The following is a 144,179-nucleotide window of genomic DNA, read 5'->3' on the forward strand; positions in this document are numbered from 1 at the left end:
ACACATTTACACTCCAATTAGTGCTTTTAAAGCCTTGTGCTGCATCAAATGCAGAAAACACAGCTTGTAGCCTTCTCCATAATGAGTCATTGAACCATGGCTTCCAATGGGCCTCCTTCGTCACTGTCACGTCCACTGAGTGCCTCAGTCACATTCAAATTGGCCCCGGGTCCGCAGACATTGATAAAGGGTCTGTGTGTGGTGGGAAGCATGCAGGCTAATTCCTCCAGGCTGGTTTGAGGCAGTCCAGTCGCTGTCCATCACTTCTCTGTTATTTGCATTGCCCCCAATCAGCCCAGAGTGTTGATCAATGCAGAGTCAAAGTGAGCTTTCTTCCAGCATTAGGAGCTGCTTTCCATCACACTGTTAGGTGTAGCCCAGCAATGTTTTAACACTGATTAGATGTTGATAGGACTGCCTGCACCAATGTGTAAAAGCTGTATAAAGGTGGCACCAACAGTAAAGTTGACACAGTTGTATGTTGTCCATAGCTGCATCTGTATCATTTTATTAAACGACTACTATCTACCCCACTTACAAATTGTTCCTTAGCTTGCAAGTGGCTAGAGCCACAAAAGCCACAAATTCAGCGTACAAGAGATGCAATACACGCTTAGATGGGTCACCAGTCTACCACAAGGTCATGTTCAGGCCAACATTCACATTGCATCAATGGAACCACTGTGTTTGCACGGGGGGGGGGGGGGGGTGCCAACGCAGAGAGTTCCAGTGAAAAAAACATTTGGTTTTCCTGCATCAACTGCCAGTGCACTGTGATGGCTAGTCAAATATGTGCAAGCACACATTCCTAGATGATTAGCCTGCGACATTAAGGGCATACTCATGTTCACCTCATGATCGAGAAGTATGATAGCTGCTGCCATGAAAACCTTCTAGAAGTCTTTCCTCATAATATTATAAGCCACTGTGCAGTGTTTTTATGTCACATAAACCTTTAACCTCATGGATGTATTTCTCAAATGGCCCTACCTTGATCATTTTTCATCCTTTTGCCGATACTTGTAGCAAGGCACCCACACCAATGCAACTTCTTGCTTTTTTAATGCTATGCCATTTTGGTCTAAGCCCCCGCTGACACATACAGACTGACCAACTCTCCAATTCACAGGAGCACCCAAAAGTGTGGCAGGACAGCAGAAAGAAGCTGGAACAAATGGACATAGGAAGAACATACACACATAGAAAGACCTGTAGGCCTGTGGATCCCAACCCAAGACTTTCTTGCTGTGAAGCAACAATGCTAACCATTGAGTCATTGATGCCAGCCCATATTCTATTTAGTTATTTCATTTATTCATTTTTCTTGAAGAATGTCAGTCAATTGTTCAGCCACTCATCAGTCTAACTCAAAATATTTCCAACAACTACTGGACAGATTTTGATGGTTCCCAGAGGTTGACTCCTAATCATTCTGGTGACCCCTTCACCTTCCCTCTTGCACCACCAAAATTTCCACTTAAATAAATGAAATTGCCATGACATATATTGATCACATTCATGCTCCCCAGAGGATGATGCCGTTTTTGTTTTGGATAATCCGTCAGTTTTCCTCTAGCACCAAACTTAGTCCAAAGAGTTGACTTTGCACACAAGATTCTGCATTACATTATGTGATTGGTAGATTAGCTTGAAATCTCTGAGCATTCATGCTCCCAAAAATGCAAACCTCTTTTTATTGTAATGTACACATAGCCTTTCCTCGGGACAAATAGTAAGGCTCTCATTGTAAATATGTTTCATTGTATCCAAAGAATTATGTTCATGTTGGACGAATTAATGATTTATGTCCGGTGTCCAGCCAACATTCTCTGTCAATGCAGAAAGTAGTGTGTACTTTATGTAGCAAAGGAAAGTCCCGTCACCACCACAATCTTACATTTAATAACCTTAACCACTTTAAAAACATTGGTATTGGACATTAAAACAAACCAACATAATATTGTGAACAAAATTTGGGGTTTTGCACATTCATCCAACACATTCTTTTCCGGAGACACAGTTGTTCATCTACAACTGTTTGTTCTGAATTGTAGGGTTTAATGATCATTCCAGTCTGTAGGAACCTCTTCCAGCTTCAGTCTGTGTTTTTTTTTTTTGTTATGTTTTGTTTTTGTACTATATCCCAGAGTTTGCCTGCTAGCTGGTAGGTAACTTTTGTAGTAATGCCTAAGCTGTAAACTGTAAAATAAAATGTCTCTAACTTGAGTTTAAGTGAAGAGTTTTTGTTTTAGGCTTCTCTGCCTTGACAATAACAATATTCAGGAGGAAACTAAATATCTGCCCAATATATTGATCAGTATCCTGAAATAGCAAAAATTCACACTGGTCAAACTCAAATAGGTTTTATGTGATGTAATGCATTTTTGGTGGTTATTGTCCACCAGTGTTTGCTGGGGAGGGAACACAAAAATACTGTATATAAAATACCATGTGCATACCACATACCAACTACAGTTGTGCATCAGCTGCAGTTAAATAGGTAATTAATTTTAAAACAGGTAACATGCAATAGAACACAAGTAAAAGATATGGCCTAGGGTTACCATTTAAAATTTGTCCTTCCAAATTTGAAATAGACTAATAATAATGTCAGGGTAAATATTTTTGACATTCCTACTGGTATTTATTTCTTCTCTCTTTTGTCCACTTCTTCCTGTCATCCCCCACCATGCTCTCTGTCTCTCTCTCCCTCATCACTACACTTACCACGTTGTCCTGTTTCCCAAAGTAGCCAGTTCTGGTTGATGATTTACAGTAAAAATTGCTTATAAATTGGAGTGGAAAATGTTTTGCAGACCTGGCAGCTTTCAAGTCCTGCGCCCATTTGTCACTCGACATTTCCTTTTGTGTAACGGCACGAGAATTAATTAGGCTGCGTGGCGGCAAAAGTTTACGGCTATAATTTATGGGGAGATGAGATTCCTTGGACACCATCTCGGACCCATGTCGATTTATTATTTTTATTATTATTGTGATGCATGTGTGTATGTGTGTGTGTGTATACGGCATGTGTTTGACTTGTGAATGAGGTTGATAGCAGTAAAGCAAGATTCATTTGCACTACTTGGGGTTTGTGGCAGGGCAAACGTATTCACCGTGGAGTACCGACAGGCTAACAGCCAGGCATAAACAAAAATAGACTCCAGAGTAATACATTCAAAAGCACATTATGCATAAATATATGTACATATAAGCACGCATATTGCATGCACATTCTTTTTTAAGCAACCACACACACACTGGAGCTTTTTATCTACAGAATTAAAACTTTCGACATTCTCACTTGTTACTGCCCATTACAATGAGTCTCATGATGTTGAGAGGAGAACATCACTCATTCACTGCCCCTTAACCACATTTCACCCACAATCTTGATGCTTTATCTCTAAACCAGAGGCTCTCAACTCCCGGGCCACAGGCCACAGCACCAGACATTGGAACATTTGCTAAAGGGCTATGAGGAAACAGTATGATAAGTGAAATAAAGCTGAATAATATTTTACGTAACTTTATTGCCTATTTTTGCTGTAATTAACTTGACCCTTAGTGCAGTCTGTTTTGCATTTTTTCTCATCACTCCCCCACAATCATTTACAGATTCTTGTGCACTCTCCTTCTCTCTCATTAGTAGGTTTGGGTTTTTTTAATTTCAAGTGCCAAGAATGGATATACTGGAGCTTTCAGAAATGTCAGTTTCCCAGTTGTAATTATGACTCGGATGTTGATGTGAACACTATTCATATTATATTTATATTGCCCTGATGATTTCACAGTGATGTCATCAAAGCTATCTCAGCTTGGGCTAGGAGTCTCCAAATAGCCAGATAGTGTACTGGTTAAGACACATGCCACATAACCGCAAAGTCCACAGTTCGATTGTGGGCGTGGATCTTTGTTGCATGTCATTCCCTGTGTCTCTCTCCTGACATTTCCTGTCATCTCTCTCAACTGTCGCTGTACAATAAAGGCATAAAATGCCCCAAAGAAAACAAAAAAGAATTAAAAAATAAACATGGAATCTCCAAATTCATAACAGATCCTGCATTACAAACTGAGTTTGAAAGACATGATATTTCCCAGATCAGTATCAACCAGCTGCATTATGGGAAATAGGATCCTGAATTTTTTTTAAGCTTGATCCATATTAGTGACCAAAGGTCAGCATATTTCAGACACCTACTGCTTTAATTTTGACCATGGAGTAACCCTTTAAATACTTTTTGAGTGTTCGGATATTACTAATAGGTGTTTATGCATTTATGTATCAGAGTACAGTGCTTCCACAAACCTGGATCTTTATAAAGCTTACCAAAGAAGTGAGGAAATTTTCAACCCAATCAGTCGCCATGATGGCAAAAACTGGAGAAATAATCTAACCCAGCTTGAATATAACTCTAATGATCCTTTAACCTTGAGGGAAATGCCCCCCGGTGTCTCCTTGGTGCGTTTGCAAGAATGTCCATGCGGGTTCTCCCTCATGGAGGTAAGTGCTATGAAACAACAAAACAACACACACACACACACACACCTACACACAGCTGCTCTCAGAGCTGTAGTAGGAGTTGTTTGGGATCAATTGTGGATAATTGGGTCTCCACGCGACATAATCTCACATTAGTACAGCCAGCTGTGCAGCAAGCGTGCACACTCCCTGTTTACTGAGGGTAGGGGTGGTGTTTTGGTGTAGTTGGGGGTTGCATGTCCTGTGCATTTGTGCATGTGTTTGCCTGTCCAGTAGTCTCAATATCAATCCAAAGATACTGCATACTCGCAAATACTTATTTCCCATGTATCTGCCACTCTGTGTGTGTGAGAAGCTGACCTACGCCACAATCTGATGTATCTCTACCGATGATGGGGTTGTGTATGTGACATCACTAACCCTACCTTTGTCATTCCCCATCTTCCACTTCAGCACAAACACACACCATACAGCCAGCCCTAACTTATAAAAAAAAGCTGCTCATACCAATTTTGTAATCAATGCCCACAGAAAATGGGATTCCTCCGGCCTTCGGCAATTAATACATTTGTGTCCTTTTTTAACACTAGTGAGCCGAGCTTGAAATTACCAATGACTGGCTCCTGCTCATTTGCATATTTATTGCAGCGGAGGACGAGATGGTGGTGGCGGCGATGGTGGTGGTGGGGGGGTGAAAACTGGGGCGAATGATTGATGTGGAGCTCGCCTCCTGCATTACAAACAGCCCATTATTGGGCAGACAGAGGAAGAGAGAGAGGGAAACAGAGAGAGATGGAGAGAGAGACACTGGGAGGGACTGAAAGAGAGAGAGGGAGAGGGAGGATGAAGAGCGGTCTAGCATACAGTTGATTAAAGTTGAAGACAGTGGGATCAGTCTGCGCCGGAGGTTTTTGTCCTCCACCCCTCCTTCCCCCCGCCTGTTTCCCTTCTCACTCTTTTTTTTCTCCTTTCCCCCCCTCCCCATCTCTCACTTCATATTTTGTGGGGAAGATGGCCGGGGCGGGAGCATTAAAGGCCTGTTTTAATGGATGTTGACAAGGAGTGGACCAACAAAAGCCCAAGCCTGAGGATTTGCTTGAAAAGATTCAATCAGACATGTTTTCACTGCGATTAATTGGTGGACTCGGAGGGGGAGGGATGGGAGGGATGTGGGGATGAAGGGATTGGCAACGGAGGTGTGAATGAGTGTGATTGTTCCGAGCACCCCCACCACCACCATCCACCCCCCTGCCCCTTTTCTTCACACACCCCCATGCTTCCCTCTGTCATTTTGAGCAATAGTTTGGAAATGTCCTTTGAATGATGCTAAAGAGCAAACTCCTCCACCCTCCCACTTCCCTCCTCCTCCTCCCCATGAATTATGAGTATTATTTCAGGGAGGTGGGCTGTGGTGAGCCAGAGAACAGGACTACACCACACTGATTGGATCTGACCTGCCTCTACTTGTGTCAGACATGCACACACACTGATAGAATTGCTGGCAAATGTGTCTGTGTGTGTCTGTGTGTGTATGTGTGGTGTGTGATTAGCTTAGACAACCATGTCCTGATCATGACACAGCTCAAGAGGTAAAAGTAGTATTGTTGACCTGACTCTGAACCTCATAGCCTTAGACCCCCCCCCTCACACACATATACACACACGCGCGCACACACGCACACACACACACACACACACACACACACACACACACACACACACACAGAGGCTCACTCATATCCCCCGACATTAACCTTAGCCAACCCATCCTCCCCTTTAAGGTTGGGTATCATTCAGACATTATTGGTTTGATTCTGATCATCGACCATAGTTATTATCGAAATCGAGATCAGATTCTTGGGATCATATTATTTGGAAAACAAAAGACAAAACATGTTGAAAGCAAAATCCACCTTTATTTTCAGTACATCTACTCACACAAACAATATTTTTCATTACTGACAGGGGTTTTTTTTATTGTCTTGCTATGTACAAGTTACAATGGTGATGACTTCCAGGGATATTGTTGCTATTGAAGGATGGGAGGGATTTGGCTGGCTGGTGACATTTTGGAGAGCATTTGTGAACTTGCTCTTTTGACATCTGGTCCTCTCGGTGAGTCAGTTGTAATGTATTACGCAGCCGCTTAGCACAGTACACTTTGTGGTAGATGGCTTTGATCATAGCCATATGTTTAGGTCCATGATTTTTTTTTCTTTGTTTGGGGTGGAGGGTGGATAGATGGCCTTAGACCTAGAGTCAAAGTTCACAAATGTTGTAAACATGCACTGAAGCATGCATAACCAGTGATGTACCGTAGGTGGAGGGTCAGTAGGTTCAAACTTCACTTTCAGGAATCACTGCGTGAAATCACATTTCTAAATTAGTTTAATCATTTGACCTTACCATCAGTGAGTACACAGTCTTAAAATTAAAGATGATGAAAGATGACAAATTCATCATGATATCTTGGTGTAATTACTCTAAACAAGCAAGACCATTGTTTTTACCCCCTCTCTTCTACAGAGTACCAATGTGGGATATATCCTAGACAATATTAGGTTAGATGGAGTGTTTCCAAATCTCGAATGGGAGTGAAACTAGGAGTGAAGGTGGAGATAACATGCATATATCATGATTACACTTAAAATCACACTTACTCATAACCTCCTGCCAAATGTAACAATGACAATGTTGGTCAACGGAATATTTTCACTCTCTTCACTGAAGTTCTTTGTTGAATCATCAGTACTAATGTGCTGAAAAAGGTTAAAGTTAAAAAGATAAAAACAAAGTTTAAAATACTAAAGTCAAATGTACTGCATGCATAATTTCTGTAGAGAAGTCAATGATGAATCCCAAGTAGCAGTGCAAGAGGATATATCCAGTCAGAGAGCTTGAAATTCTGTTGCTGTGCTGCTACATTATGGGTTGACTTTTTAGAAGTCATTAGATACATTCAGCAGATTGAATGAATTCACTTTCATATTCTGGATCAATTTTAGGTCAGTGTAGTAAGTATAATGATGTTTTGTTTCTGATATAACATAGAATTGTTAAGTTATGCTGGAGAAAATATAGACCACAAGAAAACTTTGAAGTGGAATTTACAGTCAGATTTAAAGTCAGTTTCCTCAGTGGTTGTGTGCTTCTTCCTCCATTAGAGACTCTGTAAGTTTTGTAACTCAGTCAGTGCAGAAACCGCTGTTGCCAACTTTGTTGCTAGATTTACTGACTTATAAGACTCCCAAGGCAAATTAATTTCTCGAAATTAACTAGCGACAAATTGAACTACTTTTTCAGACCACGGGGAGAAACATTAATGTGTTGATTCCTACAGCATTTAGTGACAAATTGGTATGGTTGGTGGTGACGCACCTACTGTTTAATCCAAAGAACTCTGATCACAGTGCTTCACATATGAGGTATAGCCCCTCCTTCTGCTATGAGCACAGTGACAAATATGTATTCATTCAAACTGAAGACTTTTTTCAAGACTGAACCAATGTAAGTCAACAAAACAATGGAATTGGATTGGAGAAGACATGCTGCATTGTATATGGAGGAACAACTAAATGTGTCATTAAAAACATCAAATTTGACCGTTTTTGCTTGTGTATCAAGAGCAACTAGTTTGTGTTTTACTCCTGTTGGACCCAAGTAGGCCTTCCTGAAAAAACTAAACTATGTTAAACTAACATAGAGTTCTATTATAAAATCAAAACTAGTCAGAAAAACATTCACCAGATGGGACCAGCTCACCTGCAAATAAGCATGTGGTGTCAATGTAGTGAGGTTTTTGTGCAAGTAACAACTTTTTTTGGTACCACTCAATGGAGGGAAAGTACCTATCTTTCCCAACAAATGCCATCACTTGGTATATGAATGGTACTATACATGTTCCAGGTTCTAGGTCACAGCTAAAGTGTTTCAGTTTTTGGAACTACAGTTGCCACCATGCTTTTGGTGAGGTTAGATCTGTGATGAGTGCCTTTTTAGCCATGCTAGCAGTCCGCTCTTAGGATGGCAGTATCGGTTGTTTAGATGATTAAGTTGGTCCAGATCGTATGAAGGTTGGTACTGATATTCACAATGCTCAGAGGATCAATCCTGGTGACTTTGGTGAGCCCCTTGAGCCTCGCACTTTTCATCCACTGAATCAGGCAGGCTGGCATTTTTCATTCAGAATTACATTTCTCAACAACTACAGGATGGTTTGCCATGAAATCTAGTACAAACATTCATCTTCCCCTAAGCATGAACCGTAGTATCCTTGGTGATCCCCTGACTTTTCATATAGATCCATTATAAGTTAAAACTAAATAAATAAATGTATCCAATTATTTAATTCATGACCAAATACCTGCAAAAATAATTAGGTAACACTTTCTATGAAGTCCATGTCCATAATGCATTACAAACATGCTTATATTGCATTATGATCTGCTTATTGCACTGTATAATTATAGTTATAAGCTCTCATAAATATTCATAATTCTTTATAACAATAATCATAACACATTAAAAGCATTTTTTAATGACATAAGGATCATAGTGTATTATAATTCTCACAGTTGCAATACATTATTTTACAATGCATTATAATCACTGTTATAATGCATTATAATGTGATTACAAGTTACTATGAGTGGTCATTAGGTGCTTTAAGTAAAGTGAGAAAAATATCATTAAATCTGTAGCCTCTTTCACATAGTTCCCGGTAAATTACTGGTATGACTTTTCAGCCACTGCTGGTGATTTTCGCTATTCACACATGTACCTACATTCAGGAATATCTCTGTCATGTGTCAAATTGTATTCAAGTATTCAATTTTTGTTCTGACCCGTTAAATACATAAATTAATTTTACAACATTTTGTGTGTTGTTCTTGCATAGTGTCACGGTGCAGGCACATGCCCTCTAGAGAGTAATGACCCCGTATGACTAGACACGCTGGCCATTGGCCAATGGCTTAATTCATTGGCTGACTGGTTAGCATAGTCGTCTGTGGTTCAAGACCCGATGTGGGAACCTTCCTTCACCACACGCAAGTCCCCTTTACACAGCCTGTTCAAGGTGGGAACGTTGCACCTTTATTCCACCTCACTGTTCTGTATAAAAGGTACAGACAAGGAGTCGGGGGGCAGAGTTGCTCCACTAATAAGCCGGCTACAGAGGTAGTCACAGAGCTGGATCAAGGAACAGCCGGCACAGTGAGATAGGGAGCTGACACTGTTGTGTTACACGTCATGCTTCTGAATCCAGAACACCGGCATGCTATGTGAAAGCACACAGGGGGTGCTTTTGCCGGCTTTGTTTGGTTCAGTGTAAAAAAGCAGAGGCGGTTTAATGATGGATCTTCTTTACAGCTATAATGATCTCTGTATAAAAGAGCCGATAGATTTAATGATATTTTTCTCACTTTACTTAAAGCACCCAGTGACTACTTAGAGTACCTTATAATGACATTATAATGCAATATAACAGTGATTATAATGCATTATAAAATGATTATAATGTATTACAACTATGACAATTATAATACATCAATTATAAATATCAGTGAGTGACGAGCAATTATGAAATATTATGATACTTGACCTTATAAGCCATTATAAAATGCTTTATGATGTGTTATGATTATTGTTATAAAGCATTATGAGTATTTATGAGTGTTTATAACTATGATTATACAGCACTATAAGCAGATTATAACACATTATAAGTATGTTCATAATGCATTATAGACATGGGCTTCATAGAAAGTGTTACCAATAATTACATTCCCATCAGCCTCAGCTGTACCTTGTGATCAGTACTAATTAGCATTGAGGTGACCATGGTAAACATCACCTGCTAAACATGTTAACATTATCACTGTCAGCGAGTTGATATTAGTATTTAACTCAAAGTGCTGCTGTACCAAAGTAAAACTCCGCTAGCATGGTTACAGACTCTTAAAATGTTTATATGTATAATAAAACATATATCTATTTTTCTAAGTTGATTTATGGATATTTATCATCAACAGACATTGGACAAACAGCAGCCTGTGTAGGATATTTGGGCGTTCTGGTTTGACAAATTTTGACAAAGTTTGACACTGACAGGGTGTGATTTTGTGGTGAAAAAATGTATGATTAAATGTCTCTAGATGATCTTGTTTGTGTATGGTAATTATAGTGTATCAAACTTTGGCATTAGAATGCTACAAGTAGCATTTAAGATGACCCCTTAGTAATATTTTTTCTACCAGGTTTCACTTTAGCATCTACACCTGTGGTACCTTTGACTCAGATTATGTAAATCCAGACATGACATAAATTCTGCCATGACATTAGCACTGTGATCTTAAGCTTGGGGGAGGTAGGGATCCCAGGCAGCATCTGTGGCTGCTTGTCCCTCCTCCCAACGTGTATCTCCGCCTCTCCGAACTTCAGATCCTCCTCAGAAGTGTTGCAGCAAAGTCGGCTTTGGTTTTGGTGGGGGGGGTGGGTGGGTGAGTGGGTGGGAAGGGGGGTTGTAAGTGGGGCAGAGAGAGTGCGCATACAGCAAATTGGCAGCTCCATCAAATTATACTGGCATTAAGGGGGTTTCGCAGGGCGTAATCCACACGCCAAAGCCAGCCCGCCCCTCCCTCCCTACAACATTTAACTTTTGTCGACGTAAACGCCACATTTCATGCTCTGCCATTAATCTGTCGGATTACAGGATGCAAGCAGTTTGAGCTGGGTTTGGGTGGGGGCATAGGAAACAGGGTGAGGGGTTGATTTGTAATGAATTCCCTCGATCTTGGCTTAATTTTGGGTGGCAGTTGGCAGAGGTAGCAGGAAGAGGAACATACCTCTTTGGTTAGGACCATGTGTAATCTTATTTGTTATCCTTTCTACAGACTCACAACTGGTCAGAATGTAAAGTTGAAACTATCTCTGCAGCAACTACAGTAGAATGAAAGATGTATGGAGAACTGAGCCCATCTGTTTCCATGAGATGGGAGTTATGACGGGGGTTGGAGTGATCTTCCTGGGGTTTGCTCTCAGAGGATAACCCACCTGGGGACAGCAAGGGAGAACAAGCTTGTCATACTGAGGGGGATTCTGCCCTCTCTCTCCTGGGTGTGGAGGAGCTCACAGTGGGGGTTAAGGAGGATCCAGGCATGGTTTCTTAGAGATGAAGTGCTCTAAGAATAAGTTGACACATGCAGGGTTTGAGAATGCCCTAGCACGGAGGGTGTGGTCCTCATCCTGGGGATAGAGACAAGAGTGGACCAGGTGGTAGTGGATTTTAAATAAAAACAGGTATCAGCCACTCAGCATGGTCTGTATCTAATGAGATCTAAAAAACTGTCATATTAAACTGTTGTCAAAAACAATTTACAATAGCGATGTGCTTGACAAAATGACAAAAGTGTGACACCATTTTTTTTCACAAAAATTGTTAATGACCAAAAGATAATTGTTTTAAATATTTATACTAGCTTCAAATGCATCCATACCATGTTAAATGACATGTACTGTCTTGAGTTTTAACATTTGGGATTAAGTCATCCACACAAAAAAATCACAAAAAGAAATTCGTGACATCAACTGCTTTTAATAATAAGAAGTATCAGTATCAATATCATGATTCCAGCCCTGGAATTACTTGATATCGAATCAAAACCAAATTTCATGGCAGGGCCCACCCCTGGTTTTCACTAGTACTAACCAGGGAAGAGCAGGTGAATCGGGGCTTGTACAGCACTGCTTAAGGTAAGCTAACACTTACAGACCTCAAGTGAACTTGGAGAGAGTAAAAGTTTTTGATGATACAACATTTACCTTCACCTCCAACAGCCTCAGTTAAACTCACAACTGATTCTAAAATATATTTTAATAATCATTTTCTTGCATGCAGATGACAGAGAAAGGATGGAGGTTTTGAAAGTAACAGGCCTGCTCTGAGGGGAGTTTGTAGAGCGGAGAAGGGAGACTGGCATCTTTCTCCCTGTGGTGCTGACGGCCACTCATACCTACACGCCACCACTGTCACTGCTCTACCCTCGCTCGGGAATAAATTGAATGTCTGTGATCACACCATATATCAAGACAAATAATAAATCACCTCCTTCCCTCCTTGTGTCCTCATCTTTGCTTCTTCCTCTTATATTTCTCCACTTCCTCTGTTGATATGCATTCTGTTGGCTTCCCCTCTCCCAACATTATACTGTCTCTATCAGCCTTTTCAGCCGTCTCTGTTGTTCACTATCTGTGTTTCTGTTGCAGCCCCAGTCCTTATACTCTGCTCTATCTCTATGCTGTCGTGCCAGCTTGTACTGTGCAGAATAGAGTCCTCTGTTAAATGTGAGGCAGTGCAGATGTATAATCTTCTGCCACTTCTTGTTTCTAATGCAGACTTCTTACACATCTTTCTTATACTTACAGATGTACAGTCTACTGTATGCATAGCCTGCCTAGGTAGTGTGAAAGCAATGAATGTGTCTGTTTTCTCTATACTGCATGTACTATCATTGTCTATAATATGTAGTTAAAATGTCAGGAAATTCATTGTTAACATTTCAGCAGCACAGGCAAACAACTGGCCCCATCTTTGGACAAATGGACAATATACTTTGGAAGATATCCAAATCAATTGAGCCTACAAACCAATCAGCAAGTGACAAGTGGTTTGGATGGTAAACAGATTGGGGTTTCTCCAAACTCCCCAATATTCTAGCCTTATTCCAGATTCTCTGTGCAGGGCCATGCTGCCATTTGAAGAAACAATCATCCAATCAGAGCTTTGGAGGCAGGATTAAGAATGGAGAAATCATCTGTCTACATAGGTAGCTAGCTAACTAGTGATATCCATGAACCTCCTTTAAGTCTACATATTTCTTTGATCGTTGTTGTAACTGCTCTAGCAACTGCTACGTGACAAACTATATGGCAATTCAATCAGGCTACGTAAGGCTAATTATCAGGCTACTAATTATGTGAACAACAGTTTAAACAGAGGATTAATTAAACAAAAAATGATTCTGCAACTGCATGGCATGATCTTCACCTTAAGTTTATTCATAAACTGACTGTGGTGGATAATGTTCAAGATAAATTTGACCTCTCCAGAACAACAAGCAACATTTTTCAGTTTGAAAAAAGAAAGCAAATTAGCCAATTTGATTGGTGTGATCAGCCATTCAGGTCACAATAGTTAATTGGCAATACTGTCCTCCCTAAGAAAATAACAGCGTCAGATATTTTTTCAAATTCTAAATACAACCTGTGTTTCCTTTGATCTCTAGTGTGAATTATAACTCTTGACTGTCCAAAACAATGGCGGACATAGCATGATATTGTTTTATAACCTCAAAACCTAGTAAGGAGGAGGTCAGGGTGGATGGATGGGTCAAAAGAGCCATTACCACCATTAGTTTCCTACTAAAAGTCAATGTTTGTACATATTTATTACTCTAATCATGATGACAAAGATTCCCCAACATTTACAAAATTGGATTTTTTATGTCTAGATATGTAGAAAATCAATAACTGAAGTTGACAGGTTGGGAAGTAAATCACAGCAGTTCACAACATAACCCCTGAAATGCGTGGAGTGTATGTAGATGTCAGTGAAAGAGGATCCTAGGGGAGAATTTGTCCTTTGGGAAAACACTACAGTCCATAAAACTGTATTGTACATATGCGCAATTGGGCATTGGTGATGGAGGAGTCATGTTCAAAACCAAGAGCATTGCAGCAAGTGTTCTGTCTTTTAACAGTAATTAAGATTCAGAGTACTCATGCAAACCATCTCACTAATACAGATAATAATGCCTTGATTTCTTGTACTTTATTATATAGTGCCGCAGACAGCTATACCAACAATAATATCATTTAAGAGACAGTTCAAAACACTGGAGGCCTTGAAGGTTGTAGTCAGCTTTATATATATACTGTAATGTGATTAAAATGTATTTCCCAGCACCTCCAAGCCATGACAAGTAACCTACACAAACTCCACAATGTCACAGAGCATCGCTGCTTCTTAGGAACGCCTGGGCCTCTCCGTCAAATTTTGCCGTGACTCAATTCTGGAGCTTCGTCACCCCTCCTAACTGATCTTAACACAGAGAGGAAAAGTATGGCTACAGGGTCGAGACTGCTGGTTGGAACTGCACGGAACAAGTCCTGACTACTTAAATCCACTTTGATCTGCGTTTCCTGGAGAGGGGATTGTCTGCTCGGTCCTGTGGTAGCACTTTTGTACCAGCCAGTGCTCTTTGCATCATCTCTCCCCGCGTGAAGACGTCTTGCTTTGCCTTTCTCTCCCTCCTTTCTCTGTTTCGCTCTATCTCACACGGGCATGTGCACGCATATGCATGCAAACACACGTTCGCAAATCCACACACACATTTTCCTGTCATACACGTTCTCCCTCTCCCTGTCTTTCTCAGCCCCCCCAACTCTTTCTCTCTCACTCTCTCTATTTTCCCTTTGACTTCCACAGACACTAATTCCCTTTCTTCAAGGACAAGCATCTCACGGCACATCATCTGAATAAGACTTTGAGTCGCCGTGGCCTCCCAGGGCTTAAGTCCGCAGAGCCCTTCTTCCCGATCCCCTTTTTAATGTTCTAACACCAGCCTAGTGCCGTCAATAAATATTAACATCCAGAGGGATGAGATATGCTCTGGTTAGGCCGTCTGTTCACCACATGGGTCTCAGGGTGGCTGTCTCTCAGCTGATACTGAGGAAGGATTGTTGAGCTAGTGACCCAGACTTAAAGACCAAACACGCTTTGGGATTGTGCAGTTCTTGTAGATGCTATTCAGGAAATGTCTTCATCTGTTGGCTCACTAAATCAGATGATGTCAAATTGTTGTTTCAGCATGGGTGGGAAAATAAGAATTTTTACTGACTTAATTCTGGCTTTAGCTACATACAGAGCTTTAAGCAAAGTTGTTATGTCAACAGTGACAGTAGACTTAAAATAGATAGTCTTGTCAATTCATATCCTAATACCACTGCTGCCTATGAAAATGGGCAAAGTAGGTTTGAATTGGAAATTGGAATCCCAGCTGGTGTATGTTAGTTAAGAAGAGGACAGTACAACAATAAAGTAAAATATTCTAATACATTGTGCATGTGAATCTGCTGTAATTCAAGAATGATTCCACTTTCCCTCCAGCAATAATGATTACTTCTTCACTCTGGATGTGCTAAACTGCTGTCGTGCCATATGCATTTCTGGATTTGGGTTTCTTTTGTTTAATTTTTGTTTGTTCATTTGTTCATTCATTTGTTTGTTTCTTTGTTTGTTCTATTGATGGCATTTTCCAAGAGATGCTAAAGGTCATTGTGACTTTCAAAAAAATGTTGCATCTGTTATATTTTCATGTTATGTTCAGGCTTGCTGAACTTTGGGGTTTCTGTTTTTTTTTTTCAATTGAAATTTAACATTCATTCATTCAATACACTCTCTAAATTTTATCATGATTTGAGTTTGCAAGCCTTCAAAGGTTTTATTAAATGGCTCTCAGAAGCCTAAATTGGTAATACAAAACTCCATACACCAACTCTACTGGTATGTTGTGTCTCTTGTCAACCAATTTATATTGCTTATCCACTCTCTTTCTGAGCGTGAGATGAGAAGATACATATCAATTTCATGTCTGTTTGTTAAATATAAAGCCGAGGCCAAAACTTGGTTAGCTTAGGTTAGCAGACTGGAGGCAGGTGAAATGGCTAGGCTGGTGCTCTCCAAAAAGACAAAAATATGTCTGCCGACAACTCGGAGTTCACTAGTTTACACGTTGCATCTGGTTTGTTTAATCCTGACTTAAATAGAAATTTAAAACTGTTGCTTGTAGAGGGAGTTATATGCTGGAACTACTTTTTGCTTAACGACTGTCTGCAGCTTCCTTAAGTCTTGCAGTCACATTGAGGTTGCCTGTATAGGCCTGTATAGAGACCAAACCGGTGCTCACCAACTATATCTAGCAACCCACACTGCAGAAATGCAGAGATGCCACACAGAAGTGCATATCAGTATATAGTTACAGCAGATAACGCCCCCTATAACCATGTTTGGGTAGGGACTAAACAAACAAGCCAAAAATGTTCATTAGCGAGCTTTAGATGCTCCGGCAGGTGTGTTTTTGAACTAGGACAGAGTCAGACTACCTGTTTCAAGTATTTGTTAAACTAGGCTAACCATATCCTGGCTCCAGTTCTGTACTTCACACACAGACATGAAATTGATATTGTTTTTCTCATCTCACTCTTGTCTTATAGGTGTACTGCAAAAACCACTAATCAGTCATCAAAGTTTATGGTCTTGAAATCAAAAAAGATGGGGTTAGGAGTGACTGAGTTAAAAGTCAAAGCATTGCCTAACCGATAAACTTGTATCGCAGGAGTATCAGTGAGGGTAAGCATTTCCATTCATTATTTCATATTGTGGGACTTAAACATTGCATAACTCACAGAAATGGAGTGATCAATCAGTATAACCATGTTAAAAAGCCTGATTCATTGATATAAAATAACTAGGAAACACAAATGGTATCAGAAGTTCTCTCTTGTAATCAAATCTAATGTGAATTAAGAAGACAAACCTGAAAACACTCAGCATTTTAAAGTTTCCCCACCCATACAGTACAAGCCTTGGCCTGATGACTGTAACTCCAGCAGCTACCGCCACAGGATACTGTCACACTCAGTCCTCTTCCCTTGTCCCTGACTCCCAGCTCCCACCCTGAGCCCAGATTCATTACAAGCTGTGGCCAGGGTATTAAGATACGGCCGCATTAACAAAGTTGTCTCTGTATCTTAATTGAATCTACCCCCGCCAGAGCCGAATCTGGATTATGTTTACCTGAAATATAAGCGGCTCGGCAGACGGAACACGGCCCCACTGATAAAACACTGGGTTGTCCCCCCCTCCCCAATCCTAATCCCCAACTGTAATTTGTTCCTCGATGGATGTAGCCGCAGCGATGGGAACCCCTGATTGGGATTCATTCCAAGAACAGGGAAAGCATCTGCAGGTAAGTTCATCTATTAAATAGAGAAGGTGTGTGTGTGTGTATGTGTTTCTATGTGTGCAGGAGGTCCACATAAACTGTGCATGGATCTGACTCTACATCCACTTTAAACAATATTCAATTCTCTGCTCCTTTCATTGTGTAACAGCTTTCTCACAGGTTCATTTGAAGAATTCATGGAGGTTCGTCATTGCCTTCCAAAACAAACCATATGAGATGTCTGGGGCCTCCATTGGGAAGACAACATGCCCAAAGGGCACATATCTAAACGACAAAATGTGTGTCAATGCCTTCCAAACAGCGAGGTTAAGAAGAGACTGTGGTCATAGTTAATATAAAATCCAAGTTTGATTACCCCATGCCCAAGTGGTCTAAGGCTCTGTAATGTGAAATGTTTCTGTTTCAACTGTGGCTGGAGACCTTTGTTGCTTCTCATTCACATTGCTTTCTGTCTGGCTACTATCAAAAAAAGACCAAATCAGTCAGATGGAATACAGCTCTGTGTTAAAAAGAGATAAAAATTCCCTCTCTTACCCCTCCCATGGGGGGTGGTGGTGGTGTGTCCTCCTCAAGCTTGGGTCCTCTACCAGAGGCCTTAGAGTTTGAGGGCTCTGCGCAGTATCTTAGCTGTTCCTAGGACTGCGCTCTTCTGGACAGAGACCTCGTTGTACCTGGAATCTGCTGGAACCACTCTCCCAGTTTGTGGGTTAGAGCCCCTAGTGCTCCAATTACCACTGGCACCACTGCTGCCTTTACTCCCCACATCTTTTCGAGCTCTCCTTTCAGCCCTTGGTATTTTTTTCTTCTTGTGTTCCTTCTTCCAGATTACATGATTTTTAGTGGAGGGTTTGGTTTTGACAACGAAGTTTGAAGTTTGTGAAGATGAGTGTGTTTAGAGTTTTGGGAATCACAATTTGCTGTGATTAGTCATGATTAATTGCTTTTCTTCTTCTTAATATTGAAGCTTGTAATAATGGATATTAAAATGTAACAATCAACACCAAGGAAGTATATTTAAATACAAGTACTATTGTTAATAGCATCTTTTTAACTTTGAACACAGATTCTCTCAGATTTCCTACAGATTTTCATTAAAACCATCAAGGCCATTGACTGTCATATTATTTCTTATGTGCACTAACAGAAATAATAACAAAACTCAGGCCTATATGTTAAAGTGCCAGTTGAATTTCAAAACCATCAAGGCCATTAAAATTAGATATCAGCTTAGAAGTCCATTATTTCTTATATGTACTAATACAAATGTTATTTAACAACAATAAATATGTTCCATGTTCAAGTGCCAGTTGAATTTCAAAGGCCACAATAGTCCATGCAAATATGAAACAAGAACAAGGAAAGATTCTGATTCACACATGGAAGACACAGAGAGACAGAGAGAGTTCAAAGGGACCCCTTTCCCTTGCCAAAATTTAACCTATCTATAAATAACCTAACATGGTTGGTACCAACCATGCCTTAGGTCATGTAGTTTCATATGATACCAGTATCTTCACTCTATCTTTAATACTGAGCCAGCTGTGGCCTCTGAAAGACAGTAATGTGTTAATCCTGTTAATTTTTTAATGCCTTAAAACGTGATAATTAATTCAAAAGTTAACGTGTTAATTTTGACAGAAAGAGGATAGATAACCAAACTACAACCAAATACGTTAAATCAGAGAACAGTCAGTGCAAAAATTAAGTGGGTTTCTCTAAACATATGTAATAAAGTAATGAAATCTACCAGTAAGTACATTTAATCAGACACTCATCTGGTGTTGCTATTATTAAAACTGGCCACTACAAGTGGCTATAACTTCTACCTGTGTCCTTTGTACTTTTTATTGTTGTTAATGGACAGGGTTACACCTGTTAACTCACTGTAGTGGCCTGTTTGAAAGTTAATGCGTGCTTGTTTAACATTCATTCTCCAAGAGCAATGGTTCCCAACCTTTTTGGCTAGTGACCCCTTAGAATATCTCATGCATGTGTCTGTTGGTTGTTACCAGGTGGTCGGCTGATTAACATTTTCAGGGGCCCAAAAACAAATTCCAGTGTAAAAAACATTACAGGACTTTACAGAAAACAAATCAAATTTTATGTAGTATTAATGTTTTTTTCTATTGTCTCGTGATCTTGCAACCACCAGTGTGGGAACCAATATTATATTTATATTACTATATTTACAGTATATACAGTAAATGTACAATAATATACTGCAAGAATAGACACAGTTCTATCTGACACTTAGCACTAATTGCTTTGACACCATAACTAAATCTCTGTTCATCTTCAGTGGACTATGTTACTACAATATTCTCCTGATGTGGTCACCCCACTGTATAATTTCCCTGTTGCTAACAATCACCTGTGGGTTCCCAAGCTTCTGAGCACCCACGGAGGACAGTCTCTTTGTGGAGTAATCTGGCTTTGATAACATTAACATTTTGTTGAAACTGTAATCTCTTTGTCTGTTGTGCTTGATATATGAAGTATTTTAGCTGAAAAAAGTCACATCTTATCATTTACGATGCTAATAGCAGGAATAGCCAAGCTAAGGAGAGAGCCACAGTGTAATACCACCTTGCTCAAGGGTATATTCCACCCTGGGACTGACACTCCACACCCCCTAGCCAACACACACACACACACACAGACTCTGCAGAGTCTGGCTGGAGACCAGAGGCCTACAGTGGCACAGTTCCTGTGTGTGTGTATGTGTGTGTGTGTGTGTGTGTGTGTGTGGAGGATGGACATGCCACCGTTGGTGGGTCCTATATGAGGGATGGCTCTGGATGGTGACAGTAGGCAGGGGGCAGGTCTTCACCTTTTTGTCCTTCACAGGGCACCATCCCTGCACAGCCCCTTTCCTTAACCCCCTCAACACCACATCCACCTCCACCTTTTCCCACCCTCAACCCCATGCCCTCTAGTTGATTCTGTCTTTGTCAGGTGAAGGGTAGGACACTGATGCACTCTTTTGTTTTGTTTGTTTTTTATGAAAAATACAGAGGAGGAAAAAGATATTCTATTTAAACCAGTGGTGAAATGAGCAGCAGAAGTAGGAGAATCAACAGGGAGTTAGGCAACAAGGATTATTAGATAATGAAAAAGTTATAAATGCAGCATAGTTCCTCTGCATGTATCAGATATAGATCCACAGCCCTTTGAGGTTTGTAACTTAATTCAAACCTCTTATCATTGTGCTTGTGTGTGGTCTCATTCATTGGTATATTTTTATTTAAAAAGCCTTCCCGGGTAAATATGTTTTATTTTTGTCAATGTATCTCAGCACACCTATGTCTAATGCTCAGACAAAGCTTCATGTTCTCTGAAGCCAACTGGAATATTCTGTAGAAGAAAACTAAATTGAAGAAGTGCTGTGGTAAATGACTCAAATGGTAATTGTCTCTGTTGTTTTTGGTCTATTTGATATCGTTGTGTGATTTGTTTTGCATGTCTTCCATTCAAAAGAGGTCTCCAAGCTCAATGGCACGTACAGTACCTCTTTAAATAATAATGCATATGGCAGTCACTTAAGCCAATCACTCAACCAGGCCACTGAGTTGTAAAAATGAATATATGATGTTTGAGAGCTTGTTATGTTTTCTCCTGCAGATGTGTGAGCCAGACTTGATGGAAGCAGCAAAGTCACCTGGGTTATAATGATTAACATCAGAAAACTGGCTTCTGGCAGCTGACCTACTTTGATCACATAAGTTTCTGCGTACTAAAGATGCCACAAATCATGCCTGACAATGTAAAAATGTCTGCCTGAGGTACAGTAGAGGTTTGAATGTTGGTCATAAGACTCATTTCTCCAAATATACATGGTAAGAATTACCAATAGTTGAATACTACATGTATCAATTTTAAAGACCTCTGATTCATCACTAATTTAATCTTCAGAACACAAAATAACAGGTTTTCAATCCAAATTCCAGAGTTTCTGCATTTATCTTTTTATGTGACGTATTTAAAGGAATACATTGAAAATCTTTTGACTATAATGTAGATTAACAACAGATGAATGGATTATGCTGCAGGAGAGGTTTTAGAAGTTACTGTGGGTGTTTTATCACATTGAGTCAATACTGGAATGTAACTGCTGTGAATCCAAACTGACTGCAGCTGCTGTCCTCTCCGAGGGAGCACGATACAAACTTTTTAAAGCCTCCTACATCCCACAGGCAAAATGTAGATTTTTGATGGAATATCCCTTTAAACTGCTGCTGTCACAGTAGTGGTCCATATTTTTACCGTCACACTGATTGTACATTTGTGCTCTGACTGTAGACACTTTAAAGCTCTAATTGTACAAATACTCTCCAGGCATGGAGAAAGGCTAAACAATGATACTTCAGTGTGTGTGTACACACTCAATAGTCTCAGCTCAGGGCTGGAGGGGCCACTTTGACAGCTTCCTTATTCTAGACCTTCTACAGGCAAGGAAACAGGTGCTGGAGGCTACACACACACACTCTGCACTCTATCCACACACTCTTATCTCCAGCAGGAGAGCTTAAGATAGAAAGCACACTGTACAGTAATTACCTCCTCCCTCCCTCTCTCTCCCCCATCCTCGACTACTTCTTCACTCTCTCATCTTCCCAACTTTCCCATTCCCCCCCCAACCCCCCCACCCCCCCCACCCCCTGTGGGACATCTCCATCCTCCTCCCTCCTGTGGGCCCATCCCTCTGCCTACCTACCCGCTCCACCCCTTCCCCCCTCCCACCTCCCGCTGGCCAAGACTAAGCCATGTGTAGCCTCGCTGCTGGGATGTCATAGACAGAGAGACAGAAGGCCCCCCGGGGCTTCATGGCGAGCCAGGCGCAGTCGGCGTGCACTCGACGTGATGCCGCCTCTCCTCGGGTGACAACACTGCATCCTCGGCGGTCGCGCTAACCCCCCACTCCCCTCTGCTTCCCCGCTCTGTCTCCCATTCCCCCCGTCCCGAAACAGATGCTCGGGATGAGGGCGGGCGCCAGTCATGGGGGACGTGGGTTAATTGGGGTAGTAGTGGGGGTTAATTTCAATTAAAACTTCAACTAATGGAGGTCAGGGAAGCATCTGCAAACACCTGATTAAAACAAATGGTCCTGCCAGTCAAAACTTTATCTTGGTCAGCCTCCGGCAGAGTGTCCTAGAGTGAGAAGGAAAGAACAAAAAAGGGGGAGCAGGCAGAGCTAGAGAGAATGACTAATTGGGGGACACTTGTTAGCACAACATCTGCAGGGAGATCAGTGAGTTAAGACTGTTTCTATGTGTGTCTGTTTGTGTATGTCTGCCTGTATGTTAACATGTTTATTAGGGTTCACATGATGGAGGTTTTTGGAATCTGATGATAATATTTTGGCAATTAAGGAAGCCGATGTTCTCAACACATGATCTTTTTTCTATTTATATTTTTTATTTGACTGTCTCCTTGGTGGAGAAACATTTTTGAGCAGCTTTTTACATATTGTATTTCACTAAAATGTCTTCATTAAACACAGGATAAACTAAACTCAAAGTAGTGGTTTATTGCATTCTATCACAACCCACAATTTAAAAGTGTCGGATAGAACTAACATACTGATAATTAGAGCTGAAGTGATTAGTCAATTATTCAATTAGTCAGTCAACAGAAACTTAACTGTCAACTATTTTGGTTTGCTCTATAACTGTTAGGGGTGTAACAGTATACAAAATCCACAGTTCAGTATGTACCTTGGTTTCGGGGTCATGGTTTGGTACAGCAGAAAAAAAAAAGAAAGGCAGAAAATAACATTTTGGTCTTTTATTTTAATAAATGTAAACATCCAACAATGGCTCATTGGCCAAAACTATTACTGAAACAGTTTAGTTGTGCTGCAGTGGAAAAGGAAAACAAGATTCCTGTTTCTGCAGGGAGTCAGGACACCTGCTGACAGATGTTTTATTCTGATTTATGGTCTAACTGTATGTGAACTAGTTCAAACTAGCTCCACCTCCAGCAGCTACAACAGTAACATGCTGTTTACACACTGATGCTTCAGTATTAATAATCTAATGATGTCATATATAATAATATGTGGAAAAATTTAAAGCCATGTTAAAAGTCCATGTAACTGAGAATTGCAACTGCCTTATTTGAGCTGGATTTAGTCTTTTCCTTGTGTGTTTGATGTTCGTATTCCCTATCTGTTGTGTTTTATTTCTACTTAAACTGTAACTGGGGTGCTGTCTTGGCCAGGTCTCCCTCAGAAAAGAGATTTCAATCTCAAGGGACTTGAGATTAAATATCAGTCAGAGGGACCATACCGCTACTTTTACTTTCATACTTTTTAACTATATGTCTCTCTCAGAACTGGTTCTTGTCAATCTGATGGCAGCAACACTACAAGGTAACCGGGGTAACCAGGCTACCTTGGCTAAGCTGGCTAGTACACACCCATGAGCATGGTACAGCTAAGTGGTGCACTGCCAGAACATTCTGGGTGGAACTCGCGCTCTAGAATTATTTGGGTCATGTGGCGTATTATTTTACACTCTATAGGCCAAATGATTATTGATTGTTTTTTCCAATTAATCAATTAGATTAAATGACTATTGAAATAATCATTACATAGATTCACAGATAATTGTGTTATTGTTAGAGCCAGTAGTTGGGCTAAAAATGTAAAAGTTTGTAAGCTTGTGTTTCTGAGGGTGGTAAGGAAGGGTCATGGGCTTGTTAAAATCAAAAGATTTAATTCTATCTGGAGTATGAATGTGCCCATCAAATTTCATTACAATCTTTCTACTAGAATATGAGATATCCAGTGAACAAATGAACTTGACAATGGAGAAAAGGTCACTGATTGTCTAAAATGAAGAGGAGCATGCATGTGTGTAGTGAATTATCAAATAATTAAATTATATATCTTGTGCAAGTGGAAATTGTGGCCTGATAGTGGTGGTAATAGAAAAGTTGGGTGGGCACCAATAACATTAGGATTCATCATCTGGGAAGCATGATATGTCCATGTCCATACCAAATGTTAGATGTTTTAGAAGCCTGCCAATCAGAAGGATGGAGACAGTAGGTTGTTTACATCTTTCTTTAAGCTAATGTTTTCATGCAGGCAGAGTTGAGCATGTCAGTAGAATATGTTTCCATTCTCCAAATCACCAAACATGAAAACTTTTCAGTAGTTGGGATGCATGACAAAATGTCAAGAGATATTGTCAAGAGGTCCTCTGCTGAGCTGCATTGAGATGGGACACAAAGCAAATTTCTTCTTGATATATCTGTGCAAATTTGATGACTGTTTGTGTATTTATTTACTACAAACAATCAATGGCGCAATGTACATATAGATTTCGGGCATGTTCAACTCTGCTTAATCTAAAAACTCACTAACAACTCCAGCTCTTTTTTCTTTTTTGTTATTTACCTCAACTTTGTCTCCTTTTCATATCATCTCTGTAAATTCATCAAGTAGAATCGGAAAGCCTTGGGATACGTGTGTTTGTAGGTAAGGTTGAATAATTTTCAAGAGTGAATCCACATCTGTTATTATCCATTTGCATCTGGGCCAGTAGTTGATCAGGACCAAAGCGTTGGACAGAAAGACAGTGCCATCCTCAGGCAAGCCAATATGCAAATATCTCATTAGTTTAAGTAGAGGCTTCCCACAGATAACCACTGTAGTATTTATCACTTCTACAAAAATGTAATTAGTCAAATATCATTAAAAATCTCTTATGAGAAGTGGACCACACTGAGTTGCCAGTAACTTTACTAGATGTGAATAAAACATAAGTATTATCACTGCACTGATCCAAACTGTAGTGTGTATTTCTACAAATGAGTGAGTGAACAGCAGTTGGCGAGGGGATGGTGTTATCCTCACTGTACCCAGGCTTGCTGTGCCACCCTGCTGCCAACCTGCTCTGCCAGGCGTGCCGCAGCAGCTTTCGACATCTGGCACTGGGCCTCAGGGAGATGGCAGGGGACGGGCACCCCGCCGTGGCTAAATATGGCGCAGGGTTACGCCACACGTCCCTAATCACTTAGCCACTGTCTGGCAGCTCACACCACCACTTTCACAGATCCATCATATATCACCACTGCTAGACATCTGTACACCCGCTAGGCATCTCTCTTTACTGCCCCCCACCACCTTCTTTTCCTCTTTACTATCCAATGCCAGGTTGAGTGTGCATCAACTTCTCATCCCATTTGTTTTACCATAAGGAAGATCACTGCCTTTCTGTTGTGAAACTCTGACATGGGAGATAAATTATTGTCATATACCAGGGGCAACATGCACAAACATTGCGTACACACAAAAAACATGCATACATCATTTCCTGCACATAAACTGGTCTTTAAAAAACAGAATGGGCCATACGCACGTTTTAAGCACAAATCCGGGATTCATCAATATGTTCTTACTGAATTGTTCTTACTCTGTGAACAAATTTAGAACTGACTTAGACCACGTGTGCACATAAATCATAAACGTCCCACGGTCTTAAAGGGGACGTATTATACGTATTTCCTTATTTTCAGACATATATAATGTCACAATGTCGGATGTTCATGTTAAAAGTGGCCGACGTGTCAAATAACGAGATGAACGTATGTAGCAGTAATCCCTGTGAGCAGAGAGCCCTGGCTTCAGACTGCTCTGAACGTTCAGTTTCCAACGGTTTTTTCTACTTTCAGCCTGAGCTGACGTCATTTTGTGACAGATTTCTTTATATGGACATCTGCTATGTGCACAGTGCGCAAGTTGGCTGCTCCGCTCCGGGAGTAGTTACGCCAAGCCACAACGCCATCACACAGCACAGCAAAGTAAAATAAATGGTTTACATGTTGGAGGTGTGCTGGTTGTCTGCAGCTCTTCATAAAACATCTCACTGTGGCTGTTTATGCTTGTACTAGTCCTCCCTGCGTTATTTCTAACTGATCCGCTGAAAAATAGCTCCAAATGTTGTTGTTTTGTCCGGTTCCCCAAAGTCAGTGATGTTTTTACTTCCTGTAAATTCTTCACAATAAAAGTCTCCCGTTAGTTAGTAATTTAAAAGCTTTTAATTTGAAGCAGTAAAGCAGGAAATGTTTGGTTTGCAATGACGGTAAAGTTACACACCGCTGATACTAAAGCTGACCAATCAGAACAGAGTGGGCTCATCGGGAGGGGGCCTTAAAGAGACACGAGCTAAAACGGAATGTAACAGAAACTGTGTATATTGAGGGGCTGCATAAAGGGCCAATATGAGATAAATAAAGAATTTTTTGAACTTTGAATCATGCAGAACCACTCTAGTGGAGTCAGAAAATAAAAATTTAGAGCTGGAATGAGCATAATAGGTCCTTTTTAAAAAATGATTTAGTCAATATTTATTCAATGTAAACAGCATATTAGAACCAAAATTATTTAAAAAATGATTGGGCCTAAATATACAACATTTAAGTGTGAAATTGCTAATAATACTATTTACTAATTATAAAATGAATATCTAAGACATTGTAATCCATAAATCATCATAATAACTGTAATGATTTTATGAATATATTAAAATTGTCCTGTTCCCACTTTTAGATGACAATAGCTTATATATCAGAATTTCCATATTGGAATGTGACACCAGTTAATTTCCTCCATCAGACTTGGCTGTGATATATGGAGCTGGTAATTTTATTTTGTTACAGACGTACTGTGTGGTAGTGGTGCAACAGGTATGCAGGCTGTATATAGGATTCACAAATAGGCTCCAAATGACATGTTTACCAGCCAAATCTGCCTTTTCTGGCTTCTACTTCTGAAACTATTCACATTTCACTAGCAGTAAAGTTTTTCAATATTTTTACCATCCCGGCCCTCTTTGCAATGAGTGACAGCTCTCTCCACTGCTGCACCGCTCCAACAGAGCTTTCCTTATATAGAGAAATAGGGGCGTGGTGGTATGCTAATTACTGATGGCGGGCACACGCCTGTCAATTTAGAATGATTCTGATTCACTAACATACACATAGTGGTAAGAACAAAATTGGGTGATGTACACATGTCATGAATCTGATCTGGTGGATGAATTTTGTGTGGGCACTTATTTTGTGTGTACATTTCTACACACATATTAGTGAATGAGGCCCATTGTGCTATGAGAATGTGCACACCTCATGCATTCTTCAGACCAGGCATACACATTTTTTCTAAAGCTTTCTGTGGGTGATGTGATGAGGCGGAGATGAAATATAAGGTGAGAGACAGAATCTTTTAATGAAATATTGTTCATTTAGGTTGACAACCAGCTGCTCTGATTTTGTGATTTTTATTTTCTTTGCGTTTACAACAAGATTGGTAAAATGCTGATCAAAGGCGCATTTATTAAAGCTATACTATGCAAGATTTGTCGGTTGGTGTTTGTAAACACAGCATTCAAAGTTGGCCCCTCCTTCCCAGCTCAACACCAGAGCAACAGAGAGAGAGAGAGAAGCAGTGGTCAAGCAAGCTAGAGAGTGAATGAAGGGAGCCAGAGGCACTGGCAAGAATAAAGCCATGAATCAGATAAATAAAATGTTATTTTCTGATTGTTTCATGGCAGTTACATTCTAAAGCACAAATAAACATGCCCACACCTCTGCACAACCCTGCAGGAAGGTGTCACATTGCAAGATTTTGTGTGAATGTAGAGCTTCATCCTTTCTGCTGTGGCCTCTCTGCTCTGCCTGTGTGTAGCTCAACCCTGCCCTCTAGCAGACACACAGACCTGCAGCTCTTTATACATTCATGACACAGAGACAGAGAGCAGCCGAGCAGAGGCGAGAGATGGACACAGCCATGTAACCTGGTCGCTATGCTACGAGTCCCAACCTCACACCCTGCATGATGTCATTTGCTGGGGGCCACACACCTTCTGCCCAAAGGCTGACGCCACACACAGCAATAACAATATTAATAAAACAGCAATAATAAGCAAAAAAGATGAATCTGTAGATAAATACACACTTCTAGTGGGTCATAAGTGATGACTGAGGGATTTTTGTGTGTCTATACATTGTTTTTTAGGAAAATCCTGCATAGTATACCTTTGATTTATTACTGTGTGTGATTCATTTTATCATTCTTTTAATTTCCATAGGAGTATTTTATTTTTCTGTTGATATTATTTTAATTTTATCCTTAGATGTGTCACATCTTGTAAAGTCAGTTTATATATGAGTGCTACAAACTAACCACTGATTACATTTCTGAGATATCACTACCGATGCTGGTTTACAGGTCCATGTGATGAATTAATGATATGGACGCTATAAAGAGCTGCACAGCTGTGCATAATGATCATGCATAATGACAGCTGTTCTGGCTGTTGGAGAACCTTGCCCGTGCAACACAATCAGTGAAACAGCACTTTTTATTTCCCGTTTGTTTCATTGACAGGAGTACAGACTGTTGGAGCAGGCAGCGAATTGATATGAAAATGGCTGGTTAAGGGCGTCTTCATCCATTTATGGATAACTGTGAAAGTGGAAATGGGGCTCGTGTACGTGTGGCCAGTTCCTCAGTGACTGAGATTTATAAAACAGAACCATGCATACACACAGCTTTATAAATCTGATGAAAAGAATGCATATTTCTGTCTTTCTGCCTACATATATGCCACATTCAGCCAGGACAAATCAAAATAATACACTTAACTATGAAACTTCACACTTAAGTTGTGAAATTTTTATCAAGTTGTTTTAGCTCATCCCCATCCTTGCTTTCAGGTTTTGCCTTTTTTTTTTTCTTCTATGCTTTCCACTCCTTTGTTCTCTTTATTTTGATGGCTTTACAGACTTGATCTAGCACTACCCCTTGCCTTCTGGATATCTTCCCAGGATCTTTTCTGTCATTGCCACCCTTTTTTCAACAACATTTTTCTTTCAACGCCTGTCAAACAGCAGATTGTTTCCGTAACTCTATGAATATTTTTTTCTCTATTTTTAACTAGGTGTTATTACATTGTTTTATTTCTCTCCTTACCCAAAATATGCACCAGGACAGCGGCCAGACAAAACTTCACTGGAGGAACTGATCAGAAATTCTATGAAAATAGTTTTTAAGTGGGCTTTGTGGGGAGAACACAGGAAAAAATTGCTCTGTTTTCATTCAGTGATGATGTTCCATTACTGTGTATCTGTGTATGCTCATAGTGAAACTGGAAAATGTGCCTATGGAGGTTATGTTTGGAATTTGAGCAAATTTAGAACATAAAAACAAAGACAGGGTTTCATATTGACTCGCACCATATGCACATCATTCAGAGTCAGTGTGGATTGCTATATTTATAATAATACAAGTGCATCTGTTCTGTGAGATGGAAAAGGAGACCTACACCACTCCACAAACACTTAAATAAAAACTGATGGTGTAGATTGCTCTCTTTTCACTAGTACTTTTCTCTAATGTGATACGTCTACGGTCCCAAGGAAGGATTTGCATCCAAATTACCGCTTGCTTTTAATTTTTGATGACTGAAATGTTATTTAGAATTTAAAGTACTTTTACTTAGTGACAACCCAAATGACCAACCAACCATGTTTGGAACTTGCTTGGTGTGGTCCAGGAAGTAGTAACCTAATCTTATGCATACTTTAATCATAGTTTCATTGACACATATAGACATTTTAAGAAGTCATTCCAAAACTGTTGTCATTGTGTAAATCCCTGGATTCAGTTTTTAATATTTAATGTTCTTTTCTGGTGACAGGGATGAGCCAAAATGTCCACTTGAATGCAAAAATAATGGACAGATTGTCAGGAAATTTACAGAGCACATTCAAGGTCATCAGAAGAGGAGCCATTTCCATTTTAGATACTTGGTGAGCTCTCCTAACATCAGGCCAAAATGTCCACCCTGCTCTCAAGATATTAAAGAAGAGAACAAGATCAAAAGTCATTGTATGAATCTGATGAAGAATTTGACAAAAAATAAGCAGGCTATTAGAACACTGGGAAGCCTGTGCTCCATTTGTCTAACCAGCCCCCCTCCTGTGAGTCTATTGAGAATCTGTAGCTCAGCAGTATAATGCATCGATCAGTTAAATCGATCCATTGTGTATGCATGCATGAGTGCATTTACTGTACGTGCCTCATACTGAGAGAAATACTGTGTGTCAGATTCTCAATGAGAAGCAGCATCTGCCTGCCAAACACAGTTTTTATTCCCATCTCAACAGATTGACATAAAACTATATTACCCAAATTTGGATAAATGTCATGTAACATAGATTTAATGCATATTTGTTTTTTGTTTTTTTTTAGTTCACCATTGCCTGTACACGTGCATTGTAGGTAGTATTTGCATGTGTGAATAGCAGTGTTTAGCCACCAGAAGTGATTGTAATGTAATAGCTGTGATAAAGTGGCAGATCAGCTGGTGGCACCATTTTGGGGGGGAGGGGGGGAGGAGGTTGACACAGTGGTTCAGGCAAACACAGCCACACCAAGTGGTGGCTGGTGTTCACCTGATAATAACTTGTTGTTGTCTCTTGCTTGTATTAAACTCCAGTGCTGGGGGAAATGCGGGGAGACAGAAACAAGGCCGGAGAGGGTAATGGGAGAAAACATGAGGGATGGGGTACAGGTGTCAGAGTGAGAAAAGGTGTGAAGGGAAGTGAAGAAAAAAAAAGTAGGATATCAGATTATAAGAAGAAGTGGGAGAGAAGGAGAGGGAGGAAAATAGCAGCTCTTTGGTGTGTGTTTCTCTTGTAGAAGAGCTGTCACTGTGAGTAGTTTTAACTGATGGGATCCCAAATCTGTGGCTCACCAATCATTATCCTTTGTCACAACTGGATAGTGTTAGCACAAACGTACCAGGGCAGGGAGATGGAGAGACAAGGCACTCCTCTGATGTCGGCATGATATACTGTACTGAAGCAGTACTGAAGGCTGCGTGTTGGTCAGACAGAAGATTATAGCCCTGCAGCCGCATATAAGGAGCTATTTATCATCTTTTCATCTCAGATACTTTTGGAATGATAAAGACTTTATTTTTTCATGTTGAGTCAATGAATGCTCTGTGCCATTTGACTGATGCATACAGTACAATTGTCTCAGTTTCAATTGACAAATATCTATGGCTTGAAGTACACAAGATGTAGCTGATTAATGTTTTTAATTCTGTACATTTTTGTACGTGTACATTGTACATCACTCTGTAACACCACGGTACAATGATGAGTGGACTTTGTGTTTCTGTAGTTCAACAATCCCAACATAGTGGCGACTCTTCTCTGGAGAAATGATCTGGCTGATCACAGAACAATGTCAAGAATTTCTGTTAAACATTTATGCATATCAGCCTTTGTTTGTTCTGACTCAGGAACTCCAGTACTTGAAACAAGTAGCTTGTGAACAACATGGTAAGTAAGTAGGCCAGACTTGTTATTTAAATATGTCAGATACATTTAATCAACATCTCATATCCTATGCTCCTCATCTCATATTCAGGTTGTTGCTGCAAACATTGTGAATATTGGTTGCCACTAAAAGTTGAAGTTTTTCTGGCTTTTCAAAATGTGATTATGGTATCTTAAGTATTTGAGTATTAGTTATTTATATAGTAGATCTGGTTACTTGCAAGTGTTGAAAGCTACATTTAATTAGATTCAATAAGGGACTTCAGATTCAATATTGTTTTCAGTACTCAATAAAATGCTACTGAATCCAAACCCTTGTCGGTGTCTTCCAGAACAACTCATAAGAGCATTTTCTAATCTGACAACTTTATCAGCAGGATGACATTGTTTCTATCATTGTTAATGACACTGATGAAGTGTCTTTCAAAAGCAATGCAAAAACTATTCACACAAGCTTTTTCTTCAGCCTACAGTTACATTTTTGGTTGAGTTTAGGCAACTTCTTCTCTACTTCTTGCTATCACTATTTTGCAACATCAACTCTATATTTCTCTTCAATCTTCACAGTTCCTCAGTAAACAGCGGAATGCTACAGTCCTAAATGGTGAACAAGGTACTTCTTCACATAGACGTCTTCAGTCTGATTGCCCGCATATGTGATTGGCAAATGCAGCGCCTTGTCGTATGACTTCACGTTGCATTGCGTAAAAGTTGAGCCTAGTTCAACTTTTTGCAGAGCCTTATGCGGCCCCCACCTTGAACTCCTTCATTCAGTTCTTAATATGCAATCGATATTTTGACAGATTCAGTGTTTTGTTTTGTTTTCTCAAATTCAGTTTTGGACTGTTTTAGCATTACATTAAAGTCACTGTGTGTAGAATTTGATCATTTTCAACTTACCCCCATTGGTAATATCAGAAATATACTACACTGTGGCAGACAGCAGTCCTCACTGCTACACCCCCTCTTAGATCTGATCTGTGGACACTGAAATAAACAACCTGTTCTCATCCCAGGTCATCAAATACTGATGCTTTGTCACGCCCCTCTGGCATCCTTTGACATCTGTATAGTGATGCACGGGCCTTCAACTAAATTCATTGTAGACTCAGGTAATATTACAAGCTCAGAGCAACTGGTGTGGTCTGGTTAGTTTTAAGCACAAAAACCGCTAAGTCAGGTTTAGGGAAGGATCGTGGTTTAGGTTAAAATGATCACCTGAAACATTGTCATGGCAACAGTAAACACTATAACACAAAACTGTCCTGAGTTTTGGGTGGAAATGTGACACTCACGTTTGGAAACAGGAGGTGAACAATGGTCTCCTGCAGCATTTAACTATCTAGCCATCCACCCAACCCGCCTCCTAAGAAGAAAAATGTCACTTTATATATATACATCATCGGTCACATGGCATCTAATAATGATGCAGATGGGTTTACACTGGAATTAGTTGAAAGCCTAACATTGAGAGATTGCTCTTGAGTTTCAGTTTGTTATGATTTGTTGTGGACCTGGAGTGTCCATGTCCAATCCCAGAATGTAAAATGGATAAATAAATAAATCTACTGAGGATGGGATGCTTTTCTCTTTTCAAGATTCAAGATTCAAGATTCATTTATTATTATCATTTTAAAACACAAGATTGTATAACGAAATGTAGTTTGTAGTCCCTTTATGCCAAAAAACAGAAATTATATAAATGGATTAATTAGCCGTGATTGGATTTTCAACAGGTAAAAAGACTGAAGGCTAAAATTGAAATATTTCATGAATCATAGCTTCACCAGCAAAAGAAACACTAAGCTATAAACATATTTATATTTTCTTGCTTTACACATACAGTAGATGAAGTGACAATTAAAGCTATAGCTAAATCAGCTTGTAGTTCATTGTAATTTGTTGTGGTTTTATAGCTCATGGAACACTTCTCATTATGATGACTTTCCATCATTTCATCTCCTTTATCACTGTTTTTTGTCTGCTAACATATTTTAATCTTTGCCTCACTCTCTGGTCCACAACCTGCTCTCCAATCTACCCCTGCCCACTTCCCCACTCCCTACCTCCCAGAACAGCTCAGACTCCTATTCTCCACCGATTCCCACCCATGATAGTGTTGCTAATCCTGACTGGGATCGCTCCGGTACACCCGCCATCACTTCACATCTCCACCCTGACAGAATGGAGAAGATGAGCCTGAAATCTGCTCTCCGTGGTGGAGGATTTAGCTGTTTGTGTGTGTGTATGTGTGCGAGAGGTAGGCGGGGGTGGATGGGAGCATGTGTTAACAAGCCTATCTGCCCATCCAAGTGTTAATCTGTGAGATGCCAGCTGATACAGTAGGACAGGGTGGGCTCGGCTCCCTTCATGCCTACCTGCTCACCAGTGCCAGTCTGTCCTCCCTGTAGAGACGCGGGACTTTGCCCTTCGATCTCTCCATGCCCAGGCACAGGTGGCACTCAGTGTGCGTCGACACCCCAGCCTCCCTGTGTTTGTCAGAGCTCAGACTGTGTGTGGCTATGTGCGCCTGAGCGTATGTGTTAGCCTCAACTTTGTGACAAGGAGGATAATCTCCCAGCCCCCCCCCCCCTCCAGGTGGTTATGTTTGTGTGTGTGTGTACATGTGTGTGTGTGTGTGTGTGTGTGTGTGTGTGTGTGTATGTGTGTATGTGTGTGGGTGTAAGGGGGTTAGACCGATGTATTGGTGTGATGATATATCAGGCAGATACCTGCTCCTCAAAGCAATATATTTAATACAAACAATTACCCAAATGACTATGAATGTGAAAGGTGAGTATAATGTGAAAGGTTGCTTGTTGTGTTGACACTACTGCTTCTAGTAAATAAAGTTTATGAGTAAAAGGTGGATGAAGTTGAATGACATAGCTGTATTAAACACGCAAAAATATTAGTTAACACTTGCTTAGTAGCTGGGAGACCAATGTTCAGATCCCAGTCAGGGGACATGAGGGACAACAGTTGGGCATTCTACAACTGACAAAGCTAACGATAAGTGAAGAGAATGAAAAGTAGAATAATTTAGTGACGTAGGTAGAGTTGGAGGCAGGTAACAGGTAGATAACCTAAATGATACGGCAGAGGGCTGTGTCAATACTGTACATGACCAAAGGTGAGTAGGTGAAGCTGAGCAACACAGCTGGACTAAAGAGATTAGGTTGACACAAACACAATGCTGGGGGGTGGGGGAGTTTTTTTTGCCTTAGCCTGAATTACATCTGGCCCAAAAAATGATCAATATAGCTTCAAAGGCCAGGTCAGGTCCTCTATATTTGGAATTAAGACAGGGATGGCTATAAAGCAGCATACAGCAGCATACGCAAATAAAATCTGAAAAGTGCAAGTATCTGAGAATGAAATACAGTTTAATGTTGAGCCATCCCCCACTAGTTATGGGCCAAACTTTTTTTTTTATACCTGTAAAATCAGTTGAATCGGCTGAACCCTTGCATAAACACAGGTGTGTGTGTGTGTGTGTGTGTGTGTGTGTGTGTGTGTGTGCGTGTGTGTGTGAGCAGCTCAGCATCCTGTGGCTTCTCCCCATACCCACAGTGCCTTGCTCAGCGCAGCCTGTCCTGGCCATCTGCCACTGTGGGCCCCAGGCAGGAGAGCTGCTGGCTGGGTGCTGGGGCCCACGCAGACCACTGGTGGTGGGATAGTACACAGAGAACAGCAGGGCTGGACATCTTACTGTGCTGAATGAGGACTACACTGACATAGTGAGTTCTTAGGTAACATATCATTACAGGGCACATGATGCAGACTTATTTAGTGACATTTTCATTTATCATCTGTTAATAGAAGTTACAGATGCTTAATGGGAGGACCTAAAGTTACTGACAAACACAGTACATTAATAAACACTTACTACTACAATGTAGTGGTATATGGTATATTATAGTGGGTTATAGAACGTAACCGAATGTGAATACATTATTCGGATTGAACAGATAATACCTTCTGAACAGATGTCAGCAAATGTTGGTCTGCCACCCAACTGACACAATTTTCCGATCTCCATCAAGAATAAACCTACATGCTCTAGTGATGGTTGTCTGTGCATTAATTGTTCCAGTGTGAATAGGAACTACTAGCAGCTAATTCAACATGACTTTTAATATATATGTATATATGTACATATGAACATCTATACACACACACACACACACACACACACACACACACACACATATATATATATATATATATATATATATATATATATATCTTCTATATACTATATACTCTTTCTATTATGAACTTTTGATCCATGGAGGTTTTATGTTTGTAAAACTTTCCTCGAGCCGAGGAAAGCGATTTAAAAATCCGTGACGTCATCACAATGTAAAGTGTGTGGGACCCGCGGAGGCTCGCGGGCGGGGCCAGCAGGGAAACACTACTGCGCATATTCAGTGGGCCGCGCAACACGGAAGCAAACCCGGAAGCTAGAAACTTTTTTTGGCGTATGTGCCAGGCGAGCAATTCCTATAGGACTGAATGGGCGCCAGTTTTAGTCCGGTATCCAGCTCTCATGCAGCTTTTAATGTGACTAAGTTTGGACTTTCTTCTTTTTGTCACTGGGCAAGCTGTCAGTCTGTCAGTCAGCAGATTGACAGCTTGCCCACCCTATCAGATTCATGAAAACTTCTTCTCTTACGGTATGTGACTGAAGTTAGGCTACATCGCGTACGCACTGTCACAATGCGGCTTTGTGTTGCTAGCAGCTAATTTAGATGAAAGTCGGAAGCTATGGTTAAGCAGCTATGTTTGAGCCGCTTTAAAAAAAAAAAAAAAAAAAAAAAAACACGTCCAGAGGATGAAGTATGTTTGGACCAGGCTGTGCCTCAAGTGAAGTCGCAGCAGGATGGTTGTGAGACCGTTTGTTTGCACCAAATGCGTTGTAACAACAGATCCAGATGCACCTCACATCATCCATGTTGACTGGACACTTCAACAACTCAACGTTTTTGTCTTTTGAAAGAGAACTAACTGACACTTCAGATTACAATGACATAATCAGCCTTTCCAACTCAAAGCCCAGAAGACTTCACCTTGTGTATGAATAGCAGCAGGTAAGCCAGTGTTATTTATCCTGGCCTGCCGTGGCATGTTAGGATTGCGGTTTCTGTGAGGAAGTTTTGAACTGTAACATATTCATTGTTCAATTTGTGTTTGTAGCTACTGTCGTAACAAGGATTATGCAGTGTTGGATTTGTTATTACAGTGTGGAAACTGCTTACATAATCACAGTTACAGTGATCAACTGCTTATAAAAAGCCCAGGACAGAATCATTCATATACAAATGCTGTTTAAATAATTCGCATATAGTAATCAAACAGTCCGCTTACAGTTTTCATTTTGGATCTTTTCATACATGAAAACATATGAAAAAAATTATAAAACTACAGTAATTCTTTTTTTTTTTTTTTTTACTTTACTCCCATGATACACATTTGATATGTCCCTAGCGGCTGCAGCACCATTATTGCCTCACAGTAACCCCTCTGCTTCCAGCTGGTAACCTGAGGCCGGTGTTGCGTTTACGTTGAAATCATGGCGGGAAAAAGAAAGAAATTTTCTCTCAATGAAAAACAAAGCAAACTGCCAAAAATGAGCCAATGAGATGCAGCAGTGAAACAACAACCAGCATTTAAACAGCTGTTCTGTATTTTGAAACTGTCAGTAAAATTCAGTAAATAGTGAAGCTGCCCGTTTCATTACTTTATATTCATCTAATAAATATACAAATATCAGTTAGATGGTAAACTGCAAAAGAAATCAAGAAAAAAATTCGGTTATAATAATCATCAGCTTATAGTGATCAATTTGACCTGGACAGACGTGATCACTATAGGCGGTTTCCACTTTATTGTGTTATTTCTTCTTTTATGTATAAGTTAGATAGCCACGTCTGATCTATGAAAGGAGTGCCCACGTGACCATCCTGTCCCCTCCTGCTGATAATTGTCTGGCGCCGGCTCTGTTCATACACAATTTGTTTTATTATTTGATTAATTTATATGTGTACTTAAAATATGTTATTTTATATATTTTTTAAAACCGTATACTTACGCGTATAAATTGCACCAATGAACACCAAAAATATGGCAGTAAATTTTCAACTTCCAGTGTAGGCCCCACCTACATATTTAGTGAAATAAATGGATACAAAAAGTTTTGCGTTACACCCTTAAACAGTGAGTGTGGGTGGGAAAAGGGTTGAAGTTCCTAGCCCTAAGGAGATGTTACCCCAGACACATAGCCTCACTTTGAAGGAGAATGTTCATCTTGTTCTAGGAAGATGAGAAAAGATAAATGATAAATTTGAAGGATGATGGTAGAAAGATAAGCAATTCAATTACAAAAAAGTCACACACAGAGATATAATATTCATCTAGATGATGTGATGTTATTGGGAATTATCTTACTGCATGTTTCTACTCCCAGGGGGAATGCACGTCCTCCCCCCCCCTCTAAGATAACTGTCAACCAAACTGTACTTAATGATGGGTCGCCCCAAAGACATTAGTCTAGCAGTGCCCAGTGACGCACACTTCACAGTGACCCTTATTAATACTGTAGGCTTCAGCTAATTTTCCATCCAGTACAGTAGAGCGACTGAACCATGACCTGCCTTTGCACGACCAGCTCTGTAAATGTTACCCATATGGCCCGCTCATTCATTTCCCACAAAACAAATTCCCACAAAAGACTGACTGTAAGTGTATTTAAAAGGCAAAAGCAGCCAGAAAGAACCCTCTTATCCACCGCTCGTTTTTTCCCACGAGCTAGAGGTGCTCTTTTAATTTCCCTCTCTGAAAGGTCAGTCGCAGTGTTCTCCATCTCCACCTTAATTGATTCTTTAAATGCAGCTCGTCTTGCGCAGGGGGAGCCGGGGAGGAAAACTAGAGAGGTGTTTGCCTACCTTTAGTCACGGTTAAAGGCCCTAAAATGGTTACCCATCTTTTCCTAATTGTATTGGCCGTGTGTAAATGTATGTTCCCAGAGCTTGAAGCCTGGATATGTACTCCTCTGGCATATCAAAACCTGGACATAACAATTTGCAAATGGAAAGAAAATTGCCTTTTTGCTCAAATGGGCCAGGTGAGCTTGTTTTCTGATAAATATATTGGGTGTGGGTTGAGCCTTGGTTGTACTAAATGTCAACATTTATTAGAATAACTCCATGATATTTTCCATCGGACGCATTGTAATTCACTGAACAACTGATACATCTTATGATTTCTGCAAGCAAATACAGCAGCTACACCTGGAGGGCTTGCAGACACATTGAGAGTGGAACCTTTTCAAATTAGAGCCTTTTAACCAAATTTTCTGCTGAATATATCAGTCTCTAGTCAGGTGTACTGCGTGGTTTGAGTGTTAAACCCAAGGTTCTATCTTAATCTAGATGTAGAGTCACTCATAATAAATGACCTTGCCTATCTGTTGCTCATCCGTTGCCGATGTTGTACAATCGAGTTCATCAAGAAAGAGTTTTGTCTTTGAAATGTTCAGCAGCAGCCTTCTCCATCTGCTTGCAGGCTCCCAAATGTTTGTGAATGATAATGGCTATTAATTTGGTTTTTACTGCATCACTGTCTGTGAGAGGAGCATCTGGAGCATTTAGTCACACCAATAAAATACATGTATAGACAATGAGGCACTCAAATTTGACCATAAAGCTTCGTCTTCTTGAGCTTGCTCGGCCATCCAGTGCAGCTGCACAGACAAGTTAGCCATGAAACAACTGGCTACTGCCTTCTGTCTCGACGTTAACTGCTCTTCATCCTATTCTTTCTGGCAAACTATTCTGTGCCAGTGAGAGTGCAGTTCAGGTTTTGCATTTTACTTGGTAATCTGGTGGACATCTTTTTGGAACTTTCTGCCTCTGTTTAAAAGAAGAAAATATATATATAGAAAATTTAAATGCCCATGTTATATTTTGGTTATTTGGTTTAGCTATTTGGACCTGCTTCCTTTCAGGTAGCATCCTTACATCTTTACAAACAGGTGAAGTTGATTTATACTAATTTTTTCTATAGTAGTTCTTAGTTCAACAGCTCCAACAGAACCGTATATCATATAATATCATAAATAGCATAATCTCATACTATGTATGCCATGAAATTAAAAAGAAAAGATTTGTGAAGTCAAGGGAATAAACACTCTTGTGTTGAATTCCATGGTCAACAACTCAAAGTCATTTTAAGGTTGAATGATAAAAAGCTTAATCATCAGTATATTGTTATATTCTATTGTATTGGGGTTAGTGTGGGGGTAGTGTTAGTGTGGGTTAATGAGTGAAATGAACGTTGCAGAATCTAGGGGTGAGCTGTAAAACTTAAGTCGGTATTCACACCAAAAACAAAATTGTATTTTTTTTAATGCAAGGAGCTGTATTGGTGAAGGTGTGTTGTATCAGAACAATGATCCAGTAAGTCCAGTTTGAATCATAGATTTGTACAGTGGATTTATGAAACAGGATTTTACTACACTGGAACGTTATGATGATGACAATTTGTATCTTTGATTGGGATAATCACCAGGTATACAGTAGAAATACCATATTCAAATTACATAGTAATCTACCAAGAATGTACACTTGCATGTATTTTATTGGCCAGCGCAGCACCTTGTCCAATAACATTGCATCGACTACGTTTACATGCACAAAATATTCAGTTTTTTGCCCTTATACCAAAAAAGACAATATTCCTACTCAGCTGTTTACATGAATATTCCACTAATATTCCTGTTTACATGCAGAGAGTTTTCAGGGTTTCCCTCTGCTCCAGTGGGAATGGGAATCACAAGATCTCCACCATCAGTGAAATAAAACATTAGTAAGCTGCTGCCTGATATTCATAAGTGATATTGATGTGACTGATATTGTATGTATACTTACTTACAGGCACATCCAATACCTAGGTTGTCCCATGATATTTCCTACACTACGGAGTGTTTTTGGTGCATCACACCAAGTCGTCAGCATCAGTCCATGGCTGCATGTCAGGATAATAACCAAACTGCGCTAAAAACCCCAGTTGAGATGCATATCCCGAACGCGCTGTATACATGTCCAAAGAATGCTTCTAAAACCATAGAGACCAGCATTTTATCATGGAGTACTGATTTCTGTCTGAACATCACATCACACCCACCCACTCATCACAGCCCTCACAGCCAATCAATTATGTCACTGTTTCATTATGAGGGCCGCTGCTAAAATTTCAGACGATCTCTAATATCAACGGGCTACTAATGTTATTCACTCACTTGCTTTAATTTTATTAAAACTGATAGAAATCATGGACAAATCTACAAAAATAAGATCCAAATTGTAGTTTAACAGAATTTTTCTATAAGAATTATTTTGAACACATTTTGACTTCTAAAGATGCTCTTCCTGTATTTTGGGAAATGTATTGTCAATGGTATCGGTATTGTTTACTGTGATGTACAGGATAAAGTAAAAGCATTTGGTTTGACTGTGATCTCAACAGTAATCCTGCAGTTCACAGTCAGCACGGTGCAAAGTGTTCAGTCTGATTCACCACAGTAGATCTTGAGTTTTCTCTTCCATTCTGCCCGTGCTCTTTGGATTCCAGCGGCTTGTTGGTTAGTGTGGCACCTATTGACCAAGGCAATCTATGAGTGATGATTCATGCCAGCTAACAGATTAATGATGTTCATCAGCTCCTCTCCGCACACTAGCACTGACCCACTCTTCAAACCTATCCCTCTGCCACATCCTCCATCTCTGCTTATCAGATCACCATTTGTAATAGTGTGGCTGCAACTGCTGTAGTCCTTTCCAGCAGCAGCCCTGGGTCAACTTTCATCCCAGACACAAACACTCACACACACACTGACTGCAATTACTGCCTTTCAAATTGGAGTCTTTCCGAACTGTATGCCAGTGTACTGGCCGTAAAGAATGTTTCTTGTCTTTTTGTTTTTCTTTTGTGTATAGAACCCAGCTAGATGCACACTTTTATTGAAAATGTTTAGTCTGGTAAAATATTCAGATTACAGTTGAACTGATATTGATATTCAACTCATTGTCACCAATTATGATATGTTTGATGAACGTTTTTCTAACAGTAAAAGAATTTAGTTGTTAAGCTCTACTTTCTGTCAAATTTAAAGACACTTGATTGCATAATCCTGTAAACCAATCAAAGCTACCAAAAATGTCACTAACAGTGCTCTACTAGCCGTCAAAAACACTCCTCAGTCAAACAATGATCCAAACAAATGAAAAAAAAACATGCGTCAGGGCTTACTACCTGCATGCAACAAGTTTTAACCACCAAGGGCTATACACAGAAATACAGTCCTGATGAAGTAGCTTATTAAATATGGTTAATGTTAAACAGTTTCCTGTTTGCACACTTAGCAGCACAATAACATAAGTATCAAAAACAGTGGCTTTATATGAGAGGTTAATGAGAGCTTTTGGACTCAATGGATTGAAGCAAAAAGGCTGGAGCTACAGTGTAAGGTGTTTACATTCAGACATAGAGTATGTGGTAGTGTACTGTTTTGATGTTACTTCATTGTAGTCAAATACACCATTTGCATTCTTACACTATGTCACATGAATATCTGGTTTCATTGTACAATAGGTTTTTTGTTTTGTTTGTTTTTTTCCGAGCCATACTCCAAAGAAACATTTTCTCAGCTGACATGCATTTAAGGCTAACATAGGGTAAGCAAATGCACTGCCATGAATGCATGTAAAGAATCTGCATAGACCACAGAGACGCAGGTACTTTTGTGTCTTTATTGTGTCCTTAAAAAAAAAAAAAAAATTCAGTGCAAAACTATCGACACTGCAATCAAAAAGTGTTTTATTGCAAGTAAAATAAATTTGCGATTAAAAAGTTTTGTTTGCAAATCCAAAAGTTGTGGTTCCTGTTGAGCTGAATCTCGTGGGTGGGACCTACGCTGAAAGATGTAAGACACGTCTCTATTGGCCAGTTTCGATCGGAGTGACAGTTTGGCAACATCCACAGTTAGTGAACAAGAGAGGGAGTTTTGTAGTCCATGGAGAAGACAGAAAATCAATGCGCAGGTATGTTTACACATAACTTCTGTCTTAGTAATAGCAAGAATGTTTTGCTTGAACTGGTCCATGTAGGTTGCTTTTGTCTAATGATCTGTGATGTTGTAATGAGCTAGCTTAGCTCAATTAGCTAGTCACTCGCTCGTCATGGGGACTGCCCATTGGTCTCAAGGTACATTATTCCAAAACCCCAGTAGTTTGAAAAATGTCCCATTGGACTGAAAGCCCATAGTCCAACAGCCTGTTAACCCAAAAACAAAAGCCCACTGCTCTGAAAATACACACTCTGGAGTTGAGTTACTGCCATTGTACTTAAGGGTCTGAGAACTTCTTCCTACACCACAGATCACAGAATCTGATGGGTTGATGACAAAATAATATGTTTTTTAACCCATTACAACATCACATATCATTAAACAGAAGCAATCTACATGCGCCAGTTCAAACATAACATTCTTGCTATTACTAAGATGGAAGTTATGAGTAAATATACCTGCACATTAAATTCTTGTCTTCTCCGCTCCCGACTTCTACACTCCCTCTCTCCTTTACTAACTGTGGATGTTGTCAAACTGTCACTCTGACTGTGACTGGCCAATAGAGACGTGTCTTACATCTTTCAGTGTAGGTCCTGCCCACAAGATTCAGCTCAACAACAAGCAAAACTTTTGGATTTGCAAATAAAACTTTTGATTCACATTTTAATCACAAATTTATTTTACTTTCAATAAAACATTTTTGGATTGCAGTGTCCATAGTTTTGTTCTCAAATCAATTTTTGATTGCAAACCTATTGTTTGATTGCATAATGAAGACATAAAAGTACCTCCATAGCAATGGATCGGCCTTGCAGAACATACAATTAAGAGTTTGATGCAAAATATTAATTGTTGATCAAAATATCTAAAAATCTACTCCATGTATGTACAGTGCTGTCATTTTGATTGATACAGACCATTATAAGGAAAAACATTTTGATGCAAACAAGTTCCACTAGCATTTTAGCATTTAGTAGAAGTTGCATCTCATCTACTAACACAGCATACACAGTGTGCAACTCAGGATTTCAAGATGGAGTTAAAAGCGCATTCCATTGATTTAGCATTGCACTCCTGTAACACTGAAGATCAAAATCGATGCAGCAGAACCAGAGAAATTTTCTTTGCGAATTCCGTTGGAGATCCGGGTTTCCTGTTGTCCTCATTAACAACAGCTTTGTCATTAGATTTCAGTTGTTAAAAGCTGCAGAGTTCCTCCTGCTCCAGTGTTCACTGAAATTGAAGTCACTGGGCACTGAGAATGCCAATTATCAAATATATAGAATTTGTGACATCTTAGTCCTATATAGCAGAAGTATTAGAAGTTTGTTACATTCTTAATTTGAGAAACGCTAATCCATAAACTTCACAGGAGTTGGGATGGGAGAGGTTAATGAAGACTTCCACAGAGTGATTAGTTTTATTTAATTGCATTCAGTATGATTTCATATCATGTTTGGTCATTTCATTTTGGTGGCTGGAAATTCTACATGCCAATCTCTTTCCAGGACTGTTACCATATCCAGTCAGTGTCTGTGCTTTAACGTCATCCTAAAACTTAGTAACCTTTACAATTATCCATTTGCTCATTTCAAATGAGAATCATGCCGTACTTCTAATGTAATGTGACAGACAATCATTAACTTTCTGACAAGTTGGTGTTCTTCTGAAGTATAATAATTATTTCATGTGATTATTAGATGTAACAGCAACCTCTTCGCCCCTTCACAGTTTGTTAAACTGTTTTAAAAATCTATCTTTAAACTCTACTCTCACTTTTCCTTGCAGATGCCTGGTCTGAAAAGCTAAGTATGAAGATCAAAATGCATCTTAACTAAATGAAAATGGCAAAATAAGTCAGTAGTGCTCTCCAGTTCTTCACTTAATTGTGCTATCCCTTGATGGAAATTGACAGGTACTATTGTATTAAAAACACCAACATCTGTCTGTGCAACCCAGAGCGTAATAGCCACTTTTCTTATTTGAACACAACAGACTTCAGCCTGGTGTTAAGTTACTCTCAGGAAAAGTTTTTTAAGCAAACATGAGTGTGTTCACACTAGTGGAGTCACTGTGACACTGATCACCATCGACATAACTTGTTGATCATGTTGTTAACAGCGTGCACACATATCAGACACATGTGTACCCCTGTCAACACATGCAGCTTTTGTGTTGCACAATTACATTTCATCTTCATAAGCTTTTTATTATACACAATAACATAAATAGGAATAAATCATTGGATTTGGAATGTGTAACAAATAGGAATGTGAAAACAGCCTTCCAGTGTCAAACAATGTACAAACATTACTCTGCACAGTGAAGCTTAAACATTCAACTGTAGGAACAAGAAGAAAGACATATTTCTTAGTGGAGGGGGAAAAGTTTTAATTTATTAACGTCCAGTGAGGGCTGACCCCCGAATTAAAAGCATCTTATTAGTGTATCAGTAAGACTGTGGATGCTGGAAATCAGTATCACTGTGTGAATGTATAGTATGAATTAATTCTTTGAAGCCGTTTTTTTGAAAACTTTAAAATTCTCTAACTGTAACCTTCTGATGGAGCAGAAATGCCTTAAATATATAAAGAACCACCTTTCATAATAGCTGCTGAATCCCATGAACTATTTTAGAAGTTTGTACTAAATATCTTTTGAGCAGTCTATTTCACATAGATAACATGGACAGGTTGAACTCTTAAATCCCCCCCATCACCCTTCCTTCCAATAGAGATACTGTAGCTGTTATCTCTAATTCGGAGAAACTCCGATCCGGCTCCACGGGGGGAGCATGCCCAACAAATATGATCTATGGCATACAAATGAGCCCTGTAATTTATTCATAAATCATCATGGCTGCCTTTGCTGGCAGGGCCCTTTTTAATTGTCTTTGATTAACAGTGGCGTGTGCTGGAGATAGGCGCTCGGCTGCGTTCAGGTCCCCTTTTGTTCTCGGGTGGCATCGCAGGCTTCCCAGGGAAATCATGTGTCAGAGTGGAAGGAAATCAGGGGCTCAGCTTGATATCCATACACTGGTGTGTGAGTGTGTGTGTGTGTGTGTGTGTGGATAGACTCACACACACTGCTGATGCACACTCACATTTGGCACCCTTCAATGTGAGAGCATGCAGAGTATATAGAAGGATGCATATGTTTGAGAAACATGCGCATGCAATCTGTTAATTTGCATGTGTAAACACAGCAGAGGAGAGCAGGCTTACGAGAGGGCATGCATACATACATGGAGCCAACACATATGTACATATGCATACACCTGTTAGGATAAAATACTCCTTCTTATACCTTATTCCTTGGTACAGCGTGTTAGACAGCACTCTCCAGCATGATCATCAACACCAATATGAGGAATGCAGTTCATCCTTCAGTAGAGTTCAGCGCACTTTAAGAATCTATAACAAGCCGTTCTGGAGGCAGAAATGTTGCTATCACCCTTCTCCTCAGTTCAACATTCAACTAGAATTGTCTTTCTCCAACACTAGAAGTGTACCCTTGACTATTTAAAGCTCACTCTTATGTGTACGAAACAACCGTTGCACCCACTTATGAACAGCACAGACATATCAACATACGAACCTCATCTCCAGCCCACTGGACTCATGCAAAACAAGCTGCTGCACAAATCCACATCCATACCCTCAAGTATACCTTTGTCCCTCAAGCACTGTATTCTTTTAGCTCTGTTCAATATGCAGCATACACTGTCTTTGTCACTCCATCACGTCAAAGCCAATAAACAAGTGCGCTGAAATAGAGTAGCCAGATACAATGTGCACTATCGATCGAGTGTGTTTCTGTTTGCTGTGTGGCGATGTTCATTATCAATGGGAATGTCATCCTGAATGCTGCTTCAGTCTTAACACTGATGTGGTGTATTTCCTTGTGCTGTGCATCTGAAGACCTGAAAGAAAATATTACATTAATGTAATAGGCAGGTCTTTGGCTTCAACAGTCCTCTTCTCTCTTTCTTTTCTTCTTTTAATGGCACTACTCTGAGTGTAAGAAAGGTACGAGTTGAGCAGCATTGAGGCTGGCAAGGCAGTAAAATTTTATGTAATCATATTACTTAAAAACATTATTATGGGCTAGCTGCCAGGGTTTTACAACTTCTAAAGGATTCTCATTAGTTTTAATAGGAGGACATTATGAGAGCAGCTTAAATGACAGCATTGTATACTCCACATGTATAGTATGTGAATGCACTCACACGTTTCCACATCATAAATTAAGCCTGCTGAGTGCCATTTTTCATAAACATTTAATTGCTACCTACAATGGTGGGAACTAGTGTTAGTAGAAAAGCTAAAGGTAGCTCTGCTGCTGCAGCCAACCATTTAAAGGACAAGATGTATACTGTGAAAGCTGTGGAGTATGGGGATATGTGGAAGAAAGGAAATCATCCAGACTGTAAATCCTGAGTTGGCATAGTATAAGAGGCCAGTACTGTCCTTTGCCAATATAACAGACCTGGAAAGAGACTAGTTTTGCTAACATAGCCTCCAAACATACAGTATATTCCATCCTGTGCTCTCCTTGAGGTGCTTTCAAACAGCTAGGGGTTACCACTTCCTGTACCGTACGCTACAGGTTGTCCATATACTGAAATATCATCATGCAACCAAACAGATGGGGCTGTAGCTTAAAATAGAGGGAATGGCAATGTTACATGATGAAAATAGCATGTTTAGTTAACTGATATTACAAACATTGGTTATCGGTCCAGACCAGATATTCAAAATTTGAAGCTGATGTTGCTGGGTTTTCTTTTTTGTTGTTTCTGTGGTCACACAATGAGCTTCTGCAGCAAAAAAAAAAAAAAAGCTCAACCATAATCAACTCAAACGGCAATGGTAAATAGCCATGCACATTCGCAAGAGCCACCTCTCCTTAACCAGTGTTGGGCAGTAACGCAGTACTTTGTTACATGTTACAGTAATATAATTACTTTTTTCAGTAACGACTAGTGTAAGAGATTACAATTTGAAATTCAGTAATTGTATTGCTCTCTAATTATACTACTTACTATCTTACTGGGATTAATGGAGGGTTGATACCAATATGGTCTCTGCATTCAGCTGACACACTGGAGGAGAACTGAGACTTGTGGTAATTCCAAAAGTGTGTTGTAGCTTAGCAAGCTTGCTAACGTTAGCCACAGGTACACCCAGTGTTAGAAGAAGTATTCAGTTCTGCATGAAATCCTACTTACTTAAAATCTTACTTTAAAATGACATAGCCTAAGTATTAGCAGCAAAATTAACTTTAAGTATTGCAGTAAAAGTAGTGGTTTGGTCCCTCTGACTGATATATTATTATATACGACATCATTAGATTATTAATAGTGAAGCATCAGTGTTAGAGCAGCATGTTACTGTGTCCACCTCTAGCTGCTGGAGGTGGAGCTAGTTTCTACTACTTTATATACAATTAGCTAGTTTAGTCCAGTGGTTCCCAACCTAGGGGTTGGGCTCCTCCAAAGGGTCACCAGTTAAATCTGAGGGGTCATGAGATGATTAATGGGAGAGGAAAGAAGAAAAAAACAAAGTTCTGATACACAAATCTGTTTTCAGTTTTTGGACTTTTTCTCTAATTTTTGATTTTTGAAATATTGGATCATTTGAACATTTATTGAAATGAAACCATGTGAGAAGTTTAGAGGGAAAAATCAGTATTTGGTGGAGCTGTTAACAACTCATAGACATCTGAAATGTGACTCGACTACACACTGCTTTTTGTAAGACGTCAAAAGCCAAAAAGGTTGGAAACCACTGGTTTCATCTTTAACAATGTGTTGTATTTTAAAAGCTTGTTATAGCTTGTAGTGGAGTAGAAAGTACAATATTTCCCTTTGAAATGTAGTGGAGTGGAAGTATAAAGTAGTATCAAATGGAAATACTCATGTGAAGTACCAGTACCTCAAAATTGTATTTAAGTACAGTACTTCAGTAAACGTATTTACTTACTTTCATAGACTGTATAAAAATAATGGACATAGCCAACATGACGTCACCCATTGGTTTGTGGACTCCCGTTTTGAAGCCTCGAGTTCGGCATTTTGACCATTGCCATCTTGGTTTTTTGGAGCCAGAAGTGATGAGAAGTGACCATATTTGGACGATAGCTTGGAGCTGGGGAGGAGCCCTCCAGGGTCCAACTACAGCACCTCACGCATCATGGTAGCAACTTGTCAATCACAAGTTAGCACCGCCCTAAAGCATACCCTGCTTAATTGTCAGTTTTACTCTACTTGGGACCATAATTTACAAAATGAACATCATGCTGTTTTGAAGAAGACTTGAAACTAGCAAATGGGACCATAAACTCAATAGGAAAGTGTCTGCTGAGGTAATAAAACAAGTGAGACGTAGGGTCATTTTCTCATAGATTTATATACAAACAGATTTCTTTTTGGAGTTCCCCCCTGCTTGCCATTAGAAAGAATACAGGTTTAGGACACTTCCGCATTGGCTTCATTTTTCAGACCCAGAGCTACCCGCTTGCTTACTTTCCACCACTGGGTACACCTACATTCAGGAGTCACCTGACGCTAGTTTAGTTCAGAGTTGGAGGGAGTGTGTATCTTGCAGCTGAGGTTGAAACTTCTGGAGTGCTATGTGCAGTCACTGAGGCTATGCTAATGCTAGCTGTTGGATGGTCCTTCCAAACTGTATCCTGCCTGCTTGTTAAACCACAAACGTCTCATTTTCTATTTCTATCTATCTTATATCTCTGTGTTAAATGCAAAAGATGGAGTGTGTCGGTGTGAAGGTTTGAGCTGTTTAAAGGCAACTTTAAAGTCTGTGTAAAGCAATAATAAATATGTGTTCTGTGTTGTGTATGAGTTTTTCACACCACAGAAAAATGATTTATTAACCACCCAGCCAAATGTGACTGATTAAAAAAAATCACCAAGTATATAAAATTAGGTTTCAAAATCATGGAGAAACAAGCAATATTCTGAGCTCTGAAACGCTGGGGGTGTGTCCAATGAAGGTAATTTAAAATAGACCTTGTTTGTAGATGTAAGACAAGCAACATGGATGATATTTCAAAAATAAAGTAACGTTAGGAGTCACTGTTTAATTCGGCACGTACTTTATAGGTAAATGTGGACTTACTTAAGTAAAAAATGTAACTTAAATGAGTAGTTTACAGCAATCCATCACCAATCATTGTGTTAAATTATCAATGAAGTTTGGTGGCAATGTTTCTCGCTTCTTTGAAAAGCATGGGCGAGGGGCTGGATGTAGCAGCCGCAGGAGGCACCAGAGGAGGGTCTGCAATGCAGCCCAAGACAGCGAGAGTGAGACTGGACAGAGAAGTAAAGAGGGCCGCTACACAGGCATGGCACCTCTTGGAGGACCAGAGCTTTAACACCGACTCTACCCGTCAACCGATGCTTCAGCTGGGTTTGAAAATAACTCCTTGAGTGAAACTGTTGACTGAAAATGGCCCCATTCACCAGTAACAGTTAATACTATGACACCGCCGTCTATCAGCCCAGCTCCATCAGCCGGGAGAGAGTATAAACAAACATGGGAGGAGAGGAGGGCTAACGGCTAAGCTAAGGCTAACTTCTCATCAGCCATCTCTACCCAGTATTTTCCTCACCAATGTACAGTCTGTGGTGAACAACATGGATGAATTGTGACTGCAGATCACCACTCATAAAAGGATTTTGGACTGCAACTTCATGATTTTTATGAAAACATGGCTTAACAGCAGCGTGCCCGATAGAGCCATTGAGCTACCGGGGTGCTACATCCTCACATCATGCTAGTCACCCCTCTACATCATGATGCAGCCGTTTTAGGCCCGCCCAACAAATCCTGAACACAGAAATGGTGAAAAACAGTTTAACGGTCTAAATCCACAATTCAGTGCTACATAGTTCACAGTCTTTTCACATGTTTTCAGCAGTTATATAAATTATATTATTTTTTTCTAACATGTATAATGTGTTTCAAAAGAAATCTCTGATTTTCCTTTACATGGACTTCAAGGAGCTGACGGCTGAATAACAAACGTAAAGTAACAAGTAATATAATGTGTTACTTTTGCTGCTGAGTAAATAAGTAAAGTAATATAATTACATTTATAATGAGTAATATGTAATCAGTAATTCATTACAATTTTCAATAACTTGCCTAAGGAACTTTCCTCGTTTTGGGACGTTCTCATTCACTAATGACTCCCAAACGAGGATACCAGTGTAGCAATAATGCTGTAGCCACCACTAACAAATGTTTTATTTCAGTATTGTATATTTGGGCATGAAACAAATTAAAAGAAATATGTTGTCATTGAACATTTAACTCATATGTTTAGTATCAACGTTTTTGTGACTTGCCAAATATGTTAACATTTTCCTCATTATGTTTGCAAAAAACAAAGTTCTGGCTGCATTATGTGACATCACTTCAAAACATTCTAGCCATATACAATATAAAAACATAATTTCTCGGATACAGGGTTGCTTTGCCAACTTAAAGCGGAGGCTGAAGGTGGTGCCACCAGTGAGACCCGAGGTTTTATTCCTGGTTGTGGTGGACTACCTTCCACTCAGTCAGTCACAATTCCAAACAGCACCGTCGCTAATGATTGTGCAGTTGATCAGACTGTCCATTTAGTGATACAAAGCATCTATTGAAATAGAAAGTTTTAGGAAAACAACAACAATTCTGATGTCTATGTTTATGTTGTTAATATCTAACCTGACCATACTCTACCCAAATAATTATATACATTATACTATTCCCCTACAATACAACTTGATCCCTTACTGTGTGCTCAACCTCCTCCTGTTCTCCTCTTTCAATCTGCTTAAAAAAGGACAAAAAAGGCACTTTCAAGAAAAGTACCCACCACCTGAATATCTCTGCAACACTCACCTGTACAAGGTTATGTTGTTGAGGGGAGGTTGAGGGTTATTCAGAGCAGCTTGGCTCTGGCTACAAATGAGGAAGGAGCATTAGTAAAGGTGGGAAAGGTTGCCATCTTAGAGTGAGCATGATTGATGTGGGCACAGCAGCATGCAGCAGCACTCACGCCGAGCCCTCGCCGACTGTCGCCGCAGCGACAGGCAGGAAGAGGAAGTGAGTTGACCTCGGGGTCATCGTGACAAAATGCTTAACAACAGTAGCAAAGCACTCTAGGTTGTGGGTCAGGGTCGTATGCGTGAACATAGAGGAGGCTTGCTGCTGCCTTGTATCATTTGGATTCAGAGGTTGAATGCATAAATGCTGCGCCATTGCAATGATTTCAAACTGCTTCAGCAAGACGGTCATGTCTCGGAGAAACCTTGCATCTACCATTTCAAACGCTGGATTATTCTTATTTTTATTCTTTGTTTTCATGGAGAATTTAGTGCCTTACATTATAAATGCTGTCTTAGATGCTTTACCCAAAGAATAGCATTATTGCCATTCTGGAGGTTAAGCGTCAAGAATGACAGTCTTGTCACAAAAAATGGCTTTGAGCAGCTTCAATTCTAATATATCAACACACAAAATCCCACATTGCCTGAGCCCCTGTATCTACAGCACATGTGAAATCTATACAATGTGCATGTGCATTCATGCCTCTTCTGTATGTTCCCGTGTGTCCTTCAGACCAAACTCAGCATGCTGAGCAATAGGTAGCAGTTAGTTGGATTTTATATTCTGAAGCAAAGCCAGGGGAGGCAGACCCTGACCTCAGCCTCAGTCACCCAGAACCACGGCTGCAGGCCTCATCTCCATAGGAATCAATAGACTACAGTAATAATGGTGATCTATGGGGCCAACATCAAAGAAGGCACTGACCTTTCTAGGTTGGGGGTTGGGGGATGACCACCAAGCTCCACGATCACACGTGTGTGTGCAGAATAAATGTTTTGTCAGAGAACAAAGCTCGTAGCCGTGTGCGCAAGATACACACGTGTATGTACACACACCCTGTGGCCTACATGAATATAAAGCAAAAAACATGCATATATAGAAGCCATCACAGCCAGGCGTTCATTTACACATGAAATAGGGACATGTAAGGTTTCCTCACTTCATGCTAGCCCCCAGCTACGTTTATCAAATATGTCATTTTGTTTGATTTGCCATTTGAAATTATTTATTTTATGTTCTTGGCTTCATTTCCTGGAAAGTCACATTTCAAATATAGCTTTCTTATTTAAATGAAGAAGGAGGCTGGAGTGCCTCAGCTTTAGCTTTAGCATGATAAAGATTAAAGGAACCTTTAAAATCAGTAGAAATGCTTTATGTCCTTAGTCATAATTTTAATGTAATTCTGCACAAACCCCCCCCCCCCCCCATGGCCTTCATGAAACTTTCTGTATGTTACATGTTTATCTTATCTATCTTTACATTTAGACGTTTCCACACCATGTTATATCAACTTTATATTTGCTATGATGAGAGAAAGCTCTAAAATAAATTTCAAATCATCACGGAACACTGAAATCCCAGCTTTTCAAAAAGTAGTGTCAGGTGCATGTAGCTAAGTTAAACAGTGTCTCACAAGTGTGTGTAGATATTTTTCCTATGATATTGAATACTACAAGTCTCACCTGAAAGCCAAACTAATGAAGTTCTTAAGGTTTGTTTTGATTGGACGCAAAGTTAATTTTAGAGCCAGCACAAGTGCAAGTAGTAGAAGAGTTGACGCAAAGATGTAAACGGATGTGAAAAGGTGCAAATTCCACAAAATAATCCAAACTCAAAGTCCAATACTCCTTGAGTTAAAATTAATTTGATTCTTCAAACTGCTGTCCCCAACATTTTTACTATTTCAAGCCAAATTTCCAGAGGCTTTAAAACATATTTATCTTATACTGGCCCTTCATGCAGCCCCTCAGATCAGCCTCTGTATGAAACAGGCTGTTTTAGCTCTTGTCTCTTTAAGGCCCGCTTCCTCATGAGCCCATTCTGTTCTGATTGGCCAGCTCTCTGAAGCTGCCTCTCACCATCCATTGGCTTCGGAGGCTACATCAAACAAACCATGAAACAAACTATAGTAGTAGGATTCACTACTTTTCTCATTCTTTACTCAAAATATCATCTTCTCTAATATATCCATACATGCTCGAGCCAACTTCAGTTCGTCGGCAAGGTAGAGGAACATCGCAAATGAAGCATTCAGAGCAAGTTGAAGCCCTGGCTTTTGACTTGCAGGAAGCATTTTTAAATACGTCAAGCTCAAGTTGTGGAACTTTGAACATGTTTTGCATAGATATCCAACATCATATGAGTATACAAATAACAGAAAACCACAAAGAGCATAGTATGTTCCCTTTAAATGATCAGTATTGGCCCTGACTATCAGTCTGATGTCTCCACAACAGATTGTGTCAGACCTGCCTTTGCAGCTTCCGTCTTCTTTGGTGCTTGATTAACACTCTAAAGAAGAAGTCATTTGCATGGATGAATTCATTTCCAGGGCAAAAATATGTAAAAGGATTCTAAATTTGTTGATTAAATGGATTAATTAGTTAACAAAAATCTTTTGGCAATATTCTCTTCTTGAACACACACACACACACACATAAACACACACACACACACACACACACCTCGTCAGACAGCTCAGTACAGCAGTTCCTCGCCTCTCGCCTCCAGGCCTCCATCAACACCCAAACCCCTAGGCGCCTCCTCAGCCCTCCCCCAGCCCAGGGCCTCTCTCTGGGGTCATTATGGGCTCTGACATGCCCCGCTGGCTCCATGAATGTTAATGCCCAGTGGAGGGAGCTAGGGGTCCAAACACACACACACACACACACACACACACACACACACACACAGGCTCATGCAATTACATACACACGCTTCTGTGTTTTTATGGAGTACGTTCACAATCTGAACAAACGGTGTACAAAAATACAAACACTGCACATTCATGTAGACACACACACACAGACATACAGTATAAATAGATACACAGTTCCAGAGGGCCACCGCAGTCACGCACATGTGGACAGACACACACACTCACACAGTCTTGCTATCTGATCAGAGATCACACAGATGGCAGATAGCCTGTCCGTGTCGTGCAGCCAGCCCCGGGCTCAGCTAAGATCCACGTTAGCAGAGAGATGGAGAGATGGAAGGAGGAGGAGGAGGAGGGATAGAGAGAGTAAGAGAGATGATGTATCAGCAGGAGGAGTCCTCCACCTCCCTCCCTCTGTCCTCCTCATGTCTGGGCTAGAGATACTTCATGCCTCCTCCTTCTTCCTCCTCTGCTCCTCTTCTTGTCATCTCCCGATGTGTCCTTATCCCTCCACCTTCTCCTCCTCTCCTCCTCTTTTCCTCTTCTTCCTCCTCCTCTCCACCCCAGCTTTGATCCCACTGCTCAAGCCAGTGCTCCACTTTTCACCTTCCTACTCCTGTTACTTTCCTACTTTAGCATCTTTCATTTCATAATTTTACTGGATCAGTCTGAAAAGATTGACATTTTTGGAGCAAATCTACTTTGCAGAAATAATCACCTTTAGACATATTGAATATTGGTCCACTATATCCATGCTGTAGCTTTTTTAAAGGATAATCTGCCCCAATATGTACATTTGAACCAGTTTCATGCTCTGTGCCGTTCCTATGTCTGACTTCCTGCCCAGCTTGATCTGCTCTGTGCAGCTTGACAGTAGCGCCCTGCCTTTTGAAAGTCGGAACAAACTTTTAAATTTGATCTAATATGAGTGAAGATTCTGCAGCTTGATTGCTTGTTTCTCATCTCAAATTTGTTCAGAAACATATTTTGGTGGACTTCTAACTTCTGTTTGGAGTAACAGGATGGTGTCCCACCTTCAAAGAATGATCGACGTGATAACTGAAGATTTCGTTTTCATTGTTGCCCCCAAAAGAGCGTGGTGACATGTAAATATAAATGCAATAGCAAACTGTTTTAAACAACCTTAGCATCCAAAGCTATGGAGCGGACAGCCGTTAATGGGCATGCACGCGGAGCAGACGTCAGCTCATCGGCAAGGTAGAAAAAAACATTGCAAATGATGCGTTCAGAGCAGGTTGAAGCCCTGACCTTTGACTTGCAGGCATTTCTACATACGTTAACGTCCAGTTTTGGAACTTTGACCATGTTTAACATAGATAAACATGGTCAAAGTTCAACATAATAACAGAAAATCACACAAAGCATTATATATCTCCTTTAAGTTACAAAAGCATGATGTTCTAGTACAAGGAAAATCAGGTAAGAATCCCCATTTATATAACTTATACAATATGTTTTAAAATCTCCGCTGTTTGCCCAGTGAGCGTATCCAGTCTATACTGGTTCCACTGGGATTAGGTCAAAGAGGACGATTGTCATTTAGAAGCCCTCAGTGAAGCCACATATCATTGCATGTCAATATATCAACCAAACAGATCAATTTGCCAATATGTGCTCACTTTTCTGAATTCACATTTTATTCAAGATATATATTTTTTATTTATCCTTTCCCACCTCTTTACTTTGTCCTCTTCTCATTTTAACCATTGTCCAACTGCTTCTTTCTTCTCATTCTCTCATCTTCTTTTTACCACTATCCTTCTCTTGCTCCCTCTTGTCCTGTATGTTCCGCTCCTCTCCTCTGCACCTCCTCCTTCTTCTTTTTTATTTATTTATCCTCCTCTTCGGTTTCCTCTGTATGTCTCTTTTTCTTCCTCATTGTCCTCCTCCTTCTTCCCCTCTCCCTCCCTCCCACCCACCCTCCTACTCGTTGAGTATTCTGGAGTAGAGACGATCAGGCGCTCCACTGGAATAAGAATTCCTGCATTATTTGATCATCAGAGTTTATTGTAATCCTTGACCCTGGCCCTGCATTTCAAACACAGATTGTGGATTAGGGTGCTTAGATGGCCTGTGTGTGTGTGTGTGTGTGTGTGTGTGTGTGTGTGTGTGTGTGTGTGTGTGTGTGTGTGTGTGTGTGTGTGTGTTTGTTGCTCAACAATAGCTCAAAATTATCGTAATGGAACGGGCACCCTTGTCCTGCAGTGTGTGTGTGTGTGTGTCTTTGTGCATGTGCGTGATTGGATAAATTTCACAACTTGTCTTTTATGGTACATGAGTCAGAGGGCAGATTAGTGTGAGTCTTGTTCATTCAAATTTCCCTGTACACACACACACACAAACACTCACACTACTACAAAATTTACAATGCAGGGAAAGCGTGAGTAGAACTGTGTGTGTTTGTGTGTGCGTGTAAATAAGAGATGGCCATCCTCTGGTTGACCCTGGTGTTGATGATGGTGATAGATTCAGCTAGTAATGGCAGAGAAAATAGGCACACACACTCACACATGAACACACAGACATACACTGGCTTTAGTATTTGACCTTACTACATCACAGCAACCTGATGCGTTGTTTTGTTTGTTTGTTTGTTTTATTTGAAACACTTCAAGACTATTATCCTCTGTTTTATGCACATATGGTTGTGTGTTGGGCTCTCAATGCTGCCAAAAAACAGGCGACAGGCACTTAATACTGTGCCTGAATGCATCCTGTGTAAACACTAATGTAGGACTGAAGCCGCTGCTTTAAAGGATGAGGCTGGCAATATTTAATAGTCAATAAATTCCATGTACAGACTTGAACCAACAATAAATCTGATATATCTTATTCCTTTGTGTCATAGAGTTTTATTGTTGTCCAAAAACTATTAAAAACACATCCATGAGTGACACTGTTGCACTGGCTGACATGTTCCTTTATAAGCATGAACACACACACTGTAGATTATATTGACTCAATCCCACACACACCGTCCTGCTGCCAGAAATACTCATTAAAGCACCAAATGTGGATTAATCCGCCACTGAAAATAGTCCCCAACAAATGCGTTATTTTCTCCTGTTTGAGTAACGTTTGCTAAAATCCACAGTGCCCAGCTGTTTTAGGAAATTAGTTAGCCTTTTTAAAAAATGAAACTATGTATATATGAGGTGTTTTGTTTTTTTTTAGATTAATTTCTTCAGAAGGAACCGAAGGGCTCAAAGCTGAAAGGCACAGACAGTGTAGAGAAAGAAGAAAAATACTGCAGAGTGCAAGCCTTGTCTTCTAAGAGTAGTGTATGATACTGATGCTGCATGATTATGTATTTCTTTGAAAGGTCTTGCATGGCTGTATGGATGCATGTGATCATTTGAAATAAATATACAGAAAATCAAATGCAGATTCAGAAGATCCAAGTCTAAAATCACAGATCAGTAGCATTTAATATAAACTACTAGGGATGTGCAGAAAGCCCAGTATTTGTATTTGTATCTGTATTTGTATTCGAATAAAAGTGGAAAAGAGGCTCAAAATCCTGTTTTTGTTTTTATTACGCTTTTAATTTTAGAAAAGTGTTACAATAAGTATTCATAAATAAACTACCTTATGAAGGAGGTCCCCACACTGGGTCTTGAACTGGAGTCTCCCAGATCATAGATGACTGCGCTGACTACTGAGCTAAAACTTTACTCATCGCCTCATTGCAGACAGACCTCTAACTAACAAATATTTTTTAAAATATTTGTATGAAACAAATATTCGTAAAAAAAAACCTATTATTTGTGCTTTGCTGAATAATGTATTTGTATTTGGGCACACCCCTATAAACTACAATGACAAGCTGTTTTAGGAAATAAACATAATAACATTTTTATTTAAAAAAAACACGATATTTGTCACATATTTTCAAAGATGTACGTTTTCAGTAGGAACCAATGGACTTGTGGCTGAATACCACAGGCAGAGTAGGGAAGTCAGAAAGTATTAAGAGAAAGTTGCACCGTGAAGTCGGTGGTGCTAGAAGCTTGGTGGTGCAGTCCTACTTACAGGGCTAATTGGTGAACTACTGTATGTACAGTAAGCAAACTATCTGCTAACACACTAGCCAGCTGGGAAAACTTATCAGTCACGACAACACTCCAAACTGCTGCGGCTGGCTTGCTGACTAGCAAGATAGTTGAGACAGTTGGTTTTAGTCTTGTCGTGGGATTTATTGACAGCAAGAATAATGCCAGACTTATCCTTAATTTAGAGGATTAAACATTGGGTAAAATGACAAAATGAGAGTGAAAAAGTGAAACCAGAAGGAAAATATATCCCTACCATCTGACTTCTCCAGCCCTCATAAAACACACCAAACGAGCTGAGCAGAGAGAAAACAGCTCCATCTGCACACACACACACTCACACACACACACACCTTATTGACACGTCTGACAACCAATAGCAGGACATTTTTATCAGCTTGTACACCAGTCTTACTTTCCCAATAACTTTGACAGCTTTCCATTGAAATGTGCAAGACAGAGAGAAGGAGAGAAAAACAAAAGAGGGAGGGAGTCGCGGTAAAAAAATAAAAAAAAAAACAACACACACACATCCAGACCGAATAGTGCAACGGTAAGCCAATTGAGTGAAAGAAAAATCACTCCTACATGCATAGTGGCAGGCAACGGAAATTTCCCCGCAACCCCAGTGACTGGCTATTAATAAATGGAGTAAGAGCCTAATGAGAACAGAATCCTCTGGAGGCAACTCTTCTTTTTCTCTTGGCTGCCCTCTCTCTCTCTCATCATTCCCTCTTTCACAATCATAGGTGTTAATAAAGTGAGCTCCATTTAGACGTCATTTCAACACCCCCCTCAGTACTGTTGTCGTATTCAACCGTAATACTGCAGGACAGTGTGTTTGATACAGTTTCCATGACCATTATTGTTATTCTTACAATAATCTCATTTGGAAGGATATTTCTGCCAAGTTTAAATTTAAATCATTTACTTCCATTACTAATTTGAATACCAAAATGAATTCTCTGTCGCAACTGGTTTGTAATAACACATCCGTACCTAAACTTACAATATCAAAAGTAAAAGTTCTCCTGATGCAGAACGACCCCTTTCAGAGTGTTTTTCACTGGTGCAAATGTTGTAGCAGGTCAAGATGGAGTCAATTTTGTTTGCTTCTTATGGGTTCTATAATCTATACATTTATGTGCAAATTAATGAAAACACTTAATTAAAAGTCAAAATTCTGCATTCAAAATGTTACTTAGTTACTTAGAACAAAAGTAGTGGTGACAAAATGTACTTAAATATCCAAGTATTACACAGTCTTGTATTCTATTGTATTGTATATTGTTATAATGTGATATTATTTTATAAGCTAATCATACTGTATGTTTGTAAAATCTCAATCTGCAAAATAGCTAGTAACTACAGCTGTCAGATCAACATACTGGAGTAAAAAGTACAGGAATTCCCTCTGAAATATAGCATAATAGTAGCATAAAACATTTTATAGAGATACAATACAAGTACTTCAAAATCATACTTACATACCGTACTTGAGTAAATGTACTTATTTTCCACCTGGCTGTGCCAAAACCTATAGTTTCAAGGTCTTTTGGTATATAAGCGTTGAGTTTAAATGTTACATTTTCTTATATGAATGTGTTTAATCAAATTACTACACTGTAAATTTAGATCCAGGTTTAGGCACAGAAAGATAACATATTTCATTTAGTGTCAGAGACCTGTTGTGAATGTCTTTCATGGACTGTATTCTTTACAGATGAATGCTGGAGATGGAAGCTGAGCTTTAGAAATAAATGCTGGCTGACTTCAACTCTATAGACTGGTACAGTTACTCTGTTATTTATCGGAGTGTTCTCTGGTGGCTTCAATTTCTTTCTTCATATTTACTCACATCACCAGTGTCAAATTAGGGCCTTCTCTGTACTCTTTGCTTCTGCCTGTACAAAGCTTGTCAAAAGAGCGTTCATGAGGTCAGTTATGGTTGCTTGGAAGAACTGAAAAAAATTACAGATTTACAGAATTACAGAAATTATTTTGATGTAAAATCATAGATATTTTAAAGAAGTGCAATTCTTTACAATGTAAAGTTTTTTTTGTTGAGAAAGTTGTGTTTTATGGCCTTGTTTTCATGCTTGTCTTTGTCTTTTCCTCTCTTCCTTTTTTTCTCCCTCCTTTGTGTTGAGTCTGTGCTGGTTTGTGTAACATAACAGTGCTGATACCCTAACCCTAATTCAGGACTCTCTTGATTTACAGTATTTAATTTAATGGCTATTTTATAAGGACAAGCACAGAGCATCAACCTCTGGAACTTAGCACAGCATTTAAGGCCTAAGTTAGTTTGAACTGCCAGTCCATTTAAGGGCTTTTCTACAAATACATGTACTTTAACAGAAAAGAACATACAGACAACGCAAAGCACAAATGGTAATACAAGAAAAATCACACGTGATAATAGTTCCCTATCTGGAAGGTGGGGGTCCTTAAGGGGTCTCAAGATTATTGTAGGGGTAGAAAAAAATAATACAACAATAATAACGCATATTGTTTCTTTTTCTTCAATCTTTGTTGGGGTTTTTTTTTGGGGGGGGGTTGTCTTTTTGGGGGTTTTTTTGTCCCTGTGTATAGTTTTCCTCAGGCCTTAAAATAATTATTCAAATGAAACAGTCTGAGACAAGAAATTCAGTTGAGGTCGTCACAACTCATAGATGAGGAGTCCAGAGTAGACACAAGCAAAAAAAAAGACCTGTTTAAGAACTGTTTCAACTTGAGTTTCTATTGGAAAGGTTTAATATTAACATATCATAAAGTGATCAACACGCAACATGTCTAGTTTAGAAAAAAAAAAAAATCTTTAGCAAGTTCTACTTACCACCTTTTTCCAGAGCTTTCATCCACATCTAAAATATTTTATTTTTCTTGAGTATTATTACTTTCGGTCTCAAATTTCATTCACTGATTTTTATCATCTTAAGAGGCATGATTATTATAGAAGGTAAGCAAGAAGTTGCACCTTGAAGAGATCTTCAAGAGATGTATTTTTCAAAGCAGCATCCTGGCTACAACTGCTAATAATAATGATGATAACTGGAAGATACACAGATGCTCAAAGGAATGATAGAGGATCAGTTTGAACTTCATATCTGTCTGGTAGATGGACGGTGATCTTTATAAAAAAAAAAATCTGATAGCTCTGTTTTTTAAATTATGACTCTTTCCTTCTGTAAAATATATCCAACACTATAGCTATAGATATATATATATATAACCATATATAATGAAATAAATGATGTGCACAGACTTAGCTTTAGTTGTGCAGTATACTTCATACACTCCTGTGCAGACCTGTGATGTGTCATTGTGTTCATGCACCAAAGCCCTGTGCTGTAACACACAACACTGCCATCTAGTGGAAGCTTAGAGAATCTGATGTGGTAACATACACACACACACACACACACAAACACACACTCTGGTGACAGTATAACCATCCTTTTCAGGAGATTTTGTCCCTGGGAGCCATACAGCCTGCTAATGTTAGGACAATGGTTCTCAAAGTGGGGTCTGGGGACCTGCAGGGGGGTTCTTGAGGAGGATTCCACAGGGTCTTCTGCAAAATGACAAAATAGGCAATTTCATGATCATTTAATTCATTATAGTAGTGTTAGAGAAACCTTATTACAATATGCAGGCTTTTACATTCTCTAATTGTCATCATCAAGTGTGGACACATTTGTTATTCAGTGTAAGGATTCCTGTATGGGTCTGTGGGGCGAAATATCACGGGAGGTCCAGGGATGTAATGTTTAGATGTCTCTTTGCAAATGTTTCAGAAATCTTAATGCTACAGCAGCCAGTTAGAGCATCACTCCAAAAAAACCATCAATATTGCTGTGCTATAGAACATAAATGCCACGCAAATATGCAAAGCTGCATTTTTAATTGCTGTGTGTGTGTGTGTGTGTGTGTGTGTGTGTGTGTGTGTGTGTGTGTGTGTGTGTGTGTGTGTGTGTGTGTGTGTGCATAGTGTATAGTGCTTTCTGAACTGTATGCTTTCTGAATTGTGACTAACAGGGAGTGTGTAGGGGCTGGAGTTAATGAGGTTGGGTGAGCGATGGGGGGGCCCGGCGCTGGTCTTCAGGGGCTGATAGGGCCCATTGGTTCTTCTCTCTCACAGCAAGAAGGAGAGAAACACAGAGAGGAAAAAACACACAGAGAATTTTATTTGAATCCAAATCTGATTTATTTGTATGATAGAACTGAAGATGCAGAGACAAAGCAATATGGTATAATTTGAGTCCATTAATATCAAGGAAGAAGCACACAAGAGGGCTGAAAGAACAAGAGTGGACGAGAGCGTCAGGAATCTAAGTTAGTAGAATAGAAGACAGAAGAAACTGAGGTGGAAAAAACAGAAAAGTGTCTGTCTGAAATCTCAGTATTCCTCCATCAGCTGTAGAGTGAGCGAGTGATTTGGGGACTCGTGCACAAATGCAGATTTACTGCATAACTTCTGCAGTCTCTGAGAGAGTAAGTAAGGTCTGGTGCTGTATATCATTCTAGTGTTCAACCCCTAGGTGAACAATGGTAATGTAGATTTTGGATGAACACAAAATGTATGCGGTGTATTTACTTTCTTATTGTAATTTTTTGCCATCATGCCAGCAATGTAAAAATATGTGTATAAAGATTTTTTTTTTTAAAAGTTAAAAAATAGTTTATTGGGTGATAAAACTGTCATAGAACACATCACATCTGTGATTTTAGACTTGACTCTTCTGAATCTGCATTTGAATTTCTGTATATTTATTACAAAATGATCACATGGAGCCATAAAACCATGCAAGAGCTTTAAAACTCTTACATAATCATGCAGCATCAGCAGTGTAGAACACATCTTTATATAAACATCTCACATATACATAGTTTCATTATTTTTCAAAAGCTAATTAATTTCCTAACGCAGCTGGGCACTGTAGTTTTTAGCAAACGTTACTCAAACTGGAGGAAATAGTGCATTTGTCGGGGACTATTTTCAGCAGCGGATTAATCTAGATTCGGTGTTCTAGTGAGTATTTCTAGTAGCAGGATGGTGTGTTTGTGTGTGTGGGATTGAGTCCAAATAAACTACAGTGTGTGTGTTCATGGTAATGAAGGAACAGCGTGGTTCATTGATGTGTTTTTAATAGTTTTTGGACAACAATAACACAGGAATAAGATACACACAATATTTGTTAGTACATGGGTTCATTGTTGGTTTGGATGCACATGAGATTTGCTGATGAGAAGAAAAACATAGGATTTTTTGTCCTTTCTTTTCTTATCATTATCTATACTACTAATGTGCACCTCATAAGTAACTATAATGAATTATATTATCTTTATACTGGTTTATTGTGTATTTCTTAACTGTTAGAGTGACAAACTTTACAGAATGAGTCTAAATCAGGCATCATTGCAGGTTTACATTGTGTCTTTATATTGATATTCACAGCATTGGTGATGATTGATTATTTTAACATGAATCCGCCTTTATTGACTGATAACTCTCACAAGCAGTTTGGGTTTCATCAAAGTGAAATCGACACCCGCTCTCACGTCCTGCTCTTACTATCTCGTTCCTCTCCTCCTCCCTCTACTTCATCTCTCCCTCTCTCGTGCCGTGATATTTCTCTTCTATTTAAAGGCCACTAAAGATCAAGCTTTAGAAAGACATTTCAATTTACTTACTGGCCTTTGGAAAGCACCTCCGGTTAGATTTGGATGCTGTGGTACAGTTAATGGTGTATATCTGTTAAATGGCAAGCGTGAGCCGCAGCATCGATCACGTCTGAGAGAGAAGATGGCAGTAGATATAACAGCAGGTACAGAACATTATCCCTCTGTCAAGGAGAATGGAGACTTCTAGTGGATGTGGATTATCTGTTTTAGTGCAAGCATCTTGTCCCGTGACCCCTTAAAACAAAAAAAAAAAGGTTTCCTACTCCCAACTCTCCTACATGGGGGATGCATGTACAGAACAGCCAACTGTGACTCTTTCCTTAGATTAATCATCAGAGAAAGCCTGCAGGCTGCAAGCATCAATTATTTTAGAGGAAAAGGGCTTTACAGTAAAGATTATAAAAGCATGAGAATATCTTAGCATACTAGAAATCAGCATTTTTCTCCCTGCTTAAATGCTTTTGCTACCCTCAGGTGTGCTGACCCCTCGGTTGACAAGCAACATGTTAATGGATACGCAGCAGAACAGGCGGCAGTTCCTGAGTCACTTTCACTTTCCATATTTATGGAGGCTGGCAGTGGCCTGAGGGAGGAAACATTGAGGTTTCCAGAGGCCACAGCGAGATACTGCAGCTACACCACAACAACTTCCTTCCCTTGTTTTCAGTCATTTGTATCCACATTTTCATTATCGTGCGGTCGTGTTTATGCTTATGCAGTTTTCTTAAGATTTGTGCAGCATATTTCAAACTACCTTCACCCATTCATTCATTTAGTTGACAGTGGTTATTCCTTCCGTTGATTTAGACTGATATTTAAATAAAAAATGTGTTTCAGATCTCTGAAACAACATTTAATTCCAACTGGTCTGCTGTTGTGCTCTCCCTGGGTTATAAAAGCAAACCTGTGCCAGTCACAGCTTTGCAGGCAGGATTGAGAATGTAGACTTCATCCTCCTGTGCCAGAGCCGGAAAAATAGCCAGCAGAGAAACGGTGACAAGCGCCATGAGAGCGACGCAGCTGTACAGGTTGCCGTTATGTCGACCTACAGAAATAGCTAATTCGTAAATGAACATATTTCTTATATCATCATGAAAAATATGAACTGTTCCATGCATCCACTGCCACAGTTTTTGTGTCAACTGTGAATGAAGATGACAGGACGGAAACTTCGGTAACACTTCCTATGAAGCCCATGTCTATAATGCATTATAAACATACTTATAATAATCCTTTTTTGCAAGGATCACAGTGTATTATAATTCTCATAGTTGTAATACATTATAATTACTTTATAATGCATTATAATCACTGTTATAATGCATAATGTGATTATAAGTTATTCTAAGTGGTCATTGGTCATTGTTTGCTTCAAGTTAAGTAAAGCAGGTCAGTGAATGTAGTGAAGGGGGGCTCCCACAGTGGGTCTCAAACCCCGGTTTCCCAGGCCACAGACAACTGCACTAACCACTCAACCAACAGCTTGTCCCGCTAGCCAAGAGCCAGCGAGTCAAATCATCCATGGTCGTTACTCTCTAGAGGGCACGGACCTGCACCGTGACATTACCGTCTCCTTCGGGAAGCGCATCCCTGCGCTTCAGCCTACCAGCTCCCTCACACGGTGTCAGGCTCCTCATTCACTTCCATTCATTTTAATACTTGGTAGACTGGTAGGCTCCACAAGCGCAGAGGCATGAGGGAGCTGGTAGGCTGAAGCGTGGGAACGCACTTCCTGAAGAAGGGGATAATGTCACAGTGTTTTCACTATAATTCCATCCATCCAAGTAACACAGTGACAGAATGTATGACTATTTACTTTCTGTATTTAAACATCCAAAAGCAACAATCTTATCAGATGGGGGACCTTGGGACAAAATCTTATCAAGTGGGGGTTTGTGGTCTAATTTGTGTCAGTTTAGGAGTCCTTGATGTTAAAGAGTTTTCTCTAGAGAGTAACTACCACAGATGATTTGACTCTTGGCTAGCGGGATGAGCTGCTGGTTGAGTGGTTGGTGTAGTTGTCTGAGGTCTGAGAGACGGGGTCATGTCCTGGTGTCCCAACTGTACTGTGCTACATTTACTGTCCCGCTACACTTTACTTAAAGCAAACAGTGAGCACTTATAGTGACTCATAACCAGCTTGTAATGTATTATATCTGCCTGTACCTCAGGAACTGTCAAATTGGCTTCAGTCATCTTATTTTTTTCCCGCAAAGACCCGCCCTACTCTGCCTGTTTCATATCTCATGTCAAACTCAATCTGAGATGAAACTATCCCATTTGTTCCTTTTCTGCAAAACACTTACTGAGTGGCATCGCACACACAGTTCAGACAAAGCGCAACCCCTGGAGGGGTGGCACTGCTCACCCACTCATGTCTGCTCTGCACCCATGGGTGTCTGGGCAGCACTTGCCCTCACCCTTCAGAGACCCGTCGCTGTCATCCAGCACAGTGAATAACTCCGAGGAAAAAAAAAGAAAGAACATGGCCTCCAGAAAATGCAGGTGTGTGTATGTGTGTGTGTGTGTGTGTGTGTGTGTTGGTGTCTATTTTACAAGCGACCACATCTGTTTTCTTTGATCTCTCTATCTTCCTCTCTCCTCTGTCTCACACACACATGCTAGTGAGCAAGAGGATCCAATCAAGGGCGCTCCAGCTAAAGAGGGGAGGGTGGTGATGGGGTGGGGGGGTCGGGGGGGGGAGCGTGGGGTGTAAGGGGTGTAATTTCAGTTTCATATGTTTCCCCCCCGACTTGACAATACTTGAAAAACAATGAGAGTGACCCAGTTGCAGGATTCCAATTAGTATTAGATATGCAACAGTTGAGATTAGAATGCGCCTCTTCCCTCGGTGGGAGGGGGGAGAGAGGGGTGGTGGGGGTGGGGGGGGGGGTGTGTGGTGGTGGTGGGGGGCGCTCGCTGCTCTGATTACCAGCCCGAGCCCAAGTGTCGGGTCGTGATAAAGACTTGCGTGTGTGTATGTGTGTGGGTGTCTGTGTGTGTGTTGCAAGAAAAGGGGGAGGGTGTGTGGAGAGATAAGGCATCGGGGGGACACAGCTGAGCATTGGTACACTACCTTACCTACACACACTCACACACACACACACACACACACACACACAGATCTCAGTCTGTCCCGTCTGTCCGCCGAGGGAATATTTATTTCTAAAATAGCTTGACTCCTCCCCGACGGGAGTGGAGGTTATTTTAATCAGTGGAGAGGGAATAGAAGAAGATAGGGTGCTGCTGTGTGTGTGTGTGTGTGTGTGTGTGTGTGTGGGTAGGGGGACTTTCTGAATTGGGTAAAGCGAGCATAGTTTGCTTTTTTTTTTTTTAGCTGGGACGTTCTTAGAAATGAGAGACAGACTGTCTGTGTGACCTTGTTGTGTGGTTGGTGTTTGGTTGTAGGATTTAACAGAATGCAGTTGTGAAGGTCAAAACAAATGTTTTTGGATCGGAAGATTATTTCATTAAGTGGTCATTGTTTCCCCCAGAATTGTTCTTTTTGCCAAAGTGGAAAAGCCCCTTAAACTGCATTCAGATGGTCATGTGACAGTGCTACTGCTATCACTACATTTGATCTCCAGCTTTCATAAGTGGACATATGTTGTTATCATTTTAAAGATTAGGGCTGGATATGAAAAGGCAATACCTTTAGGGTACCAACTTAAATGTGTCTGTAACACAAAGTCAACCTTTAATATTCTCAAGTACCAAAATTTGTCATTGAATGCTTGGTCAAATTTGTAATATTGTTCAGTGATTCTTTGATCGATGGTTCCAGACTTAGATAAAAATTATGCAAATATCAGACTATTTTATTTAGGCAAAGTTACACAGTTGCCTGAAATAGGACAATGTGTAACATTTGGCTTCTTTTTCTAAATGAAAAAAAGTTTATTTGGTCATTTTAGCATCTGTACAAAAACTCATATCAAACAATACCCACCCAGAGTAAAGATGTGATCATATCATCATAACATATAAACTCTATCCAGGTCAGAATCACCTGCCAACAGCAGCAAACTCAAGCAGTTTGTTAAGGGATCTAATCAGGAAACAGGCTCAAATGAAACTGGTAAGAAAAAGAAGCTCATCCTGTTATTGGTGATCTGTTTAACAGGCTGAGATCTATTTTCAGCTGGCAGACTCTGTCAGGTTGGATAGTGGATGATACCCCTGCCTGTAGCATCACTGTCTTTCACACAAACACCAATGACAGGTGAGGATTGGTAGAAGAGCCTCCCCAGCTACTGTTATAAAGTATCACAAAAGCATGCAACTATCATTTCTTGCATCATTAGCTGAGCTGTATCACAATTTCCACTATGCTGTCAAAAGAAGGTTGGTTGTACCTGAATTTTTATCAGCTTTTCTTGTAAACTTGTCCTAAAGACTAAATCTGATCCATCATCATTGGCCTCATGTATTTGTCTAATCTCACTTCATGTAATTGGTCCACAGCATTACAGCGCAAAGAGTTGGCTCATGTCTTCCTCAAACTTTTTTCCACTCATCAGGCTCATTGCAGTGAGCTGACTGCAGCTCAGGCCCTGGATCATGTTACTCACTGAGTCTTATGACAGCACATCCAACCCAACAATGACAGTTTAGGGTCACACTGTTTGTCTATGTTCCTCTTTTATAAGTCCATAACTTGGCCTGAACCCCTCCAGCCCCAAAGCAATCAGATTAGGCTATCATGCCATCCTTAGACCCTCAAACTCCGCAACAAATCTATATGTTCAATTGGAAGTGTCACCGGCCGGTCTTAGCAGCGACTAAGCTCTCTGAACGCGAGCCGGAGCGACGTCTCAAAAGGGAGCCCTTCAGATGGCTCCAGCTGTTAATATACGCCTGCTTCCCCCGATGAGATTCTGAGAGGATAAATAGAGATGGGGAGGATTAGTTAGCGGGGCTACGAGGACAGGATCCAAATTAGCGCCAGCCTCAATCACCCGGCCCGAAAACCCCCCTGTCCGTTCACGCGGCTCGCTCGTACGGTTTGGTTTTCTTGCACTGTCGTTTATGTTCAAGGCTGATTGGCAAGGAAATTCTGATGCAGCGACATGGTCAATTTGGCTGCTAATTCGCGCTCAGAAAACCCCAATGACAGACCCCCTCCCCTCCCTTCACCACTGCACCCCTGTATGCCTCTGTCAGATTACAGCCTAGTCCTCATCTGAACTTCTCATTTACATCTAAAGTAATCATTTTATCTACTTGTGCCTATAGAGTCATCGAGTCATTTCAGGGTGGCGTGCATGCAGTTTAATGTAAATACTCGGATTTGTGCTTTTGTGCTGCTCCCCTGTTGAATATTTGAACAATGCTGTAGAGTGTGTAATGTTAGTAGTGTTCTAGCTGTGATAGAGCCTGTAGTTTCAAATACTTACAGCAGTTTGCATCAATATCGGCGAATTTTGGGAGACTGTAATAACTAGTTCCAGTACAGGAAGAAGCTGTTCTGAGTGAGTGTGACAAATTGTTTAGCATTTTGATTGAATGCTATTCATGCTTTTTTTTTTGTTGATTTTCATCAGTCACAAATCAGACTTGATACCTTAAAGCCTCAGTATGCCTCCAGCGAACAAGGTCAGACTATGTGTTGTCCAACCATGTTGAAACGTTTGCACTGGAAGGTAAAGAGCCTGCTGTCAAAGCCTCCTTCCTGACCTCTCTCCAAGAACTCTGTGTCTTTGTAGTGAAGACACAGTGAATTGTATGAATGAGGATAACGGCATCTGTTTTTAGACCCTTTAAAGGCATTCACAGTCTTTTTTTATACTACCACTAGGGGGTGCGAAAGTCAGAAATTTTCAAATAATTTCTCCTATTTAGCCCTTTGAACCTGATTTTTTATGGTATGTTGAAAATGTGCGGAGATATAGGCAACTGTCCCAGAACATGTAATAACAGTAAATGGAATGCCTACAAGACATGTAATGCCATATGTCTGTAAATAAAGGGAGTGGAAACTGAGCCAATCAGCCAAAGGTTAAAGGTTAAGGAATGTGAGAGTATAAAAATTACACAAATTTCAGCTGCTTATGCCTCAGGCAGGCAATGACTACAACTCCCAAAACAAACTGTGTCCAATATAAAAAGCCTTGTTACATGTGCTAGCAGACACAGAACAGCCAAGTGTAACTTTTTCATCCTGTTCTTAAATACTGAATTCAGTTTTTAGCCGTGTTACTTACAGATTCTGTCTTCTTTTTATGCTTCAGTCGTTTTTACAGCAAACACTTCCTTTTCCATCCTGATGTTCATCATCAGAAAATAAAGTGAAACTCACAGACAAAACAAATGACACAACAACAAGAACAAAAAAGAATCATGACCACACACTTCTGTCTCACTTCTTTGTTGTTTTTGTCTATCTCAGCACGGTCCTGTGTTCCTCGCCGTGAACTGAAAATGGTATTTGGGAGACAAACAACTTCATTCCGCCGTGCATCAGTAATTAGCTGTGGAATTAGCGGGCTTGACGTGCCTCCACAGATCAGCCGGCCCTCCAGGGAGGCCTGCGGGTCCAGGCAAGCCGCATTTCCAATTATTGTGTTGAATTGCTAATTTAGTTATTGTGCCTGCCGTAATTGTGATGGGTATTGGGTGTGCAATTCAATTTGTTTTAAATATTTGTGGGCCGGCGGATTGGTAATGGAGCTGACCTATCTGCAGGCCCAGTGTGAGAGTTAGGAGGCAAAGAAAAAAAAAAAAAACAAAAGGAAGGGACTACAAAGATGTTGTAGTCCCCCATCACACACACACACACACACACACACACACACACACACACACACACACACAGTGACACACACTCTCTCAATCTCACTCTCCCTCTCGCTCATCATCTTAGTATGATCTGCCTCATCCCTTCTAAGACTGTTGAAGTTAAAAAGCCTGAAATTTAGAAAAATAGCACTTTGATCATCTTCAGGGTGTGAGGCACAGAGCATTAGACGGGGAGAACACTGAGGGCTTTGGTTTGATGAGGAGTGTTGCGTGAGGCGTCGCCTTTCTCTGCTGAAATATTAGAGTGTTGCCGCTGGTGAACGTAGCACCTTTCCTGGCCGGATTAGGAAACATTTTTTGGTAGAACACTCAAGAGTCTTCCCAGCAGCATAGGGAATAGTCTGTAGACGTGGGATTACTCTGTAGAATGTGTCAGGTAGAGTGAGACTGAGATTCTGTTAGTGATTATAGATCAGGAGGTGTCAGATAGCAGAGAAATACACCAAATGGAGAGTGATCAGATGTTAGTTAGTTTAACGGTTAGTGAGTAACCAATAAAATATTAAACTGCTTCAGTATTGTTGCTATGGTTACTTGTAATATAAACATTGCAACTATATTTGAGGTGTCCTGACCACACCAACGTTTTTGCATGTTTTAGCACATTTACTCCAAATAACATCCTTTACTGTGACCATTTTCCAAAGCATACCATACTGTTTCATCTTTTCAAATGTGTTCCTTCCATCCAGGTAGCCGTTGTCTTCTTTTCATTTCAGCACACTATTACACTGCAGAGACATGAAACTTGCTTGATTTAACTGACTCATCACAGACAGCATACTTGCTTAAATTTTGAGGGGTTTAAAATACACATAAAATGCTGTAAATGACCTAAAACACAGTAATGGTGGAGCAAAATGCTAACTGCATGACACTAAAAAATCAATTTGAGAGTTTTCTGAAAAACTTAATCTAGGGTGACAAACCTCCAAAGCTTAAGTGTACCTCATGTTCATGCACGCACTATAGATGTTTTCATCAGGATGGGGGACAATTATTTCAGCACTTAGCACACCTACCAAGCATACCTTTCAACACCATGGACAGCGCCTCAGCAGACCAAAAATTATGTTCTGTCTCCCAAAATCCACCAAGGTATTTGTCAGTGTGCACAAGTGCAGGCTGCCGGCTAAATAGCCGTCTGTGACACATTCTCTGCCAGCTTTTTTTTTTTTTTTTTTTAAACAAAACAAGGTACAAATTTCTTTGCAGCCTATAAATAACTTTGTAGGCCATAACATAATAACTTTAACTCACATCTTCACAAGGCTATGCCAGAAGCTTTTGTTTTTGTAATAATGAGTTGGACAGAACATGATAAATGTCTATTCAAGCACTGAAAACAAGTATATTATAATTATTATTTTAATTGTCAATTGACAATTTGGTAGTGAATGTTGAAAACCGGGACATTTTAGTGTTTTACAGATATTTGTCGGGACAATCCTGGACAATCCTGGACAAACCGGGACATCTGGTCACCATAACCCCAATGTCCATCCTCTGAACCTGAGCTCTCACAGACTTTAGTCATACCCACCGTTGCCTGGTCACCATCACGTTATGTCTACAACACCACTGGGCCATTGGGACAGTTGTTTTTGTGTCTTTTTTTTTCCTTTTGGTTTGTTTTTTGACAACATTCTAATAAATTCATAAAATACCACATATCAGATTTTGTCAGGGATAGAATAATAAAGTCCTGATGTTAAACTTTAATTGTTTTCATGGATATTAATTCAAGTTCCTGAACCTGTAACCTAATTTTATTTTTTCAACAGTCATCTTTGCAATATACTGTATGTCTAGTGTTTGCTGCATTACATAGTATGCAGGAGATAGAGGATAAAGGCATATGTAAGGGATAATCAACTTGTAGGTGTGTGTTAAACGGTTTTATTACACGATGTGGAGGCGAAGTGCCTTAAAACCGTTTAACACACACCTACAAGTTGATTAACCTGTTTATATCATGGTCATTTGCCAACATTGCAAAATAAAAGCATTCATTTGGTAGAGAAAGTCTCTCAGTATATTATCTGCCCATTTCATTGCCTTTTTTTGTATGAATCTCATCCTTCTCTTCCTCCATCATTTTAAGATCTTCAGGGGTCTGTTCCTAGTGCCATTTTTTGTTTGGTTTCTTGGTTTTCTTTCCATTCTTCAAAATTTCATAACGAGTAAGCTTTGACAGCTGTGCTATCTAATGTTGCTATGGTTACAGGTTGTGTAGCAGATTAATTTAGAACGGTGATTAAACGTAAACTTTCCCTTTAGTTTATCTGAGCTGATCACTTTTATTATTAATCACACATCAAACCCTAAAATGAGAATCCTCACACTGTTGATGGTCGCTTTTTTTCCATCTAAAAGGATGAAAATCAACTTTTGCCTGTCTGACGAATTATTCTATATGCCCAAACAAATCAGGCTCTCTAGAAGAGCATATAAGCCTCATCAGGCTTGATGAATTGTAGATTTGCAGAGCTCTGTATACTTGCAGATTCCCCAGAAATGTGTCAGTTAGATTCACGAGTCTCCAAGTGGAGTCAGCCAAGGATGCATGAGTGGCGTTTTGACTTAAATGTCACTAGTTTAAGTCCCAGGAAAGTGACTGACTTTGACCCCTTCAGTCCTTCCTACACTATAATCTCTGTTCATGTGTCCAGAGGCACTTGAAAACAGCTGCTGGTTGGATAACATTAGATGTACATATTTACTAAAGAATGATCAGAGGACGTTTTCTGCAGAGCAGCATTTACAATCCTGTTATTTTACACTATGCAAAATTCACAGTGTGATATCTTCCCACTAATTTCATGGATGTCACCAATTATTGTGATGGACAAGCCCACACCTGCCTGCAACAAGGAACCAGTTATGTAGCTAACATTAAAATCAGCAGGCCTCTCTGTGGTCTGTATACAAGGTTCTTTAATCACATTGTGAGTCAGCTTTTGCAGCATTACATATTATTAAGATTCTCCTTCTTTCCTTTCACAGACTCTCAGAGTGTCATTTTCTATTATTAACAGATATTGAGAGAATATTCCGAAGTCCTCACTGTGGAAAGAAAGAGTTGTTTGTGTGTAGAAGTGTTTGCTGAGGACAGATTTGAATTTCACAACAGTTTCGAGAGCTCATTGTGAAAGGTGATTGCTCAGTGTGTGTGTATGTGTGTGTGTATGCGTGTGTGTGTGTATGGTGTCCCTGCTTTCATCTTGATGGTACAGAGCATGTGTTTTTCTGTCCTCCTGTCACCCTGAGGTCAATATGAAAGACTCAGGGCTGAATGGGATCTCTCTAGGTCTTTGAAATCTCTTGTCCGGCCTCTATGGAAATACTGCAAGTACACACACACACACACACAGACTGTCATGCATGCAGGCACTCACTTATACCGAGCGCATAAGTACAAAAGGTGCATGTGGAGAAACTCATTCACACAAACACACACACACATACAGATGAAGTGAAAACAGCCATTTACACCTGGTGGGTGTTTGATCATCAATTAAACTGCATCTCTCTCTCAGGCTATTTAGTCTCCAAGGTGTTCGGCTCTGCCTCCTCAATCAATCCACATCATCATCCAACAACCAAATTGGCACATTGTTATTGTGTGTGTGTTAGTGCGACGTGACACACTCATACTGTAAGTTTCCTAGATAACAATGTCTAAATAAAAGGCACAATTAAGAAAAGAATTTATAAATATTTAGCCTTCTGCTCTGCCATTAAGGTTATGGTAATTTAAATGTTTTACCTTCTTGTAATTGTCTATGAAGGAAAATTGCATTTACAAGCAGAAGTTATTATTATAGTGATCCCTAATAAATTATGCCGTAAGGATTTTTTAAATAATTGTCATTAGTAGAAATTACGTTATAATGTTACTTGTGTTAAAGTAAAAATGTGTTTAAGTTTAGTTTAAAAGCAACCCCAGCCTGTAAATAGGTGTGTCAATAGGTTTTAAAAAATGGCCATTGGTCATTTTACCATTGTTCTCTCTTTCATATTGTGAAAAGAAGATTGTTTTGAGGCTGTTTTCAGACCAACTTTAACCCTGCCAGAAAAGTCACAGACATCTCATTCAGAAGCCTGTGTCAGAGGTCTATAAACCTGCAGTGTTTTGGTGTCTGATAAGCCTCCAAATTCATGGGTCTCTTACTCAAACTGGACTTCCTAGACCATATTTGATTTCTCACCGGTACCTAAAACAACACATACCCACCAACCAGTCCCTTGTGTTGTTTAAATGTCCGGGCTGTTTTTAGTCTGAAGATCAGACCCAAGACTAATAGAAAATCTAAAGCTAAATAATATACTGTAGATATGGGTGGTGTTTGTGCTACCAGTTCATCTGGTGAAAACCCATGTTTAAAAGAAAGGTCCAGCATGTATAGAAAATAACAGAAATTTTTTTTAAAAAGTTTGAAAAACAATGCACAGGCTATAGAATGAGCATTTTTCTAAGTCTGTGTTGAGACTTACCCATGATTAGTGACAGATTTTGAATTGGTCTCCAAGAGGTCACCAGTAAAATCTAATTCAAACACTGTGTTTCAGTAAAAAAGCTTACCTGCAGTCAGGCCTGTTGTCAACACATTTGTGTTGCTTTCATCAAAAGCCTTTTTTCATGCTTTATTATAGCATACATTAAAGCAAACCCTCACCATCATGTCATCTGCAAACATTCTTTCAATGCTGCACAACAGTTGCACAAAATGTTTTGGAATTGAATTTAGAAGTAAATGTGGCAAACCCGGTAAATGTATTTATTTGGACAATAACATAGGTTTTGCGATTAAATTTAATTATAACATCTTTATTTGGGGGTTACCATGACAACCTACTTCAGTTTCCTCCAAGCTCGAAAACAAATGTTAGGCATTAGGAATCCTTCTGCTGTTGCCCCTGACCAACACAAAGGCAAACCTGGAGTAGATCCCTGGGTGCCACACTAGCAACAGAAGAATCCCCACCACCATGCTTATATTCTTCAGTTAGTTACAGTTATGTTTACATTCAATTTACAACTGGTTTCTCAGCAAAAAGTGTGTGTATCCTTGAGTCTTGAGTCATAACGAATAAGTCATCATAAAACATTTGCAAAGGTCTTCATCTTCCCTGCTTTGCTATGTTTCCACCACCAACTGTCAATCACTGGAACATCCTGAAACTGTCAGCAGGAATATGTATCATGTCGCCACATGCATGGTATGTATGTGTGCATGGGATGTGAACAAAAAGGGGGGGCCCCACATCAAAACATTGCTCCAGAGGGCCACTAGTGGTGAAAAACCCTGCAGGGTGTCTTTAAGACACAGATGCCAAGGAGTGTGAGGACAGACAGAAAGCAGAGGGGGTTCATGGGAGATGTGGTCTTAATATTAAGATAAAAATAAATGATAGAACAGCACAGTCTCTCTGTAGTCATATGATCACATCAAAATGCCATCATGCAACAAACACTTCTGAAGGCAAACTGTAATAGCAACCTAACAAATTAGCACATGCTCATAAATGTGTTCACATGTACTCATATACACACGGAAATACATACAAACACAAAGTAAAGATCACAAGTACCAGTATCTTATCATAACCAACCAATGCCATTATCTTGATGATATGGAAATGTTTATGATTCTGTTTGTTAAGACAAACATGAAACTGATGGCAATCAGGCCAGTTTCCCCCCCCCCCAAGGTCTTGGAAAAAAAGGAGACTGAAGAAGCAGTAATGGAGGTGGAAGAATGATTGGAAGACCACTGCAACAAAAACAGAGAAATTATAGACGACGAAGAGGAGAGGTGTGAGAGTTTGAAATGTTAAAGAGACAGGGGAGGAGGAGAAGAAGAGAGAGCCTGGCAGCAGAGGCAAATGAAATCAATTTGAGGAGTGTTGAAGTAATTGGTTTCTAAACAGAATAGTGTCCTGGATGCCGGCTACCTCTTTCTATTCGGCCTCAGATGGAGAATAAGTCCACCTCTCGCTGGAATGACAACATCAACACCTTGTTTCTCATTCAGAGTATTACAAAGGTATGTGTGAGTGTGTAGGTGTGTGTTTCGTGCAAAGAAAACTGCTTTAAAATGCCATAATCAAAGAGGCACCATATCAACAATTGCAGCATGTTAGGTTGAATAATTCAAAAATCCACCAGTGTACCCTTTTAGCTCGTGCTATGTAAAACTGGAGCAGAAAGGCCTTTTATACTCAATAATAGGGGCAGAAATGTAATCAAACCAATGTGATTGCCCTGTGATTCGCGCCAAAATGCATCTAATCTCACATTAAGATACATTAATCTGCTTTATAATTGACATTTTAAAAATAGCACTTATGAAATTAGCAGAGAAAAGGGGAGAAAAGGCTTGTATGGTCAATTACAACTAACACTTGGGCTTGGCACAGGAGCCATTGGACACAAGCCATAAGTATTTAAATTACACAGAACCAGAGGGCCTGATTACAGCAATGCTGAATTTAGAAGCAGTAATTGTAGTCGCAGGCTCACAATGATGCTATTCACAGCCTCTTGTTAGAGGGAAGAGGGCTTTCCTGACTCGTGTAAAAGGCTGGGATTTAAATTATGAAATGGTGTTCAGGTGTCATTTTGATTAGAGTGGCACAGGACATGTATCACTCCCATATTGAAGTCCACTTTATAAGTGAGCCCATGAAAAAACAGATTTTACTAATATGGATTCAGAAAAGCTGTCACCAGATCTTCATGATCTTGTGAGATATAGAAACATTTTATGAATTTAAAGTAACAAGAAATATTAAAACATGAACCTTACCTTAACACACTTAATTTACCATTAACCTCAAATAAATAAGATTCTAAAACTAAAAATTTCCAACAATCTGTACACAATACAAATTCATTGTGGTGTTAACAAAATAAAGCCATCACTTTTGTTTGCGATATGAACATTTCTTGTAAAAAAAAATGTGTCAACATGAGCTAAGAGAACATGTTGGTCAATCACAGCTGTATGAACGTATGTAAGAGACAAAAACATCAGATCTGTGTGGAGCGATGAGCAGCCTGTAACATTCTTCAAATTCATACATGAAAAACCAGAAATGCCATATTTCCATCATGTTTTCCACACCATGTTCATATGTTTGATGTTTGACTGGTGCTTTTTTTTTAATGATGTGGTCTTCCTCTGCAATAGTTTAATGGCACCAACTGGAGAATTAGTGCCACCCACTGTTTATCTTTAACAAACTCCTAATATTCACACAACCGTAGTAGATGGAATTACACATTCATTTGCATTTTCTTTTACTGATTTTCTGGAAATTCATTTGAAATTTGTACTAAATCTGGATGGAAATTTACTGACTGAAAGTTGCTTTTAGCAGTGTAGCTCCTATCACTAGTGATTGACAGCACCATTATCAGCTCAGCCGTGATATACAGTATGATACTTCCTGATTAAAAGCTTACTTCAGGACCACAAGAGTCACAGAAACTACTACTATCATGATAGAGCTTGCATAGGCTTAGTTTTATACTGAACTGATTCAACCAGTAACATACTGTACTGAAGTTACTACTGAGCTGAGGACAGTCAGAATCACCACCAAATGTCATAGCTTTAGGACCAGTGATGTGTTCACTTACTGATGTGTCTTTAGATGGTGATGCAGTAGCCTACTGTAAAAAAAAAAACAAAAAAAAAAAACACATAGTCAGTGATGACTACGTCTTTGAACTGAACTGAAATCAGGGAAGTGATTCATAATTTCAAACTCTAGCAGCAAATGTTAAGTGTTATGGATGTTATCATTGACAGTGCAGTAAAGCATCTGAAACAACATTTAGGAATTAATAAAAAATGAAAAAAAAAAAGTTTATCAGTCCTGCAGAGCACATTCTCTTTCAGTGCAGGAAGTAGTTTGTCCTTTGTAACAAAGCAGAGAGTAAGGGTGTGGAGGTGCGGGTGGTGGACAGTCATGTAGTGCATCCAACTTTCATGTATCAGACTACAATTTGTGTCTTGTCAATCTAACAATTGATCTTTGGCCCTAACCCTAACCCTAGTTTATAGTAGAAAAAAATGATTTTTTTAAAAACATTAGAAAACATTGTCTTTGAATGTAATCCTGGGTATTTTCAGTAATGTCCAATATCAACATTCTGCCTGGTGATAAGCTTATGGCCAACACATCTATTCATAACTTGGAACCTATGTGACACATTGCAGCCTTCAAAAGCAGAAAGCATTTAAAAAATTTCAATTTGTCTATGTGGAAACCTTTATTATATCAGAGATGGATGAGGCCTACAAAAACACTCCCAACATCACCCCAAAAGTGTCATAAAAAACCTACACTCATAATTCTGTAACCACACAAAACAGACACTTTGTCGTCAGAGCCTGGCAGCCCGTGGCCAGGAAGCAGTTAATACAGAGGCCTCAGCTACAAAGGCAGACCACGAAATGTCACAAATCAAAAACTCAAAGTTTCACAGCCACTGAGGGGAAAAATACCACACCACAGCCACACCACGATATTGCCTTTTGGTCTCGACTTGATAGGGGCAAAATGCATATTCATGAAGTAAGCAACTTGTGATCCCAAACAAAGTAAAGCCCTGGCTTAGGGAGATTGGGCCCGCCGTTAATGACTTCTTCGTTTTAAGCCCGCATAAGAAAGCCCCCCGATTTCCCCGCGCTTGTAGTCCATGAGAATATTTAATACCGTTATTAATCATTTTTAATCCGTTTGCTTTTAATTAAGAAACAGCATGTTGCTGTCCTATCAGCCTGTGCCAGCGCACAGATTAATTGTAGCTTAAGATAGCCGGCCGTGATTGGTGTAATGTATTAGCTAACAAGACGCCCGGCTTCTAAAGATACTTGTACACTACCTTGGGAACTTGGCACCACTCCAGGGCCTCTCTCTCCCTCCCTCTCTCCCTCACTCACTCTCTCTTCCTCCTCTATCTCTCGTCCCGTGTGTCTTTCCTGTTTGATGCTGCAGTCAGGCGTCTTTGGGAAACCTTCTCTCTCATCTCGGCATGCCGCTGTGTTTGTAGCACCGTTACTCTGATGGCAGGCCAGGCTATCCCTGATGAGGGAACATGGTAGAAAGGAGTCTTTCATTCTGTCCCTGGCCAGGGGCGATACACTGTAACCTATAGCCCCTGGCGCCAGGCATGGACTCATTTCCAGACTGGTTCAATTTGACTCACTTGGCCCCAGGTCTGGATTAGGATGTCAGGGAATTGTGGCTTTATGGTTACATCCTCATTAGGTTGTTGTTGTTTCGTTGAACCCTCCTGTTTTTTGGAGGGAGGGAGGCGCTTCACAAGTAAGATTGGGATTGCACTAGGACGGGCACAAGAGGGAACAATGGCACCTGACGTGATGCCAGAGGGAATGTTGTCAGCAACGGCTCGTCCTTTCAGTGCCAACCTGCTCAATGTCTCCTGTCCTTAAATGAAATGCATGCAGAGAGGGGCTGACCCAGTCAAATGTGACTGAACAGCAGAAGGTACTCAACTCTGATTCCATGCTGGGGGAGAGGTTTACATGGACTCTAAGCTTAACACACTGCCACTGTTCTCTTACAGCTGGTGAATAGAGGTTAAAGTGATAGACATTAGGATCATAAACACATCACATGCACACATTTGCTCGCTGGATCTGGTGGATCTACCTCGAATTCTTAGACAGGAGAAAAGCCTTCTGATGGTGCATAGAGATTCAATTTTCACCTCAGTTTCTATCATTTTTCCACCTTTATTTGCACAAATTTGAAATTTGTGGCTGTGTGTACTTTGTGCCATTTTTTTATATTTTCCACCATTTTTTCTGTCTTGTGTCTATCTTCATGAAGTGGAGTCAAACAGCCTTGAGATAAGCACAATTTTTCTTTGCTCAAGTTGAAACATTTTCATATCGTCTAGACGCGTTTGCTTCAATTTGCACGGCCAAGAGCCACCTCTAAAATTAGCTTTGCCCTCACTCTGAACACACCTTTAGTCATCCCTCTGTGGTCCAATTATTCATGCACAACAGTGTGTTCAACTTCTTTCTTCTTTTTATTCAGTGTTAAGGAAATCCTTGGTTTCATCTTTAGTAATACATTTTACAAGTAAGAAATAAGATTTTTTTTTTCTTCAGTTTAATTTGAAATACAATTTAATGGCCTGGTGCACTACTTCTTCAAAGTAGAGCTGGAAATTGTGAATTCAAATTTGCTGATTTGAATTATTTTGTTCTGTTCTGTACAAAGGTTCACAGGCACTGACTGTAGTTTGTTAAGCAGTCACATTGTTCAAGCGCACATCAGTATGACATTAAGGTACTGTTTAGTCGGTGTGTGGCCGCTTTGATGTTTGTTCAGTGCAGTGCAAGCAGTGTCCGAAATTAACTTTTTGACTCACCTGCCAAGGGGACCGGTAGATGAAAAAATCCACCGGTCAAGCATATTTACCGCTTCAGCATCATACTGTAACCAGCCTCTTGAAACTCCTTTTTCTCCAAACCTCCATTTCTCACAAAACTTTTTTTTATGTGATTTGTCCTTTTTTTCGGTAGGTTTTCATTTTAAAGATAATACGGTAAACAGTGCCACAAAACTTGGAGTGTTGGAGATGGCCTGTGGCTGGAGCTCCTTTGTCTCAGAAAGTCATGCACTCCTACAGTTTCACATCACTGTTTAGATGCATGTAAACGACACATGTGGTGCACATGTCTGCACTGTATAGTGACAAACATGAGTAATTCTAGTGAGCCATCATGCCTAATATTTTATTACATGAATATTTTGGTCCAAATGTTTATGTTTATCCACCAGTGTGGTTGGATAGCCTTCCGAGATTTACTTACCAAACTGAAAATCTACCCACATTTGGCCTTTGGCGGGTGTTAATTTTGGACCCTGAGTGCAAAACAAGGCCTATATCAGCACTATAGCATGATTGTTTTGTGTGCTTGTGTGGTTTTTCAGACATATTTTAAGCAGGATGTAACACTGTATGACAGCTGAGCTGACAATGGTTCTTTCAGTTACTAGTGAGAGGAGTTTGTGTGTGAAAGGTTGTTTGATTATGTAGTGACAACATACTTTTTGAAGATATGAAGTCTGGAAATACTTTGAAAAGGATTGTCTTGAGAACTGAAAATTTCACAACAAATGAAAATTATATCAATGTGTTACTAAGACTGAAAAACAAATCAAGAAACTACATCCTAGAAAAATATTTGGATGGTGAAACTGTTAGAGGCATTGTAACTGATGTATATCCATAACCTACTATAAAAAGACAGTGTGCCAAACCTATATCAATGCTATGTCAGACAATTGTTTGCACTCACCCTCTAAAAAGTCTATACTATGGGCCATTACTTGGGCCTGGCAGTTTATTTGGGGTTGGAATAACTGACATAACTGACAGACTTTGTGACTGTGTAGAATTGGGTTGTTTAAACTTGTTTGTAGCATCCCAACATAGAACTATTAAACCTCGTCCCCACGGACTGCTTCAGTCAGTTAATTGTTGAGATTGAAATTGGTGTATTTTTCTTGATGTTCAATAGTTTATTGCTTATAAGTAATTATTTGTATGTTTTGTTCAAAGTACTATAATAGTCTGAATATTCTTGTCAGATTCTACTCTGGCTGGCACTCCAGACTACAAGGTGCTAACAAAATGTTACAATATATCAATAAGTATTCATCAAAGTGCTATTCATAGTGGACTTGAATTTACCACTAGCTGGACAAGATATGAGGTTTATCAGTGGTGTAGAGGCCAGGTCTCCAATAGGGATCTTGTTTTAATTCTGGACCTCTCTACAGTAGATATGTAAAGAGTTCATATTGGAATGACCTAAAACTGATCTACCATTAACCCATATTGTATATTACAATTTCTTCCTTGGTTTTCCCCATTCTGTATTCCCATTTCAAATGTTTCTTTTAATGATATCCTCAATATTGCTATAGGTTTATGTCATGACCACCACTTTCAATGATTTCAACATGAAATCTGAGAAATCTTGTTTTGTCCGTCATTCGGGCATGGTAGACGGCTATAATACTAGAAGACCTATGAGCCTGAGCCTCCGTTGCTATGGAGAAGCCAGAGGTGTGAATCAGAGCGGTAACAAATTCTAAAAATGCTTCATCATTGCAATGGTAAACAAAATGCATCGTAAGTTCCTGAATTTTACACAAAAGTGAAATTAGAAGCCAGAAATTAAAAGTGAATTGACTCACGCTGTAAACTGTAAAATCAGTTTTCTCAAACTGTAATCTTTAGCTTCTACACACTGTTAGCAGTGCACATGACAGAGTTATTAGCTTGGTGATTGGGTGTTTCTTACTGAAATGCACCTTGGGAGTTGTAGTGAACTTCTACCCCAAAGTTTTTATGTATGCAGAGTCGTAACTTTGACTTTTTATCAAAGGCCCAGATGTTTTTAAGACAGTTAAGAGACCAAGAGCATTTCATGCTAATCCAAGTCACCTAACATTGTCTATGGAAAAATGAATAGGATTTTTACTTCCAGAACCAGGGGTGCCCCAAATAGTTCCTCCCATTTCGCAACTCCATGAGGGACACTAAACCATATTCTGTCCCCTTCGTTTTTATTTCAGAACTATTGATTTCCCTTGATTTGATTTTAATTGTTCTGCTCTTCACAGAAGCCATTTTGTTTGTTTGTTTGTTCTTATAATGCAGATTTTGTGAAGCTGTTATGAAAGCAGCACAGCATTTTGGCATTTCATTTATTCAGGTACAGCATTTATATATGATGTTATAGAAGAAAGACGCTGAAGTTATAAACACAGAGCAAAGAAACAGCAAAAGCAATAAATGCAGAAGTGCAGAATTGTGTCACATGGAGGCAAGTTGTGGAATAATCTATGATGATCTGAACTACAACTCTGATGAAAATGGAAGCCTGCCACAAAAATCTGAATTCACAAGTGCCTTACAGTGTGTGTGTGTATGTGTGTGTGTGTGTGTGTGTGTAGTAGTGTGCGATGGTAATTTAGTGTATGAAAGAATAAATAGACGGCTATTTTCAGTACTAATCTCAGCATCTGCCTCAAAGGGACTCTCTCTCTTTCTGTATCTCTCTCTCACACACACATACTGTACATCCACTACACTCTTCACACACACACACACACGCACACACGCACATAGTCTACTCTCTCCAGTGAAGAGGAGCCCATTGTGTGTGATGAGAGTTAGATTGGATGGCTCCCCGGGGAGCTGCTCTCCATTAGCTAAGGTGATCTAACAGGTAATCAGCAGATAATTAAAAGGCTTCACTTCTCTGATGGGAGGGGCTGAGGGAGTCGCAGTTGTGTGTGTGTGTGTGTGTGTGTGTGTGTGTGTGTGTGTGTGTGTGTGGCGTGCGCACACACATGCCAACTTTTGCATGTGTACCTGTGTCTCTGCAGTCATTTCTGAATGTCATCAGGGCAGGCGGCTCGTGGTCGTTTTGTGTTATGGTGGGACATGCATCACTTTTATAGACACTCCATCCTCGCTGGAAAAGTATCTTTGAATGGATATTGAAAGGCGAAGTCCAGGTCAAATTAGCCAGGATGTCTGCTGTAAACAGATGTGACCAAGTGATACTCACTACACAAGATCCAGAATAAACTGGAGCCACAGACTGCTAAAACAAAAATATGGATTTTATTTACAATGCTTGAAATAAAAAACTTGTCTCCATTCAGCTAGGTGGCAGCAAGGCAGCTTCAATAGAAAGCCTAAATGCAGGCTGTAATAAAGGAGGGATGGAGCACATTGTACATTTAATACATAAATCAAAAACAATACATGAACAAGCAAAGAAAAGAAACAATGTGGGGCTAGACGGCACTATCAGGGAGGTTAGTGTAGAATTATGTGTAAAAAGAAGAAATTGTCACAAAATATGTAGGCAAATTATAAATAAACCACCGCTACACATGAACCAATTGGAACCAAATCAAAACTGTTCTATAACATTCAAATATACCTACTCACAGCAAGCTAAGGTGACTCAAGCCACACAATAAAACACACATGCAAGATGGCTACTCTACCACTCAGTCCCCCCTTTAGCACCCCACAAGAAAAACAGAAAATGGCCCATTCAATTGATTAGTTAAAGACACTAAAATCTGGGAAAAACAGTGGTCGGCTCCTCTAGTAGCGTCTCTGTTTCAAAACTAAAAGAAACAGAAGCACATTAATATACAACAGGAAACTTACCAAGAAACATTTTACACTGTTCACTGTGTTAATATTGTATTAAAGGGACTAAAAACCTATTTAAAACCATCTCTGTTATGCTTGAGCGTACCTTGTTTCCTGCCTGATGTGCCTGATCCCACCGGGCAGGGCTGCGTCTCGTTCTGGCTGCAACTTGGTTTTGTTCCGTCCTCCGCACAGTGTTGTTCCCCACCAGGAGTGTGTCAGAAGTGGAGCATTTTGCTCTGGCTATGCCAGAGAAGAGAGCGCCACCCCTCTACCCGCAGAGGAAGCCAGGGCAGTCATGGTAGCAGTGGGATCACAAGCATAGACTATAGTGGCTGCGATCAGCTCCAGTGTCAGCTCTTGTGGGAGCCTTAGGACACAGCGTTGTTTGAACGGCTTCTTCGGGTGATTTATCGAATCACCACAGGGACATAACATCCCCAAACCAAGAATCTTAAAGATACAAAAAAATCTCCAGGGTTGTGTAAATAGTAGCCTATGCATGCGTACCGACAGCATGCGGTCTTATCAGCCCTAACCCTAACCTTAACCCTTACCCTAACCCTAATCCTAGCGCTTCAGGCCTTCCTCCAAGCCTGTAGTAATGCCCTAGATTGTCAGCAGTATTGTAATCTCTGAAGGTGACTCATTTTGGTCACTATTTCCACTAAAAAAATTACACTAAAAAAAACCAAACAAACAAAAAGCTTCATTTTATATATTGCCCCTTCAAAGTGTTCTCTGAAACTCAACCTGGGATGGCTTAGGTCCGTGAAATGAGAAAAAACATTGCATAGAGCTAAACCAAATACATCATTGGAAAGATCTTGGCCTGGAGAGGAACATATGTCAGTATGAAGATTTATACATGGCTCCTACTTTGAACCTTGACTTCAGTGCATGTTTAATTTGAACGTTGTGATGAGTGTCACAAAAAAAAAAAAAGGAAAATTCGTGTATATACAACAATCTATAGATTAAATTTGTGACTATTTCACTAACTGGCGTGAGACTGGGTTGGGGCCCATTTATAGACCAAGGATACAAAGGCTGTAGCTACTATCAGTGGGCACACTATCCACAACATAGATATTATGTAGTTAGATTGTGACAGAAACAGGGACCCTATCTCTGACCATTATACTGAAAGAGACGTTGATGATGTCACACAGCTGCCTGAATGTGGTCTTCTGCACCCGAAAATTTCTTAACTATTCTCGATCTCCCCTGGTTATGAGGATATGCTGCCACCACACACCAGACCTCTGTTGAACCCATATGCTCCTGAGGTAGAATAGAAATTCATGATGTGTATCTGTTCATAGGCGCGTGTGCTGCGGTCACTTTCATTGCAATAACATAACTTCTATCACTGGTTAGGTTGCCGGTCCATACTTTTTCAAAAGCATTGTTGAAATCAAAAGAGAATATTCTGGTCAACAGCTGCTCTGTTTCTCACCTTATTGATGAACAGGAGTAGCAGTCAGTGAGTAGAGTTACAAAGACAGCGCTCAACACTGCCTGTATCCTCGGAAATCTGTGTATGCACACAGCACGCACCAATCTCCTCCTCTGAACTGCACAGCCATAGCTTAAAAAGTAGGAAGGCAGGTGAGAGGGTCGTTCTTGACATTGTATCCAAAATATTAATAGTAGTCATAGTGCGAAGGTCGACTCCATTGTATGAGTTTGGGATCGATCAGGAGCGATCTACACTGGAGAAACAACGTAAATAAATGTTGCGTAGTTGATGACACAGATCTCAAACCAAACAGGTGAATACCACCACCTACTGTATTGGAGTGTGTACTCAGGTACAGAACAACATTACTAATGTGAAAGCTGAGTGGCAGGGGAGTGGGGGGGGGGGGCAGTCGTACTCAGGCACAGTACAAAGCAATCGTACCTAATGTGCGCTCTCCTGGCTGTCCTCACAGATTCTGTTCACAGTGGCTCCTGACAGAGAGGGCTGCGATTAAGCCGATATTAACAGATAGGTCAATGTCTATTTTCTGCTCCACTTAAAGCTTCACTGCTGTAAAAATTGCCGCCTCTTCCTGAGAGGAAGCACAATACAAACAGAGCGAGAATAGACAGGTGTGTGTGTGTGTGTGTGTGTGTGTGTGTGTGTGTGTGTGTGTGTGTGTCTCAGTGTGTGACATCTACATGTGCCAGAAACAAGTTGAGGCAAATCAATACTTGCCAAAAATGGATTTGATTTTAGGTGATGTTGTGATTTCAGATGGATGTCTAGACTGTTACAAAACACACACACTCACACAAAAACAAAAGAAATGCTGGGCAGTCACTCTGTGTCGACCACAGTGAAATTCTTTCCTCGCTAAGTTTTCATGTTTTTATCACGATACATTTTTTCCAAAACATGGCACTTGTTTCAAATTTTGCATGCAAGGAGTTTCCAGTTGTCTCGTTTCTCCCTGGGTCTCAAAGGTCTCTTGTCTTTGTCTTGTATTTGACATGGACACCATAATGCATTCAGCCATGTAGGATCTGTTCTTTGTCACGCCAGATTGGCTGTCCAGTACATGCATGCTGCTGCAGGAATGTTAATGTTCTCTGTCAGGATGAAGAAAACACAGTCTAAATAACATTTATAACATTCAGAAAGACAACACTGTCCTGATCAGTCAGGATTTTGTACAGGTGAATATTACATGTTTATCTTCTCTTATAAAAGAAGAATAAAAGAAATTCATGCAAGCTTATAGTTTTATATTTAGCATCTGCACTGTCCCCATTAACCTCTTCAATACTAATATTTTAAGTAATAAAAAAAATGGACACATTGCACCTCAGTGGATGGCACATGCCGTATATTTACTGTCTGTTTGTTTCAGCAGCTTCATTGAATCTATATATATATTATATACTCCTAAACTTATCAACTATATTATCATCTTAATGGAAATTTGATTTACAGGCAGCCGTTAAACACATAGATCACAGGAACACACCGATCACAACAAACCATGCTCTCAAAAAGACCTCAATGACGACCCCTAAGACAGCTGGCTGGATTCCTGAATAGACAGAGAAGTGTGAGGCTTTGTAAGTAGCGCGCGCACGCGTGTGTGTGTGTGTATGTGTTCAGCTCGTACGCATTCATGCACTCCAGCCAGATAGTCGTCGCTCCCGCCTGCTGCCACCAATCCAGCGATCTGACAAACTGAGTTCAAGGATCCCTATCTTTACTTACTGCCACTCACCTACTTTAAGATCAACAAAAAAAAGTGTCAGGAGACTCAATTTGGAACGCAGGACTGAAGCAACATGAGCTTCAACTGGGTCAGGAAACATCAAAGTGAGTTCCATGCTGAATATGAGCTGCGTGTGAAAGAAAAGAAAAGCCTAATCAGAGCAGGAGTGATCTCTGCAAGCACGCTGATTGACACATTTCTCCTCGGGGGTCAGGTCATAGGCATTAACACACAAATGCGACGCTCAAGTTAGCAAACACGCTTGATCGGTAGGCGCAGGAAACCGTAAACGCTGGAACACACACTGTCTCTTTAACATGTAGAGAAAACACTTGTGGAGAGCATTGAGAGCCAGTGGGGAGGTGAAAAGATGGAGCATTTAACCTCGACTATAAAACATACAGAGATGGGCTCATACTGTATGGTGAAAGGTAGGCATTTACCTCTGTGGGGGGGGGAACCACTGAGAATATGAGCAATGATCCCAGGATGTGTGCGTGTTTGAATTTGCAAGCACGTGTCTCTGCGTCTGCATGCTCCTTCCCATGTGTCCATGGGGTATGAGTGTGTTTGCTGATATGCATTTGCTTATGTTTATGCGCACACACACACACACACACGCACACACGATTCGGCTGTTTTTAAGTGTGTTTGCATGTGCGCAGTCGGCAGAGAGGTGGGGGTTAAGCTGGTGCCGAGGCTCCTGTAATGAGTAAGCATTGGGTGGCCAGGGCTAAGATAAATGGCGGGGGCCTGCCACTAGTGCAGCAGTCAGCAGGATGCACCAGGGCCGCAGGCTTGTTTGTGCCAAATGGAGCTCGCAAAATATCAAAGGCCAGCCATCCAGAAGACGCAAGCGTCTGACAAATTTTAAATTAGCCAGAAAGAGAGAAGGGGGTGGAGGAGGGAGGAGGTTACAGGGTGAGAGAGGAAGGGGGGGGGGGGGGGGGGGGGGGGTGGAGGAAGGAAAGGCGGAAGACTGGGCGGTGGAGAGGGACAGAAGGTGCATAATGTGGGAAGCAAAGAAAAAAAAAAGCAAAAATAAGAAAGAAAGCAAAGAAATGGAGGGATGGGGTATAAGAAAGTGTGAGTGGATGGATGAGGAGCAAAAAAAGAGACAAAATTATGCAATCTTTTGTCGTCCAGCGATATCCATACCCAACTTCCCCCTTCCCCCCGTCGTTCTTTTCTTGTGCTGTGGTAATCGCCAGCACCATTATCATCATTAGCCGGTGAGGCTGTTATTATTCCAACTGCATAGTTACAAGAATTGCTCAGTTCGGGTGGGGAGTGCAACACAAACATAAATATATAAACATCCTGTGTGTTTGAATGTGTGTGCGTGTGTGTGTGTGTGTGTGTGTTGTCAGTTGGTGATGATGGTCAGAAATGTTGCAAAAGCACATCAATCAGATATATTAAGTTATTTAATATGCACATGTTGCATTTCAGGCATTATCTGATGATGTTATACACAATAACCTGTAATAAGAGTATCGATAAGTGAAATGTGTACTGGTTGACAGGAAACTGGCCCATTGCAAGGATGTCTGGTCAGAACTTAAGACCAGAGATGTTGAACTTGAATCTGTGTGGATTTGTTGAGAATCAGAGGCATGTACAGATGACTGTAGAGAAGGTTATGGTTGTTTGAAATTATAGGCAAGTTGTGTTATGGTACATATGCACATCATGCAGTTGGTTAGGGTACATGGAGTAATATCAATAGTATGATATGGGTCAGTGGGTTTAAACATTTAATATAGAGTAGTTTAGCATGTTTGTCAATGCTCTGAAGGTAGGAAATACCTAACATAATCCACATCTTAGTACAGCACAAAGAGTAGACAAACTACAGACTGTCCCTTTAATATTACCATATGTATGTATACTTGCGCCATCTGTAAAAGTAACACACTAAGGCACAGTGGAAGTTGTACCTAACAAGTGAAGTATGGAAGGTCAGTATGGACGAGTCTGAAACACTTCATCAGATTTCAAGAGAGAAACTAAGCCATGTCTAGTGATGGCAGCAAATGACAGTGAAAACAGGTGACGTCTCTACAGATTTTTGTTACTTGGCTTGTGTTGGACAGGTGACTTGCAGACAGGTGTGAATTGTTCCAGAGTCTAACAGCAGCATTCAGATGAATGGCCTGTTGATATCACACAAGGCACCGATACCTTTGCCTCCAGTCGTTCTGACTGAATACCTGAAAATGAGGCTCTGTCATGTTTAATCTTGGGAATTTCAAAGGACATTTACATTCACACTGACACTGTCATTCACTTCTGTCATTCCCCACCTCTACTGGCTCTCTTTACTGTAAACCCATTAAAAATGAAATAATTCTCCTTTTTGTAAATAATAATAAAAACAGAGGGATGATATCACCACTTTTGTATGCAGAGCTAAGATGTTCATATTCTGAAGTCCAATATTCACTCTCTTTTTGGCCTTTTTTTGGTCTTCAGCAGGTCTTGAGGTAAATATCTGGCTCTATATCTTACACTATGTTCACCAGCTAATCACAGACTTTGCTGTTTGGTGCTGGGCGGGTAGTGTGCAGAGGGTTTATCAGAGCTCTTTCAAAGAAAATAGCTGTATCTGGAATCCAGGTTGATGAGAGCTCCGAGACTGAAGCAAAACAGTAAAGTCGGGGGCCGTAAAACCAAAATAATGAGCTGAAAGATGCTTAAATGCTCCATAGAGCTGTGGAGAACTGCAGAGTTGGTGATAATTGTCTGTAGGTTCATCACTACAAGTTGACACTTTTCACATTACACTGAGTTGATCCATTGTTGATATAAAAATATTGATTAGTGCAGCTTTGAAAGGGCTACTTTACTACATGGCATCATATAAAGAAAACAGCAGTAAGTTATTCATTGCCAGTTGTGTTCTGGTCAAATGTCAACATCTGAATTTAAATATGATTGTTAAAGCCTGATTAAACATATTCCAACCTCTTCCTTCATTCTCCTGACAGAATATAATTTAACTATTACATTTGGAAAGTGAAGCATGCACTTTAAATGCAGCACTCTAACAGCACACAATAGCAAGGCTGCACTCCAGCTATAATCTTTGCGTCTTCACACACTTTATTCCCCATCTCAGTGTTTGTCCCAGCCCCCACCCCCTTCCTCTGTTGTCTAAATGAGACTGCTGGGCCCGCCTAGTAAAAGAGTTTTCTTTTACTAATGTCAATTTACAGCCTAGCAAGAGCTCCCTCTAATCTTTTCCTACTCATTACACACAATTTCCAGGGCGTTCAGCCAGGGTGCCGATTGGTTCCTTGCAGTGTATGCAGCGAGGGGTGCCTTGATTGTTTATTATTTATTTATTTGTTTATTTATTTACACCGATGCCCCTTCCCTCCCCCTCCACCTTCTTCTTTCCCTGTTTCTTTACCCACCCACATTTTACTCCCATAGTCCCTAGTCTGCATTTTCTATGAATAATCAAAGTGGCACTAAAGCAGGTGGATTCGCTCTCCTGCATCCGCTTTATCCAGAGTGGTCTGACCGCTTTCTAAAGGACAATTCTCAGAGTAAAGTGTTTGAAGCCCTCTGTGGTAACACTTTACTTTAACCACATTTGCATTTATAAGCAGTATGTAACAAATTTATAACAATGAATAAATTGTTTATACCCACTACAACACATTATAAGCATTTTATTGAAGTAATAAACAGAAAAAATGACATTCATTAAGTGTTTACTGTATTAATGTATGTGTCGTATGTGTCGTATGTGTCATATCTAATGACACACATTCAGTAATTTCAAACACACACCTGCCAGTGCATGATTCGTGCTAGGGATGTGCAGTATTTGTATTTGTATCTGTATTTGTTGAGGCAGCAAAATTATTTGTATTTGTATTTGAATAAAAGTGGAAAGAGGCTTAAAAATTCTGTTTTTGTTTTTATTACACTTTTAATTTTAGAAAATTGAAGTGTTACAATAAGTGTTCATGCAGCATGTGTCAGAAGCTCAGCTCTATCTCTGGGGAACACCCCCAACTCTAGGAGTGATGTCCAAATTAGGAAATATGCGTCATGTAGCAGATAGATGTAACAGCGGAGCAGAGGACAGAGACTGAGATAGCGATGTAACCGACCTGCGCGCTGGTATTTGACATGGTTTATTTTAATTGTGGTGATTAATTGATTGTGATTAATTGTGGTATTAGCATGTTCTGTTTGGCCATTGTGTTTAAAGGTTTGTTTATATCATGTCTTCTTTTTCAAAATTATTATTATTTGGAACATTGCATAAAGACATCTAAGAAATTACTTTGGTGAATAAAATATTAACCAATAGAATCCAATGGCCAGAGCAACAAAAATAAAAGCCAAGTTGTAAAAAGAATGTTTGGCTTTAAGCCTAAGTTACCTTTTTTTACCATATCATGTTACATATATGTAGTTAGGCCTGGTATTAATTAAAACATTTTAAAACATTGGGCCCATTTTTAGCAATGACAACATTTTGATATTTCAACAAATACTCACAATGTTGTCATTATAGATACAACCACTGGCCAGAGCTAAGAGTCCACAGCACTGCTAGCAACCCTGTGAACTGTGACAATCTGAATTTTCACATCAGCAACATGCTCACAGTGACAATGCTAGCAGGTTAATGTTAACCATGTTCACTGTGTTGGTTTTGCGTGTTAGCATGCAAACATTTGCTAATTAGCACCAAATACAAGTAAGTATAGCTGAGGCTGATGGGAATGTCAAAGTATTTTTACAAATTAAAATTGACCAGATGATGGCACTAGATGAAAAATCAGGAGATCAAAGTTATTACTGTTCATCCTCTGGGGACAATGAATGTGTGAACCAAACTTCATAACAATCCATTCAATAGCTGACAAGATATTTCAATAAAGAGCTAAAAAGTCAACCTCATGATGGCGCTTGAGGATAAGTCAGAGAATCACCAAAATCATCAGAATACATCGTATGTGTGTGCGATTGTGACAATCGATCAAGTAGATGTTGAGGTAAATCACAGCATGAGAGAAAACTTTGACCTGCTGGTGGCGCTAGAGGAAAAATCAGAGGATCACTAAAGTTATTAGAATATATCTATCAAATAATTATCTAGATATTTCACCACACAAATATCAACCTCATGGTGGCGCAAAATGAAACATCAGGGGGTTGCCAAAGTCAGTAGGGTTCATCCTCTGGGGACCATGAATATCTGTACCACATTCAATGGCAACCTATGTTATAGTTGTCAGGATATTGATCAACAGACTAACATTGTATCTACAAATATATGAAAGCTCTCAGGTCAGGATAACGGGAGGTTTTCCTGCTTTTCCCACTCTGCTGACATGGCATGATTACAGCTCAACTCCAAAACCTGGCAACAGCATTTACAAGTGGGTATTGTAAGATATCTTTCAGAAGTTGTATTCTATAGGCAGGAAAACTATTATCTCAGTCAGTATTGAGTGTATTTAAGCTGGCAGCTTTGAGGAAACATTTTACATTGACCCCAGTATCCAACTTAATATTCCCTTAAGAACAAATGCTGACTCTAAACAACTAAACATAGCTAAAGAATAACAGTACAACTGGCTCAGCCTAGCCTGGGCTATATCCCTACACACACACACACACACACACACACACACACTATCCACTATCTCACCGCTCTGCATCAGTCCCAACAGCAGAAACATGGATACCCAGTGGTCCATGACTATCAGTGAGCAGGACAAACAAAATTAATTAAATTGCCATCATAACTGACACCTCGCTGTCACCTAGTGCAGAGAGGTAGAAAAGTGTCATGAGATGATGCACTGTCAGGTGGACTGCACGGCGGAGAATCGCCTCATCAAATATGCATGCATGTAATCATGCACGCAGCACAGAAAGACTGCACACGATTCATTAAAATTCTGAATTTTAAAGTTGCCTTTGCTGATAGACAATGAGGTCAGGAATCTCCTAATTTTCACTTAAACTACTTTCAATTTAAAAATCATTTATTTCTTCATTTACTGGAGATCTGACCTGAGAATAATGGTGATAATTAAATCTGATACTGGACTATAGGTTTACAGAATGAGAGCACACACACACATGCACACACACATGCACAGATTCACTAACAAAATGAATGCTCCATGATGCTCCCATGGTACCAAATGATAATCCTCAGTGCTTCATTACTCACCCTTAATCCACTGTTCATTACCCTCAACATAGCCTTTGTCAGTCCCCCACTGGCCCATGTAAGTAATGCTATACCATATCTCCAATTCCAATCACATTCTTACAACCATCCAGCAGTTATCATTGTCGCTGAACGCTCACAATGCCCAGCTCCTCTGGAAATGGACAGGGAAAAGGGATGGACAGTTGGAAGAGAGGAAGGGACAGTGGAAGCAAAACGACAAGCTGACTTCATATCGGCACCAGGATTACTTCTGCTGAAGGCTGAGGTGCAAGGAGTTGTGGGTAATTGTCATGTTTTTCATTAGCGGTTAGATGAGGATCTGGAGATGAGGGAGGAAATGGCCTCATCATCATCGCTTTGTGTGTACTTGTGCGTGTTTGCGTGTATATACGTGAGTGTCTGTGCGAGCAGCCGTGTGCGTTTGCAGATCACACCCTTGATCACAACCGTCCCCACTCACTGCAAAAGGAACAAATTGTTCCCCTCTTTCTCTCCGACGGCAGGCCCGCTGTACTCCACCATTACCTCGGAACATTGAAAGAAACAAGCCGTCCTAAATGACGAGCCGAAAGATTGCAGGAAAAGAGAGAGACGGAGGAGAAAAGAGGAAAAGAAATAGCGGGTTGTGGGGGTGTGGGGGTGTGGGGGGTGGAGGGGGGCGGTTGATGTGGCCTTCCAAAAATAAGACAGGAGATGAGGAAAGAAAAATGAAAAGAAATGTCTGCCAAAATTGTGATGAGACGCCACAATCGCACTGGCTGGGATGAGAACGGAAAATTAGAGCAGAGGAGAATTGAAAAGAAACACAGATAGGAAGAGGAGAGTGGAAGACGGAGAGAGAAATGGAGAAGATAGGAGGAGGGAATGACTGAAGCACAAAGACAGACATAGACAAGTATTAAAGGTTTTCCTCTGTAACTTTTTGGGACTTGTATTTCAGAGCGCTCCCTAGCGATCGAACCAGGAGTGTTGCAGTGAAAGTCATAGCATGATGAGAAGCCCAGGACTCAGCTACATATATTGCACTCCCCTCCTATGAAGTCTTATCATACTGTTCCTGGATTTATCTCCTGCTTAACTGAGCACTGATGAACCGTCAAGGACTTAGCATACCACTTATTTTTCCCTGTTGAAAAAAAACTACAACAAACTCAAGACTTTTAGCAAGTGCTAGTGGATTATACATGCTAGCTTTACCTTGCCAATTAGCTACCCCAAACAGTATCAAGATGAACCTGTCCTTGCTAGCTCGGCACCAAAGAGATTCTACTTTGCAACAGCTTTCTAAGAGAATCCTGGACTTTTCTGCTCAGATTTTATTCCCTTTATTTACAGGGTTTTGGCCTAGTCACTACATGTCTGAGTAAAAGTTCGCTGCCTAGAAATGCCTTTGATTTGTGAGTGGTACTACACATTACATGGGACAGTTTATGGAAAGCTCTCATCTTATAGAAAGATCCTGCAGCCACAGTGGCTACAAGGTTTCTTCAGAGTCTTCTTTAGAGTTGATTTGTTTGATTATCATGAAGAACAAAACATGAATTTTAAGTTGTGTACGTTTGCTACAGATAATCTGCATTAAACTTTGAAACAGTAAATTCAAGTCGCCATCTAATGTTCAGTTTTTCCTGATAACACTACTGTAGATTCTGACATAAAAGCCAGTATTCAAATAATGAAAGATTCAATTAATAGCCAGGATCATGGTCAGCACAATCAAATAAAGGCTGTAATGTACCTGCTACAACAGCTTACATAGTAAATTTATTATAATGTCCCACAGCAAGAGTCATTCCATACACTAAAAATCACTGAGTCAAATTTTTACCCAGTTTGGGTCAATATAGCACCAATTCAACATCAGTAGCAATCTGTTACTTTGACCCATTCACACAACAAGCTCAAGTTTTAGCTGAAAACTGTCAAATTAAATGTATTGTTACTTCTACAAAACGATGTGCGTATGACATTCAAAAGAGACACGAGTTTTTAACAATCAGTTACAAACCGTGACATGTGAGTTTAAAAAGGGTAGATTATAAAGCTTCAGTTCGGTAAATGACCCAACAGTAAAATAAAAAATAACACTTGGGCCACAGCAACCTTTTGTTTTGAGTGGTTTTCTTGGTAACATAAATCCAGTATTGTGTTGGTGCTATATTGACCTAAATTGGATTGGATACATTTTGACCCAGTGATTTTTAGTGCTGCTCTGACTGTCTATTTTCAGACAGAATCCACCAACTAATTCCAGTTCTTCCACATTTCCATTTTCCACGATCAATGTTTAGCTCCTGTCAATCAAACCAAAGGTATCACATGACTCATACTGCTTGTACTGATAGAATTAATGCTGTGGTCAATTATACTGAATTTCATTACAACAGGTAAACATGCAGGAAGTTTTGAGTTTGTATTCACTGGGGAACAGATGTAATTAGAAATAAAGGCCTGTCTCTAATATAAGCTTGTCCCAAATAAAGGCTTGCTTCTCTCTGCCACTGAGGTAAATAAAGTCTCCAGCCACTATTGTACTAATGTACAGTATTTTAACTGTTTGTGGCTTGACTCAGCTTTATGGTCATTTCTGAGAATCAACTTTGTTTTGGTAGTGTTGTGGTGGATTTTTACTCTGTGTGGAAAAGTGTGCTTCACAAAATACAGCCATAAAATGAAAAGAGACACAGTCTAAATAACAATCATAACATTATAGAGTATTATTATCATTTCATCATCATATAAGATTATACAAATGTTTTACAATTTCATACACAAATTATGATCCTTTTACCACCTAATTCTTGTAAATAGTGATGTGATTGTATTATAGAATACAATCATATCACAGTTTACAAGAATTAGTAGTACAATAATATCTATAATATAACAAAATTGCCTTGTCATTGCCTTCTGGAATGCATGTGATAGTTATAAATCAATTCATATGAGTGTTTTCAAAGTTAGATGCTTTGTATGGCTGCCCGTCCACTCACCTTCCTCTCTACAACGTTATGCTACCTCTACCTTTGCTTCTCAGTCATAATTCACACAACCACAAGAGGTCGCTAGGTCATTTTATGTGTTATTCGTTGCATTCATGCAAATAGTGTGAATCTATGGTATCACAATGTCTGGAAATGGAAAGTCTTCTTGCATTAAAATGTTGCCTTGTGCAGATTTAATCCATTCAGTGCGTGTCTATGAGAGATCCTTCAGTAGTGTTGTGTAGTAGCGAGCAGGGTGGGGAAGGATACAGCAGCAAACTGACGAACACAAAAGGCCTTATCAGCACTTCTCTCTTCTTTTTTTTTTTTTTTACCCCTCTCTCCCTCCATCTCCCCATCTCTCTGCAGCGTTAGCACAACAGCTTCAGAGGTTACCACTCAATTAAGCCTGGCTGTTCATTTACAGCCATGACAAAGACTACTGTCTCTCTTCTTCCCCTCTCTCTCCCTCTCTACCCCTCCCTCTCCTCTAACCAAACTTGTAATTACAGTGTTGGACAGCACGATCCACACTGACCCACTGTAAAATATGACCATCAATTTGGCCCTTATCCCTTCATCGCTGTCCCTCCTCCTCCAATAGGGCCGGTAGATGTTGTTCACCCCCAGCCTCTTCCCGCCACTGTTGGCCGTTTCACCCTCCCCTTCACCTCACCCCTCTCAACTGCCATGGCGCAAAGCGTCAAGATGAGGAATATCACCAAGCACTATCGCCCCGTAATGAATTACTTTCACTTTTAACCCCGGACAGATATCCACTTGAACTTACCTCTGCAAATCATCTGTTTTTTTTTTTTTCTTTTCTTCTGCTTCATCCCCCACCCGCACACCACAACCAGCCATCCCACTTTTAAGCCACATACACTAAATTAAAATATGAAGTCAGTCCATTTAGAAGTTGCTGGTGCAAGCGTTTGTGTGATGGGATGATTGATAGAAAGTGGAGGCGTTGTAAGGTGGTATGTGTGTCTGTAGGGGTATATGCTTTATATACTACATATATAATTTGGATGAAACAGTTGAGACTGGTGTAATTGGAGAGCATTGTAGAATGTAAAGCTTGTTAATGTAGCTGGGTGAATAAAGAATGAATGGCAAAGTGAACGCATGTTATCCACAATGCTTGCTTTGGAATGGGGATCCCGAGGGTCCCGCAAGACCCGACGCAAATCTTGGTGGGAGCAAGCAAGGTTTTAACTTTGCTGCGGGCAGGAGTGGGCGGCCAAAAAGATACTTCAGGTCCCGGGATTTTGCCAGTGCTGCAGGCCGACTCTCACAGAGCCGGCCGAGTGCTCAGTCAGCACTCCTCCTGGTGCTCCCTGATACCGCTACCTGCTGCTTCTCCTCCTCACACACATACATACTCATGAGTGTGCACCACCGGCTGCTGCAGCCTGCCAACTTCACCTGAAGGAACAGAAACACCAAACAATGCGTTCATATTGCATTATAGGAAACATCAGGTTATCACTACTTTTGCACTCTTTTTTAAGAGGTAACGGAGGAGTTGCCATCATCATTAGGAGCGCTACTCCTGATCAGTGCATTAAAAGACACGAGAAAACTAAACAAAAACTTCACTGAACGAAGATTATGAAAATAAAATGCACATCTCTCACTAGAAATTTCATCAAAACGCATTTAATGCCGAAACTATCTTAAAATATAGCATTTTCCACTGAGAATAAGTTTGAGCGGACAGAAACTTGATGACATGACGTGGACGCAAACCAATAAAAAAGAACAGGTCAAAAAACATACACATCTCACAATTTTAGAGGTGTTATTGTGAAACTAATACGTTTTGCACTGTGGACCAAGATAGCTGTTACACATTTTGATGTGAGACTGGGTTGTCTTAAAACACAAATTGACTGAAATCACATTAGCTTTAAGGAAAAAGATGACATTAATGCACTACTTTTCTATGACCTCCACAGGATGGATATAAAGTTGTAGTGATTAAGCTGCAGCCTAGCCTGATAATCTGAATAAACTGCCTTTTTGTTTTCACTTTATCATTCAGTCTGTTGTGTTTGTGTTAGCAGTTTTCTATTTGGGAGCTGGTGTTATTTTTGCCCTAACCAATCAGTAGTGACTGCTGTATTTGTCTCATTATTTTCAATTGCCACAAGTTGTGGTAGCGGTTACAGATACCTTATATCACTTAAGTGTCCATGTAGATTTCAGTTATTATTTTTGTAAGTTAACTTAGTAAGTTCATACATATAGCTGCAAAAACATTGATGCTTGGCGCCATTTTTGTAGCAGTTTAACAGAGCCCCACTAATAGGTCAACTGAGCCAACATGTACAGTTGATAGCAGTGGTTGCTGTACAAAAATGCCAAAGATACTATATGTTAGAGTTCATTTAGAAACACTGATGCCATTGCATAGTTTGTCCACCAGTTGGTACTTATTTTTCAACAGCTTATAATATATCATGGCTGCAGTTCTTTTAATCTTTAATTCTTTTATTCTTTTAACATTTAAGGCATTAATATCACCTGTAACACTGTTATTATGTTTTTTAACCCTCAAATACTGATATCTGTATCTGTATCAAAGATCCAGTATCAGCCAGGCTGTCATTCTTAAACCACCCAAAAACCTCTGACTGGCTTGACTGGTTTTTCTAAAATAGGAAACTGCTCTTAATGAGCACAACTCCACACGTGTGTTATGGATTGCCGAACAAATCAGAGAGGTTGAGGTTTGTTGACATTGTTGGTGATTTTGTGCTTTGTAATCTGAGGGAATACATACTTCGACAAACAAATTAAATTGCTCACACAGACACAACCGTGGAAGCACACTATCGTCTAAAATATTATTGTATGCTGTAACATTAAGATTTCAGACCCAGACCAAAAGTATACAGAAGTATGTGGACGGGAATATTTCTGCGGAACATAAATAGATTTGAGTACTAAAGTTGTACTTTTACTGTGTATGTGTTTTAGACAAATCAGTCAGTCAAATTTAAAATCCTAATTTTAGTTAGCACACACTAAACTGGAGCAGAAGCACAACATGATGCAGAGCTAAGGCTGCAGTAAGAGATGCAACCAAGAGAACCAATACATAATAACAAGGCTGGAATCTCTAACACACACATACAGTGAGGATGAGTGTTGCCGACGCAGCTGTCCATAGGACACGCGGCTCCATATGCCCTAGCCTGTGGGGGAGTGGTGGTCCTCCCAGACCAGCTAATCAATCACTGAGCCCCCCCGTCCTGCAGAGGTCATCCCAGCTCCACAGGGCAGGGTGCAGAGCCCAGAGCACTGTGCCAATAATCGCCATTTCAGCTGAGCCACAGTGAATTCCAGCTCACCATCTCAACTTATGGGAGGTCAAAAGCAAGAGGGACAAAGGCTGTGAGTGAGTTTGAAGCATTCAGGAGATCTGCAGAAATCAAATGACTTTTGATGTTTTAAAAGAGAAGGTTACTTCACCAAAATTCAATCTTTTGAGTATCAGTATCAGCATCAGTGAGTACCCTTATAAACCTCTAATCCATATCATCTTTAAAAACTTCTCAAACCATGCCTGCAGCATAATTCACTTAATCTGTATGTTCAGTATGTTCCAAACTCAAAGTTCCTCCACAATATGGCTAACAACTCGCTATTGCCTTTTTATACATCTGAAGTTGCGTATTTACTGATTTATTGGCAAAGCACTGGCATTGGAAACATTTTTATTGTTTTATAGGTCAACATGGTTTATTCTCAAACATCAGCAATCTTTATATAAATTACAACTATATTGCCAGACAGGAATGTGAGAAACCTAGGAGTATTTCAGTGACAATGTTTTAAAAGTCTCATTTTCTACCTTGTCTGCACTGCAACTATGTAATAAGGCCTCCAAATAAACAATAAAACACGTTGTTGGTCCATTCACTTCAGAACGACACAGATGTTTTCTGATCTGTTGGCCCTGTTGTCAGGTACACTGTAGGCAGGATAACATTTGTCTGTACCTCCATACATATCAGTGCTTAAAAGTAAATATGTTTCATGATGCAACAACACTATAGTTAGGTATGGTTTAGACCCAAAAACCTCTTGGTTAGATTGATGGAGATCAAGGTTTGTTTTAAAGGGTTAGAGTTAGTGCTTTGTTAAACGAATAGTCAGGTGCCCATTAGTGCTATGACTATAGACCGTATATAAAGATGGACGATGCTCCTCCACTTCCTGCTGCTATGCAAAAGTGAAGGCAAAATGTTGGGTTTTCAGGAGCTGCCATCTTCCTTGTGTGACATCATTTACCAGCCAGTAACTAGCAGCTACAGCTGGTAGTGAATCACGGATGAAAACATACATTAGTGTCTTCCACACAAAACTGCTGCAGTCATTCAGCTCGTCTGCCACATCTGATGGAGATTTGAGAGCAGCTGTCAATCACAGCTGTCAATCATGACGTCACACCCACTTTTTATATCATCAAATAACTAATTAAAAACAAACTTATCAGAAAAATGAGCATTTGAACATACATCAGCATGATAAGAACAACCAAAAATGAGAGAAACCATCATTGGAAAAAATTGTTTGACGTGCACTTTGACTTTTTAGCTTGGCCCAATCCGCTAACATGGAGGGGGGGGGGATTTATGACCTATGTTGATACCAGCAACCAGATATTTTATATATCTCCTGTTGGGGAGCTGTCATTGATCCATCTTTATATACAGTCTATGGTTTATACATACTGAACGTTGCCTGGGTCCAAACCTTTGAATCCACCCACTCTATGAGTTTAATTGACTGATTCTGTTGGTCTGGCATCATGACATGAAACGACAGTTTCTCAGTGATCGATCCAGTGAGTGCCATGGGGGGATTAGCGATTAGCCAATCAGCGCAATGGGCGGAACTAACATCGTTGTCAATCTGATGTCAAGCATTAACATTCTGATCAAATATGAATCAAGATTCTGTTACTGCCAGTGTTGGGCAAGTTACTGAAAAATTAGTAATTAGTTACGGTTACTAGTTACTAGTAATTGAATTGCTTTACCAATTACTGCATATAAAGAGTAATTAGTTACTAGGGAAAGTAACTTTTGCGTTACTTTTAACACAAAAAAATTGTGAACGATTATTATTATGTACATCAACATATTTTTAAAAGTACATGTCATAATGGTTAGTCCTAATATTTATCAGAATTAACTAATCGCAGCAATGACGGATGAAACTTTCTAATTATTTGACTAAATCATAGCAATACACATTTTAATCGACCCGTCAGGTTGAGGGTGTCTGTCAAGCAAACGGACAACAACAGATCAGACACGGATCACCTTTCTTGCTGCATCAATACATGATGACATGAGGAACACATGAGGAAATAAATGAGGTGAAAACAATGATTAAACTAAAGAAGGAAATAAATCTGCACAGTTTTTAGCTGCTGCCAGCAGCAGGATCAGCACCTTGGAGAGCTCATCAAGTCCTGATAACTGTGTATAATGATTTTTTTACATGATTAAATTGAATGATTTAATTTCTGAACAATATTTAACAAATATTCTTTAACATTTTTGAGAGTACAGTGATCAGGTTTCTATACTTTCAGCAATTAAAACCCCGCAGATTTGACTTGTAATTCCATGACTGAGCAAAACGATTTTAAAGAGAACCAAAGCTATGATAAAAAAAACAAACCTTTCAAAAATCAAACGAAAAGAAATTTGTAACAAGTTAATGAACAGGATCTTAAACTGGTTGACTGGGGCCACGGGAGGGTTCAGGAGCAGCAGAGGCCAGTGTGCTCATTATGGACCGTGCACTTTCACTTCACTTCCCTCTGTTTACTCTGCAGAGAAGTGTTCCTTCTTACTACTTGGCAAATGTGCCATCATAATAGCAATCTGCCAAGGTGCAAGTGCACCTGGCTTCTAAAGGGAATGGCAGATGACACTCTGATTGGTTTATTGCATGTTACGCCCAAAACACACCCATGATTAATTAAGAGACTAAGGACAACCCCTTTTGAACCATGTGCCTGGCGCGTCGACCATTTTTTCTACCGTTAAACTAGCAAAAGTGGATTTGGACACATCCTAAATGCACTTGCGCCATGCACTTCAGACCGTGCACTTAGACTGTTAAAATAAGGCCCATGGTTTCACTTTGCACCAAAGGAAGCACCATGAGCCTCCTCAAACTTTCCAAGATAAACCTGTCCAATCTGTTTCAAACTCTTGTCTCTAAATGTGACTCAAAGTTAACACAGAAAGTGGGGCTGGATTAGCAACTGTAGCTAACTGCAGAAGGCTCTAGTTTCTGGGAAACTTTGGCTAACTTCAGCTAAAGAAAAATACAGAAAAAAGCCAGCCTTATTCTTTAAAAAAGGAGCTATGCATATAGTCTACACAATGTTTATATTTAGTTAACAGTGTTATCCAACCACTTCAAATATAGGTGCTGTGATATAAATTGTTAATATAGGCTTGGTGCAACCACAGGGCTAGCAGTAACCATGCAGAATCATTTTCATTGTAAGATGATGTTTTTCCCATTTTGCTGATAGTGTTTGAATGCAGCATAAGTCGTTATGTATCTCTCAGCTGCATTCACTTGTTTGTTACATCGAAACACCTCACCTGGTCCCATGTTGTCAGATTAAACATTTATCTGCTCTGAATCTGAAACACTGGGTAGAACTGTGTCAAACTTTGGTGTTTGTTCACATATGCTGGAGTTGGTTGCAATCTTTGACAGCAGCTAATTCTCCTCCAAGAAGTTCACATAGAGGGTTATCTGGCTGCCACTCCTCCCAGCGTCACTTCCATCTGGCCTGCGAGGTGTAATAGCCCCACTAATCTCCCAATAATAGCAGCAGGACTGGGGACATGTCACCGGGGGGACAACGGACCCACAGTCCCCCAAAATCAATATCTCTCTTATGCCCCTCGGGGGACCCTGCTACCCAGGGGGATGTCAATACTGTCGATTGGGTATTAAAGAACATTTCATCAGCGTGTGTGACAGCAAGAGAGAGAGAATGAGAGAGAAGGAGTACGTGCTGGGGGTCACGGAGGGCGTCCGTGGATGTCCAGGGTGGCCTGTGTGTATTAAGCCCCCCAGGGAGGTCCCAAGGTGATGTGCCATCCCTCCTGACTATCGACAGGCGCCATGACAAACTGTGTCGTCTCATTTCACTGCAGTGTGTTGTGCTCGCCTTAAATGGGATGAGAGGATGGACGACAGCAGGTTTGTAGGCATTTCTGACTTTTTCTCCCTTTTTATGGAGTCTTATGTCTACAGCTGTTTGCTTTCATGAAAGGAAAGATAACATATTTAAATATCTTATTCATGCTTATTCTTGCAGCAGCTGCTTACCTAAAATACATACAGAAGATAAATGACTATGAGCAATACAATCCAATTTGTTTTTTGTGCTTCAGGTGCACATCTTTTGTTATGCCTGTAGGTCTGGTAGTGCAATGCCGACCACCAGTAAACTGTATTAAACTAACAAAATGTGTTTGTGTCTTAAGGTTGATTATTGTTCTTGGAGGAAAAATATATTACATTATTTTTTAGCAAAGAGTAAGTTAGGTAATTTTGTACGGATGAAAGGTTTGTGCTTGATACTGTTTAAAAGAACATTGAGATTTTTGGAAATTTCTCATCTATATCATCTCTGTGTCCACTAGACAGGTCTACATCATGGACATTTCTAGCTTAGTTTAGCACAAAGACTAGAGGCCTGTAACTAAAGGTCCCCCAAATACAGCATGGTGAACAGAGTGAGTTAGGCCAAAATTAAAATTTCATTCAGTTGAATTTCAGTGTAAATTGTAGCATATTTTGTTGTTGCATAACATTAGTGACTTACCCAGCTTACTGTGAAATAGTCATGTCAGTGAAAGGAAATCTTTAACTCATGCTGGATGATGTATTCAGTGTCGACATGGGTTTTTATGTGACAGGTTCCATCATTTGAATTAATTCAACAACTCAACTGCTGACCCAACTGACCCTTCTGCCTGCAGATTAACATGAAGGTAAAATGTCATATTTCACCCACTCTTCAACTCTACTGACAACTAAAGTGGTGATAGGATGTATGGAGACTCAAAAACCATGAATCCTAGAAAAGGTGATAAGAATTTTAAAGCATCCATTCACTATCATGGTATGTCCATACTAAGCCGGCTAAATTTGTAAATAAGTCTTCTCTGCGTTTCAGCCTTTCATCCAAACTAAAACTGTTCTTGCAAAACAATGACATAAGCTGCCCAGTGAGGGACGGGGCTGTGTGGCCGTTAAGTTAAGAAGACAATGCTGTTGAGGCTTACACAATAGAAATGTTGTTATTAACCTATATTTATGTTGATTTTGTCAAATCATAGTAATTATAAAATTATTTTATCATTATTTATATTACCTTATCACATGGCTCAGCAGCTTGGGAATGACCACTGGTTGTGAGCTATGATTAAATCACTATTTCATACTCATTCTGTTGTCTGACAACAGAAACTGAAAAATATGTAAATGAGAACAACTATATAATTAATTTGACTGTGTTAAAACACACTAGAGGTGATCACAGAGAGCAGGAGGAGACTGAACAATTTTTACCAGCTTTGTCTGTGGCAGTAATGTTAAGAGGACAACTGTCTGTTGTCTCTAACTTTCTTTTACATGTCGACATAGATGATAATGCAGCTCAGCTGTTGTCATTAACCTGTATGTATGTTGATTTTGTCAGATGATGTTGCAACCATAAAATAGTGATTAGGTCATTCACACTTTTTTTTTAAATAACATGTATCCTACTTATGTGCAGTACCAACCAAGGGTCATATAGCCATGACTGAAATATATCCACATAGTGATAGCATGTTTGAGACCAACTTGAGTGAAGTACAGTACCTACACAACAATCCAGAAACTGGCTGCCTTCCATTTTGTGCCAGCATTGTGCTGCGGGTGCAACTTTTCCTACCAGAAGAATAATGCAGTGTTTGTTCCAGTGAAGGAAAAAAAAAACCTGCATCAGGATTTTGCTTGTTCTCACCCAGCCGAGGCCACAGGATCGGCAGCGTTCTCGCTGTGCCTGCTGCCTCTGTGCCCTGACGCCCTCCCGCCCAGCCACCACCATCTGTTCCCTGGCACATAACTCTGCCCCATGCAGGGCAGACCCAGAGTGCTGACACCCTCACACCACACACACAGGGGAGGAAGTGTGTGTGTTTGTGGTCATCCACACATGTGGCGGCACAATCAGATCACAAGTGTAAGGGAGGAGAGATCAAAACATAAAGATTTAGTACTAAATTTTAACATTGAAGTTACTTCGTAGACTACCAGTTGAAAATACACACACTGTAATTGTGTTCACAGTGCACACATATTTTTCTAAAGGTTATTCTGATCTGGGGCCTCCTGGCAGTCAAGTATTGGCCATATAACCTCAATGTCTCTGGTTTGAGTCCAGCCTTTACTTTTGTTACATAACATACTCCTCTCTCACTCCCATCTTTGCTGTCCGTATCTACACTGTCACACTATCCAAATAACAGTGTAAATGCATAAATAAATAAATAAAGTATTTAAAAGACTGATGATTGCTCATGTTGCTTGTCATTTTGGGTTTGTCCATAAGACTGTCTAGCATCTCCAGATCTCAGCAATAAAGTTGGTAGTTAAAATGTTATTAAAACTGAGAGAAATTGTGCCAAAGCTTAAAAATAAGCATGTGAGCAAAATAACACATCCGAACCTAAAATATGAATCAGTACAACTCAGTGGCATTTTAGGAGTAAAACACATCAGTTGTTTTGCTTGTTCTGCCTTTTCTTGTTTGTTGATTCTGTATTAATTTTTTTACCTGTTTTTTTTTGTGGATCACAGGAAGACTAGCAGTCATTTTGTGGAAGCTAATAGGGATGCAAATAAAGAATAAAGGATATGTCCATGTCTGCAAAGCAAGTGACATGCAGTCCCCCTAATGGCCATCAGGGGGTGACTCCGCTGGCTCCAAAAAGAAGTGGGATTGTATGGAAGTCTATGAGAAAATGACCGTACTTGATTTATTACCTCAGTAAACACTTTCCTAATGAGTTTATGGTCTCAACCACTTCTTCAAATCAGCATGATGTTCATTTTATAAATTATAGTCCCATTTAATTTAAGTTTGATGATAATTCAGGGTATGCTTTAGGGCGTGGATATGTTGTGACTAATAAGTCACTACTAAACATCGGTTAGGTAACATAACCATGGCATAACCCCAGATTCACAGAGTATAGGTATAGCCTTAGTCGTCACTATTTCAGTGTGTTTTCAGTTCATGAAAGTTAATTGTAACATTTTGGTCGCCTAAAAAGTCTTATTAAGCATTTGGTTGTACTAAAAGACCCTCTAAGGAGTCAGATGTTCAGTTTTTCCAGTAAGTACAATTTGTTTTATGGTTTGAAGCCTGTTTTTCACTAGCGAAAGTTAGCATTAGCATTATCACAGTTAACCATAGACTGTAAATGCACTGTGCTAACCAAGCTAGCAGCTAGCGCTATGGTCAGCTCCACCCTCACATCCAAATATGGTCACTTCTGGCTCCAAAAATCCAAGATGGTGATGGTCAAAATAGCAAACTCAAGGCTTCAAAACAGGAGTCCACAAACAAATGTGTGATGACATTATTCTTTTACACTCTATGCTGCAAAGGTTTGCACAGACATCCTTTCAGATGTCCAATTTCAGCCCAAAATGTATGAAGGCACCAGACTGTACAGGTGTGTGCAGGCTATATTCACCTGTTGCACATGTGTGAATATGTCCACATACGCAGTCACCCAAAGTTGTATCAACGGAACCACAAGTGTTCACTGTCTTCCCTGATGTGTGCATCCTTGTCAGTTTTTAAGTTTATTAAGATTAAGATTAACTTAATTATTATCCCAGAAGGAAATTTGTTTGCAGTGTGTGCACACAATTTAACATACACAATAAAAAACATAGATACTAAGAAAGAAAGATAAACACAATGGTGAGGTCAAGATGCACATCAACCTGCGATCACACACATCACTATACAGTACTGTCCTATTTCCCAGCATCAAAACAGAGAGCAGCAATTTTCTCACATTCTCTCCCACATACTGTGGAAGTGCTATCAGCAACACATTTCGGGACACTACATGATACGGCATGTACTCGAGATTCAAGACTTAGTTTATTGTCATTTTCTTGTGTATTTGCATACACAAAAAATCCAAATGCTGTTTACAGTCCACAGCAGTACAACAACAACAGAAAGGATAAAGAAAACATGTCTCAGCTCGATGTAGACAGCTCTTGTGTGTCATGTGTTGTCCTTAACTGTTTTGTCACTTTTTTACCAACACACTCCAACAGAAGGAGACTGGAGTGTCCAGTTGGTCAAGGGGTATGACCACAATGTATATACTGTATTGTACCACTGGCCATAATTGTAATGTCCCTGGTTCAAGTCTGGCCACGGACCTTTGTTGCATGTTGCAAGTTGCCAGACCAAAATGCCTTGGTTTTGTTTAAAGGGGCCTTTACAAAAAAATACTCTTTCAGATGTTTTTAAAATGTAGCAAGTAAAAGTGTAAATTAACATATAATCATAAAATCATCAGTTAAAAATAAAAAATAAAATTAGCAATTAAAAGTATTAAAAGCACATATACATTAAGGCTACTTCCACATAAAAGCAACATATGCTTCTGCTAAACATGCATACACAAACCCCCCCCCCCACACATGTTCAGGCCTTAGTTCATGCAGACAACCTGCTCTGCTGGGAGCTGTGCAGCATGCAGCTCAGGCGTAGCCTTCACATGGTGTCACAGTGGGAAACAAACCGACCAACAGTACGCAACAGGATAGAAATATACATATTAAAACAGAAAGGCATGTAGTGTTTACGGGCATTTGTTCCATGCATATTGCTGTGGCTTGAAATGAATGTGACCATGAATCCCAATAAGGAAAAACCAGAATGGCAGGATTCGATGATTCATCAGCAGAGGGATGACATGTGATGAAACTTTATTGAATATAAAGCAGACAGATGGACAAACTGAAGGTGAGCTCGGACTGCATGACATGCTTTTAGTAAATACTGTATGTAAGTCATGTGCACATTTACAGCAATGATAGGAAACGTGTGTGTGTGTGCGTGTGAGTACTCGTGTGTGTCCAGAGGCGGCAGCAGCTACATGAAGAATGGCATAGGGGCCACTGAACTCATTTTCCTTTCCCCTGTTTCAACCCTTGACCTTTGACCTTCAAGGTCAGATTTGCTCCCCTCACTCCCCTCACCATCCATCAGGCTCGCTGTCCCAAACTGGGGGAAGGGGGTGTCTTTGTATCAACCCACCTCTCATCTTTTGTTTTAACCTCTTTAGCCATCACTCCTGTTGGGGGGGTATTGCAGTTGGTTTATGGCCCCGGTGGGTTATGGGTACTGGTGGGAGGAGGAGGAGGTAGGGCTACAAATCTCTGACTCGCACCTAAAGCTGTCAGTGGCGCCCCGGAGGCCCTCAGGCATCAGCCAGCACGGTCACCTTGGATTGGTGGACGTATGAGACACACACACACACATACACACAGATTCGTGCATGCAGACGCCGGGGCGAGATAGCAAACAGAGAAGATCTCGCCGCCTGTACGATCCCTACCTCAATGCACAAACAGACACACACACACATACACATCGACAGGCGAGTAAACACAGAGGTTGTCACTCTGTACACTCTGCCTCAACACATACACACACCTCCTCTCCCTGTCAGAAACTCGATTAATATTCTAGAAGAGAGGAGAGAGGCCAGCGTGTGTTTACACAGATTACTGCAGACTTCCTCCCCCCCCCCCCTCCTCCCTGGCACCTAGAGCCCCACCCTCATACTGGGAGGTCTCTTTTCTCTCCCAGTTTGCTCTCGGCTGAGTGGAGCTGCACGATAACCGGATCAAGATGACTACGATGCGTTTGTTAATGACACGGATGCTTCCTCTATTCCCTCCGCCCTCCTCCGTCTCACAGGTGCAGGCTGGGGAGAATGTCTAGATGACCACCCCCCCTACCACCACCACCATCATCATCACCCTACTGCGCTCTGAAGCACCCTGCAGTGGGGCGTCCCGGTGAGGTGTCGGTCAAGAGGGCGGAGTTGGGTAAGTTGTGTGGGTGGGGTGATGGGGGGGAGGTGTTGCAGTGTCAGTGGGTTGGCCCGATGGCCCTCACCGTCTGGGGTCGCCCTGCACCACCCACCCACTCCCCCACTTGGTGGCAGCTGTGTGGGGAGTGCATCCTTCACGGGCACCACAGGGGGTGAAGGTGGGTGATAGTGTATGTAAATGTGTGTGTGTGTGTGTGTGTGTGTGACAATACAGGGGAGCAGATTGGAGTCTTAGTTACACAAACATTTCCCAGAGGCAGAGCTGTTTCTGTGGCAGAAATAATTTCATTGGTTGAGTTAAACCCCAGCGGATGGAGCCAGTTTGACTGACATAAGACTGAGGTGAAGCCCAGTGAAACAGGGCAGGTGCAGGAGAGAAGCCTAGTGTGCCTAACACTAACTGAAAAAGTTTCAAATCAGCTGACCTGCTGAAACGTAAGAGCTACTGTACAGTATATAGTGTTTCTTCAGAAATATTCACCTGTCAGGGGTTGAAGGGCCTGTGAAACAGCATTTAGACATCATGTGACACAAAAACGTCTGTGTCAAACCCAGACTAATGAAATTGTTTTAATAGGCTCCTAAAGGATGAGATCGACTTTGTTATATTTGTAGTTGTGGCCATCATTTCATCATTATGCATTTGTAGCCTGTAATCTTGACAAATTGACAAATAACAAAGTTTGTATAATGTGCAGTAGTATGACAAAAAAATTAGAAATGCAAAGTTTTCTTGTTTTTGTTTAATTGAGAGAGACCAGATACTTTATCATAAATAAAGTATTACAATGTATATCTTTGACTGATATTCAATTCAAGCATATTTTTAGGAGAATATTTATTGTAAATGAAAGTATAGGTTTTTTTTGTTGTTTTAGCCTTAAACACATACACAGAAAGTGAGAGTACTTTTTTCCCCAATTAGTGTTTGCAGGTCTTCCTTTCCGACTGCATACAGCCCCAACAACCACCACGGAGAAGGTAGGGCAGCCTGAGGGGCAAAAGTCAGGGCATGATGTTCTGTCAAGAACTCTCTGCTGCTTGTAAAGCCTAATTGTTGTGAGCGCATGGTAACAATTGATGCTTATCGACACTTCTCAACAGAGCTTCTCTAATAAGGATTTTGGCAGCTGAGCACTGAAATTATTTCCTTGGTCACCCACCACTATATAAGTTCAATCCTCAGGAACTTTAGTAAAATAATAAATAAAACTGCAATGAAAACTTAAGTTATTAAAGACACTTTTTATGTGGAAGCTTCACAATATAAGAGATGGACCAACGTGAAGGGCCTTATCCAACATTTAATAACAGCCTAATATCGGCATCATATATCGGTGCAACTCTAGTTGGCATCCAGCCTAGCACTGAGCCCCATGACTTGTCTGAGCACATCAGCAGAGCGGCCAGTCAAACGCCCAGCGCCAAGCCAACACTGAGCCTCCCTGCCCAGGCTGAGCCATGCAGCTCAGCAGCAGAGCAGTCACACCGGCCTTACCAAGGGCAAGAGTGGAGGGAATGGTCAGTGTCAGAACATGGGTATAGTATATTCAGTCTGGACATGGCTTGAATCAGAGTAAATCTATTTGCATATACAAGGAATGTGATTCACCAGAGTAAACAAACAGGTCTCTTTTCATTTGCTGCATTATACTGAGTGATGTAGTGATGAATAAAAAGTGGCTAAACCGCTGTATGACTTCTGATGTGATGATTCAAAAGCTAGCATGCACAAGTAGAACAAAACTTTGATATTATTTTTTCAGAAACCTGCAGGACCTAAATCTTCTTTTATGCATCATAAATAAAATCAAGTCTGGTTGTGATGCAATGAGATGAGATGATACTCACAGATAAGCACAGTACTGTCACTGATTAATGAAAAACACTTGTGTTGTTATTGTGTGCTGGGTATCCTTTGAATAGAACTCCACTGCATTGATCTTATTGATGATGCATGTTTTTATGACACTACATTATTCACTTTTTTTTTCAAAACATCAAATATGGTTCACTGTGTAATTGGTCCGTCTTAGAAACTTGGTGACTTGTTTAGAAAAATTAATTAATTAACTTACTGTATATATTTTAAACATGATTTATAATATTTTTATTTGATTTTACATGATTCATAAAATGTATTTGAAATCAACTTATATAGCATGTGTACATTTATAAAATGTGGTCTAAATCAACTTATATAAAAATGATTTATACATTTTTAAATTGATCTATGTATCTTAAATATTATTTGGAAAAGTTTTATTAAAGGATATTTAAAATGACTTATTGTATAGACTATGGTTTATAACATTTATAAATCAAATGACATATATGAAATTCAATTCATAAAATGTTTTCTATATCAACATACATAGTAAATGCAATTTATACATTTCATAAAAACTACTTGTATATTGTGTACATATGTGTGTGTGTTTATTTATGTTTTATAAATCAACTTGCATGTTGTTAATACAATCGTATTCATGGTTGTATTTACACATCAATTTCCAATTTACAACATTGTAGCTGTCTGAAGTTGAACAACGACAACAACAACAAAAATTATAACATTTCCTCAGTAATCAAGAGCATTTATAAGGAGCATTTTTACAACAATACAGAGCTGCTCTGCATGTTTGTAATGGCTAAATTAGTTGATGCAAATTCTTTCTTTTTTGTGTTTCAGCCACTTTACCAGACATGTTACTGTCTACAAACTGTCCTAACCAGAGACATCTCGACTCTTCAGTGTTTCCTGTAATGTTTGACGAACCACCAGTAAGAATGACGTTCTGGTGGTGCACAGCAGCACAATACTGATGTGTCATCTAATTTCAAATCGCACTGTGCTACTACAGAAAGAGAAGAGAAGAAGAGAGAGCGCAAGGATCGGACGGTATGGAAGGTACAGAGGAAGAATAGAAATTGGGGAAGGAGAGGAAAGAGAGGGGGGGGGGATGTAGAGGGAAAGAAATCTCTGTCTCAGCAAAAGTTTTCATTAAAATTTTGAGACAAATGATCTCTGTGTCCTTCTCCTGAAGCTGCCTGGGGCGTCATGCTATTTCTATGCAAATAACAACCTCACGCCTTTGCTCCTATTATTTCTGCTGGAGCTGCTGCAACATGACCCAAGAGAGAGGGGGAGGGAGGAGGGAGAGGAGGGGGGGAGGAGAGAGAGGGAGAGTGAGGAAGGGTGATATGAAGTGAGAAAGAGAAATAAGAAGGAAAATGCAGTAGAGGAGGAAGAGGGAAAGAAGGAACGACAGGGAGGAGGGTGGAGGAGACAGTCAGACAAGCAGAGTGTGTGTGTGTGTGCGCAATGGACTCACTGAGGTGTGAAAATATATAACACTAGGAAAGAGAGAGGGAGGGAGAGGGAGAGATGGAGGGCTAAGAACAACACAAAGACACAGCCATAATTTGTTTGGAGGCTGCCTTTCTTGTAATATATGACACCCTCAGCACGGGTGCTTCCTCACTGCGCACTATTGTTTAACTGTATAGCACTTACAACACTGTCAGGACCAGTCCATCTCTCGCACACACACCTCAGGATTTACGTACTGGGCCGCTCCACTGCTGCAGCCTCCTGCAAATGTAACACAATGTGTGAAATCGGAAGCAGCAGATATATGAAATTACAACACTGTATATACATGATGCACATACTCAGAATGTGACTGTAATGAAAAGCTGCCTGTTGCTGGAAATGTAATTTTTATAAAAATGTATCATAAAACCCCCCCAAAAAGAAAAGAGACTAAAAAGCTCTATAGAAACGCAAAGCTGGATAATAATTCTTTTCATTCTCATTTCAATTCTATATCACATCTCAGTAGATAGGGTCATTTGGTTCAATGTTAGTGTAAAAATATTAATTAGTAAAGCTTTGAGTTTATTCAGTTCTATTCAGTTCATTTCGAAATTCTTTATTCGTCCCTCAAGGGCCAATTTGAGGCAAGCGAGTTTGCAAACAAAGGTACACATATACAATTCATTTACACATGTAAAAACAATCTATAAATACAAATATCACAATTTTAGAAAGTGGATTAATGACATTAGCGAGTCTATAGCAGAACAACAATATTCAACAGCACAAAGGCACATATTATGTCAGAATAGTCAAAAGCACATTTATCAGTCTATACACAAGGCAGGCAGTTTAAATACTTGGAAGAGGTTAGGAAAAGATCATGGTTATGGTTAAATATTTTTTAAAAGCCAACAAAACTGTTTCTCTGAGACATACAGAAACCCAGACCATAGAAATATTGTGTTGTTGTTGATAAAAATTTTGTTCAATCTGTTTTCTCTCAGTGTTACATTAGAAGATTGCAGTATTGCAGTATATCATTTACACTGCTTTTCATTCAAACAGCTATCCACTTACATACTTAATAATGGTATATTCATAATGGGACCACCCATATGGTATACTCTTTTTCTACAGGAATCAATAGAATGTAATTTAATCAATTTTCCTTGTTTCTTTCTTGCCTTCCTTCTTTCTTTCTATGTTATGTATTTTTTACCCCTATTGAAGGAATGAAAATAACATATACTTCATTTTATAGGAAGAGCATATGTCCTGTGTAAACATGTAGGTGCGCATGTGAATAGAAGTATGAAGTCTAGAGAGCAAATTCCATTCATATTCAAATAGTCCCAGATTTACCATATTTCCATCAGCAGACAATGTCAAGTAATGAATATTGATAAATGGCAACACGTCTGAATCCTACAGCAGCTGCTCAGTCGCTCCTCCAGAGGACTGGCTTTTTTATTTTTCTAGTAAAACGTATATGGCCATATATATATATATATATATATATATATATATATAGATATAGATATAGATATAGATACACTTTATATATGTCAATTATTAGTAGCATTTATAAAGATAAGCCACGTTGCTGTTCTGTGTGGAAACTTGCAGATTTTAATTTTTAAAAATTGCAGATTTCCCATACAGACTGGATTAATTCCCCCAGCTGTCCTCACTGCATCATCTCCCTTCCTAACTTCTCATTGTGTCTCCAATTTTAAATAAAGTAATACTGTATATACAGTATATATACATACATACATATACACACACACACACACACATATATATATAATTTTTAATATTTATTTATTTTACAAGAGCACATACCACAACATTGCAACATCTATAATAATGTAAATCAGCAGTGAAATTGAAAAGATGTAATCATGCAAACTAGATTTAGTCATTGACAAGCCAATAAATATGTAGCTCACATGGGTGTTAACATTGCATGTGGGTTTGGGGTCTGCTCATATACATACATGTTGGCATGCAGTATCCTCTGTTACTTAAATTGCACAGTTGTTTATCAGAAAAATATTACAAAAGTCATATCTTAAATGTTAATTTTCAAACTGCAGTTAAGTCCGTGCTGCCATACTAAGATGATAACAATTTGCTTTATACATATTTACAATATAGTACATAATCAACCATTTCTTATATAGAACAGTTGCACTGTGGAATCCTTAAAATAACAAAATTAAATCTATGGAAAGTGTTAAAAGTGCCAGTAATAGCGTGTGTTTGGGTGTGTGTGTGTGTGTGTGCGTGTGTGCAGGCGTGTGTGCCTTTTTCTCTAAGTTAGTATTCACACACTGCCAATGTGCCTCTGAATGAGCGACAGCCACTCAGAACCAAGTGATTTGCTCTTGTGTTGTTATCAGATGAGTGAGGGGCTGATGAAAGGCAGAGGATTGTGTGTGTGTGTGTGTGTGTGTGTGTGTGTGTGTGTGCATTTCTCTCATAGGCCATATTTGGATAAAAACACACACACACACTAATACATTTAGCATGTATGAATTGTGGTTAGGTTAAGGTTGAGATAAGGGTTAGGAATGTGTTTGTCATGGCTGAGGTTATGCCTCCAGGTAGGTCAGTATCCTCAAAACTGTTCCATCCTAACATGTCTCTCTCTCTCTCTCTCTCTCTCTCTCTCTCTCTCTCTCTCTCTCTCTCTCTCTCTCTCTGTCTCTCTCTCTCTCTCTCTCTCTCTCTCTCTTTCTGTGTGTGTGCATGTATCCACCTGTGCAGACGGCACCCTGCTGGCTGACTCACCTGCTGCCCTGTGGGAGGTAACTAGCTAGCAGCACTGCTAACCCACACAGCTAGTGAACTGTGAAACAACTGCAGTCAAAACATCAAGCCGATTAGACGCTAATTACGTCTGCTGCCATATGGTGCTAACTGACCTGCGGACACCCAAAAACATAGAAGTGTGTGTGTGTGTGTGTGTGTGTGTGTGTGTGTGTTTGTGTTTTTGTGTTGGTGGAAATTAAAGACCTGTTCTGCCTCAACACTTGCTGCTAGTTATTAGCCGAAGCTAATTGAATCCATTATATTGAACCAGTTTTTGCAAGTGACCACACACACAGATACACTCACAAGTGGCTTACAGACACTCATCAGTGGAGAAAGCAGGTGAATCTAGACAAATTGGCGTTCCTCAATGATGACCCCAAATGCCAAAGATACTTTAGGCTTCACTAGGCACGGAGACTCAGCCGAAGTCTAGATGAAATTAATCTCCACTGACAACACAAGCGCGTCCCTCATTGTTCCTAGGTAGAGAAAACACAGATAAGATGCTTTGAAGGTGCACCAAAATGCAGCACAAAATGTAATGTTAAAAGCACAATCTGTGATCGAACCAAAACATAACAGAACCACCCATATTTAAAACGTGGGACAGAAACGTGCTATTACACTTGAATTGATTGACAAGTCTTGAAAACATGGAATATAACTGAATACAAAAGACATTAAAGACATTATATGATTCCAGGCAGACACAATTGGTTATCGTTAGATTTGGCAGAAAAGGCTTTGCTCTTTAGAGGAAGCTCTTAAAGAATACAAATAGCAACAGGAGAACTAATCCCCCTTTAATAAATACGTTAAATGTTTGGGGTTTTTTGCTTTTCCTTATTTCCTGTCATATATACAATGTCACAATGTCAGATGTTCATATTAAACATGGCCAAGGTGTCAAATAATGAGGTGAACGTATGTAGAAGTTATCCCTGTCAGCAAAAAGCACCAGCTTCAGACTGTTCTGAACACTCAGTTTCCAACACTTTTTTCTACCTTCAGGCCAAGCCGACGTCAGCTCATGACGGATTCCTTTATATGGTCATCTGCTACACACACAGCACGCAAGCTCACTGCTCCACTCTGCTAACATTATGGCCTTTTTGCCATTGTTTTGGGGGTAGTCACGCCAAGCTGCTGTGAGTGTTTATCCATTATACAGCAGGGCAAAGTAAAATAAGTTGTTTACCTGTTGTGGCTGGTCATCTGCAGCTCTTAATCAAACATCACCATCACTGTGGCTGATTATTCCTCTCTGCATTATTTGTAACTGATCCGCTCAACAAAAAGCCCCAAATATCTCTATATCTTGTTGTGTCGACCGGTTTTTAGCGCCACTAACAAAGCTCTGCTAATTCTGTGAGGAACGCGTTTCACTACCTCTAAATTCTCCACAATAAAATTCATCCATTATTTAGTCGTTTAAAAGCAGGAAAATGTTGGGTTTTCATCAGCAGTAACTTAATACAACTCTGATATGGCTGCCCCTCTGCAGGCTTCCTGAAAGCTAGGCAATCAGAACAGAGTGGGCTCATTTGGGGGGGCTGAGTTGTTGAAGGCTGAGCATTCAATGTAAAGTCAACATATGAAAAACTTATAATAGGGAGTAGTATCAGGTTAGAAAAGCAAACAAGATGCTCCATTTATGGTGGCCAGGGAAGGCAATCCATACTGTATATTATTACTATAAGATGCCAACAGCAAATGCACATCACCAACAGTCACATATTATTTTACCAAATGTACAATAAAAAAGGTATCACTCCTGAAATAAAGTTACATTTTGTAACCCTTTTTGACATGTCCATGCATATAATAGCAGCAGCAGAAGCTCAAAAGGTTCTTGTGCTTTGCTATACTTACCCCAGTTTAGCCCCATGTTATCTCATGTGTTCTCTTCCATGAGAGAATCAGGACTCTTGTGGGGACCAAAATGTTAGCTTGAATCAGAGACCCAAAGTCTGCATAATATTCAAATTTTCTTGAGGACAGAAGTTGGGACAAGTGGACACTGTTGGGTCAAATCAAGGTTCTGGTGAGCCACAGAGAGAAAGCCTTTTCCAATATTATACTTTTATAATATAATACATTTTGTAAAAAAAAAAAAATTAAAAAGTCATACTCCAGCTAACATATTTTTTTATCTGTCATAATTTCCAACATTGCTCTATATTACAGGCTGTTGTCTTCTTTGGTTACTTCTTTAATAACTCTGGAGGAACATGTTTGACTTCGGGGGGGGGGAGTCATCTTATATTTGAGGACGAGACAATTACATGTTCACAAGAAGTTGCATTATGGGTTTGTATCCTTAGTGTTGCTAGGCTAGCGAGTGTCCAGTTTACCTACAGGAATTTCAGAAGGCTTGTTTTTTTTTGCCACGGAGGAAATAAAATCATTTAATACAATAAATAAAATCACTTTTACATTGAGTGTAAAAGGGTCCAAAGTGTCTTCCAAACACATAATCATTTGTGAAGCAGCCAAGAATTAGGCTACTGCTGTCACAGCTGACAGGGCGCTCAAGACAAAAAGACCTTAGAGGAGAGAATGTGAGTATGTGACTGATAGACAAGCTACAAAAATGGATTCACGTTCTGATTTAATGGTATTATTTCACTTTTATGAGAGAAAGACTTCAGGGATGAGGGCTCTCTTCTTCTCGGATTGATAGTATTTCATGGAAACTTTGCCAACAGGACTGCTGTGCATGCAGGTGTTGGAAAAGAGGGGTTGTCTTAAAAATCAGGGCTGTCTTACATTCAGATCAACACAGACAGCCAATAGACCTGCCCTGAATCCTAAAAATTACATGTATATACTGCACATTTGCAACAGCAATTCCATGTAGGGCATAATATTTAACCAAAACCGCCATCTTAACCAAAGTTCTTTAGAAGCCTAAACATATCCGCACATTAGACACAAGATGCAAACTCTGGTCTCTGGAGTTAAAGCCCTGCATTTTATAAACACATAGCCACCTCATGTATACATACAGTATACTACCTCCCTAAAACTTGGAAAAAAATGTTTCCATTCACCATAATCCAGGCAGCACTTATGTTTCCTTCAATATGTATTTGGCAAAAATATGTAATAGAATAGAAATGTAAATTTTCAAAAAAGGGTTGTAATTAAAACTTCCTTTACCACTGGATTACAATGGTGATGAATACATGACTTTTTACTTTCTACTTTCCATTGCTTACTTCTGTTGTAGATTGTAATCATAGACAATAATCATATATATATAGTCTTACTATTGTGAGCATCACAGTAAAGGATCACTAACTGCAACAAAAGGCCCAGATCTGGTAGGTGACACCCTCCCATAGTGAGAAACTGACAATATACACCCTTGACTACAACACTCACAAACATAAAAACATGGTGTCAAAAGCCCATGTACAGATCAATCAGAAGAGAAAGTGAATGATGCAAAGATAAATGTTTATTATACAGATATTGATGATTAAGTGTTGTCAGAAGTCTTTGGTGCTCAGAATGGGCAGTGATGGGGAGGTGGTGGGGCGTGCATAAAACAGCATGAAAGCACTAAAGGCAGAGCAGGTGAAAACATTTAAAAAGACAGCCACAAGATGATGGGCTGACCATGAAGTTGTCACTGTGCTATTGGTTAGAAGTGACCAGCTGATGTGAACAGCTGATGTTTCAATTGACTGCTGGGCAAAGACAGCAAGGAAATTACAAGTGAGAATGTGTGGGGGAATGACAGATGGTTTTAGAAATAAAACTACTGACCTGAGCATGCAAGATACTCTTCCTGACTGAATCTTCACTAAAGCTCCATTATATAACAAAACTGAGTACACCCCTGTGTAATGTCACTAAAATGTTAAATGATTCAAAATTGTATCATCTTACAATAATTGTAGTAGTTTAGGGTGAAGTGTAGGGTATTTGATCTTATTTGTAATCAAAAGCAAACTGGTTAGATAGACTAAATGGAAAATGCAGGCCTCAAAGTACAACCTCAAGAGAGTACACCTGTGACCACTGATACATAAATGATTAAATGCCTGGGTTATGTCTAATTCAACATGGCTACACATGGTAAGGAATTGTCTGAACAAGAAACGAGATTGTGAGGGTACAGGAGGACCCATACTACCAATAGCAGAACGCACAGAGGCCGTCCTTGAAAAGTGACGGCACATACAATTCGCTATTTACGCAACCTCGCATTGAAAAACAGATGGGTAAGTGCTTTTGATTTGGTACAAGGATTATCTTTGGAAATTGGTTTTTCGGTGAATGCTCAAACAGTGCAAAGGACATTGCAAGAATCAACCTCTATGGACGACGTCCAAAAAGAAAACCATTTCTCACAAAATGGCGCAAAAGTCGAAGATTAAACTCTGCCAAAGAACATGAAAAGAAGCCAGATGAATACCCTTTTTTTCTCATCATATTTTAGTGTACTGTTTAGCTTTGTTTTGGAGTTTTTGCTCAAATTGTTTTCTTGAAGTGAATTTTAGTACAATTTAATACATAAAGCATTAGACTTGAATTAAGTTTTGAAATCAGTCTTGCTAACTTGCTACATCTGTACTGTTGCTAAAATAATCTGTTGTTACAGTGGCAAGTCAACATTTCTGAGAGTGGAGCTGGATTTGTGATTCTGATGCTCCAAAGTACATGGTGAGTTCATTTTACTGTTTTATATGCTAGCATCTCCAAACAACTTAATTTTATTTAGATAATATCCCTTTGCTGTCTGTGTAGTAGCATGTACCACTTTGTTACTGATGAAATTGTTTTCTTTCATGCCTAAGTATTAGTGCATTTAGTACTATAGTGGCCTGAAACACATCAGCAATTTACAGCAATATCCCTGTCTTAGTCCTTAAGTGTTACATCCCTGGATGGATGCAACACTGAAGAATGGATGTGCTATATAAATTAAGTATTATTATTATTATTATTTATACTATTATCTTTTTTTTTTAACCCTCTCACCCACCCACACAATCAGTCTCTTGACCACACTTTTCAGTTACTCTTTGAGTTATTCTTGGTCCGCTCTGGGTTACTGTACAAATATGGCGGTGCAACATGGCAGGCTCCAAGGAAGAGGACCTGCTCCTTATAGAGCAGTAGATATAAAGGGCTTATTCTGAGGTAATGAAAACACAACAATTCTTATTTTCAGGTGATTATACACTAATAAAACATACTTGTGAATATTATATTACATTTCTGCCAAGTCTGTTCCGCTAGATGCCACTAAATTCTCCACACTGTACCCTTAACTTGGAAAGTTACAGCTTGCGTTAGAGAAGCATGTTAATATTTTTTATGTTTTATGTCTTTATTTGTGCAATGTTCAGACTGCACAACTTATTTAAGTACAGTATTTACTTTTTAAATGACTGAAATGTAAGTTTAATTACCTGAGCAAGCTCCAAGCTTTGTTTTTTCTATTACTAATTTTGTGTGAACATTTAGCATCTTCATTTAAAATATTAATAAAGTGAGACATGGTTTGAAAGTAATACCTTGAAGTTGTATCATTTGTCGTAACATTTTAAGTCACAATTCAATAATGTCTATGCTTATTCATTGTTGTAAATACTGTCAATGAGTAATTATATCAAGTCACAAGGTTTGGAGAAAAATTTTTTTTAAATTTAACAAAACTCACTGTAGTCCTCACTGCTAGTAGTCAGTTACACAATAGTGTATCAAGTAAAATGTGATACATATTACAGTTACAGTAAAAATCAAACTTTACCTCTTGTGAAAACGATGTCCTTTTGGCAGTATTTTACTATAAAAGTAGAAAATAACAGTTTTATTCCCTATTTATACAGCAGAATAAACAAACTCTGAATTTCAGCAACAGCAAGACACCATTAATTTTACAGTATATTAATGGCAACCCTGCTGCCAGTTCTTTACTGTTTTTTGACGGAAAAATCTTTAACAGTGTACCAGTCTTAAGAGGGTTGGCAGGGGAGGAATTTTCCAATATGACAATGATCCCACACACACTGCAAAAATCACATAAGAGTTCTTAAAGAAGGAAAAAAGTAAAAACTATGACCTGGCCAAGTATGTCCCTGATCTGAATCCGATAAAACACCTTTGGAGTACTTTAAAGCAGAAGGTAGAGCAACAGAACCCCTCCAGCAAAGAGCAGCTGAAAAGAATGATGTGTGAAGAATGACAGAACATCTCTCCACACATTTGTGCTAGACTGGTATCATCCCTGCCCAGGAGGACCCAATCTGTCATCAAAATACAGACATACAAAATATTTAAAAAAATAAAAGAATGGAGTCTCACTAATGAAGGGTGTGCTGACTTTTGTTGCAGTTCTTTGTTAAATATGGACCTTTCATTATAGTTCAATTAGTCAAACATTTTGTTTTTCAAGTGAATTGACTTAATTCTCCTTGGGTATTGTCTAAAAATAAATAAAATTGTATTAAATGGATTTCTAATTACTTAACATATTAGTGATATTGACCAGGGAGGGATGTACTCAGCTTTGTTATATACTGTAAGCAACTCTCATGTCACACACACACACACAGTTCTCCCTGCCTTAAAGCTACAGCCAATGTACAAAGTAAAGGCAGGACAGTAAAAGGGAAAAAGACACACACACACACACACACACACACACACACACACAGCCTTTCTCCTTCCTCCTTCTCAATCCATCTGCTTCACGTTTGCATTTCATGCCTGCCAGCATTTTTTTGAAGTGGCAATACTTTGATGCAGACTGAGGGATACATTATCATTATTTCAATTTCCATGCTAAGGTGTTTTGTGTGTGTGTGTGTGTGTATGTGTGTGTGTGTGTGAGAAAGAGAGACACAGATAGGAAGACAGAGAGGAGTACCAATATGCTTGGTGGTGATCCTGTCCCCATACTCCTGTGCTTGTGAGAAAATAAGGCATTGTAGGAGAAAGAGGCAGAAAACAAAGAGAGACGGGGGAGGCTGGAGGGATGGTGAGGGTGAGGAAGGGAGATAGAGAGGAGGACCAGAATGCAGATGGAAGGAAACCACCGAGAAGGGAAGAAGAAGAAGAGGACAGAGATAGGAGAGAAGAGGAAGAGGCATGAGAGAGATAAAGGCAGCAGAGAGTGCATTGCATTTTGACATGGCTGTCTAAAGCATAAGCCTCTCCTGCAGCTACATGCTTTGTGCTGGGCTCCTCTACCTCTATCTCTCTTTCTATTTCACCCCCTTTCTACCCACACCCCTCTCTCTCTCTCTCTTCGTCTTTTCTTCTATTTTAAACTCTCTCCATCCCCCCCCCCCCCCCCCTCCCCCCCCTCTTTCTCTCTCTCCTGGCCTGTACAATAATTCAAGGTAGAGCTGCTGCCAGCACAACATCTTAAATCTGACTCAGTGGCGGACTCCACATTTCAGGCGGAGAAACAGAGATATTTAGGCAGTTCTTTTTTGAAGGTGGGAAGAATTATAAGGCTACTTAGCACAGGAGTTCAGGATTTAAGAAGTCTGTCTTATTGATGACACTGTGTGATGCTTTTTAAGAATCTAGCAGCAGGGGTTTTTTTTAGCCTTGGTGTGAACGCCAGTGTTTTTTCCAATATACTTTACTTTAAGAGCCATTGATTTAGCACTAATATATATATATATATATATATATATATATATATATATAATGTGTGTGTGTGTGTGTGTGTGTGTGTGTGTAATATATACTGTAGCGTAATAAGTTAATAAGATATAAGGACATTTTATGTGATTATTAATTATTATTATTATTATTATTATTATTATTATTATTATTATTATTATTATTATTATTATTATACTGTCATTCATTATCTGTGTATACAGCAGCCTCCACATATGGGTGCCCACAGGAGGAGTTATAATTACAATGACAAATATATTAATAAACACTTATATCTAATTACAGCTACATAATAGTTTGTTATAAACCATTAATTCAGTGTTTGTGTACTGTTTATACATGCTAAATAGAGGGACTGCAAGTGAAGTGTTGCTGTTTTTTAAATGAAAAATACCAGATTTTCGAAGTAGTTCCATAAACAGTATCAAGTATACAAATGAAGGGAAATATCACCAAAACAGAGCTAAAAGCAGAGTGAATATTGGACTTACTTATTCATCAGGTGGACACAAACACAACTCCAAATGAATGATAATGTTGGTATTGTATAAGGTGATAATATATCAGTGTTGTGTCCACTGCCACTGTGTGTCCACTGTGGCAAAATCAATAATTATTGCTGCTTTAAAATAATTTGGCCTAAGATTTTGTTTGTAGAAAAATGAGACAGTCCCAGTTACAACTGCAGTCCTCGTGTCGCTTTCTGCCCAGTCATCATATGTGCTCAGGTCAGGTCCATAAGGGAATGAAGACCATGTATATGGATGCATTTCTATGTGCCACAGTGTCTTTTTTTATACTGGAATATCACTGGAGGGCGCCGTCAGAAATGTTCAAATCCTATAAGTGGTGGCTTTAAAATTTCTCATATCAAAATATGAAATTGGCTTTTCATCACTGATTTACACTGAATCTCCTTTTATTTGAAATGGAATATAGTTCAAACCCCTTTCATATGTCAACTATGAATATGCATAAAATAATAAATATGTATTACATAATAGTCCTTACCTACTGCATAGCATTGTCACCCAGGTTTATTAATTACTTTGACCTCCATATAAAGCAGTTCAAGTTATTGTTTATTGTTTCACGAATATGAGAGAATATAAGTAGCTTTAATATGCATTTCTCAAACAGAAAGGTCTATGGACATGTTGCTGTTAAGCCTTAAATCTTTATTGTTCTGGTGCATGTCAATGATTGACACTGTTCTGCACTAAGGTCTGTCACCTGATGTACTTTTTTGTTCTTCCCACATGGGAAAAAAATGTATTATTCTGACTTCCTGAACATGAACATGAACAAGACAGAAAACACAGAGTGAAAAATAAAAAATGTGAAAAACATCTCCACAGTTGTTCAGTAAAGTTTGTTAGCTGTGATTAAAATTCCACCTGAGTGGAAGTATCATGCTGGGTACATAGGGTACATAGTGTGCAATGTTTGGAATCCAATACTTTTCAAGGTTAAAAAAGCAAACAGATAAAACATTTTAAGTTACAAAAGCTCACTTCACAACTTAAGACACAACATTCCTACATGAAGCTTTTTATGTCAGCTGCTGGAGAGAAGCCTCCTGTCCTTCTACTGGGACACTGAGCTCTCCCACTTTTTAAAAGTTGAAACTTTAGCTAGCATGGCGTGGAAGGTTGCTGTACATATTTCAGGTAGTAACTGATGTGGTCCTTTTCAGCTATTATCTTTGATATTATCTAATTTAAATGATGGGTACTTATTATATCACTCAGTATTTCCATGTTTTTAGGTTGTTGCTTCTTGGCACAAAAATGTAGTGATCATTTAAACACACAGGAATGTTGTCATTCTCTCTATTGTCATTTATTTAGATTATTTGGGTGGATTACATATGAAATCATACAGTATGCGAGACATCCTGTCTTTCTCTCTCTCACAAAGTACTTTGCACACTTGTACTCATACATTTCATTCCAGAATGCAACTGGATTGGATAAGAAGTGCAATTTTGCATGATACAATTAAACAACCTTATCTCCTATATATCACATTTATATACAAGGGAAACTGTGCCATTTTGGCAAAAACACAATTGCTGCCTGGATTGTTAAGTCGTGGCAACACTTTTCTCCAGTCCACAAAGTGCTATGATCTTGTGCTGTGCTTTAAGCCAGACTTTAAGCCCCCCATGTGGTTTAGGCTATAAAAACAGTTAGCTAAGGTTCAGGAAAGATGATGGTTAAATATAGAGAAAGTAAATAAGTCTCAGGTTTGCAGTATATAACCAAGAATTTTCCCTAACAGTAACCAAATGCTTTAAATTGTCTTTAACTATGCTTTAGTTGCCACAATATTGCTTAAAAACATTTCCTCATTATGTTGATTAAAAGAAAAACATTATCCAGGTGGCATTATGTGTCCTGAAAAATGTATTTGCTATTTCAAATAAGTAGTATATAAATGTAATGTTTAGAAGACAGGGATTGCACTTCAACACCACTTCATTTGAGAGGTGTGATGCATTATTAGGATATGGTCTATATGCAGGAAGCACCTGCCATATCCACTCTAGGTTTTCTTGCAATAACATCAGCTCTACTGTACAAAAACTAACCCATACTCCCCATCCTAACGCACCTATTGTCACCGTTACTATAAGTATCAGCAAGCCTGTGTTCTGGTCAGAGACAAAGCTGGACTCACCAAAACAAAATATCATCTTGGTGATCATAAAATTAATTTTATGACCCCTCTTAAGCTTAAAAGAGCACCCCATCGATTTAGCATTGTGCTCCTATAACATTATCAGTCTCACGATGAACAGTAAAGATAAAATGGATCAAAATCGATGCAGTAGAGCAAACTTTTATTTTTATTCTTCCTTGTCAAAACCTGGTGCCTACATTAGCCACAATACAACTTTCTCAATTCACTCAACTGCACATACTCAGGTGTGTTAGGGTTAGGTCAGCAGGGCTTACAGACAATTAATGTGAAGTTACTTTATAGTGTATTCAGCATCATCTTCAGCAATGCAGACAGCGGATATTAAGAAGATCTTAACAATGTGCACCTGCACACACTCTCAAGCACTGCTTTGGGAAACTTCTGAGATTGATCATTATCGGGTTATCTGGCCCTGATCATTTATTCTATCTCCTGCTGATCTTTGAAAAAGCAACATGGAATGTTGACCTCTCTGATCATCATGATAAACAAACAGCACTTAGCAGCAAAAATCTGTAATTAAAGCTTCAGTTCATTTTACTTGTTCCCTTAAAAATACATCATTTTTATGCAACTCGTATACCTTTTATCCCACTTACCCCACGTATGATGTAAACTATCTACAACTGCCAACCTAAACTGAGTTTAGATGGGTTTACCCTCCACTACATCGCTGGACAGGGATGTGTTATTTGCTCTGAATGCCTTGTACCATTATAAAGAGCCAGGATGAACCCCACACTCCTTCAGCTCTGTCTTCCAGGGCTTGATGTTAATGACAGCCATAAAACACCACCATGCTCAATCGTACATTATTCCCCTCTGGGTCACAATCATCCATACAGAATTCATTACAGTAAATATGACCAGGCCAAGTGTGTGTGAGACGATGCAGGGTCTAGATGTGACACTACTTCACAGTGTTCGTGAGTCCAAGAGAGATTCTGAGGCTGACCAAAGTCTGTCTTTTTTATCCTAAATCAACATCCACCTCAGGTCCCCTTCCACAAATATCAGTGTTACACACCAACACTAGAATACTCTATAAGCACAGTGGCTGGCAATTTCCAAGGAAATGAGAGGGACCTTTGCTTTAGTGGGTAGATTTGAACAAACGGTGGTGCACACTAACAAACTGCTTAATAATGTGTTGTTGTTTATGTGCAGTTCAAATCCAATGCAGATCTTTCTGTCTGCAGTCTGGAGACAGTCAAGACGACGGAGTTTAAAGGTACACAGGAGTAAGTCCAACCACATCCACTTTTTCATTTGTAGGTTTAAATACATTTGGCTGCTGCACCCACAGGTCATCTTCTTTTCCTTCAAGATGATTTCAGTGCAGCGATCATGACAGTTTTCCCAATACAGTAGGGAATAAATTATGAATATCCTATCAAGAAATGATTTTATTGTGGTACACATTAATATCCACACTATATACAGTAATGCCTTCAATTTTTTTTTTTTTTTAAAGCTGGATATCCTGACAAGCAATAGCTGACAATTCACAGTAACTTTCCAGGAATTTTCCCACTGTAGAAGTAGACTTTAAATTCCAGTTCTTACAACAATTTATTGTCTTTTTTATTGGTTCATGCTTCTTAAACCAATTTTGTGCTGTTTCAATTTTGTACACAAATAGTAAACAGAGAATTGAGCAATCATTTTGATATTATACAATTTACATTGAAGATGTACAGTACAGTATGATGAATGGATAATAATAATAATAATAATAATAATAATAATGAATCTTGTAATTACATAATTTACACAAATGTTACATAAAAAGAGATTTAATTAAAACAAAATCTAATTAATAATCTTTTGTAATGGAAAGATTACATTTCATAAGGAAGCAACAATGTCTTTGTTACTAAACTGTCACCTAAATATTCCTTTCTTTGGTACATTTTTAAAACAAACAATAAAAAATGTGCACTCTGTCAATGAGATATAGTAGTGTCCAGATTGCAGTTCACATTTGACAGCATGTAAACTAGTTTGTTCTCTTGTAAACCTGTCTATCTGATTCCAGATAGTGACAACATAATACTGCAGGCTGCTCTTGAAAGCAGCATTTGTAGCTGCTGGGGTTTCCAGGACTTGTGGGTCCCACCTCTAGAAATCCTGTGCTGCTGACTTTATGCAACTATTAGGATCTGATGGTATAACCTTTCTGTGAAGAACACATTCAGTACTTAACTTCAGTTACTTTACTACAGTCAGTTTCATTTTGTCCACTATGCCACTAAGTCACACATTTACCTCAGAGTTCTTTTTAATAAGTATAACATAGGACACACAAAATCCTTAGACCCCCAATTTGGAAAGAAGGAAAATTCTAAAACAAAACCAGACATGTAATAAATTTTGTAAACAGAACTAGAATTATGAAATGGAAATGACAAATCCTAGGTAAATAAAATATAAATAAATAATACTACTAAATATTGTGTGTAATAAGTTCCCTCCAAGTTATTTCCTTTAAGGAGACAAGTGGTTATAATGTAGGAAACTGACAGGATGAAATACAGTCATGATCTTGGATTAGGTCACCTAAAGAGTGCTTTGTCCTACTGTTGTCTGCAAATATGCCAATTACACAAATTCCAGGATTTGGAGAAAAAAGTGTCAACTGAAAAAGGTGCATGTACCATAGGTTTAAATTTTAGTCAGTAATATATTTGGACAACCAGAAACTAACGAGACAATATATCTTGTCGTCATGACACACTTATGTTCTTATAGTCTTTATGATTCCATGTAACTTGCCTGTTAGCACAAAATCAGTCTGTTATGTGTTTTTGTATAATTACGATTACGATAATCTCATAAATGTTTAATCTCCCTCCGGAAAAAATATATATATTTTCTATAGTTACTAGCAATTTCATATAGTAATATAATATTTATATCCATTTTGTCCTGCACAGGTGCCTCCTCTGTCTTAAACACACACACACACCCACACACACACACACATATTTGGTCATTTCTGCCACAGTATCAGTGGAGAAACTGGGAGGCTGCAGCACGACAAGAGGAGTTCAGAAGAAAAAGAGGGACACCCATAGGTGCTATTGAGGTACTGCAAATGCTACTCACTCTCTCCATCAGTGTGAACATGCAGGTGGTGACTAAATCAGACAAATAAGACAAAGAACAAGAGTTAGACATGAAAACCATCCCTCTTTTTTTCATCTCATGCTTTAAAGGTATCACATAATGACACATTTGATGTGTTTTTGAGCACATTCAAACACACTGCAAGGTAATGAGTGACTACTCTTGGTTTCGTATGATTTGTATAATTATACATTCTGAATTTGGACTTGTTTTATGTGACTATACTGTCGACATAAGGCATACAGAATAGTCTATATTATTTCAGCATTGAACCGTATAGCAAGGGTATCACACACACAGGCACACTTCCTCTATTATACTTTTGCATAACTAAGGTCTGCTTTTCTCTTGGTCACTGGCTCAAATAGATTTATAGACACATACACACACACACACACACACACACTGCCTTGACGGAGAGTGACAGGTTGGCATTGAGTGAGTAGGATAGTGCTTTTGTGTTTGTTTGCACCTCTCTATCAAACCATGTCAAACGTGCCCTTACAGTAGTGACAAAGGACCTGTCTGTCCATATGTTTCAGCATGATAGCATACAATGTAGTGCAGTAGGCTGTTGCCTCTTGTTCTCCCTGGCTCTCTCACTCACACACACACACATACACACACCTCGGAGGTAAACTCTTTGTCCAGTATTGCAAGCCAAAATGCTCCCCTATTATAGCACAAGCCTGACTCGCCTGATTCCCCACTACATTATAAGTGTTAATTAATCCCAGCCAAACACAATGCATTCACAAATGGGTTGGTTCTATGTGTAACACGGTCTGCCAAGTACAAGTAGATGCAGGATGAAATTCTCCTTTCTGGTCTTCATTTCCATGGCTGGTGGGAGAGAATTATACAGCGACAATGCTGCCTTTGTGTTAATAATGTTCAACTTGTTTTGTTGGAAGTAGAGGTTATAGTCTTTGTTAGAAGGCTATACAGTAAGTGCTGTTAAACCCATCATCAGTATATTGTATGTACTTGCTCATTACCTGTTTGCGCTCTTGTTACAGAGTTATGGAAACGATGCACAAGCCAAGTTATGAATCGGCAAAGTCATTAATTTGAAATTCAAATCTATTTTCACACCATGTTGTGCTCATTTAAGACCACTGTTGTGCAACTGCTCTAATACTCCATAATCAAATGCAAACAAGCCTGGTAATGTTTCTTTCAGCCCTCATTTGATATGAGGATAGATACATTGTATGATCAATTGTATAATTAAAGTAAATATTAAAGGGAAAATTGTCCCCCCACCCCCACCCCCCTTGTTATAATTTTAACAGAACAGATGCTAATTGCTGATTGATATAATGGTTGTACATGGATGACTTCAAAAGTGTTGCTTGTGCTACTTGTTAGTTCATAATCTACAGTTGTACCACTATGATAAGGTAATGAGAGGCTGTTTGTTTTAATATAACTGACTTGTTAATTTAACAAAGATTTTGTCATTATGAGGTCATATTGTAACACTGCTCTGTGCTCTATAGCCCAGAATGTACAGGGTTGATTCCACCATCTACCACCCCATTCTGTATGATATATTATTTACATATTTATTGTTGACTACTTGTATACTGGTTGTTTATGGAAACATTTTGATCATGTATCATGTGTCTTAGCAGGGTCTTAGAGAAGTCCAGACTACATCTCCATCTGAGAACCTAACACCTCCAGATAGATTTTTAAATATGTTGTCTCTGTTTCCCATGTATGGTGACTTTTACAGTATTGACATATACTTGAAAACTAATGGAAAATAATAGAAGATACTTCCAAGAGCAGTTAATTAAATATATAGGCCTAATACAACTTTTATTATGTTTTTTACAACTTGGGTTTTAGAAAATATTGCAAAACAGTTAACTTGTTTACAACCTGGATCAATATCTGGCTCCTTGTGTTTCTTGCCCCAGTAGATTTCAAGCGCATTGCAAGATCTTAGCAATAGCTAATGTACCAATGTTATCATAACCGACAGGACTGATGACTGGAGCCACTAAAATAAAACTCAAGTTGTAATAAATCGTCTATTAACAGCTTGAAGGATAAATGTGGACAGTAAGTCAACAATGCACCTATCAATACACTTATATCAATTCTTGCATATTAACTAAGTAGCTAGCTTATGCGGAAGAAGATTAAATGTCTTTACAAAGATGAATAGTAAAACAATTATGTTATTATCAGCAATCCACACAAGTTACGTTCATGTTAGCTAGCTGACAAATTAATGTTAGCACACATCATGTACAAATTGTATTTTAGAGATACAAAGCTGTTTAGCCCACCTTAAATGCTAACATTAAAGTTAGTTGCTATAGTAGCAAAGTTTCTAATAGACAATTTTCACTGCAGGAAGCTAACCAAATTAAAAATATCATAATGTAGCTATTGTCTTTGTTTCCACTGTTCTCTGCCTCCTTTTGGGATGAGTTCCTGGAACTAAATTTAGACACTCGGGAGGTGATACTAAATGCAAGTTGAATGTACAGTAGTTTCAGTTGGGGGATAAATCAAAAACTTGTAGCAGGCAATTTCTCAGTGTCAGGCAAACACACAGCTAAAAAAAATTAAAAATCTGAAAAGCAAAGGATCATAATCTGTCCATCGACCAAACTGTAAAACTACAAAGTGGTTTGACACACTGGATGCTGTTTTGTGCTAGCGACCGGCTTGTGTTGGACCCAGCAGTGCCCTTGATTCAGCAAGTTAAAGAAATTCAGTAACAATACCTGCACCACATCTTCTATTGTTGTCTGTCCCACAACCACGTACTTCAATCATCAACCAAACGGCACAGAAAATTTAGATGTTTGTTTCCACTGTAGTTTTTTCAGTGATGTATATCTGAAATGTCCCATATTTTTGATTACAGTGGAAAGATGAACCAGGATGAACCCAGTACTAAAGCATTACATGGTAATGGGGATTTGGGTTATGGAAGCCCATAAATTAGCTAACAACCTAACTATGGGCCTGATGCAAGAATCACTAGTACAAACAGATTCATTCTTGAGATGCACGTACAAGTGATTTGAGAACATTTGTGGCATTCATCAATTTTCTTACACTTAGAATTTTCTCTTGGTACAAACAAAATTTACAGGTGGTCCAGACCTATCGTACAAGTCATGAATAGATCATCTCTGCCTTTCTTCACTGGGGAGAAACACTTGTTTGATTTACAATTATAAAATAATCTGACTTAATCTGGAGTTTAAATATGATACCAAAATTAACCCAAAAAAAATCATGTATAAGTAAAACAAACTTAATGCAAAATTTATATTCTGTTTACCATATTTTCATCATCATAGCTGCCAATTTATTTAAAAGGTTTTTTAGATTTTATTATTTTTATTGGCATATTTTGGTGCAGCATTTCAGTAGTTTCTAGGAAACTTCTCTCACTCCCACAGCTGCCTCGGTGTCTCTGCAGCTCTTTTTCCAGTACCATGTTGTTTTGCAGCTGACAGTGTAACATCAACAACTGTAGACTATAATATTCTCCTCTAATATCTCTGTGACTGTCACATCCCTTTACTGCCTCCCATCACGGACCGCTTTGCTTTAGAAAAATATTTTTTTATTATCTTAACTTCATGTCAAAGCATTCTCTCTTTATTTCTGTCACAGTGCAGAGCTGTTCTGATGACACGTCAGCTGGATTCAGATTTTCTAATTGTTTTGGGTCTCCTCCTACTACTGACACTACTATGTTTTTGTCTACTGATTTCTCAAAGCAGGACTTGAAGCTGTGCTATGTTTTTACTCTTCGGGAACTGGTGGCACTCATCAGGCTGAAACGAGCAATTTACAACAAGTTCAGACAGTTAAGAGAGTTTGTTGAATCTGACTTGGAACACTCATATGAGCAAAACTTTCAGAATAAAAATACGAAAATATTCTTGCATGAGGTCCAATTTGGCCACTGGTTTGACTATATGTGCTAGAGGTAGGATGTAGGATTTATTTATACATAGCCTAGACCTCCTCTTTGTGGGAATAAAGAGAGGTTCAAAAATGTTAAGTGTACATAACAAATCCTTTTCAGGCTTTTTTTTTATAGCACCATAGCTTAATAGGTGCATTATAGGAAACCAAAGTGTCCAAACACAGACCAGCCATGGTGGAAAGTGCTGTCAGAGAATACGTCCTCAGACAAAGCTCTGTTGTCCTCTGAAAGTTTTGCGTTATCTAGCATGAGAACAGTCAGACTGCCAAATACTTTTCCACCCAAATCCCAAATCTAACAGACCTAATATCAAGGTTAACACAGAGGGGTTCCAGTCTAGAGAAAGCCTCAGTCTGCACTGCAGCTCCATGTCATTTTGTTTTGCATGGAAACTTTTTAAACCCTGTCAATCTGAAGAAAGAAAGGAAAGTGTTGTCAACGGCTTGAAGGATGTGGGAGTTTATTGAGATGGAAAATGTCTGCTGGTTAGTGTCCTGGGCTAAGTAAATGATATAAAAGCCAATCCCAGTGTCTTAATGGCCTTCATTCTTCTCTGAGGGGGTGGAGGTAATTATAAAGTTCATTACTGTAATGAGATAGGCAGCGTTTGAGAGAGAGCCATCAGTAACTGGGCCGAAACACAGCGATACAACTGTTGATCAAGTCACTGGAACAGGACGTGAATGAGGTTAGGACAAGTTTTGATGATGTCATTTGTCCCTAAAATTCTTTTCCTTCTGACATGATGGATGAACTTTCAATCCGACAAGGGGCCTTGCATGCAACGTGTTAAGCTTTCTGTGAATAAATGTGATCCTGTCTGTAACCCTCAGTTTCTTTAGATCTTGACACTTCTTTCTCTATTCAAACTATTACTTAATTAAACTATTTATTTCTCACTAGATTTGACGAGAGATTGTTAGACAACATGCAAAAACATGAAAGGCTGGGGTTTAATAGAATAGTAGGATTTATATTATTAATATCTTACAGTAAGTACATAATGTTAAACTATAGATATAGATTCATCAGTCCTCAGAACCTGGTATGGACCTTCCATAGCAACAAATCACAGCTTAAAGAATAGGTTCACAATTTTTCAAGTGTGTCTTACAACAACAGTCAGGTGTCCATATGAACAGTGAAAGAGGTTTTCCTCACTATAATCATTCCTCCTGTTCATGCTGGCTATTAAAAGATCCCCTTGCAACTTGTCGCGTAAAGACATAAAGATTTAACAAAATCTTTCTTGTGCGTGTTATTAGCTTTTAGCCAGACTGCAATAGTTGGGAACCAGTCAGTGTATATTATTGCAAACACATCACATCTATACTGTGTCCAGATTAGCTCTCCTCACTATACTAGAATCCTCAAATCAAAGCAGTTTGTAACATCTGAACTGGAAAGTTTCCACACAGAAGGCTCAGATCATCTTAATTACAAATTTCTTCTTTTAGCCAAGAATTTATGCTACATGTACAATATATTTGGAAAGTAATCACATGACCACATACTGTAGTATTTGCCAGGTGTTTGTGTTCAGGTGATCATTGGTCAGAGGAATGAAAAAGCCACTTGATGATGGATACAATGGAAAGAATTCAGGCTGTTATAATTATTTACATTGAGAGAAATAGTGGTTATGCTGTATATTTACATTTTTTACAAAGCATAAAAACCCATACAGTCAAATGTCTGAGCTCACGGCTAATATTTACTACTTTGTTGACTGTTTAAGGACTTCTTAGTGGTAAACTTTGAAATTTCCAACTTTTACGAGTTGACGAGGGACATTCAAACGCTTCATTACTCTTCAAACTCATTACATTTAATGAACTCAATTCAGCTTTTAACTAAACTACATTTACTTGCACAACTAATGAATAAAACTGTTCTTGTCTTGATAAATGAAATCTAAATTGTGAGAATTGAATAATGGAGAATCTTTAATCCTCTGGTAAACACTTGGATCATTTCGGATACAGGTCCGTTGTTGTTCTTTGAGACAATTAACAAAGACATCTAGTCACTCAGCTGTGCAAACATTCACGGCTATGTTAAAAGCCACTGCATTGGGTGACCCATAGATTTATCCACATGAGACAGATTTCACAGACATTTAGTGTTCAGTGGGTGTTAATTTTAGACTATGTTAACACCCATATAGAAAATTGTCATTATGTTTTCCCCATAAAAGGCCCAATAACTGTCATCCCACGCATTCCACTTAAGGTGCGTTTTCACAGTGACAACATCAGCACGATGTCGCAACCCACCAGTGTCCTTTCAAATCCTCGCCCTATTATCACATTTTTATTCGTTTAATAGCCATAAATGTCCTGTTTTATGAACTATCTTCTAGCTGTGTGAGCTGTTTAACAAGTGACAACAGCTTTGAGCAAAGTTTTACTTAGAAGTTAAAGAGTAAAAAAAAAAAAGAACACTGCAGTAAGAAAGTGGCTCTCTCTCTGCACAAAAGAACATAAAGCTGAAATAATGGTTCATTTTGACTGTGACTCAGCCGGTATAAAATATGCCTGATTTCCACTTTGAATTATACCGGCTTCTGGCAGCTGATTTATTGAATAGGAGGGCTACATTTGTAATAAAGCAGAAGAAATTATTGCTCGGTGTTAATATTGGAGATTTGATTGAAACGGATACAGGGGCCGTTGAAAATTGGACAGTAAATCACTATGTTCCAGCCAAGCTCGCTATTCTGAGAGGCTTGCACAGATATTGACAGATGATGTTTTTTTTTTCTTTTGCTTTGATTGGTCATTACAGAGTCCTTATTTTCATTAGCATTCTTATAACTATGATAGTATTTTGAACCAGCTGCGTGATTGGGACTTTTGTGTGTTTGTGTGTGTTTGAGCATGGGTTGGTAGGTATATATATCACATGTCCAAACGGCCATGGCCCTTAGACAACGTATGTTATTGCGTGAGGACTTCTGTTAAGAATTTATGAGGTATAAGACTTAAAACTTAAAGAAGGGTGCAAGGCAGGGTGTTAGCTACCTTTGAGGACATTAAAGTCATGTTCTCTGAAATTTTGGAGTTTAAACCACATGAGGAGGAGTTTACATTCTACAAATAGACCTTTTTTAAAGGAATTGTACAATAATTTGAAGAATACAATCAACAATCACTTTCTTGCCAAGAGTTAGATGAGAAGATCGATTCAGCTCTGTTCATTCAATTATTATGTAGCTACAGCCAGCAGCCCGTTAGCTTAGCTTAGCAAAAAGACTGGAAAATCTGCCTACCAGCACCTCTAATGTTTACTAATTACAATAGCTCTTTATACCCAAGCCCTCAAGAACAATGCTGGGCTGTGAGGTGACTTTGGTCAAATGACCACTTCGAATTGCAAGATAATGTGATGCACATTAGCCCAAAAAGACTTTTATTTCCCCATATACAATCAACATAAAAAGAACAACTGCAAAACAATTAATATGTTTTTCTGACTGCCACAAACATCCCAAAATGACTTATTATCATTATTTAAATTTGAAAAGTCTCAAAGAGCTGTATCAACAGTTATTTCATGCCATTCATGTGTGGGGAACCAGCTCAGCCAAATGAGGTCTCTAACAAGCTCTCTAGTGGCTCGGCCAGAGGACTCTAGTGTGTGTTCTCTATGGGCCCAAAGACTTGGAAGCCTAAAAATGTTTTCCAGCTGCAGGCATCATCTTGGAACACAGTATTAAGTTTTCTTAATAGATCCATGGTTACATCTCCTTTGTTTAATCCATACAAAAAACAAAGTTTAAATTTCAAACTATTATAATGTCGTAATGTTGATTCTAATCTTGTTGAGACTTTATCTATGATACACATCAAGGCAAAATCTATGCAAAAAGCATTTGATGAAAATAAAAGCGGGTGCCCCTGTGGCTTTGGGGTTGAGATGCCAACAATGAACAGCATGAGTCCGGCTGTTGAATCTTTCTCCTTTGTTTCCTGTCATCTCTGAAACTATCTAATAGAGGCATAAAATCCCCCAAAACATATTTCAAGACATTACTGAGGATGTTGAAGAAAAAATTAGTAGTCTTTTGCTTTTCAGTGGCACAAATCAAGCAAAGCCATCTCCACTGCAAACCTTCTATTCACTGTGACCTCTGCTGTCTATCACAGTGAATGGGAGAATGGCGATAGATGGCAAAACTTTTCTATTCAGTATAGAGACAGGACGAAATGGAAGTTACCTAGATGTAACTCCAATTCTGTAAGTATGTGTGTAGCCCACCACAACTGTTACTGTGGGGAATATAATGAAAGCACAATGAGGCCTGGTCATCCGTCTAGTGTTGTGGTGGTGATATCAACAGATGAAAACCAACACAGTACTATGAATCAAAACCCACACTGTAGATTTCTATGGCGGGACTGCCATTAACCACTTTGTGTCAAGTATAAATCCACCTTTGGGCTAAGTGAATTTCAGTGAGTTTTTTTAAATGATCAGAAAATTTTATAGAGTTTGGTTGGTGACAAGTCAAACATTTCTTAGGTTGGCAGGGTAGTGCTGGGGGAATTCTGACTTGCCCTGGCACAGGCACAGTTGCCAGTGCAGTGCAGACTCCTAGCTGGTGCAAAGATTCCTTCTGGTCCTTTACAGGGTTCTCAGCAAAATGAGAAACTTTATACTGTAATTTCATTCACTCAGTACACATATTATAAATGTATAGGAAGGTCCAGATTCAGCAGTACATTAACAATGGTTAAATATAGTGTAGCAACCAGGCTGTGAGGTAGATACTTTAAGACTACATTATGCTTTAGGAAATGCTCAGAAGTAATGTTAAGTACTGTAGAGCTGATTTATAGTATATTGGATAAATAATGGAAAAACATTGCTATGATCCTTTAAAATTATATTTTCCAGATCTTTATTTTAGACTTTAAAGGATAATCTAATCTTGGACTCAAATACTTCAGATTTAAAAGAAAGCCTGTGTTACAACCTGGGTGTGTAGAGTTTGAATGTGGGCATTTACCAGGCAGATGGGTGTCAAATAAAAGAACATCGAGTTGCAGTATAGGAAGTGTAGGATCCAGTGTTTTTTGGCTGCTGCTTCTGTTTTCATATTTCCTAATTCTGCGACCAATATAATTTATATTATATTAAATTATAAACTCAACATTTCATATTTTTACTATATTTAGCAGCAATATTACTTCAAAAAAAGTTGAGAGAATTATTATTAAAGATATAATTCTATGATATATCTTAGATATATTCTAAGATATAATTCTTGTGAGTTGACCAGCAACAACACAAGAGATGTACCACTATCCCTTCTTTTGCAGGTGAGCTTGGTTTAAAATGTAAAGTACTATAAAACACATGGATTGTGTTTGCATATATGCATTTTTTTAAATATGTATATCTGTGTGCTCAGTAATGCTCCATAACAATGTCTGCTTCTTTCAGCCCTCTTAGTGACTGCTGGAGAAACATCACTGTTCACAGTCTGTTTGTTTAGAACTGATTACATTTTCTATATCCAAACAATTCTCTGCATTATGTATTGGCTAATATGCATGCACTCTCCATGTATTGCAAATGCAGATGCATATTTACCGTGTCAATAAACCCATTACAATAGATTTTAATTGCCTGACGGAGTTAGAGGGGAAGGAGGGGTGAAGAGAGGCGAGAGGACTTGTCGGTGCAGCTTGGAGACCATTAATTGCCCATGACTCTGACTGTGTCCTCCCTTTACTTGGCCTGCCTGACACTGGCAAATCAATACTCAGTATTGGCTGATTATAGCAGGAACACCCCTCCTTTTACAGAGGTCTGTGCCTCATCCTGATCAATAGCTTCAGAGTGGGCAGCTGTCTGTGTGTCTGGCTATTTAAGGGCACTTAAAGGGATTATAAGAGGGCCTTATGATCATGATTACAAGGATAATACATAGTGCTTATTTTATGTCAATGGACCGAATTCTGATAGATAATTTGTCATAAACATTCACAAGACACTTAATGGATTTTAATATCTGTCTATAATGTTTTATGAGGGATGGTGTAATGTATCAGTAACCATTATGTGTCCAGGCATGGTCAAGAGGAATTATGGGTGAAGGATTATTCACATTTGCAGTCATAGGAGAAATGTTCAAAAAATCAAACCTTAACCCAAGGTTTGGAAGTTTTTTTCCACACTTCCTCTAGATGCTTAAAATTACCCAAGATTCCTCACTTCCTGGCCCTAGCAATTTAAGCAGTTTGGGCAAAAAAACTTTTAGGAAGCTCATTTCCTTTATTTTTGCACTTCGCCAAAGGAGGTGCAGTCCAATTTCCTCCCATTCTCAAATTAAGTATATTTTGTGAATCCAAATGTGTCACACATTTGACAGATTATCCTCCAATATATAGTACTGTATTTAGAAAGCAATGTTCTTTGGGTTCAAGTCAACAACATGCACGGATGGAATGATGAGGGAAGCTAGGTGGATGGCCTCAGAAAAAAAAAAGATAACATCTGAATTATTCAATATTCAATTCGCAAAAATATCAGTTGTGAAACAGAAGTAAGGTTTTTGGAAATGGAATGAACTAATGCAAAAAGGACAAATTACGCTTCAGTGTGTCATTTGCAGACACTGTCCTGCCTGTTAACGGCCACACTTTAAATGATGAATGGATGAATAAATAAAGAATGAATATGTGAGTTAATTATTTTCTGAATTGATTGTGCATCACATGTAAAATGTAGATTCTAAAAATCACACTGAGATTAAAGGTGATTTCACACCTAACCTGTTTGTTTCAGTTTGTTTAGGCTGTTGTGGAAGCTGATGATTTAACTAGAAGGTGAGACTCTGTTCAAGTCTAAACAAATTCGTGTGATTTGTTTGTGTCATGAAAGCAAAGCTGAACAACCACAGGTCTTTCTAATATATGATTCAAATTCAGTGGTTAGGTTGCATTCACACAAAAGGTTGCCTTTTATTTCTGGTCCAGTCTGAGCTCACTCAGACTTTTTACAAACAAACCATGAGCTGTAAACATGAAGTCATATGGACTGACAGGTAACTCATTGATTAAATAGTTTTGGTGATGTCATCTCACATCATCAACACTACATGTTCCCACTTTGGAAAATCAAATTCTTGTCACTGACAGCAAGTCATGCAGCTCTTTAATGAATCTGTTGTGCTGATCTATCTTCTCTGGTGTACAAAGAGTTCATGAGGAAATACCTGATTATGACACTGCGGCTGGATCTCATATATAATAAGTCTAAAGTTCATCTTGGACTTTCTCAACTGATCTCTGATCCTACTCACCTGAATTTTAAGGACCAACTAAACCTTAATTGATATCATATCAACAAATCATTTCCATAAGTATTCTCCCAGTGTTGTACTTCCATTAGATATTAGTGATCATTGCCCAATAGTATGTATCAGAGATGCTCGATACATACTTTCCACAATTTAGATGGATTTGACTGTACGTATCAGTAATAGTATGTAACAGAGATACTCGATACATACTATTTTAATGAACAAGCTTTTTAATATGATCTCCAACACAGCAACCTTTCTCATACAATAGAAATCCCAGATGTCGAATTAGCATTAGATGATTTTGAATGCTCCATTCTAGAAATTAAGAATGAAAGATAAGTCCAGCCCCTGGTTGATCTCTGCACTATCAAATCTGTTCCAGTTAAGAAACAAAACGAGGGCCCTAGCTCGACATTCTGGGGACCCCTCCCATTAGCTTGCCTTCAGACAGATAAGAAATACATGCACCTCCTCAATGAGAAAAGCTAAATCTATTTATTACACGCCTTCCATATCCAGCTCAGTCAACAATGTTTCCTCTCTGCCCACTCATGTCAATTCCAGAAATTTTATACTGACAAAGGAAAAATAAATATGTACAGCTTTTCACAAACATTTTGTTGCAGCCGGCCACCTTTTTGAAAACAAGTGTATGGGATCAACCAATTCTGCAAAGATATACATTAATAATGATGGTTCTGTAGGGCTGCTTTTTACTAACAATGATAATTCTGTACATACAGTAAACTTTGTTTGCCCCTCCGTTTGCCCTCCATCCCCTTTCTAGAGTAGTTACCTAAGCTCTTCTAGCCATTGACTCAAAGAAAGCAACTGGCGAGGACAACTTGGACCCTTTTCTTCTCAAGCACTCTGCCCCCATAATCTCAGAGCATATAACTCATATTTTTAATTTAACTATTTTAACTGGCACAATTCCTAAAGTATGGAAGTCGGCTCATGTTTTAACTTTGCACAAAGGAGTAGAAAAAAGAAATCTAAAAAACTACCACTCTATTTCCATGTCTTGTCTGTCTAAAACCCTTGAGTCATTAGTAAACAATCAACTCAAGTCATTCTTAACTAGATATTCTGCATAACTCCCCACCAATCCAGGTTCAGAACAGGTCATTGCACTATCGCTACTTCTCTAATTTTAAATGATATTGTGTCAGCTGTAGACAATAGGAAGCACTGTGCTGCTCTTTTGATTGATTTATCAAAAGCCTTTGATACAGTTGATGATTCCCTCCTCCTGCAAAGCAAAATTCAAGTATTGGAATTGATCCTAATGCCTGTAGATGGTTCAAAAAATGGAGCTTAACATAAGTTCAAGCAGGAAGACTATCTATTACTCATCCATTCATCTCATTCCTCTCTCTCTCTCCTCCCACTTCTTCTGCTCTCGTATCTGATGGCGTTACTCTTAGAAATTGTGGTGAAATCTGATTTGTTAATTATCACATTTTAGCTGCCAAATTTTAAATGTGTTCTTCTCTCTGTTGTTGTCAGCTGTCATTTCAGTGCAAATCATGCAACCCTCCATCCCCCCATTCACCTCCACTTCATCACATCAGCACCCAAGTCCGATATCACCAGAAGCCTGCTCCTCTTCTCATCATCCAGGTCCCAATATTCCCTTATTCATCACCATCATCAGTGTCTAGACTGGGGATATCCTATTCTACTCTCACCTTAACTTCCCCCTTATAAATATAATGACATCACCATGGGGTCTAATTATGAAAGATCAATAGAATTATTGTCACTTAAAAAAAATTGAAGTCTCTCCTGATTGAATTACCTCTCCGACAGACAACAGTGTGTAAAATTGGGTAATGTTAGATCAGAGTTTCTACCAATAACAAAAGGCATCCCACAAGGTTCAATCTTAGGACCAGTCCTGTTCACTATTTATATAAATGATATAGTCTTATCTTTGCAAACCTTTAATGTCCACCTTTATGCAGATGACACTATGTTATACTGTTGGGCTGACTATACAATAGGCTTCTGAAAACCTGTAGCTTTCTTCCAATGCTTTGCAAGATGCACTTTGTAGATCTCAAACTTGTA

General features: G+C 39.4%; 1 long non-coding RNA gene across 2 annotated transcripts; it reads left to right on the forward strand.

Moving 5' to 3' along the window:
- The first annotated feature begins 36,345 nt into the window (after window positions 1-36,345).
- LOC137185598 (uncharacterized) lies at window positions 36,346-114,131 on the forward strand. Of its 2 annotated transcripts, XR_010928889.1 has the most exons (4): window positions 36,346-36,959; window positions 111,056-111,186; window positions 112,117-112,172; window positions 113,884-114,131. It is a non-coding gene; the product is annotated as an uncharacterized lncRNA (long non-coding RNA). The 2 variants fall into 2 exon arrangements; XR_010928890.1 differs by lacking the exons at window positions 111,056-111,186; window positions 112,117-112,172; window positions 113,884-114,131 and adding an exon at window positions 72,753-73,372.
- The last annotated feature ends 30,048 nt before the right edge of the window (window positions 114,132-144,179 follow it).

Source organism: Thunnus thynnus, chromosome 7, assembly GCF_963924715.1.
Source record: "Thunnus thynnus chromosome 7, fThuThy2.1, whole genome shotgun sequence".
Classification (NCBI taxonomy): Eukaryota; Metazoa; Chordata; class Actinopteri; order Scombriformes; family Scombridae; genus Thunnus; species Thunnus thynnus.